Source organism: Macaca mulatta, chromosome 11 (assembly GCF_049350105.2).
Source record: "Macaca mulatta isolate MMU2019108-1 chromosome 11, T2T-MMU8v2.0, whole genome shotgun sequence".
In the NCBI taxonomy this organism is placed as follows: Eukaryota; Metazoa; Chordata; class Mammalia; order Primates; family Cercopithecidae; genus Macaca; species Macaca mulatta.
The window spans coordinates 12,251,481-12,395,266 of record NC_133416.1 but is presented as its reverse complement, the minus strand read 5'-3'; the positions used below and the strand labels follow the sequence as shown (position 1 = coordinate 12,395,266).

General features: G+C 44.3%; 3 protein-coding genes, 1 long non-coding RNA gene and 1 pseudogene across 7 annotated transcripts; 2 read left to right on the top strand and 3 right to left on the bottom strand.

Annotated features, from left to right (window-relative positions):
• Positions 1 to 45,762: 45,762 nt before the first annotated feature.
• Positions 45,763 to 47,263, bottom strand: LOC144333224 (60 kDa heat shock protein, mitochondrial pseudogene; annotated as a pseudogene).
• Positions 47,264 to 62,841: 15,578 nt separating this feature from the next.
• On the bottom strand, positions 62,842 to 64,212 carry LOC144332788 (uncharacterized). Its single transcript, XR_013400897.1, has 2 exons — positions 64,060 to 64,212; positions 62,842 to 63,760 (listed from the first exon to the last, which is right to left on the bottom strand). It is a non-coding gene; the product is annotated as an uncharacterized LOC144332788 (long non-coding RNA).
• On the top strand, positions 63,442 to 86,165 carry FOXJ2 (forkhead box J2). 4 transcript variants are annotated; one of them, XM_077953604.1, is made up of 12 exons: positions 63,442 to 64,556; positions 64,790 to 64,889; positions 71,133 to 71,479; positions 74,603 to 74,677; positions 75,651 to 75,719; positions 75,901 to 76,041; positions 76,728 to 76,926; positions 80,192 to 80,599; positions 81,007 to 81,108; positions 81,990 to 82,199; positions 83,153 to 83,251; positions 85,167 to 86,165. In XM_077953604.1, exons 3-12 carry the CDS (start codon positions 71,147 to 71,149, stop codon positions 85,253 to 85,255), a joined length of 1,725 nt encoding a protein of 574 aa, XP_077809730.1. In that variant the 5' UTR covers positions 63,442 to 64,556; positions 64,790 to 64,889; positions 71,133 to 71,146; the 3' UTR covers positions 85,256 to 86,165. The 4 variants fall into 4 exon arrangements, with proteins under 4 accessions (XP_077809730.1, XP_015006516.2, XP_077809731.1 ...); XM_015151030.3 differs by lacking the exon at positions 64,790 to 64,889; XM_077953605.1 differs by lacking the exons at positions 63,442 to 64,556; positions 64,790 to 64,889 and adding an exon at positions 67,751 to 67,875.
• Positions 86,166 to 91,405: 5,240 nt separating this feature from the next.
• On the bottom strand, positions 91,406 to 96,912 carry C3AR1 (complement C3a receptor 1). The gene is made up of 2 exons (XM_001113373.5): positions 96,814 to 96,912; positions 91,406 to 93,276 (listed from the first exon to the last, which is right to left on the bottom strand). Exon 2 carries the CDS (start codon positions 93,264 to 93,266, stop codon positions 91,821 to 91,823), a length of 1,446 nt encoding a protein of 481 aa, XP_001113373.3. The 5' UTR covers positions 93,267 to 93,276; positions 96,814 to 96,912; the 3' UTR covers positions 91,406 to 91,820.
• Positions 96,913 to 118,925: 22,013 nt separating this feature from the next.
• Positions 118,926 to 135,038, top strand: NECAP1 (NECAP endocytosis associated 1). The gene is given in 8 exon segments (NM_001194593.2): positions 118,926 to 119,023; positions 126,830 to 126,930; positions 127,086 to 127,190; positions 129,017 to 129,098; positions 130,241 to 130,349; positions 130,437 to 130,620; positions 132,864 to 132,966; positions 133,305 to 135,038. Coding segments are annotated over 8 exon segments (828 nt in total). The 5' UTR covers positions 118,926 to 118,928; the 3' UTR covers positions 133,354 to 135,038.
• Positions 135,039 to 143,786: the final 8,748 nt, after the last annotated feature.

The window sequence follows — 143,786 nt, the reverse complement described above, 5'->3', positions numbered from 1 at the left end:
AGCAGGTGTGGTCTGCTTTCAACAGAGGTCTCCTCCCACTTTTAGGGATGCCTCCTGGTGGAATCACAAAGAGCAAGCTCTTTTCAAGCCTGAGGCCCCAGTTCCCCTCAGGCAAGGGGAAGTGAAGAGAAAGTGCAGGTAACATTAGTGCCTGATTTAAGATACTTAAGCAAAATAGTACTATAAAGCTCAGAACACGCCATAGTCTAAAGAGACAAAAACTCTTCACCCTCACTTGTATAAGGGGTTGTGGTAGTATTTTAGCATTTGTCTTTAGCAACTTGAAGAGGAAGAGATGTGAAGCAGCGGAGGCAAAGCTCTCCTAAGTGAAAAAGACTCGTGTATTTTCCTTGTCCATACATTTCACAACACATGCATTTAACACATTTTTAACATCCAGTGGTTGTTACATACCATACAGTGTTCTAGCTATTATACTTGTAGTAATTATAAGGCCTGATGCATATTCTACTATACATACTTCATTTACAAGTGCCACACAGTCTGTGTAGTTAAAACATCAGCTTCCCGGCCGGGCGCCGTGGCTCACGCCTCTAATCCCAGCACTTTGGGAGGCCGAGGGGGGCGGATCACAAGGTCGGGAGATCGAGACCGTCCTGGCTAACACGCTGAAATCCCGTCTCTACTAAAAATGCAAAAAATTAGCCAGGCATGGTGGCAGGCACCTGTAGTCCCAGCTACTCGGGAGGCAGAGGTAGGAGAATGGCGTGAACCCGGGAGGCGGAGCTTGCATTGAGCCGAGATTGCGCCATTGCACTCTAGCCACGGCGACAGAGCAAGACTCTGTCTCAACAAAAAATAAAATAAAAATAAAAATAAGCTTCCCAAATTTATGCATTTTTCTCACAAATAACACAGGCTGTTGACCTCTTATTTTTAGCCTCCCAATTGAATAGGGCAGTCACTGAAATATTTGGATGAGGCGGGCCCAGAAACCAAATAATTTCTTCATGTCTGTATCTACCCCGTAAGTTAGCCCCGCCTGCTTGCGTTTTGCGTTTGTAAAAGGCTGCGTAAGCAAGTGCAGACGTGCGTTGCAGACCGTCTTGAATCTCCGGAGCGACAAACTCCATCACTCAAAGCCGACCAAATGCTCTGGTCCCTTCTTTACTCTTCTGTTTCTCTCCTCCTCCTATGGAATTTGTCTTACTGTTGATGCTACCGACGGATACAGACAATATCTTTATCTCCCTCAGTGTCCTGTTTTTCTTCATCCTCTTTGGTTCTTGGTCTGTTTGACATGACTCTGCGCAATCTCATGGGAGTGCAAAATCTCGAGTACTTCTTGCATGTTTCAATGCAAATTTATTGCAACAACACTGTACCGTTTTTAAAACGTGTTCAACAAGTGTTGACTTCAGTGGCCTGACCCTATAATCCTGTAACTGTTTAAGTGATCGAACATGGGAAGTTGCTTTGATTACAACCACAATATTCAAAAACTAGGTTCCAGGCAGATTTCTTTATTTTCTTTCTTTATTTTTTGGAGACAGGGTCTTTCTCTGTTGCAAAGAGGAGCTGGCTGGAGTGCAATGCCACGATCTCAGCTCACTGCAGCCTCGACCTCCTGGACCCAAGTGATCCTCCTGCGTCAGCCTCCTGAGTAGCTGAGACTAAGCACATGCCACGATGTCCAGCTAATGTTTGTATCATTTGTAGTGACAAGGTTTCACCATGTTGCCCAAGCTGGTCTCAAACTCCTGGGCTCAAGTGATCTACCCTGGCCTCCCAAAGTGCTGGGATTGCAGGCGTGAGTGAACCCCAGGTAAATTTTAAAATCTAGCTTAATTCCAATTACATGTAAGTGGCTGCTTTAAGCTAATGGAAAATAAGCAAGTTTATAATTTTCAAAAAAATAAAATTCAAAGTTAAGAGATAACCCATGAAATCTTATACCCTGACAAGTGGCCCTTTAAAGGCTGTGGACCTTACCTTGATACTCTCTGGCCTTCTTCCCCTAGATACTATTAATAAACAGCAGCAGACTAACATAGTGACAACAAGAGTGAAGAAAGACAAATGGCCTGAAAAATCCACAAGGGGATATAAGTCTGGGTTCATTTATTTATACAGTTCTACTATGTTGCCAAACCCAGTTTTGGATTCTGAGGATACTGTGGTGTGGTAGGGGAACTCCATTTCCTGTTTGCATAGAACTGAAATTCTACTGGGATGAGGTTATGTATTCATTTTTGCCTTTTATTTCTTTTTTGTTGTTGTTCTCAAGACGTCGCCTTGCTCTGTCGCCCAGGCTGGAGTGCAGTGGCGCAATCTCAGCTCACTGTAACCTCCTCCTTCTGGGTTTAAGCGATTCTCCTGCCTCAGCCTCCCGAGTAGCTGGGATTACAGGCATGTACCACCACGCCTGGCTAATTTTGTATTTTTAGTAGAGACGGGGTTTCTCCATGTTGGTCAGGCTGGTCTCAAACTCCCAACCTCAGGGATCCGCCTGCCTCAGCCTCCCAAAATGCTGGGATTACAAGTGTGAGCCACCGTTCCCACCCCCGCCCCCCCAACATTCTTTTCAATGATCTAAATTTAGACTTTCCAAATATTCTCCAAATAGATGTGAGGAGCTTAATCAAATCATCACAGAAACATTCTTCTCTGTAGTGGTAGAAATAGGTACTTGATAAATCAAAATATCAGTTTCTTCTGTTACCTCATTTATAATTGATAACAATATTTGAAATTTGCTATTGTCATCCTCATTTACACCAAGAAATCTCTAAGTAATTTGCTCAAGGACCCACAGTTTGGGGCAGAAATAGTTGACTATACTGTACTGTACTATACTATACTATACTATACTATACTATACTATACTATACTATACTATACTATGTTGTTGTAGATTAAGAGAAATATATCCAATGCATGTCTTAACATGAATCCAGGGCTGGGCACGGTGGCTCACGCCTGTAATCCCAACACTTTGGGAGGCCAAGGTGGGCAGATCACAAGGTCAAGAGTCCAGCCTGGCCAATATGGTGAAACCCCGTCTCTACTAAAAATACAAAAATTAGCCAGGGGTGGTGGTGCGCACTTGTGGTCCCAGCTACTCAGGAGACTGAGGCAAGAGAATCACTTGGACCCAGGAGGAGGAGATAGAAGTGAGGTGACATCGCACCACCACTGCACTCCAGCTGACGTCGCACCACCACTGCACTCCAGTCTGGATAACACAGCGAGACTCTGTCTCAAAAAAAAAAAAAAAAAAAAAAAGAAAGGAAAAAAGAATCCATGAGAGCCATTCTTTCCCCATCCATGTCCCTCCTACCGATTTACGCCTAGAAATGAAGGCTGTTCTTGCCCCTTCTTAGGCAGCTTATCATAAACAGGAAGTATGTCCTGGGTACAAGAAATCTGGAGGCTGACGATAAGTGACTGTTCAACGGTTGTAGGAAAAGGGAGACATCATCCCCTGCGAGTTTAGTAAAGATTCTATTCTTGGCCAGGCGCGGTGGCTCAAGCCTGTAATCCCAGCACTTTGGGAGGCCGAGACGGGCGGATCATGAGGTCAGGAGATCGAGACCATCCTGGCTAACAAGGTGAAACCCCATCTCTACTAAAAATACAAAAAATTAGCCGGGCGTGGTGGCAGGCGCCTGTAGTCCCAGCTACTCAGGAGGCTGAGGCAGGAGAATGGCGTGAACCCGGGAGCTGGAGCTGGAGCTTGTAGTGAGCTGAGATCGCGCCACTGCACTCCAGCCTGGGCCACAGAGCCAGACTCGGTCTCAAAAAAAAAAAAAAAAAAAAAAAAAGATTCTATTCTCAGGCTCTAGAGAGAAGGTGAAAGGAAGACGAGGATGCCAGCCTGGGAGGCTGGATAAGGGAAGGAAAGCTCTTGCTACTTATCAGTGTCCTCTCTGCCAACAAGAAACATCAAAGGAAAAAAAAGGGGAGTCTCCTTCGGTAAAAATGGCTTTGGAGAGCTGATTACCTTTCAGTTCAGTTAGACCAGGGGTCTGAAACTATGGCACTGGGTCCAAATCCAGCCCAACACTTGTTTATCACCACACATAAACTAAAAATCACTTTTACATTTTTAAATGGTTGCAGGGAGGGGATCAAAATAATTATTTTGTGGCTTGTGAAAATGATATAAAATTCAAATTTCTGTGTCCCCAAATAAAGCTTTATTGAAATACAGCCACCCCCATTCATTTATATATTGTCAAGGGCTGCTTTTGCACTACATATTGTCAGAGTGGGTAGTTACGACAGATTGTATGGCCCCCAAAGCCTAAACTATTTGCTGTCTGATCCCTTACAGTAAGTAAAGTTAGCCAACTTGTGATTTAGACAGTAGAGGAATCAAATGAAATAGCATCAAAAACTTGTGGGATCACTGGGCCATTCTAACCCCAAGTAAGAGGAAGAAATGGAATGGGGAGTAGAGGGTGGACAGAAAGAACAGAATACATCTGGGCAGCATGCACACATGTTGAGTAGTAAAAATCTCTGAGGACTTCTTGTTAGCGGATGCCAAAAAGTGGGCCTACCAAGAAGATATAAAAAGGCTGAGATTAGGGCTGGGTGCGGTGGCTCACACTTGTAATCCCAGCACTTGGAGAGGCCCAGGCGGGTGGATCACCTGAGATCAGGAGATCGAGACCAGCCTGGCCAACATGGGGAAACCCAGTCTCTACTAAAAATACAAAATTAGCCAAGCATGATGGCGCGGGCCTGTAATCCCAGCTATTCGGGGGGCTGAGGAAGGAGAATCACTTAGAACCCAGGAGACAGAGATTGCAGTGAGCCGAGATTGCACCACTGCACTCCAGCCTGGGTGACAGAGTGATACTCTGTCTCAAAAAAAAAAAAAAAAAAAAATGCTGAGATTAGGAAATAGAAGCTTTTTCTCCAAATTTCTCTCATTCCATGATATAGGGAATGGGAGATAAACTTACCAATGTTGAGAATGTCCTCTACTTAAGGGCACTAGTTCAATAAACTGGCTCCCCCAGGTTCACTGAGGGCTGATAAATTCACCTGATTCTTGTACTTACCTAGAAACACAGCACAGATATTAAAATACCTCAATCCCCGGTGGCCGCTTTGAACGTAGTGCTGCCCTCCATATTACTAGCAAGAGGAAAATTCAGGACTGGATTAGAGAAATGGCTGATGAAAGATGGGCTGACGGCTAATCTGAAATTCCACTCTCCCTATCTTCCTTAGCTTCATGGTCATTTTCTGTGATCCAAAAAGGTGGTGAAAGACTGCATTTGGCCAGGCGTGGTGGCTAATGCCTGTAATCCCAGCACTTTGGGAGGACGAGGCAGGTGGATCACTTGAGGTCAGGGTTCGAGACCAGTCTGGCCAAAATGGTGAAACCCTGTCTCTACTTAAAATACAAAAGTTAGCCAGGCATGGTGGCAGGTGCCTATAATCCCAGCTACTTGGGAGGCTGAGGCAGGAGAATCGCTTGAACCCAGGAGGCAGAGGTTGCAGTGAACCAAGATCGCACCATTGCACTCCAGCTTGGGGGACAACAGGGAGACTTCATCTGAAACAACAACAACAACAACAAAGAACTACCTAAGGCCGGGTGCAGTGGCTCATGCCTGTAATCCCAGCAGTTTGAGAGGTCAAGGTGGGTGGATCGCCTGAGGTCAGTTCAATACCAACCTGGCCAACATGGTGACATTCCATCTCTACTAAATTTACAAAAATTAGCTGGGCATGGTGGCGCATGCTTGTAATCCTAGCTACCTGGGAGGCTGAGGCAGGAGAATAGCTTGAATCTAGGAAGTGGAGGTTGCAGTTAGCCGAGATCATGCCATCACACTTGTGCCTGGGCAACAGAGCAAGACTCCGTCTCAAAAAAAAAAAAAAAAAAAAAAAAAAAATATATATATATATATATATATATAATAACTATCTGAGACTGAGTAATTTATAAAGGAAAAAGCTTGGTAGGTTGTGGTGGCTCACACCTATAATCCCAGCAATTTGGGAGGCTGAGTTGGGCTGATCACGAGGTCAGCCTGGCTAACGTGGTGAAACCCCATCTCTACTAAAAATACAAAAATTAGCCAGGCGTGGTGGCAAGTGTGTGTAATCACAGCTACTCTGGAGGCTGAGGCAGGAGAATTGCTTAAACCCAGGGGCGGAGGTTGCAATGAGCCTAGATCATGCAACTGCACTCCAGCCTGGGTGACAGAGGGAGACTCTGGGAAAAAAAAAAAAAAAAAAAAGCTTTAATTGACTCACAGTTGCACATGGCTGGGGATGCCTCAGGAAACTTATGATCGTGGTGAAATGGGAAGCAGGGCACGTCTTACATTGCAGCAGGAGAGGTGGCAAAGGGCAGGGGGAGACCACCATACACCTTTCACCCATCAGATCTTGTTAGAACTCACTCATTATCACGAGAACAGCATGGAGGAAACAGTCCAAATGATCCAATCACTTCCCACCAGGTCCCTCCCTCAACAGGTGGGGATTACAATTTGAGATGACATTTGTGTGGGAAAACAGGGCCAAACCATATCAGCCTCCCAAGTAGCTGGGACCACAGGCTTATGCCACTTATGCCCTGCTAATAGTTTGGTTTTTTTTGGTTTGGTTTTGTTTTGTTTTGTTTTTTGAGACAGAGTCTCACTCTGTTGCTCAGGCTAGAATCCAGTGGCATGATCTCGGCTCACTGCCAGCTCCACCTCTCAGGTTCCCGCCACTCTCCTGCCTCAGTCTCCCCAGCAGCTGGGATTACAGGTGCCCAACACTACGCCTGGCTAATTTTTTGTATTTTTAGTAGAGACAGGGTTTCACTGTGTTAGCCAGGATGGTCTCGATCTCCTGACCTCGTGATCTGCCCACCTCGGCCTCCCAAAGTGCTGGTATTACAGGTGTAAGCCACCGCGCCCAGCCGTCGCTAATAGTTTTTTTTTTTTTTGAGACGGAGTCTCGCTCTGTCTCCCAGGCTGGAGTGCAGTGGCTGGATCTCAGCTCACTGCAAGCTCTGCCTCCCGGGTTTACGCCATTCTCCTGCCTCAGCCTCCCGAGTAGCTGGGACTACAGACGCCTGCCACCTCACCCGGCTAGTTTTTTGTATTTTTTAGTGGAGACGGGGTTTCACCGTGTTAGCCAGGATGGTCTCGATCTCCTGACCTCGTGATCCGCCCGTCTCGGCCTCCGAAAGTGCTGGGATTACAGGCTTGAGCCACCGTGCCCAGCCGTCGCTAATAGTTTTTAACATTATTTGTAGAGATGAGGTTTTTTGTTTTTTTTTTTTTTTTTGAGACGGAGTCTCGCTCTGTCGCCCAGGCTGGAGTGCAGTGGCCGGATCTCAGCTCACTGCAAGCTCCGCCTCCCGGGTTTACGCCATTCTCCTGCCTCAGCCTCCCGAGTAGCTGGGACTACAGGCGCCCGCCACCTCGCCCGGCTAGTTTTTTTGTATTTTTAGTAGAGACGGGGTTTCACCATGTTAGCCAGGATGGTCTCGATCTCCTGACCTTGTGATCCGCCCGTCTCGGCCTCCCAAAGTGCTGGGATTACAGGCTTGAGCCACCGCGCCCGGCAAGATGAGGTCTTGATACATTGTCCAGGCTGGACTCCAGTTCTTGAACTCAAGTGAGGCTTCCATCTCGGCCTCCCAAAGTGCTGAGATTACAGGCTTGAGCCATCAGGCCTGGCCTATTTAATGTTTTAGTTTTTAAAAATTTATTTAAAAAAAAATTTTTTTTTTTTTTTGAGACAGAGTCTCACTCTGTCACCCAGGCTGGAGTGCAGTGGCGGATCTCGGCTCACTGCAACCTCCATCTCCCTGATTCAAGCGATTCTTCTGCCTCAGACTCCCAAGTAGCTGGGACTACAGGCGCATGCCACCACACCTGGCTACTTTTGTATTTTTAGTAGAGACAGGGTTTTGCCATGTTGGCCAGGCTGGTCTTGAACTCCTGATCTCACAGGTGATCCACGCGCCTCGGCCTCCCTAAGTGCTGAAATTACAGGCGTGAGCCACTGTGCCCAGATTAATGTTCTAATTTTTTTAAAGATAGAGATTGGTATCTCACTATGTTGCCCAGGCTAGTCTCAGACTCATAGGCTCAAGCAATCCTCCCACCTGGGCTTCCCAAAGTGCCGAGATTACAGGTGGGAACCACTGTTCCTGGCTGAAAGTTTATATTAAGTGTCATGAAAGGGCACTACCAAGTGCATAAAAAATAAAATACAGGCTGGGAGTGGTGGTCCACACCTGTAATCCCACCGCTTTGGGAGGCTGAGGCAGGAGGACAGCTTGAGTCCATGAGTTCAAAACCAGCCAGTCCTATCTCAAAACAAACAAAGCTGGGCATGGTGATGTGTGTCTGTAATTCTAGCTACTCTGAAGGCAGAGGCAGTAAGGATCCCTTGAACCCAGGTGTTAGAGGCCAGCTTGAGCAACCTAGCACGACCCTGCTTCTACAAAAAATAAAATGCAGGCTGGCCATGGTGCCTCACGCCTGTAAGCCCAGCACTTTGGGAGGCCGAGGCGGGCAGATCACCTGTGGTCAGGAGTTTGAAAACAGCCTGACCAACATGGAGAAACCCCGTCTCTACTAAAAATACAAAATTAGTGGCCAGGCACGGTGGCTCACGTTTGTAATCCCAGCACTTTGGGAGGCTGAGGCAGGTGATCACGAGGTCCGGAGTTTGAGACCAGCCTGGCCAATATGGTGAAACCCGGTCTCTACTAAAAATACAAAAAAAAATTAGCTGGGCGTGGTGGCCCGCGCCTGTAGTCCCAGCTACTTGGAAGGGTGAGGCAGAAGAATTGGTTGAACCTGGGAGGCAGAGGTTGCAGTGAGCCGAGATGGTGCCACTGCACTCCAGTCTGGGCAACAGAGCAAGACTCTGTCTCAAAAAAAAAAAAAAAAAAAAAAAAACCAAGATTAGCCAGGAGTGATGTGATGCATGCCTGCAATCCCAGCGACTCGGGAGGCTGAGGCAGGATAATCGATTGAATCCAGGAGGCGGAGGTTGCGGTAAGCCTAGATCGTGCCATTGCACGCCAGCCTGGGCAAGAAGAGCAAAACTCCGTCTCTAAAAAATAAAAATAAAAATAAAATAAAATAAAATAAAATAAAATAAAATACAAACTTAGCCCCAAGACAGTTGCACCCATAGTCCCAGCTATTGTCCCAGGTATTCAGGAAGCGAAGGTGGGAGGGTTGTTTCAGCCCAGGAGTTTGAGGCTGCAGTGAAACTGTGATTGCTCTGCTGCACTCCAGTGTGGGCAACAGGGCGAGGCCTTGTGTCAAAAGAAAAAAAAATTACATAATACATAAATGCAACGCCAAGATATATAAATTACGTTGTTTTTTGTTTTGTTTTGCTTTTGAGACAGAGTCTTACTCTGTCTCCCAGGTTGGAGTGCAGTGGTGTGATCTCGGCTCACTGCAATCTCCACCTCCTGGGTTCAAGCGATTCTCCTGCCTCAACCTCCCGAGTAAATGGGATTACAGGCGCGTGCCACCGTGCCTGGCTAATTTTTGTATTTTTTAGTAGAGATAGAGTTTCGCCATTTGGCCAGGCTGGTCTCGAACTCCTGACCTCAGGTTATCCACCAGTCTCGGCCTCCCAAAGTGCCGGAATTATAGGCATGAACCACCGCGCCCGACCTACAATTCTTGGACGCCTCCATTAATTCTTACTGCTCTTCCATTCCCAATCTTGTCTTTCTCGGTGTCTTGATTACTTCAAAATCATCCCTTCTTCTCTGTTTCTCCAGCAGTGCCCCTTTTGCAGCAGTGCGTGCTCTCCTTTTTTTTTTCTTTTGAGGCAGGATCTGGCTCTGTCGCCCAGGCTGGAATGCAGTGGCGCGATCTCGGCTCACAGCAACCTCGGCCTCCCGGGTTCAGGCGATTCTCCCGCCTCAGCCTCCCGAGTAGCTGGCATTACAAACGCCCGCCACCAGGTCCCGCTAATTTTTTTTGTATTTTTAGTAGAGGCAGGGTTTCTCCATGTTGGCCAGGCTGGTTTTGAACTCCTGACCTCAAGTGATCCGACCGCCTCTGCCTCCCAAAGTGCTAGGATGACAGGCGTGAGCCATAGCGGCCGGCCGCGCTCTCCCTTTCTTGCATTAGTCTTTTTCCTCTAAGCCCTCCACATGCCTTTAAACTGTCAGTCTTTTCATTTTTATTTCTTCCTCCTGGACCAATTTACCCAAACTGGCCCGAGAGAGGCTGAGAGAGCAGATAGGAAAGAAAACTGTATGCGTGAGTCTCTGGGTGGGCGGGGAGGAGGAGGAATGTAGCTCGGGGCTTGGCCCCGGTGCTGGGATTCCGAGGGCGGGGGGCAGGATGTGCGCGCGGCGGGTAGCGTGCCACAGGGCACGTCCCAGCCGCTGCAGGAAGGCGGGGCTCAGGTCCCGCTGGCTCCCACATGCTGGGGGACAGCGCGAGCGCCTCCCACTCCCACCCCGCGGGAGGGCGTTGCAATTTTCAGGAATCGGAGTCTCCTCTGGAAAGCAACCATGGTGGAGCCAGCGCGAGCGCCTCCCACTCCCACCCCGCCGGAGGGCGTTGCAATTATCAGGAATCGGAGTCTTCTCCGGAAAGCCACCAAAGGTTTTAAGAGGGTTTCGCCTCAAGGGCAGATGTTTTGTGCTAGGCCAGTAATCCTCAAACGTCCCTTTCAGCCTCACTTAGTCTTGTGAGTCTCCATCCCCATCTCTCTTTCAGCCTCACTTAGTCTTGTGAGTCTCCATCCCCATCTCCTCCTCTCACGCGACCACGTTGCCTCTTTAGCTGCAGGTCTTTTTTTACTCTTCTTTCCCACGTACACTCCACGTTTCACATGTCACGCTTTCACACAGCCGCCTGTGTTTACAAACTCCCTTCATTATGCCGGAGCAGCACACTGATGCTTTTTTAAAGTCAATTTTATATATAAAATGTACATAATAAAATTCAAACCTTTTAGGTGTGCAGGTGGACTTTTCTCTCTCTCACACACACACACGCACACACACACGCCCCAATGTTGCCACTACCCCAATCGGCACAGAAATTTTCATCATCTGAGAAACCTCAGCACCCTGAATCTTGCGGCAGTTACCCTGTCATTTTTCAATCACGACTTACGGGTTTTCTCCCTCACGCAGTCACTTTTTCATATATTGGTGAAATATTTACGTAAGTACCATGTATGAACCAAACACTACGGAAACAGAAATAACCAGGAAACTAGAGCAACTCAATGTAAAAGGGAAGGCACATATAATAAGACACATACTTTTGTTTCCCCTCCACCTATGTATTTCTGCTAATCCCTCCCCTTCACCTTTAAAAACAATTTTGAAAAAGCTTTTTGTATGTAGTAGGTATATATATTTATGGGGTCCCTGATGTTTTAATGCAAGCATGCAATGTAAAATAATCACATCGTGGAGAATGGGGTATCCATCCCCTCAAGCATTTATGCTTTGAGTTACCCCCTCATCTTTTTAGACCCTCAGACAACGTAGTCAGCTGACCAATCCTTCCTGAGAAATAAATGTTCTTTTTTTTTATGTCTTCCTGAGGAAGGCTGAGGGTGAATGAAGCACATTAGACTCAGAATAGCTGCTGAGTAGAAAGCCCGAGGGAAAACAGAGAGAATTTCCTGGAGGCATGGGAGGGGCATGCTGTGATGAGTTGGAATGTCACAGGCACTGTTTCAAAAAGAGTGGACAAAAGCCTGAGAATGCAGCTGTAAAGGCTACTGGAAGGCTCCTTGGGCGGGGGGACAGGATGTGAGTCCCTGGAATAGACTCATAAAAGAAAATGTTAGCACATACCATTGAATTTACTGAGACACATGAGAAAATATGGGAAAGTAGGAGAGTGGAAGAAAATTTAAAGACCCCTGTCCTCCCCAAAGAGTATGTTGTGTAGTGGGGTAGGGTGGAAAATCAATCCAAGAGAAGTAGGCATACAGCCCCAAGGTGAAAAGAAAGAAACAGCAACATACACACACACAAACCACCAGATTTGTTGCAACGTTGATGTAAACCTGGCCCTCTTCCTGAACCAGTGACCCAGGGTTTCCACTTCCCTTTACTGTCATCTTACTCAAGTCTAGAAGCTGAAATATCTTCATCAACTCTACATGAGGGGCTAATCTCTGGATCCACTCATCACATGGTCATCAGATGTTCCAATTACAAAACTGAACGTCTTTAATAGTGCTGGGACGGTTAGAATGGAAACATTTCAAGAAAAAAAAAACACGTCTTCTAGTGGTGATAGATAGGTGATAGATAGTGGTGATTCCCTCCTTTATTTATGTCTTATTTTTTTCTTCTTTACTGAAGTACACATACAATAAAGCAGATAAAAATGCACTAATCTGGAGTTTACAGTTGGGTGAATACTTACATCTCTATTCACAGGCATAACCATTAACTAGATCAAGATCTAGATTCTTTTTTTTTTTTTTTGCACCACCATGCCCAGCTATTTTTTTTTTTTTTTTTTTTTTGAGCTGGACTCTCGCACTGTCAGCCAGGCTGGAATGCAATGGCTCAATTGGCTCACTGCAACCTCCACCTCCTGGGTTCAAGCGATTGTCCTGCCTCAGCCTCCCAAGTAGCTGGGATTACAGGCATGCACCACCATGCCCAGCTAATTTTGTAGTTTTAGCAGAGACGGGGTTTCTTTTTTTTTTTTTTTTTTTTGAGACGGAGTCTCGCTCTGTCACCCAGGCTGGAGTGCAGTGGCCGGATCTCAGCTCACTGCAAGCTCCGCCTCCCGGGTTCACGCTATTCTCCTGCCTCAGCCTCCTGAGTAGCTGGGACTACAGGCACCCGCCACCTCGCCCGGCTAGTGTTTTGTACTTTTTAGTAGAGATGGGGTTTCACCTTGTTAGCCAGGATGGTCTCGATCTCCTGACCTCGTGATCCACCCGTCTCAGCCTCCCAAAGTGCTGGGATTACAGGCTTGAGCCACCGCGCCCGGCCAGAGACGGGGTTTCTCCATGTTAGTTAGACTGGTCTCAAACTCCCGACCTCAGGTGATCCGCCCCCTCAGCCTCCCAAAGTGCTGGGATTACAGATTTAAGCCACCCAGCCTGGCAAAATCTAGATTCTTTAACATTTCTTGCTCCTCAGAAAGGTTCCTTGTGCTGGTTCCAGTCTACAGCCGCCCTTGCCAGAAGAAACCGATATATATATATATATATATATATATATATATATATATTTTTTTTCGGGACGGAGTCTTGCTCTGACACCCAGGCTGGAGGGCAGTGGTGTGATCTCAGCTCACTGCAATCTCCGCCTCCAGGGTTCAAGCCATTCTCCTGCCTCAGCCTCCCGAGCAGCTGGGATTACAAGCATGAGCCACCACTCCCAGCTAGAAACCATGATTTTTACTTCTGTCATCATCAATGAACTTTGTTGTTCTTGACCTTTAAATGGAACCATAGAGTTTTTTGCGCTCAGATGTTTTTTTCACTGAGCATAGGGTCTACGAGTACTATACGGTGGTGTTGGCAGTTCATTCCTTCTTATCGCTGAGTAGTATTCCACCTTTGGCTATGCCAACATAATTTATCTATTCTCCCACTGATGTACGCATCATTGTTTCCAGTTTTGAGCCATTATACACATTCCTGTCATTTGCTCAATGTATGAATTATTTTCTCTTGGGTGTATAATTAGGAATGAGATTGTTGCGTTGCTAATTTTTTTTTTTTTTTTTTTTTGAGATGGAGTCTTGCTCTCTCACCCAGGCTGGAGTAGAGTGCTGCTCATCTCGGCTCACTGCAACCTCTACCTCCTGGGATCAAGCGATTCTCGTGCCTCAGCCTCCCAAGTAGCCGGGATTATAGGCATCCACCACCATGCCTGGCTAATGTTTTTGAATTTTTAGTAGAGACGGAGTTTCACCATGTTGACCAGGTTGGTCTTGAACTCCCGACCTCAGGTGATCTGCCCACCTGAGCCTCCAAAAGCACTGGGATTACAGGCATGAGCCACCGCACCCGACCTGGGTTGTTATTTTTTGGCAGTAAATAGTAAATTCTAAACAAAAACAAGTGGGCTACATCTTTGTCTTAATATGTGTATGGTATCTTAATAAGAATATTTAAAATATATTATTTCAGTTGACCTTCAAACTTTAGTGTTAAGTAAGTAAAGTAGATAATGTTATCGCCGTTTTACAGATGTAAAAACTGAAAGAGAATTTAAATGCCCAATTTAAGGTCATAATATCTTTAGTTTTTTGGTTTTTTTTTTTTGAGACGGAGTCTCACTCTGCCGCCCAGGCTGGAGTGCAGTGGGGTAATCTCGGCTCACTGCAAGCTCTGCCTCCCGGGTTCACGCCATTCTTCTGCCTCAGCCTCCCAAGTAGCTGGGACTACAGGCGCCCACTACCACGCCCAGTTAATTTTTTTTTGTATTTTTAGTAGAGACGGGGTTTCACTGTGTTAGCCAGGATGGTCTCGATCCTTTGACCTCATGATCCGCCTGCCTCAGCCTCCGAAAGTGCTGGGATTACAGGCGTGAGCCACCGCGCCCGGCCTAATAAATTTTATAAGAAAATACACATGTGGATGATCTGACTACAGAGGTGTTTACAATTGATCACAACCAGTTATGAATTTCTTTGTTCCTTTTCCACTCACACTGCTTCACTTGACTAGCTTTAAAAAGAAAAAAAGAACCACACGTGTTTAAGAATCATGAGATCTAAAAACAGAAAGAAAGAATAATCTGAATCACAGGGAAGGGAAAACAGATAACAGGTTAATTTACAACAGAAAGGATTTGCTGAACGAGCTTTGCCAGCAGGGACTGGATTTGGGCTCCCAATTTGTGTTTTCTTAGGGTTTTGTGTAACTTGGCGGGTATCAGTCTTCATAGTTTGTCTGTACTCTGTTCTAGGACTCAATCCAAAAGGTCACCTTCCAACCCCAATCTGGCTTTTCTTAGCCCATCTATTCTAGCTCTCTCTTTTCCTTGCCCTCATTCTTCCCCAGAAAGAGGTTGCTATGGGGATGGCATCGTCATAGAGAGCCAGCTGGTAGAGAGAAGCAGTGACAGAAGCAGAAACAAAAGGGTGCAGAAAGAAAAATAAAAGACTTAAGGTAAAAACAATAGGCGCAGACATAGGTGAGAATTGAGACGGTCAAAAGAGGAACTACACAGGTGATAAAATGCCATCAACACATTTACTTCTAGAAATGGATGGACGCATTACCGACAGTTAGAGGAACACAGCAGAGGAACCAACGCAACAGACATGAGCAAATCCAGGGACCTGAAATAGATGTAGAGACACAGGAGGAGAGAGACACGGTCAGATGACAAACCCAATTTGCAGGATTCTGCAGAAAGCAGCTGCAGACAGAATCTAGCTAAGCATAGAGACCGTTTCAAGGCAGTGTTTATTTATCCCCATCTGCCTCCCTGAGTCATTTCTATTTCCAAGGAGTGAACTAGTGGGAGGATAAAGGGGTTACCTTCACTTCCTTATTGTTTCCCACTTTCCTTTCTTGCCTGTCATCTTCTGACATGCACAGAACGTAACCTCCCTCGGACAACAAAAGCTAAGAATATGTCCCTTAGACACAACACTTTTTTTTTTTTTTTTTTTTTTTTTTGAGACGGAGTCTCGCTCTGTCGCCCAGGCTGGAGTGCAGTGGCGCGATCTCGGCTCACTGCAAGCTCCGCCTCCCGGGTTCACGCCATTCTCCTGCCTCAGCCTCCCGAGTAGCTGGGACTACAGGCGCCCACAACCGCACCCGGCTAATTTTTTGTATTTTTAGTAGAGACGGGGTTTCACCGTGGTCTCGATCTCCTGACCTCGTGATCCGCCCGCCTCGGCCTCCCAAAGTGCTGGGATTACAGGCGTGAGCCACCGCGCCCGGCAACACACAACACTTATGACTTGACTGTTCTCCTTCAATATTTGTATCTCAGTTTGTCTTATTGTCTTTTTTTTTTTTTTTTTACAATTCCGTTTCTTGTTCTTTTTTTTTTTCTTTTTCCATTTGCCCCAGGTAGCCACCAACTTATGCTCCTTATGTCTATCCCATTCTGTTTTCCAGTCTGTATTACATAGTCATCCTTGTCTCCACCCATCCTAGCCAAAAATTTTGCTTTTTCCAATTCCATTCTTCTCTTTTTTTTTTTTTTTTTTTGAGACGGAGTCTTGCTCTGTCACCCAGGCTGGAGTGCAGTGGCACGATCTGGGTTCACTGCAAGCTCCACCTCCCGGGTTCACGCCATTCTGCTGCCTCAGCCTCCCAAGTAGCTGGGACTACAGGTGCCCATCACCACGTCTGGCTAATTTATTGTATTTTTAGTAGAAACGGGGTTTCACCATGTTAGCCAGGATGGTCTCGATCTCCTGACCTCATGATCCACCCGCCTTGGCCTCCCAAAGTGCTGGGATTACAGGCGTGAGCCACTGCGCCCGGCCTGCAATTCCATTCTTTAACTGAGTTCTTGGGCCTCTCAATCTTTGGACAAGACAACATCTTGATAAAAAACATCCAGGGGCCAGGCACGGTGGCTCATGTCTGTAATCGCAGCACTTTGGGAAACCAAGGTAAGAGGATTGCTTGAGTCCAGAAGTTCAAGACCAGCCTGGGCAACATGGCAAAACTTCATCTCTACAAGTAATACAAATAATTAACCGGGCATGGGGTCACCCACCTGTGGTCCTAGCTACTTGGGAGGGTGAAGTGGGAGGATCATTCAAGCCCTGGAGGTTGAGGTTGCAGTGAGCCGTGATCATGCCAGTACATGCCAGGCTGGGCAAGCGAGCAAGACTGTTACATACATACACATAAATCAATCAAGAAATACAGCTTTTTTTTTTTTTTTTTTGAGTTTTTGCTCTTGTCACCCAGGCTAGAGTGCAGTGGTGCGATCTCAACTCACTGCAACCTCCGCCTCCTGGGTTCAAGCAATTCTCCTGCCTCAGCCTCCTGAGTAGCTGGGACTACAGGCTCCCGCCACCACGTCCAACTAGTTTTTGTTTTTGTTTTTTTTTTTTTTTTTGAGACGGAGTCTCCCTCTGTCGCCCAGGCTGGAGTGCAGTGGCGCGATCTCGGCTCACTGCAAGCTCCGCCTCCCGGGTTCACGCCATTCTCCTGCCTCAGCCTCCCGAGTAGCTGGGACTACAGGCGCCCACAACGTGCCTGGCTAATTTTTTGTATTTTTAGTAGAGACGGGGTTTCACCGTGGTCTCGATCTCCTGACCTTGTGATCCGCCCGCCTCGGCCTCCCAAAGTGCTGGGATTACAGGCGTGAGCCACCGCGCCCGGCTAGTTTTTGTATTTTTAGTAGAGACAAGGTTTCACCGTGTTAGCCAGGATGCTCTGGATCTCCTGATCTCGTGATCTGCCTGCCTTGGCCTCCCAAAGGGCTGGGATTATAGGCATGAGCCCCTGCGCCTGGCTGAAATAACAGATTTCTAAATCCAGAAATATTTGAATGAGTTTTTTTTAAAGGTGATGGTGAAAAAAATTAAAATATATATGCATGTATATGGAGAAAGCCTACAAAATGCACAACTCTCTGCTGTACGATGCAGGAAACTCAAAGCCCCTACCCTCAAGTTATAATCTGGTGCTGGAGGGGACAAGATAAGAAAATCCCCCCCGCCCAATAAAAGAGCCAAGAATCATGAGATTTTATTCATGTGGAAACACCCAGAAAGGCTTCTTGAAGCTGGTATTTGAAATGGATCTTGAAAGATGGGTAGACTAAGAGATAAGAGATAAAGATTAGAAAAGAGCATTTTAGCTGGGTGTGGTGCCTCACGCCTTTAATCCCAGTACTTTGGGATGCCAAGGCAGGCAGATGACCTGAGGTCAGGGGTTCAAGATCAGCTTGGCCAACATGGGGAAACATGTCTCTACTAAAAATACAAAAATTAGCCGAATGTGGAGTCACACACCTGTAATCCCAGCAACTGGGGAGGCTGAGGCAGGAAAAATGCTTGAACCCCAGAGGCAGAGGTTGCAGTGAGCTGAAATCACGCCATTGCAGTCCAGCCTGGGCAACAACAGCCGAAACTCCATCTCAGGAAATAAAAAAAGAGCATTTCAGTAAGGCGGAATGGCCTGGGCACATGTCTGGTGGTGGGCAGTTTGTGGGAAGGCTGGGGAATGGTGCTTAGTCCAGTTTAGCTGAGGAATAAGGCACTTATAGGAGTCTAGCAAAATATAATCCTGGAAAAGCAAAGTTTGGGGACGCTGCCGCAGTCTTTGAATACCACTGGTGCTAGTTCAAGTATAAGCCCTCAGGTGAGGAATGAACTAAATTATTTATTACGAATTTTGTATTATTATTTTATTTATTTATTTGGAGACGGAGTCTCACTCTGTCGCCTAGGCTGGAGTGCAGTGGTGCAATCTCAGTTCACTGCAACTTCTGCCTCCCAGGTTCAAGCGATTCTCCTGCCTCAGTCTCCTGAGTAGCTGGGACTGCAGGCACCCGCCACCATACACAGCTAATTTTTTTATTATTAGTAGAGATGGAGTTTCACCATGTTGGCCATGGCTGATCTCAAACTCCTGACCTCATTATCAGCCCTCCTCGGCCTCCCAAAGTGCTGGGATTACAGGTGTGAGCCACCGCTCCCAGCCTTAGTTTTTGTATTTTTGGTAGAAATGGGGTTTCACCATGTTGGGTCAGCTGGTCTTGAACCCCTGATGTCAGGTGATCCATCCACCTCAGCCTCCCAAGTACTGGGATACAGGTATAAGCCACCTCACCAAGCATTCTGTGTTTTTTCTAATCCCGCCTTTCCATTGCTTTCCTCGACCCCAACCCTGAACCCCAACTTAGTTGCTTCAGAGACTTTCTTGATAAAAATGCACTTGGTACAATGGCAGAAAGCATTTTCTGCAAGCAATCTTCTCTCACCTCTGTTTTTAGAACAAACACAAGGTTGAAAGTTAGAAAACCTAGGTATCAGTAAAGACTGTGGTACGGACTATGCTACAGACTGCGCAAAAACTTAAGTCATTAAGCCTGTGTCTCAGTTCTCTAATTCTAGAAGGTGGACTTATGGCTGAAGAAGAAGAATGCCAGCTATTTTATTCTGTGCAGTGTCAAGGGTTCTACAAATGTACTGCCCAAACAAATACTTTGTGATCCATGCATGTGAAGTAGTCATTATTCCAGAAGAAAGGTGAAAAATTATATTATTTTTTTTTTTTTTTGGAGACGGAGTTATGCTCTTGTTGCCCAGGCTAGAGTGTAATGGTGCAATATTGGCTCACGGCAACCTCCGTCTCCTGGATTCAAGTGATTCTCCTGCCTCAGCCTCCGGGTTAGCTGGGATTACAGGCACCTGCCACCATGCCCAGCTACTTTTTTATATTTTTAGTAGAGAGGGGGTTTCACCATGTTGGCCACGCTGGTCTTGAACTCCTGACCTCAGGTGATCCACCCACCTCGGCTTCCCAAAGTGCGGGGATTACAGGCATGAGCCACCATGCCTGGCCAAATTATGTAACATTTCAACTACTAATCAGATATTCACTTATGAGTCCTCTTTCAAATATATACTTGAAACTGCCAAGTTTTTGGAGCCTTTCCTTGGTTCATGTATGGGTCTGGAACATATAGACATAGTGAATATGTAATTGAATAAATTACTGGCTGACTGGATAAACCTCTAGCTCTAAATGTAAAAGCATTGAGATCAGGAAACATCACTGTTCTCTATCTTAAAAAAGCATTAGGAAAAGATCATTTTTGCCACTAGATTCTAAGTGGTAACACAGAATTTGAAAAATCAGAAGCATGTGAAAAGAGTGACTTAGTTGTATCTGGGTATGGCTGAGAAAGAATTTTTCTCTCCTTTCATCTTTTAATCTCCATCAGACCTTACTCCTCTCAGGTAGCCTGAGAATGAAGCTATTTACTTTTGTCTCATCAGTTCTTCTTTGATCCTGACAGCTGCAGTCAATACAAAAGAAATACCACAGCCCCAGGAAAAGATTCCAGTGTCCCCACGTGGAGGACGTGCAGAGAACAGCATCATTCTTTGTCTCCCACATTCTTATCTACCTGGTGACAGGACAGTGACTTCTAACCCCATCTCTCTCACTAATAAGTAACCAGTCAACATGATTAGTATAGCCTCATTCCAAAATAGCTACATGTCTCACTAGGGTTCCTAAAAGATAAGAACAGAGCTTCTAGTTTAAGTTGTATTGTATTTACGTAGTTTTTAGAGATGACAGAAGAAAAGCAGGATTACTTACCTCCTCAAGAAAAACCTTACAACTGCAACAAATGAATAAACATGTGGAAGAGAAACAAAAGGCCAAAAAGGGCAATGAGATATGGTGAGAGTATAATTTTTCTTTAAATAACAGTATATGAACATAGTGTCCAAATTTAATCACTGGGCACTGTTAATATTAAAAAAATTATGGAGATTGAGAATGATGGCAGAAAAATATAAACTTTTCAGTTTACAAAAGTGGAAAAAAGCAGTGCTTCATTATTTTCCTACTAAAGTCTAAAAAGATTATTCACAGACGATTTGTATGCAATAGAGAGCAGTGATAGGCCGGGCACGGTGGCTCACACCTCTAATAGCAGCAATTTGGGAGGCCGAGGCGGGCGGATCACCTGAGATTGGGAGTTCGAGATCAGCCTGACCAACATGGAGAAACCCTGTCTCTACTAAAAATACAAAATAACCTGGGTGCGGTGGCACATGCCTGTAATCCCAGCTATTTGGAAGGCTGAAGCAGGACAATTGCTTGAACCCGGGAGGCAGAGGTTGCGGTGAGCCGAGATGGCGCCACTGCACTCCAGCCTGGGCAACGAGAGCAAAACTGTGTCTCAAAAAAAAAAAAAAAAAAGAGACAGAGAGAGAGAGAGCAGTAATTAGTTGGAAGCAGAATTATTTCATTAGGTTTAACACTTTTCTAACTTTTTCCCATAAAGTTAATAAAATCAAAGAAATACCATAGTCCTAAATATGGATATTACTGAGATTTGGGGCCAGACCATTACTTGTCACAAAGGCTTGTTCCATGCATTGCGGAATGTTTAGCAGAATCCCTGGCCTCTCCCCACTAGATGGATGTAATCCCTTTCCTGCAATCATGACGACAAAAATATCTCCAGACATTGCCAGATGCCCACTGGGAACAAATCACCGCTGTTTGAGAACCACCGCCTCAGACACCATGCACCTTGATTTCAGCAAGACATCTCAGAAAATCTCCGGTGAGATCCTCTGCAAAAGGCTGAAATACCTCACCCATCTGACACTCAACTGTCTGGGAAACTCATTTATTTTGAACATAGCCTAGAGGAAACAAGGAAAGAAAACCGGTTTTCTCACTAGAATTCAAAGTGTAACCCATAGGAAGGCTTTGGTCCCTCTAGGGAAGCACTTACTCTCTCTCTCCTTTTTTTTTTTCTTTGAGATGGAGTGTTTTTTGACAAGGAGCTCTTGTCTCCCACGTTGGAGTACAATGGCGCAATCTTGGTTTACTGAACCCTCTGCCTTCTGGGTTCCAGCCAATCTCCTGCCTCAGCCTCCCTAGCAGCTGGTATTACAGGTGTGAGCCACTGGGCCCCGCCTCTCCTTTTAAATTATTACAAAATATCCCAAACATGCAAAGCAAAATGTTAATATCTGATGGCTTCAATTGGTTATTTGATTTCCAAATCCAAGAATGGATAAGAAGAAAGTAAGAAGAAACACCGTAGCCAGGTGTGGCGTGGCGGCTCACGGCCCATAATTCCAGCACATTGGGAGGCCAAGGAGGGTGGGTCACCTGAGGTCGGGAGTTCAAGACCAGCTTGGCCAACCTGGTGAAACCTCGTCTGTACTAAAAATACAAATATTAGCCAGGCGTGGTGGCACCTGCCTGTAATCCCAGCGACTTGGGAGGTTGAGACAGCAGAATCGCTTGAACCCTGGAGGCAGAGGTTGCAGTGAGCCAGGATTGTGGCATTGCACTCCAGCCTGGGCAACAAGAGCAAAAGTCCATTTAAAAAAAAAAAAAGGAGAAAAAGAGACATTGTGTGTCACTGGTAGGAACCCTGACACACTCATGACAATAAGAAAGAAAATAGGGCCTGGCAAGGTGGCTCATGCCTGTAATCCCAGCACTTCGGGAGGCCAAGGTTGGCAGAACTCTAGAGGTCAGAAGTTTGAGACTAGCTTGGCCAACATGGTGAAATCCTGTCTCTATTAAAAATACAAAAATTAGCCGGGTGTGGTGGCATGTCTCGAAAAAATAAAAACAAAAAAAGAAGGAAAATATAAATTATAAAAGTCAAACGTATTTCTGAAGAAATAGCAAATCCAAGGGATGATACTCCTACATTTTATGTATGGTTATTTGGGCCATGTTAGTCCTTGGCATCCTACCTTAAAACGCATATGACCAGCCAGGATGATGACATGTCTGGAAACAGATCATGAAGGACAGCTGGAGAAACTAGGATTGTTTGTTTAGATTAGAAAATATAAGATGTAGGCCCCAGCACTTTGGGAGGCTGAGGCGGGCAGCTCACCTGAGGTCAGGAGTTTGAGACCAGCCTGACCAACGTCGAGAAATCCATCTCTACTAAAAATACAAAATTAGCCGGGTGCGGTGGTGCATACCTGTAATCCCAGCTACTCGGGAGGCTGAGGCAGGAGAATTGCTTGAACCTGGGAGGCAGAGCTTGCAGTGAGCTGAGATCGCACCACTGCACTCCAGTCTAGGCAAAAAGTGCAAAACTCCGTCTCAAAAATAAATAAATAAATAAAAGATGTTGGGAGAGAATGTGATAACTCTCTTCCAATATTCGATGTGCTTAGAAAAATATGTACTTTTCAGGAACCCCAAGTGGAAATGGGCATCAAATTTATATAACATTTATAGTCACCTTAGTGTAATGGGAAGAACTTTCTGATAACTAGAGCTATCAAAACATAATGGGCTGTCTTGTAAGTTTTTCACTGATGGCTTTCCCCCTGAATTCCAGAGTTATGTATCACTTGATCTTGGCCAAAAGGCTTAGAAGCAATCAGAGTCATGTATATATATAGCCTGTCTTATTTGTACCTAGGTGGTCAAAAAGCCTCTCACGTTAATCATAGCCAAAGGAGAAGTTCTGTTTATTTTTCAAACTCCCAAATCTTTTACTTTTCTAGTCTTTTACATCTCAGTAAATGTTATCACTATTCACTGAATTCCAAAAACTAGGATTATTTAGGATTTTTCTCTTTCCCACTCCTTCCACATCCAATCCATCAACAAACACTGTTATCTTGGCTGGGTGTGGTGGCTCATGCCTGTAATGCTAGCACTTTGGGAGGCCGATGCGGGTGGATCACCTGAGGTCAGGAATTTGAGACCAGCCTGGCCAACATGGTGAAAACCCGTCTCTACTAAAAAAAAAAAAAAAAAAAAAAAAAAAAAAAAAAAAAAAATTAGCCGGGCGTGGTGGTGGGCATCTGTAATCCCAGCTACTTGGGAGGCTAAGGCAGGAGAATCGTTTGAACCCAGGAGGCGGAGACTGCAGTGAGCTGAGACTGTGGCACTACACTCCAGCTTGGGCAACAGAGCAAGACTCCGTCTCAAAAAAAAAAAAAAAAAAGTGTAGAATAAATCAATGGTGTTGTCATACAGTAAAATACTCTGTAGCCATTAAAAAGAATGAAATATCACAATATATATTGACTTGAAAACGTCGAGCTGGGCGTGGTGGTGACTCATGCCTGTAATCCCAGCACTTTGGAAGGCTGAGGCAGGCGGATCACTTGAAGTCAGGAGTTCAAGAACAGCCCGGGCAACAAAGTAAAATCTTATCTTGTGTGTGGTGCAACCAGAGCTACTAGGGAGGCTACTAGGGAAGGCCTGCTTGAGCCTTTGAATTTGAGGTTGCAATAAGCCATGACTGCACCACTGTACTCCACCCTATGCAACGGAGAAAGATCCTACCTCAAAACAAAAACAAAAAAACCTTTTGAGTATGTGTATATATTAGCACACATACACATATTATGTACACACATTGTAGATGAATATAGACACATACTGTCTACATAGGTGCATGTATGGTTTTACAAAAATGGCATCATATAAACACATATATCATTTCAGTAGTTTGATATTTTCTCACCCAACAATATATTATGGAAATTATTTACATCAGTACATTCAGATACGCTGCACAATGGTATGTAATGTGGTAGGGAACCCCATAATTTATTGTCTGTTTAGGTTGCTTTGCTATTAGAAATAAAGCTACAATAAACATACTTGTGCATTTATCCTTGTGAATTCCTTTTATTTATTTATTTATTTATTTATTTAGAGATGGAGTCTCACTCTCTAACCTAGGATAGAGTACAGTGGCACAATCTCGACTCACTGTAACCTCCACCTCCCAGGTTCAAGTGATTCTCCTGCCTCAGCCTCATGAGTAGCTGGGATTACACGTGTGTGTCACCATGCTTAGCTAATTTTTATACTTTTAGTAGAGGCAGGGTCTCACTATGTTGCCCATGTTAGTCTCAAACTTTCAGGTTCAAGCGATCCTCCCATGTCAGCCTCCCAAAACACTGGCATTACAGGTGTGAGCCACTGTGCCTAGCCTCCATTTCTTTGTGAATTTCTGAGGGTATTTTGTAGAAAAAACTTGTAGATATGGAATTGCTAGTTCAAAGTTACATGTATTTTAAATGTCAAAAAGAATTGCTAAATTACCCTCTCTTGAATAACTAATTTTTATTCCTTCTATTATAATTATATAAAGAGTATCTTTTTTTTTGTTGGAGCCCTGCCGAAACTGATATTCATCTCTGTTTAATTTGTGCAAGCTCAGCTGGGCGCGGTGGCTCATGCCTGTAATCCCAGCACTTTGGGAGGCCAAGGCGGGTGGATCACGAGGTCAGGAGATCGAGACCATCTTGGCTAACATGGTGAAACCCCATCTCTATTAAAAATACAAAAAATTAGCCGGGCGTGGTGGCAGGTGCCTTTAGTCCCAGCTACTCAGGAGGCTGAGGCAGGAGAATGGCGTGAACCCAGCACGCGGAGCTGGCAGTGAGCCACTACACTCCTGCCTGGGCGACAGAGCAAGACTCCATCTTAAAAAAAAAAAAAATTGTGCAGGCTCATAGGTGAAACAGAATATCATTTCTGTGTTGATTATTAGCAAGTATATTCACACATAATCATGTTTTTGCTGTGGTTGATAAGATTTGTGTGGTTTGCTTCCTCATACAAGATACCCAGCATTACTTCAAAAAAGGCAGTGGCAAAAAGTATGTTTAGAATGATCTAATTTTTTTTTTTTTTTGAGACAGGGTCTTGCTGTGTTATGCAAGCTGGAATGCAGTGGCACGATCTCAGCTCACTGCAGCCTCGACTTCCAGAGCTCAAGTGATTCCCCCACCTCAGCCTCCCCAGTAGCTAGGACTACAGGTGCTCACCATCATGCCTGGTCTTGAAGTGTGTATTTTTTGTAGAGACAGGGTTTTGCTTTATTGCCCAGACTGGTCTCAAACTCTTAAGATCAAGCGATTTACCCGCCTCTGCTTTCCAAAGTGCTGGGATTACAGGCATGAGCCACTGTGCCCAGCCTTAATTCATTTTCTTTTTTCGAGACAGAGTCTCGCTCTATCATGCAGGCTGGAGTGCAATGGCAGGATCTCAGCTCACTGCAACCTCCACCTCCCAGTTCAAGCAATTCTAGTGCCTCAGCCTCTCAAGTAGGTGGGTCTACAGATGAACACCACCACGCTCGGCTAATTTTTGTATTTTTTGTAGAGATGGGGTTTTGCCGTGTTGGTCAGGCAGCTCTCAAACTCCTGACGTCAGGTGATCTGCCCACCTTGACCTCCCAAAGTGCTGGGATTACAGGCGTGAGCCATCACACCTGGTCCCTTAATTCTTGTAAATAAATGAATTGTACAGAAACACATACACTCACTGGGTGCGGTGGCTCACGCCTATAATCCCAACACTTTTGAAGGCCGATGCGGGTGGATCACCTGAGGTCAAGAGTTCGAAACCAGCCTGACCAACATGGAGAAACCTCGTCTCTACTAAAAATATTAAAAAATTAGCTGGGCATGTTGGCACATGCCTGTAATCGCAGCTACTCAGGAGGATGAGGCAGGAGAATCGCTTGAACCCAGGAGGCGGAGGTTGTGGTGAGCCGAGATCACGCCATTGCACTCCAGCCTGGGCAATAGGAGCGAAACTCTGAAAACAAACAAACAAACAAATAAAAAACAGAAACACATACGCACATATACGCACATGTACATGTGCTGCACAGGAAAAAAATGGAGCATTATACCAAACTATTAATAGTGGTTAACGCTAATGAGTGATATTATAGGAACCTTTCACTTATCTGATTTTTCTTTGAAATAATAAAAATTTAAAAATAAGCATGCTTTGTTTTATAGCAAAAAATAACACTCAGTAGAAAATACATTTAAACACAGACGGGATTATATCATTGTAGTGCTCAAAACTGTTCAATGGCTTGCTGCCAATAGAATAAAATTCATATTCATTAAAGTAGCACTCAGGGCTTGACACAATTTATCTTAATTTCCGTTTACTTACTCCTATCTAATCTAGTTACACCAGACTACCTCTGTATTCTTTTTTTTGTGATTTTCTCTGCTTGAAATATGTTATTTACCCTTTCTGTCTGTTGACACACCCTTCAAGGTCCAGCTTAAATGTTCCTCTGCTCTCGTTCTTTCCAAGCCTGAGAAACAACCATGCTTTCCTGAGTGTTTACCGTCCATTCGAGAGGAAGCACGGGAAACGTATAAGACTCATAACTTCCTGTGGGGACACTGCATATGACTGTGCAGCTTGCATCTGACTGCGTGCACGTTGGGGTTTATGGAAATGGTGCCGCCCAGGGTCAGGCGCTGCACAATGACTGGTCTTGAAGCGGGGACGTGGGGAGAGACACATAATTCAGGCAAGAGATAGCACAGGTGTGAAAGTGTCTAGGCAGACTTCCTCTTTAAGTAGTAGTCACTCTAACAAAGTACGACGGAGAGAGACAAGACTAAATAGTGTGATAGGTTGAGGGTACAGTGTGAGCATGGGCTTGAAGGAGAGTATGGTGTATTTGTGATTTCAGCCTGACTGCAGTGGGGTGTGCCAAGGGGTGAGAAGAGGCCAGAAGGAGAGCAGTATAATATCACAAATATCCAAGCATGCCAGGTATGACAGGTCAAGGAGTTTGGACTTTTTTTTTTTTTTTTCTTTTTTTTAAGACAGAGTCTTGCTCTGTCTGGAATGCAGTGGCACAATCTCAGCTCACTGTAACCTCCGCCTCCCAGGTTCAAGCGTTTCTCCTGTCTCAGCCTCCCAAGCGGCTAGGATTACAGGCGCCTGCCACCATGCCCGGCTAATTTTTGTATTTTTAGTAGAGACAGGATTTCACCCTGTTGGCCAGGCTGGTCTCGAACTCCTGACCTCAGGTGATCTGACTGCCTCGGCCTCCAAAAGTGTTGTGATTACAGGCCTGAGCCACCGCACCCAGCCTGGACTTTCTTCTGAGTACCCCAGAGAGCTGGTAGGTTACACACAGTAATAACATGATTGAATTTAGATTTTAAAGAGATTACAGACTACACTGTAGAAACTAGTAAGGAGGCTATTATACAAAGAGATAACGAGTACTGAAACTGAAGTACTGGCAGTGGCTCAGAGGCTCAGGTATCAAAAGTACATCTAATGCAAACTTCAGCTTTCCAGTAGACTTCCTTGAGAGGCAGATCTCATGATTTCTTGTTTGATTTCATTTTTTCTCAACACAGATGGGAAAAATAAGACATAGATACAGTTATGACAAAAAAAAAAAAGAGAAGAAATAGATGACAAAGCAAGAAAATTAACACAGAATATGACCTTGGAGTTTTCATTCAATAAACGTTTAATGATCAACTACCATATACTGGGCCCTCCTGGCACTGTTCTCTGTATACTCATAGAGAGATATCACATTGTTTTTTTTTGAGATTTTGCCCAAGTTGGAGTGCAATGGCGTGATCTTGGCTCACCGCAACCTCCGCCTCCCGAGTTAAAGCGATTCTCCTGCCTCAACCTCCTGAGTAGCTGGGATTACAGGCATGCACCACCACCCCGGCTAATTTTGTATTTTTAATAGAGACGGGGTTTCTCCATGTTGGTCAGGCTGGTCTTGAACTCCCGACCTCAGGTGATCCACCTGCCTCAGCCTCCTAAAGTGCTGGGATTACAGGTGCAAGCCACCGCGCCCGGCCGAGAGACACCACATTCTTTTTTTTTTTTTTTTTTTGAGATGGAGTCTGGCTCTGTCACCCAGGCTGGAATGCAGTGACCGGATCTCAGCTCACTGCAAGCTCCGCCTCCTGGGTTTATGCCATTCTCCTGCTTCAGCCTCTGGAGTAGCTGGGACTACAGGCGCCCGCCGCCTCGCCCGGCTAGTTTTTTGTATTTTTTTAGTAGAGATGGGGTTTCACCGTGTTAGCCAGGATGGTCTCGATCTCCTGACCTCGTGATCCACCCGTCTCGGCCTCCCAAAGTGCTGGGATTACAGGCTTGAGAAACCGCGCCCGGCGAGATACCACATTCTTATGTCTTAAAGCCATTGTTGCATTTCTAGATACATGCTATCTGCTCGTAGAGAAGAGACTTTCTGAAGCCTGGTTGCCCTCGTCATAGGAGCAAGTCTTCTAAAAAATATTTCAGCTAGTCTAAGTTTCTTTCTTCACAACAGAGGCAAGGGTATGCATTCACTACAAGATCAAGTGCTGACAACTTGGCATTTGCTCCTTCTTCTTTAGCATTTTTGACCTTGAATCCTACTGGTCTTGGAATAACTATGAATAACTTTATGTCCATCCTCTGCAAGAAGCCTGTCTCACCTTTCCCTCTCTCTGCCATGTTGGAATGAACTATTGTTCCTCAGGCCTTTCACAGTTTTCACCAGGGGGATTTCCCCAAGTTGGGGGCATGTTTATATTCATCTCTAATTGATCCATATCACTCTCCCTCTCCTGTTTGACTTTTATTGCAGCCACTTTGGAGCCATAGATAAGATTTAAAGCCTAAGAAAAACAGAAGAGGTGTCTGGGAGGGAGCATAGGCAAGACAAGGGGAAAACTGAAGCAAGTTGACAACCCCCAGGCAGTAGGTACAAGAATCCCTGTCTACAAAGTCCTCTAGTGCCTGGAGACACCAGTTCATGCTTAAGTTTCAGAGTTAGGTTCTGGGAACAGACACTAGTGATCTGCAAGCTTCTTTCTAGTTCTATACCTAGTTCTAAAATTATACAATTCTCATTGTAAGATATCACCAACATGTCTGTTCACAAGGTTCATTTGTAAAGAGACCTAAGCAATTATTTTTTTTTTGTAAACAATTCTTAATTAAAATTAGGATTGAGGATTTGAGACTCATAGATACATTTGGGAATAGTAGAAGTTAAACTTCTGCTATTTATCCCATAGTTCCTTCAGTAGATTTCTGTAAAAGCTATTGGGGCTGGGGGCAGTGGCTCACGCCTGTAATCCTAGCACTTTGGGAGGCCAAGGCAGGCAGATCAGGAGGTCAAGAGATTGAGACCATCCTGGCCAACATTGTGAAACCCTGTCTCTACTTAAAAAAATGCAAAAATTAGCTGGGTGTGGTGGCACGTGCCTGTAGTCCCAGCTACTCGGGAGGGTGAGGCAGGAGAATGCCTTGAATCCGGGAGGCGGAGGCTGCACTGAGCCAAGATCGGGCCACTGAACCCAGCCTGGGCAACAGAGCAAAACTCTGTCTCAAAAACAGCAACAAGAAAACTATCCAAAACATTGGTTCCTTTTGGTTTCTCTGACAATCTGAACATCAGTAGCAAGACAAAATAATATTAGCTAGAAAATTAAAGTTGTGCGATGTGTTTTGAAGGAAAGTAATTTCTTCTTAATATGATGGATAAAAGAAATACGTAGGGTTGCCAGATTTAGCACAAACAAGCAAACAAACAGGATGTCCAGTTAAATTTGAATTTCAGATCAAAGATTAATACTTTTTAAAGCATAAACATGTCCCATATAATGTTTGAGACATATCTATACTAAAAAGCAAACAGACAAAACACTATTTTATCCAACAATCTTTTTTTTTTTTTTTTTTTTTTTTTTGAGACGGAGTCTCACACTGTTGCCCAGGCTGGAGTGCAGTGGCCTGATCTCGGCTCACTGCAAGCTCCGCCTCCCGGGTTCCCGCCATTCTCCTGCCTCAGCCTCCCGAGTAGCTGGGACTACAGGCGCCCGCCACCGCGCCCGGCTAATTTTTGTATTTTTAGTAGAGACGGGGTTTCACTGTGGTCTCGATCTCCTGACCTTGTGATCCGCCCGCCTCGGCCTCCCAAAGTGCTGGGATTACAGGCTTGAGCCACCGCGCCCGGCCTTTATCCAACAATCTTAAACAGAGGTTGCTAAAGTTCTGTTCCACCCAATAGGCTGTTAGGAGGATTAAGTTAGATAAAGTGCAGCCAGGCGCGGTGGCTCACGCCTGTAATCCCAGCACTTTGGGAGGCCGAGGCGGGCGGATCACGGGGTCAGGAGATCGAGACCATCCTGGCTAACAGGGTGAAACCCCGTCTCTACTAAAAATACAAAAATTAGCCAGGCTTGGTGGCGGACACCTGTAGTCCCAGCTACTCTGGAGGCTGATGCAGGAGAATGGCGGGAACCGGGGAGGCGGAGCTTGCAGTGAGCCAAGATTGCACCACTGCACACCTACCTCGGCAACTGAGCGAGATTCCGTCTAAAAAAAAAAAAAAAAAGAAAGAAAAGAAAAACTATCTCTAACCCATCTTAAACTTTTTTTTTTTTTTTTTTTTTTTTTTTTTTTTTTTGAGACCGAGTCTCACGCTGTTGCCCAGGCTGGAGTGCAGTGGCGCGATCTCGGCTCACTGCAAGCTCCGCCTCCCGGGTTCCCGCCATTCTCCTGCCTCAGCCTCCTTAGTAGCTGGGACTACAGGCGCCCGCCACCACGCCCGGCTAATTTTTTTGTATTTTTAGTAGAGACGGGGTTTCACTGTGGTCTCGATCTCCTGACCTTGTGATCCGCCCGCCTCGGCCTCCCAAAGTGCTGGGATTACAGGCTTGAGCCACCGCGCCCGGCCCATCTTAAACTTTTACTAGGGTGCAAGAGGAACAATTTAAGAGTGCATAACTGCTGAGGAAGAGCACTGTGACAGCATCGATGGAAATTTTTAAATGGAGCAGCACCTTATACTCTGGAACTTTGCTTAGGGTTTGCTTACCAATTGATGCTTCTAAAATTTTAGCAGTCATTAAGGGTCACTTCAAAGTCTTGTTAATACAGATTTCCTGATCTCATTCTGCTGAGATTCTGACTCAGCAGGTCTGGGATGCAGCTGAGAATTTGCATGTCTAACAGCCTCCCGGAAGATGCTGATGTCGTTCATCTGTAGATAACCACCACACTTGAAGTAGTACTGGATAAAGTTTATTGTTTTAGAATGGTGCAGTGGCCCACGCCTGTAATTCCAGCACTTTGGGAGGCTGAAGTGGGCGGATCACCTGAGGTCAGGGGTTCCAGACCAGCCTGGCCAACATGTCAAAACCCCATCTATACTAAAAATACCAAAAGTAGCCCGGCGTGGTGGCACCTACTCGGGAGGCTGAGACAGGAGAATCCCTTGAATCCAGGAGGCGGAGGGTGCGGTGAACTGAGACTGCGCCGTTGCACTCCTGCCTGGGCAACAAGAGAGAAACTCTGTCTCAAAAATAAATAAATAAATAAGTAAAAACTATTAAGAAGATAATTGATATAAGGACATATATTAACATTTTTATTGGAAATGAAAAAGGAAGTCAGGCTTTTTGCTTCCAAAGCCAAAAGATTTGGCTCACGGGTTTGCCCACAAACAGTAGCTTTGTCATTTAGTTTATATTTCCATAAACTGAATGATCTATGTCTGTATTCCAAGGTTTTTCTTTTTTTTTTTTTAAGTTAAAATCTACAAAGTTTTTGTGTATGGTTTGTACAGTTTTGGGGACAAGTGAAGGGCTGAAACTTAGTTGTGCAGTTTTGTGGGATATGTAGAGGCTAAAATACAGCCTGCAATCCACTGGCCAGGCTCTCCTCCTCATCTAGAGGAAGGAGCACATTTTTCTTTACACATGGGTACCATTCCTAGAAAACCTGCTTTTTCCCAGAAGGGCACCTTTGCCTAATTTGCATAAAGGCACTGGAAAAACTAGCAATGGCCCTGAAAGCATGTATACCAAATACTAGACAGTAGAAATTAATCCCTGGAAGCTACCTCAACATAAAACATTTTCTTAGATTTCACTTAAAAACATGTAGAGGGAATTGCTTGAACCCGGAAGGCAGAGGTTGCAGTGAGCCGCGATTGCGCCAGTGCACTCTAGCTTGGGAGACAGAGTGAGATTTCATCCAAAAACAAAAAACAAAAAAAAAAAACCACTGTAGAGGAAATACATAGTTTAGTTTTCTTCTTTTTTTTTTTTTTTTTTTTTTTTTGGCTTTTTTTTTTTTTTAATTATTATGTGAGTAAACAAACCAAAAGAAGAAGAAGAAGAAGACCATTGCTCCAAACTCTTTTCAATGTTGGTCTGGTGCCTATTCCTCACCTTGCACTGCCAATCTGCACATCTCCCCTCTCTCTTTGGTTGTTCCTTTTGGCTGCTTCTTTCTTTAAACAACTACGGTTTATGAAAATAGTTGACAAGTGAGTGCAGTGGTGAGCAGCCTAAAATCCTGACTCAGTACTGATGGAAGCAATCTGTTTAACAACCTCAGAAAGACTGTGTGAGTCATTTGTGGATTCTCATCTGGAAATGATCCTAAATCCTAGAATCTTCACCACAAGGCGTTTTTCTTGCAGTGATTCTTGGAGTCTTTTTTTTTTTTTTTGAGACGGAGTCTCACTCTGTTGCCCGGGCTGGAGTGCAGTGGCAGGATCTCAGCTCACTGCAAGCTCCGCTTCCCGGGTTCACGCCATTCTCCTGCCTCAGCCTCCCGAGTAGCTGGGACTACAGGCGCCCGCCACCTCGCCTGGCTAGTTTTTGGATTTTTTAGTAGAGACGGGGTTTCACCGTTTTAGCCAGGATGGTCTCGATCTCCTGACCTCGTGATCCGCCTGTCTCGGCCTCCCAAAGTGCTGGGATTACAGGCTTGAGCCACCACGCCCGGCCAGATTCTTGGAGTCTTGACATTCAAACTGGTCCTTCAAGCTGGGATTCTTTCCCTTTGTGCCTCTGATCAAGTCAGCACACACCTTCTCCAAGGATTTCACGCTGTGGCTGGTTGGGGTAATCCTCATTCAGTGAATTGTCACCTCTGGATCCAAGAGTGTATTTCCGGAGTTTTGTAAAGCCTAGGGCAGTGTGGCTATCCTGACCAACTAGTTCCTCAAGGAATGGCCAGGAGGACATGGCTCTCCCTCCAAGAGCCCTCTACTACCTTCTAGACCTCATTATACTCTCACCCTGAGGCAATTTCCTTTCCTTTTATCTTCTCCCTGATCTTCTCCCTAAATGTTCCCACATTTATCCTCTCCTCCAAGCGCTTTGTTTCTTCAGGCCTAACTAAATACACAGTCCACAAGCGACCTCAGCTGTACCTATGCTAATTCTCACTTCCAGTTTTTCTCCAGGGGCAGTACTGGGAGGGATGGCGCAAAGATATGCACTGCCACCTGGTGGCCAACTGCTAACCCGCTCTGGTAATACCAAGGATGCTATTAGCACCATAGCAACGGGCTCTGGAGGAGGATTTGCAGAAGCACCAGGCGTGGGCGGAGCAGTGTCAGCTCCTTCTTTGGTAATAGCATTCTCTCTGCCTGGAATTATCTTTCCAAATCTATTTCTCACAAAATTCTTTTCATCTTTCAAAGTCCATATAAATGCCACTTTTACCATGATCCCCTTCCTGATCCTTCAAGTTAGTGGATCTCACTTCTCTGAAAGTACTAAAGGGTAGGTTCAGCATTTCACTTGTGACTCAGCATTCAGAGTAATGTTGCTCTTTGCCTACTTCAAACTGTTGCTCATCCCCTAAAAACTCAGCTCCTTTTAAGTGCATGCCATCAGGATATTGTAATAATCTGCTGATCTCCTGGGTCACTTTCCCCACATTCCCTGAAAATTTAGAAGCCTGATTCATTCTCTGGGTTTACACCACTCCTACTGTCATCAGTCTGGGCTATTCCATGATGCATGGAGACAATTAATCGAATAGGCTGGCCCTCAGTTTCTTGTCCACTCATTTCCAATCATCTTGTTTTCCAGTCCACCTCAGTCACTTATTCCCATGGTTAATACTCCAGCCCTGGTTATTTATAATAAATGGGCTTGGCTGGGCGTGGTGGCTCATGCCTGTAATCCCAGCACCTTGGGAGGCTGAGGCGGGTGGATCACGAGGTTAGGAGTTCAAGACCAGCCTGGCCAGGATGGTGAATGGTGAAACTCCGTCTCCACTAAAAATACAAAAATTAGCTGGATGTGGTGGCGGGCGCCTGTAATCCAAGCTACTTGGGAGGCTGAGGCAGAGAATTGCTTGAATCCGGGAGGCGGAGGTTGCAGTGAGCCAAGATCACACCAGTGCACTCCAGCCTGGGCAACAGAGCAAGAGTCCATCTCAAAAAAAAAAAAAAAAGGGCTGCTTGCATAACCTGTATTATTTTGCATCTCATCCTGACCATCACTTCCTCTGTAACCATGTATTGATAGAAGCAGAATCTCTAAACTATTAACCTTATCAATTTTTCACTGCCCATCACTCTTCCGTTTTTGCTTTCCACGTCACCCAACTTAAATTCCTTGATTCACCACACTAAACACTTCTTTGCATAAATGAGCAACTCCTGGGCACTCCTTTCCCCCATCACATTCTCTGGTAAGAACTCAACTTTTGGCCAGGTGCAGTGGCTCACACATGAAGTCCCAGCACTTTGGGAGGCCAAGGCAGGCAGATCGCTTGAGGCCAGGAGATCGAGACCATCCTGGTCAACATGGTAAAACCTCGCCTCTACTAAAAAAAGAAAAGAAATGGCATGAAAATTGCTTGAACCCAGGAGGCAGAGCTTGCAGTGAGTAGAGATCATGCCACTGGACTCCAGCTTGGGTGACAGAGACTCTATCTCAAGGTGTGCTACACTTGAAAAGAACTGTTTGAGTTCTCTAATTTATATAAACAGTCATCTGGAGAACAGGCATGGAAACGATATTAAGGGTATGGGATAATGGTGGAAGCAACATAGAGTTGGATCAGGCTGAATTTATTGATTTGGGCCCACCAAGTAGGGACTCTGCTTTTAATGTTGCAGCTCGGAAACTTACAAAACCTTCTAATAGTTTATTTGCTTGGTTAGCTGAAATATAGATTAAAAGATGGCCCACTGTGAGGAGTTGGAAATGCCTCATCTCCCTTGGTTTCATGTAGAGGAAGGGATCCAAAGGCTTAGGGAGATTGGGATGGTGGAGTGGGTTAGTCACTTTAGACCTACTCATCCCAGCTGGGAAGGTCCAGAAGATATACCCTCGACCAATGCCTTGTGAAATAGATTTGTGAGGCCAGTACCTGCATCTTTGAGGAGGCCTGTAATTGCTCTTCTCTGTATGTCAGATCTTTTTTTTTTTTTTTTTTTTTTTTTTGAGACAGAGTCTCACTCTGTCACCCAGGCTAAGAGTGCAGTGGTGCAATCTCAGCTCACTGCAACCTCAGCCTCCCGGGTTCAAGTGATTCTCCTGCTTCACCCACCTGAGTAGCTGGGATTACAGGTACCCCCTACTATGCCCAGCTAATTTTTTTTTTTTTTTTTTTTTGTATTTTCAGTAGATACAGGGTTTCACCATGTTGGCCAAGTTGGTCTCGAACTCCTGACCCCATGGTTCACCCACCTCAGCCTCCCAAAGTGCTGGGATTACAGGCGTGAGCCCCCACGCCTGTAATCTAACAGTGGGAACTGCAGTCACTCAACTACACAAATTAAATACAATGGGAATAATTGGATGCCAAGGTAGCAGGAGCCAAGTGGTGGCACTCGACCATCAAAGGCAAGGTAGTGTAGCTACCATAATGGACAGCAGAGGCAAAGTGGCAATCAGAATAGTCTGACTCTTGTAGAGTTCTAGCATTGGCTAATTAATCACGGTGTTCCTGTAAGTGAAATTGATAGGAAGCCTACTGCATTCTTACTTAATTTATACAAGCAGAAAACTTCTAGATTGAGTGGACAAAAGATAAATTTGAATTACAAAATCAGAGAATCACGGCCACTCAGTTGATTTCCAGATCTGAGCCAATTTACAGACCCAGAGCCCCTTGAATGAAGGAGAGATCAGGTCCCCTTGAGGAAGGACCCCACTACATTACCGATCATTTATGTAGTGAATCTTTCTCCCATCCCTCCCCAAGGAGACCTCTGTCCTTTTTTTTTTTTTTTCTGAGATGGAGTCTCACTCTGTTGCCCAGGCTAGAGTGCAGTGGTGCGATCTCAGCTCACTGCAACCACCACCTCCCGAGTTCAAGCGATTCTCCTGCCTCAGCCTCCTGAGTAGCTGGGATTACAGGCATGTGCCACCATGCCCCATTAATTTTTTGTATTTTTAGTAGAGATGCGATTTCACCATGTTGGTCAGGCTGGTCTTGAACTCATGACCTTGTGATCCACCTGCCTTGACCTCCCAAAGTGTTGGGATTACAAGTGTGAGCCACTGCGCCTCGCCAACCTCCATCCTTTTACCAGGGTAATTGTGCACTGGGGAAAGAGAAATGAACAGACATTTTGAAGACTACTGGACACTGGCTGCGAGCTGATGTTGATTCCAGGGGACCCAAAACATCACTGTGGTCCTCCAGTTAAACTCAGGGCTTATGGAGATCAGGTAATTAATGGAGTTTTAGCTCAGGTCTGACTTACAGTGAGTCCAGTGGGTCTCCAGACTCATCCTGTGGTCATCTCCTCAGTGCCAAAATGCATAATTGGCATAGACATACTTAGCAGCTGGCAGAACCCTCACAGTGGCTCCCTGACTGGTAGGGTGAGGGCCTATTATGGTGGGAAGGGCCAAACGGAAGCCAATAGAGCTGACTCTACCTAGATAAATAGTAAATCAAAAACAATATCACATCCCTGGAGGGATTGCAGAGATTAGTGCTACCATGAAGGACTTGAAAGACGCAGAGGTGGTGATTCTTAGCACATCCTCATTCAACTCTCCCATTTGGCCTGTGCAGAAGACAGATGGATCTTGGAGAATGACAGTGGATTATCATATGTTTAACCAAGTGGTGACTCCAATTGCAGCTGCTGTACCAGATGTGATTTCATTGCTTGAGTAAATTAACTCATCTCCTGGTACCTGGTGTGCAGCCATTGACTTGACAAATGCCTTTTCCTCCATTCCTGTTCATAAGGCCCACCAGAAGCAAGTTGCCTTCACCTGGCAAGGCCATTAATACACTTTTACTGTCCTACCTCAAAGGTAGGACAACTCTCCGGCTTTGTGTCATAATCTTATTCGGAGACAGCTTGATCACTTTTTGCTTCCACCAGATATCACACTGGGACATTACATTGATGACATTATGCCAATTGAATCCAGTGAACAAGAAGTAGCAAACACTCTGGACTTATTGGTAAGACATTTGTGTGCCAGAGGATGGGAAATAAATTCGACTAAAATTCAGGGACCTTCTACCTCAGTAAAATTTCCAGGGGTCCAGTGGTGTGGGGTCTATTGAGATTTTTTTTTTTTTTTTTGAGATGGAGTTTCACTCTTGTTGACCAGGCTGGAGTGCAATGGTGTAATCTCAGCTCACTGCAACCTCCACCTCCTGGGATCAAGCGATTCTCCTGCCTCTGCCTCCTGAGTAGCTGGGATTACAGGATGTGCCACCACACTCGGCTAATTTTGTATTTTTAGTAGAGATGGGGTTTCTCCATGTTGGTCAGGCTGGTTTCAAACTTCTGACCTCAGGTGTTCCACCCGCCTCAGCCTCCCAAAGTGCTGTGATTACAGGAGTGAGCCACCGCACCTGGCCCCTTATGCCCGGCTAACTTTTTTATTTTTTAGTAAAAACGGGGTTTTGCCACAGTTGGCCAGGCTGGTCTCGAACTCCTGACCTCGTGATCTGCCCGCCTCGGCCTCCCAAAGTGCTAGGATTACAGGGGTAAGCCACGGTGCCCAGCCTAATTTTTGTATTATTAGTAGAGTCAGGGTTTCACCATGTTGACCAGGCTGGTCTCGAACTCCTGACATCAAGTGATCCGTCTGCCTTGACCTCCAAAAGTGCTGGGGATTACAGGCATGAGTCACTGCGCCTGGCCGAGATACTCCCTCTAAGGTAAAGGATAAGTTGCTGCATTTGGCTGCTCCTATGACCAAGAAAGAGGTACAATGCCTACTGGGCCTATTTGGATTTTGGAGGCAACACATCCCTCATTTGGGTGTGTTAGTTTGGTTCATTTATCGAGTGACCCAAAAGGCTGCCAGTTTTGAGTGGGGTCCAGAACAGAAGGCTCTGCAACAGGTCCAGGCTGCTTCTGCCACTTGGGCCATATGACCCAGAAGATCCAATGATGCTTCAGGTGTCAGTGGCAGAGGGATGCTGTTTGGAGCCTTTGGCAGACTCCCATAGGTGAATCACAGCAGAGACCTTTAGGATTTTAGAGCAAGGGGCCCTGTCATCTTCTGCAGATAACTACTCTCCTTTTGAGAGACAGCTCCTGGTCTATTACTGAGCTTTGGCGGAAACTGAACGTTTGACTATGGGACAAGTCACCATGCAACCTGAACTGCCTATCATGAACTGGGTGCTTTCTGACCAGTCTAGCCATAAAGTGGGTCATGCACAGCGGCATTCCATCATCAAATGGAAGTGGTATATATGTGATTGGGCTTCAGCAGGTCCTGAAGGCACAAGTAAGTTACATGAGGAAGTGGCTCAGATGCCCATGGTCTCCACTCCTTCCATCCTGCCTTCTCTCCCCGAGCCTGCACCAATGGCTTCTTGAGGAGTTCCCTATGATCAGTCGACAAAGGAAGAGGAGACTAGGGCCTGGTTTACAGACGGTTCTACACGATATGCAGGCACCACCTGAAAGTGGACAGCTGCAGCACTACAGCCCCTTTCTAGGACATCCTTGAAATACAGCGGACATCTTCCCAATGGGCAGAACTTCGAGCAGTGCGCCTGGCTGTGTATTTTGCATGGAAGGAGAAATGGTCAGATATGCGATTATGTACTGACTCATGGGCTGTAGCCAATGGGATGGCTGGATAGTCAGGGACTTGGAAGCAGCATGATTGGAAAATTGGTGACAAAGACATTTGAGGAAGACATGCAGATGGACCTCTCTAAGTGGTCAAAAACTGTGAAGATATTTGTATCCCATGTGAGTACTCACCAATGTGTTAACTCAGTGGATAGGATGACTCAGTGGATAGGATGACTCAGTGGATAGGATGACTCAGTGGATAGGATGACTTGTTCTGTGGACACCACTCAGCTTCTTTCCTCAGCCACTCATGTCATTACCCAATGGGCCGATGAACAAAATGGCCACGGTGGCAGGGATGGAGATTATGCAACATGGACTTCCACTCACCAAGGATGACCTGGCTACGGCCACTGCTGAGTGCCCAATTTGCCAGCAGCAGAGACCAACACTGAGCCCTCGATATGGCACCATTCCTTGGGGTAATCAGCCAGCTACCTGGTGGCAGGTTGATTATACTGGACCTGTTCCATCATGGAAAAGACAAAGGTTTGTCCTCACTGGAATAGACGCTTACTCTAGATATGGGTTTGCTATCCTGCACGCAATGCTTCTGCCAAGACTACCAACCGTGGACTCACAGAATGCCTTATCCACCATCATGGTATTCCACACAGCACTGCCTCTGACCAAAGCACTCACTTTATGGCTAAAGAAGTGCGGCAGGCCAGGCACGGTGGCTCACGCCTGTAATTCCAGCACTTTGGCAGGCCAAGGCAGGTGGATCACGAGGTCAGGAGTTCGAGAGCAGCCTGGCCAAGATGGTGAAACCCTGTCTCTACTAAAAACACAAAAATTAGTCGGGGCCAGGCATGGTGGCTAATGCCTGTAATCTCAGCACTTTGGGAGGCCAAGGCGGGGGGATCACCTGAGGCCAGGAGTTCAAGACCAGTCTGGTCCAACATGGTGAAATCCCATCCCTACTAAAAATACAAAAATTAGCTGGGCATGGTGGCAGGTGCCTGCAATTCCAGCTACTTAGGAGACTGAGGCAGGAGAATCACTTGAACCCGGGAGTTGGAGGTTGCAGTGAGCTGAGATTATGCCACTGAACTCCAGCCTGGGTGACAGAATGAAACTCCATCTCAAAAAAAAAAAAAAAAATTAGCCAGGCGAGGTGGCCAGAACCTGTAACCTCATCTACTCAGGAGGCTGAGGCAGGAGAATCACTTGAACCAGGGAGGCAGAGGTTGCCGTGAGCTGAGATAGCACTGTTGCACTCCAGCCTGGGCGACAGAGCAAGACTCCATCTCAAAAAAAAAAAAAAAAAAAAAAGTGTGGCAGTGGGCTTATGCTCATGAAATTCACTGGTCTTACCATGTTGCCCATCATCCTGAAGCAGCTGGATTGATAGGACAGTGGAATGGTCTTTTGAAGTCAGAATTACAATGCCAACTAAGTGACAATACTTTGCAGGGCTGGGGCAAAGTTCACCAGAAGGCCATGTATGCTCTGAATCAGCATCCAGTATATGGTACTGTTTCTCCCATAGCCAGGATTCACGGGTCCAGGAATCAAGGTGTGGAAGTGGAAGTGGCACCACTCACTGTCGCCGCTAGTGATCCACTAGCAAAATTTTTGCTTCCTGTCCCCACAATAGGCCTGTCTTCTAGGCCTTCTGCTGGCCTAGAAGTCTTAGTTCCAGAGGGAGGAATGCTGCTGCCAGGAGACACAACGATTCCATTAAACTGGAAGATTGCCACCTGGACACTTTGGACTCCTTCTACCTTTAAGTCAACAGGCTAAGAAGGGAGTTACAGTATTGGCTGGGATGATTCACCTGGACTATTAAGATGAAATTAGTCTACTACTCCACCACAATGGAGGTAAGGAAGAGTACGCATGGAATACAGGAGATTCATTAGGGCGTCCCTTAGTATTATCATGCCCTGTGATTAAGGTCAATGGGAAACTACAACAGCCCAATCCAGGGAGAACTACAAATGACCTAGACCCTTCAAGAATGAAGGTTTGGGTCAGTCCACTGGAAGAAAACGATGACCTGCTGAGGTGCTTGCTGAAGTCACAGGGAATACAGAATGGGTAGTAGAAGGTAGTTGGCTGCGTGCGGTGGCTTACGCCTGTAATCCCAGCACTTTGGGAGGACAAGGCGGGTAGATCACAAGGTCAGGAGTTTGAGACCAGCCTGGCCAACACGATGAAACCCCAAGTCTACTAAAAATACAAAAATTAGCCAGGTGTGGTGGTGGGCACCTGTAATCCCAGCTACTCGGGAGGCTGAGGCAGGAGAATTGCTTGAACCCAGGAGGTGGAGTGTGCAGTGAGCCGAGGTCGTGCCACTGTACTCCAGCCTGGGTGACACAGCAAGACCCTGTCTTGGGATGGGGGGTGAGGGAAAAAGAGAAGGTAGTCATCAATACCAGCTACGATCACGTGACCAGCTGCATATATGAAGACTGTAATTGTTATGAGTATTTCCTCCTTTTTTTTTTGTTAAAAACATGTTTGTGCATGTATACACTTGTACTAAGAAAATATCTCCATTGAGGCTGGGTGTTGTGGGTCATGCCTGTAATCCCAGCACTTTGGGAGGCTGAGACGGGTGAATCACCTGAGGTCGGGAGGTCAAGACCAGCCTGACCAACATGGAGAAACCCCATCTCTACTAAAAATACAAAATCAGCCGGGCGTGGTGGCGCATGCCTATAATCCCAGCTACTTGGGAGGCTGAGGCAAGAGAGTTGCTTGAACCCAGGAGGCGGAGGTTGTGGTGAGTCGAGATTGTGCTATTGCACTATAGCCTGGGCAATAACTGCGAAACTGTGTCAAAAAAAAAAAAAAAGAAAAAGAAAATACCTTCATTTTATTACCTTTCTTTTATCATGTGACATAAGATTTTTTGACTTCACATCAGCATTTAAGTATTGTTAACTTTATGTAGTAGTATTTGGGTTGGGAATTGGTGCGTTTCAGTTGTACAAACGGGCGTTCTGGCTCACACCTGTAATCCCAGCACTTTGGGAGGCAGAGGTGGGTGGATCACCTGAGGTCAGGAGTTTGAGACCAGCCTGGCCAACATGGCAAAACCCAGTCTCTATTAAAAATACAAAAATTAGCAGGGCTGTGGTGGCACACATCAGTAATCCCAGCTCCTCTGGAGGCTGAGGCAAGAGAATTGCTTGAGCCTAGGAGGTGGATCGTGGCGTGCACTTATAGTCCCAGCTACTCAGGAGGCTGAGGCAGGAGAATTGTTTGAATCCCGGAGGTGGAGGTTGCAGCGAGCTGAGATTTTGCACCACTGCACTCCAGCCTGGGTGACAGAGTGAGACTCCATCTCAAAAGAAAACACACAAACAAAAAAAACCAAGTAACTTCTAGTCTTAAGTAGTAAAATCTAATTGTTAACTAAGTACGGGAGGCACAGCCAGACTCTGCAGTAGGGGGAGTTGGGTGGGGAGCTGGGATTGGGGGTAGGGGGCACAGCAGCTTCCTTCTTGGTTGGTACAGGAATAAACACCCAAAAAAGGGGATCGTTCTTTGACTAATTTCTGTGTCTCATATCTTGCTTTATTTTTTTTCTTTATTATTATTATGATGTTTTCCTTTATGTGGAGAATGGAGTCTTGTTATATAGGCCAGGCAGGTCTCGAACTCCTGGGCTCAAGCTCTCCTCCCACTTCTGCCTCCCTAAGAGCTGAGATTGCAATCACGAGCCACCGCGCCTGGCCTCATATCTTGCTTTTACAGTGCTTCCTCTAAAGTCCTTCCAAAATAGTCATATTGCCATATAAAACATAATATATATGTAACATAATATATATAACATAATACAGAATATATCATAATATATAACATAATATATAATATAATAATATATAATATATTAATAATTATATAATGTTATGTATTAATATTATATATAAATGTAAATATATAAATAATAAACATTATTTATATATAATAAATAACAAGTATTGTTTATATATAATATTAATAATATATAATATACAACATAATATATATAAAACATAATAACAAGTGTCATATAAACCTATCATCTTTAAAAATGTATTGACTGGCCGGGCGCGGTGGCTCAAGCCTGTATTCCCAGCACTTTGGGAGGCCGAGACGGGCGGATCACGAGGTCAGGAGATCGAGACCATCCTGGCTAACACAGTGAAACCCCGTCTCTACTAAAAAATACAAAAAACTAGCCGGGCGAGGTGGCGGGCGCCTGTAGTCCCAGCTACTTGGGAGGCTGAGGCAGGAGAATGGTGTGAACCTGGGAGGCAGAGCTTGCAGTGAGCTGAGATCCGGCCACTGCACTCCAGCCTGGGCGGCAGAGCGAGACTCCGTCTCAAAAAAAAAAAAAAAAAAAAAAAAATGTATTGACTTCTTAGATTTTCCAAAAGATATGGGGTTTCCAAAAGATACATATTTTGGAAAATGTGCAAAAGAAGAGGAACTGCTTCCCTTCACTAAGTATGCTCTGCTTCTCTAAGTATGTCTATTAAAATGTTCAGGAAAAAATCTGAGAGTTTGAGGTGCAAGGCATTTAAGATGCCAGTGAGTTCCCAGAAAACAAGCTTAGTGAAAGTCTTCCCAGAGGTGATCATATGTGGCAAATCCTTCATTTTAGGCATTATGTAATTTAACCACCAGATGCTGTCTATCCTACCTTCCAACCCATTCCAAAGGCTCATATGTTGCTTAATACCTTTTGTGAGTCTTTTCAGAGTATGCAAGTATAGCACGGGCGTGGTGGCTCACACCTGTAATTCCAGCACTTTGGGAGGTCAAGGCAGGCAGATCACCTGAGGTTAGGAGTTCGAGACCAGCCAGGCCAACATGGTGAAACCCAGCCTCTACTAGTAATACAAAAATACCTGGGCATGGTGGTGCATGACTGTAATCCAAGCTACTCGGAAGGCTAGGGCAGGAGAATTGCTTGAACCCAGGAGGTGCAAGTTGCAGTGAGCTGAGATTGCCCCGTTGCACTCCAGCCTGGGCAAAAAGAAACTCTGTCTCAAAATAAATAAATAAATAAATAAAATAAAACATAAAAGAATAGAAAAAATAATTTAACAAAGAGTATGCAAGTACAATGACAGTTACACTCTATAGTCTGCTCTATAAGAATAGTTATTATTAGCCAGGCGTGGTGGCTCACGCCTATAATCTCAGCACTTTGGGAGGCTAAGGAGGGTGGATCACCTGAGGTCAGGAGTTCCAGACCAGCCTGGCCAACACAGTGAAACCCTGTCTCTACTAAAAATACCAAAATTGGCCAGGTGCGGTGACTCATGCCTGTAATACCAGCACTTTGGGAGGCCGAGACGGGAGGATCATGAGGTCAGGAGATTGAGACTATCCTGGCTAACATGGTGAAGCCCCATCTCCACTCAAATTCCAAAAAAATAAGTAGGCGATGTGGTGGCATGCACCTGTAGTCCCAGCCACTTGGGAGGCTGAGGCAGGAGAATCACTTGAACCTGGGAGGCAGAGATTGCAGTGAGCCAACATCACACCACTGCATTCCAGCCTGGGCGACAAGAGTGAGACTCCGTTTCAAAAAAAAAAAAAGAATAGTTATTATTGTGTACATTCATATATTACTCTACGTTACTCTTCACACCTGTATAGCCATGGTTCTTTTCAAGGAAATTCCCTCAAAACCAGTTGCGTATGATTATTACCGAGGCCTGTTTGCAATTACAATGCTGATCATAAATATTTTATCATCCTTATTGTTTTTGATAATATTAAAGCACAAAAGGCCACAAATGGCAAATAGTAATTACTTACGAATAAAAAGATTTTGGGAATGTACCAAGTCTACTGGCTGTAATAGTCTCTCCCACCACCACTTACATCTATTACACATCAAGACAAGAAAAGTTTAGGCAGATGGGAGGTATTGGGATTATCAACATAACCCTGACCAACCAATTTGATATCTGACATCAGTTTTAATACTCACATGCTGTCTGTTGTCCATCTCTCTGCTATCCTAGGAATTGACTCCCTCTCCAATTTCTCTTCAAGGTACTGCTTCCGCTAAATTGTAATTGGCTAGTTATTCATTCCCTCCATCTACTTAAGCTCCTTGATGGAAAAGGCTGTGATTTAGACCCCTGGCCAATGGGCACTCTAAAAAAGTACTTGTGGAATAAAGTGAAACTTCGTATAATTCTAATGATGTTTTAGATTGACTCAATTCTGGGATCTCCAACAAAGCTCATTCCACTCATTCAGTAGCTTGTGAGAAGCATTTTATCAAATAAGGGAGAGACAGCTGAAGGTAAGGTAAAAACGTCTCTGGTATATTTTGAGTTGTTCCTCTGACACCAACTGGCAGTTTCCCCATCTGCAAAATGAGCAGGGATTGGATTAGGTGATCTTGCTGTCATAAAATCATGTGATTTAATGTGGTTTACCTTGCCATATAAAATGTAAAACACCCTCACTCGCCGACGACGACCTGCCTCTACGCGCACACGCCCTGCTGCCGCCTGGCAGAAATCCTTCTTCCATTACCCACAGTCTTTCCCCAGATGAGACTGCTGTCCAGCATCCGATAAAGCAGTTCTCACAAACTTCATTGGGTCAATAATTCCTTTTTCCACCATATTCACAAAACCTCTAACCACAGCATCATAACCAACTTCTGAGGAAATTCGCATAATTTTCTCAGCTATCAAAGATCCTTCAACATCTGCATTCTTAGCAATGGTCATTGCTGGAATTTTGAGTGTTCTTTTAATAATTTCTACACCAATTTTTTGATCTTCATTAGCTGGAGTCCATGAGTCCAAGGCTGGAATGCACCAAAGCAGGGCACAACCCCCTCCCAAAACAATGCCTTCTTCAACAGCAAAGCTGTAGCATTAAGGGCATCTGTAACTCTTTCTTTTCATTCACTTCAACATCACTTGTCCCAACAACCTTCAGCACAGCTACTCCATCTGAAAGTGTTGCCAGCCGTTCAGCTTTTCCTGTTCATATTCACTAGTTGTGGCATCTAACTGCTCATTGACTTCTCGAATACATTTTTCAATTTGAGCCTTGTCACCTTTTCCTTTTAAGAGCATGGCATCGGCTGGGCGCGGTGGAGTTTTCAGAAGTTTTCAGGAGTTTTGCTCTTGTTGCCCAGGATGGAGAGCAATGGTGCGATCTCGGCTCACCGCAACCTCTGCCTCCCGGGTTCAAGCGATTCTCCCGCCTCAGCCTACCAAGTAGCTGGGATTACAGGTGCCCGCCACCACGCCCGGCTAATTTCTGTATTTTTAGTAGAGATGGGGTTTCTCCATGTTAGTCAGGCTGGTCTCAAACTCCTGACCTTGTGATCCGCCCATCTCGGCCTCCCAAAGTTCTGGCATTGATTACAGGTGAGCCACTGCGCCCGGCTCAGATTAACTCTTTTTTTAAAAAAATCAGTGAAGGGCAGGCCCGGAGGCTCACGCCTGTAATCCCAGCACTTTGGGAGGCCAAGGGAGGTGGATCATGAGGTCAGCAGTTCAAGACCAGCCTGGCCAAGATGGTGAAACCCTGTCTGTACTAAAAACACAAAAATTAGCTGGGTGTGGTGGCGGGCACCTGTAATCCCAGCTACTCGGGAGGCTGAGGCAGAGAATTGCTTCAACCCGGGAGGCAGAGGTTGTGGTGAGCGGAGATCGCACCACTGTACTCCAGCTTGGGCGACAGAGCGAGGCTCCGTCTCAGAAAAAACAAACAAACAAAAAACAATGGAAATTCTAAATTCGGTCTGTGTATTAAACTGGGACAAAACTAATAACAGTATTTTGCCAAGGGCACTTGGCCTTACTCCCATTCTCTCACACTTCAGATATAAATCACTGAATTAATCCAGCACTGAATAAATGAATGATCCATAATTTCCTAAGACAGTTCCAATTTTCATCTTGCACAAATCTACAAAACTGATCCACCCGCACAGCACTTAAACACCTGGTAGTATCTTTCAAGGCCAAGGTAGTTCCGCCTCCGGAATCCAGTTCCCTCCTCCTGGATCATGCTCCGAAGGCTCCCTCACTTCATTTCAGGTCTCCTGCCAAAAGACTTCCTCACAAAGGCCTCTCAGACCGATCCCTTCTCCGCTTACAATTTAACATACAGTCTCCTCCCCACTTCCTAGCCCTACTACATTTTTCTTCATGAAGATTTATGGCACTGTTACATATCTATGCGTTTTCTCGTCTATCTTTTCCCTAAAATATACAGTCCAGGAGGGGAAGGGCTGGGGCGGCTTCCTTTGCTGTGGGATCCCAGCACCAACAGCGGAGCCCAGGACATAGTAAGTGCTCAGTAAATCACAAATCGCTTCTCCAAGGGTCCAAGGCTAGTTTCCCAGAGCCTCAGGACACTTCTCTCTTAGCCCGACCCACCTCCGAGTAGCAGCCCACCTCTACTCGACCCCCAGCTTGGGTCCTCATTCTCGCACCCCTTGGCCGCAGGGACTGCGCGGCGCATCCACCTCCCCAGACCCCGCGACTGCGGTTGGGCCCCCCGGCTGCGCTCAGCAGCGCACCTCCCGGGCAGCTGCGCCTCTGCGCTGGACCAAGGCCGCCGCCGCGCCAGGCAGTGACAGCTGCGCTCCCGCCGGCCCCGCCCGCAGCCGTTGGGACGCACTAACTGCCTCGAACGGCCTAGCATTCGACTTTGAATGGTCCGTTAATGTGGTAGCAAAACGTGACTCGGTTCATCAGGCGCCCTCCGTAAGCAAGACAAGCACCCACCTGCGGTCCGAGCAGGGGTCCCGCTCGCGGTCGGGGTTGTCCGGCCCCTCCCAGTTTCTCACCTGCGCACCAAACGGTCCAGCCCTGGCGGCTGCTGGGGATCCCTCCGAGCGCCCCCTCGGGCGTCTTCCTGAGACCCGGGCGAGGGAACTCTTTAAGGGGAAACAGTTTTGGGCCCCACCACTCTTGGCGCCGCGGTTAGGAGGGTGTGAACATTTATGCTTTAAGAGATACCCGAGCCCCTATCTACCGCGGCTATCAACCGCCTCGAGCTGACTGGCTAGGCTGGGAAGAAGGCTCAGGGCGATATCCGGTTACCAGTTCTTTCGGACTCACGAACTCTTTTTGGATGAAAAGCCCCGCAGTTGTTCTCTCCACCTCCTAGAAAAGACTCTCTAGAGTTTTGGGGTTAGGAGTAATAAAGATCATCCCCTGCTGCCCCATTGGTGCCATCCAGGGTAAGGCCCCTGCAGACAGCAGAAGATGTTTTGGAGAGATTGGTCTCCCGTAGCCCAAGGGTAAGGCTTACCTTGGAATTACCTGGAGCCTCACCATGACAGTTTGGCCTTCAGTAAAGGGTTGATAAGTCAATAGCAAACAAGGGCTATTGAAAGGGTCTATACTGCACTTCTCAAATGAGGATATTCCAGTCAGCAATGAACACATCAAAAAGCATGCAACTGAATTGGTCATCAGGGAACTTCAAATTAAACCTACATGAGATACCAGTTCTTGCCCACCACAATGGCTAAAACAAACGTGTGGGGGGGGGGGGAGCGGGGGCGGGCGGGGTATGTGGAGAAAAAAGGAAGTGAATGCCAAACCTGGGGAATATGGAATGTTTAGAACTCTCACACGTTTGTTAATGGGGTATAAATTCATAAACTGTTTGTCAATATTTATTAGAACATATGCCTACTCCATGATCCAACAATTCCACTCCTAGGTTTACACTCAACAGAAATGCATACATATGTTCACCAGAAAGTAGGTGCTAAAATGTTAATCTCAGCAGTATTCATAACAGCTCCAAACTGGAAATAATCCAAATATCCATTAACAGGAGAAAGGAGAAATATGTTGTGGTATATTCATACAATGGACTATTTATTATGTAGCAATGAGTGAAGACGCAATTGTAGTCCCAGCTACCCGAAAGGCTGAGGTAGGAGAATCGCTTCAGCCCGGGAAATTGAGGCTACAGTGAGCTGTGATCATGCCACTACACTCCAGTCCGGGCAACAAAGTGAGACCCGGTCTTTACAAAATAAAATAGGCTGAGTGCGGTGGCTCACGTCTGTAATCCCAGCACTTTGCGGGGCAGAGGTGGGTGGATCACAAAGTCAGGAGTTCGAGACCAGCCTGGCCAATACAGTGAAACCCCGTCTCTACTAAAATTACAAAAATTAGCCAGGTGTGGTGGTGGGCATCTGTAATCCCAGTTACTTGGGAAACTGAGGCATGAGAATCGCTTGAACCAGGAGGCGGAGGTTGCAGCGAGCTGAGATTGCACCATTGCACTCCAGCCTGGGCATCAGAGCGAGACTCCGTCTCAAAAAATAATAATAATAAAATAAAATAATAAAATAGTGAGTATACTACAGCCACATGTAACCATGTGAATAAATCTCACAAAGTTGAAAGAAACCAGTTGCAAAAGAGAACATATTGAATTATTTAATTTATAGAAAGGTCAAAAACAGGCACAGCCAACCTATGGTGTCATAAATCTAGATTGCGATCACCTTTTGGGAGGTTGTGATGGAAGGGATGCAAGGGCTTATGGGATGTGTTGTGTAACTCAGTTTGGATGCTCATTCACTTTGTAAAAACAATTATTCAATTGAACATTTTTTGGCATGTAAAGTTTTTTTTTTTTTTTTTTGAGACGGAGTCTCGCTCTGTAGCCCAGGCTGGAGTGCAGTGGCCGGATCTCAGCTCACTGCAAGCTCCGCCTCCCGGGTTCACGCCATTCTCCGGCCTCAGCCTCCCGAGTAGCTGGGACTACAGGCGCTGCCACCTCGCCCGGCTATTTTTTGTATTTCTTAGTAGAGACGGGGTTTCACCGTGTTAGCCAGGATGGTCTCGATCTCCTGACCTCGTGATCCGCCCATCTCGGCCTCCCAAAGTGCTGGGATTACAGGCTTGAGCCACCGCGCCCGGCCTCAGACATTCATTTTATAATCACTATAGGAGGTAGGCGCTGTGGAGACCTGGAAAGATGTCCCTGCCTTCTAGGAGAAGGTGGCACAAACATAAAAGCCGTCAATTGGGAATAGTCTTTGATCCTACGCTAATTATTAGGGAAGCCCAAAAACTTATCTTGGGAGAAACTTGTGGAAAAAAGGAATACATCTGGCATAATTTTTTTTTTTTTTTTTGAGACGGAGTCTTGCTGTGTTGCCCAGGCTGGAGTGCAGTCGTTCGATCTCGGCTCACTGCAACCTCTGCCTGCCGGATTCAAGAGATTCTCCTGCCTCAGCCTCCCGAGTAGCTGGGATTACAGACGTGCGCCACCATGCCCAGCTAATTTTTGTATTTTTTAGTAGAGATGGGGTTTCACCATGTTTGCCAGGCTAGTCTTGAACTCCCGACCTTGTGATCTGCCCGCTTCAGCCTCCCAAAGTGCTGGGATTACAGGCATAAGCCACTGCGCCCGGCCCATAATTTCTTTTTTTGTTTGTTTGTTTTGAGACAGAGTCTCGCTCTGTCACCCAGGATGGAGTACAATGGCGTGGCCTCGGCTCACTGCAATCTCCACCTCCCAGGTTCAAGCGATTCTCCAGCCTCAGCCTCACAAGTAGCTGGGATTACAGGCGCTGCCACCAAGCCCGGCTAATTTTTGTATTTTTGGTAAAGAGAGGGTTTCACCATCTTGATCAGGTTGGATGTGAACTCCTGACCTCGGGTGATCCACCCACCTTGGCCTCCTAAAGTGCTGGGATTACAGGCATGAGCCACTGCGCCCAGCCCCTTCCCTCTTCTTAAATACTAATATTTATTTGTAGTACTAATTTTAATTAGTTATAAATGAAGGCCCAGTGGTCAAGTGAATTGTTCAAAATTGCTCAGTAAGTCTGAAGCAGGCTGGGCAAGAAGCTAAGCTTTCTCCTTACTATGGCAGAGATCTCACATTACCTTAGTGGCATCAGAGCCCTGCCATACTGGCCAAAGTGTTCACTCAGAAAGGACAGGATAAAGTAGTATTTTTCTTGATGTTAAATGTATTTAGTTATTAAATTCTGAGACTGAAACTTTCCTTTTTTAATTTTAATTTTTTTGGGGGGCGGTATTGCTGTGTCGCCCAGGCTGGAGTGCAGTGGTGTGAACTTCCGGGCTAAAGCGATCCTCCTAACCCAGTTGGCCAAGTAGCCGGAAGGACAGGCATCAGCACCACACCTAGCTAATTTTTTGTTAAACTGTATTTTTTTGTAAAGACAAGTCTCGCCATGTTTCTTAGACTGGTCTCGAATTCCTGAGCTCAAGCAATCCTCCCCCTCCCAAAGTGCTGGGATTATGGGCGTGAGCCACTGCACCCAGCCCTGAGACTATCACCTTCCTATCTTTCTGGTGGAAGGTTTTAATTAATATTAAAACGTTGATTCTTTTATAAAATGAGGGGCATAGTAGACTGTAGTTAGTAATTAATGTCTTTACTTGAAAATATAAAAAGTTCTGTGTTCTCTCATATTTCCCCACTGGTTCATAAAATGAAAAAGTTTAGAACAGACTTTTGCTTCATTCTTATGCTGCTTCTGGTTCAAGATCCTTTTGTTTCATTCTACGTTCTATTTGTTACTAAGAAAATCTGTGGTTTTCTTCTTTCTTTCTTTCTTTCTTTTCTTCTTTTTGAGACAAGACCTTGCTCTGTTGCCCAGGCTGGAGTGCAGTAGTGATCCTCCCACCTCAGCCTCCTGTGTAGCTGGGACCACACCGCTGTGAGTCACCCAGCCCGCCTTATTTATTTATTGAGACAGGGTCCACTTTGTCACCCAGGGTGGAGTGCAGTGGAACATACATGGCTCCGCTGCAGCCTCGACCTCCCAGGCTCAAGCAATCCTCCCACTTCAGTCTTCTGAGTAGCTAGGAATACAGGCATGAGCCACCACGCCCTGGAGGGAAATCTTTTAAATGTAGATCTATATATTCTTGTAGAGGATATGGGTGACCCATGTTCTATTTCCTTTATACACCTTCCTCTGCAGAGACTGGAAAACCAAAAAGTATATTTTCCAGATTTTTTCGCAACTAGCATTCTAGTTGTAAATTGTGGACCTATCAATAATTTGCACACATAAGAAACTTGAAAAGTGGAAGCCAGGCTGGGGCCAGCTGCTGGCCACTTTGGCTGTTGCTACTGGTCAGCAGAGTCATGGGATGTTGGGATTTTCTGCAGCAGTGTTCCAATGTCTATTCACTAGTTCCACGGCCTTTTTTTGTTTTTTGTTTTTTTTTTTTGGGAGGGAGTCTCGCTTTGTCACCCAGGCTGGAGTGTGGAGTGCAGTGCCAAGATCTCGGCTCAGTGCAACCTCTGCCTCCCAGGTTCAAATGATTCTTCTGCCTCAGCCTCCCAAGTAGCTGTGATTACAGGTGCCCGCCACCACACCTGGCTAATTTTTGTATTTTTAGTGGAGACGGGGGTTTCACCATGTTGGCCAGGCTGGTCTTGAACTCCTGACCTCAGGTGATTCGCCTGCCTCAGCCTCCCAAAGTGCTGGGATTAGAGGCATGAGCCACCATGCCCGGGGTTTTATGGCTGTTGAGAGGTGCTGAGGCTGTGTTAGCAACAGTAGCTGCCCAGTTCCTTGATCACAACCAGGGCAGTAAGTTCTCCTTTTTTTTCCTTTATTTTTAATTTTTTTTTCTTTCCACACACATGTCAGTGCAGGGGCATGTGTTCCTGAACTCAACAGTTTCAGCAATACAGTCTTGATTTCTCACCTTTCTGAAGCTTTCCTGGTGGCTGAGTTTAGCAGCCTCATTCTTGGAGCCATTTCTGATATACAGCAGAAACCCCCTTTTCTCCAGTACTTCCAACAATTTTGTAAGCACATTAAGCTCCAGTATTACAGCCTTTCCTACTTAAGTGGTTTCTATTTACTGCAGCCAGCCCTGACAGATGTAATACCTGACTGAGCAGTAGCCCACTGGCCTTTTCTTCTTCTTTCCATAAATGCCAAAGGCAATGCAACCTGGTGCTTTCATCCCTGGTCTTTTGAGGCCTCGTGTTCATTTCTTGGGCTTCCAGGGATGAAAGAAAGTCATGATTACTATTGTTTAAGAAGGGCAGGCAGCCAGGCTTCAGGAGGAATCATGAGTTGAGGATTTTTCTAAGGCCTCAGGTTCTATGTGATTCAGTGTGTTACGTTCTTACCAATCAAGGTACCACCCCTTTACAAATTAGAGAGCTTAGATCTATGGTTAGGAACAATACCAGTTCTTTCCTTCTTTAGACTTCATGTTGGGCTCTAGGTTCCCCCCGCTAAAGAAAATTTCTGCTTTTGCTTATTGCCCATCATCAGGGAAAAGTGACAGTGCTGTAAGTACAAATTATTAGCCTAAAAATAATTTTTTGTATGTTTTTCACAATTTATTTAATATTACTAGGAACTCTACTAAAAAATAAAAGTGCGCTTTTCCCTCAAACAAAATTCTTGTTTTTGTTTTTTTTTTTTTGAGACGGAGTCTTGCTCTGTCGCCCAGGCTGGGGTGCAGTGGCCGGATCTCAGCTCACTGCAAGCTCCACCTCCCGGGTTTACGCCATTCTCCTGCCTCAGCCTCCTGAGTAGCTGGGACTACAGGCGCCCGCCACCTCGCCCGGCTAGTTTTTTGTATTTTTTAGTAGAGATGGGGTTTCACCGTGTTAGCCAGGATGGTCTCGATCTCCTGACCTTGTGATCCACCCGTCTCGGCCTCCCAAAGTGCTGGGATTACAGGCTTGAGCCACCGCGCCCGGCCTAAAATTCTTGAAAATATTAACATCTCCCCTCTCTTTTGGCATAGGTAATATACACTTTATTATGCCAGAATTACTTACGCCCAGTAATAATTTTTCCATGGCATTTTTGTTATTGCAAATATAGCTGCCTCCTGTTCCTTTCCTTGTTCCTAAACTATTGCCACGATGATACTAGAGAGCCAGTGTGGTATACTCTTTCGTAAACCACCTGACCTAGAAGACCCTAGAGAATCGTTAGATAGGATCTCTTTGGATAAGCAGAAAATACCTGTTGCAGAATCTTGACCAATAGCCCCTGCAGGGTCTTGTTGGGGGGGCGGTGGCAGGGAGATAGTTATCATATGAAAGGGAAATTCTTGCCCTCAAGTTTAGAGCAGTTTTTACACAATGCTAAAGCATCATTGAGCTCTAACTATAAGAAAAACTCTGGATTAGGCTGGGCCCAGTGGCTCATGCCTGTTATCCCAGCACTTTGGGAGGCCGAGGCGGGTGGATCACGAGGTCAAGAGATTGAGACCATCCTGGCCAACATGGCGAAAACCCGTCTGTAATAAAAATACAAACAAAATTAGTTGGGCATGGTGGAGCACGCCTGTAGTCCCAGCTGCTTGGGAAGCTGAGGCAGGAGAATCGCTTGAACCCGGGAGGCAGAGGTTGCAGTGAGCCAAGCTCACACCACTGCACTCCAGACAGAGCAAGACTCTGTCTTAAAAAAAGAAAACTCTCGACTAGAAAAAATAATGTATATCATGCTAAGGAAGCAAATGATTCCATAACTAACATAGTATAGATGATATCTCTCAAGTTCTCAAATAATTTCTTCCTAGTCTCTTATTTCAGATTCTAGGTTAAACATTTTATGTTCCATTCACTGAATGTAGAGGATATCTTTTCACTAATCCCACCTATCTTTTCAATTTCTCCAGGAAGGTAGGTTGAGGGGAAATCTGCTTTCAAATTTTAAAGGCCTCAAGGTGTTAGGAGGAAAATAGCATTTTCCCAGGGAGGTAGCAACTCAGGTAGGTTTCTGAAGCAGATTTACTTCAAATCCGGCATTTTTAGGATTTTTTCCAGCGTTATTTATTTATGAGACGGAGTCTCGCTCTGTTTGCCCAGGCTGGAATGCAGAGGCACGATCTCGGCTCACCGCAACCTCGCCTCCCTAATTCAAGCGATTTCCGGCTAATTTTTGCATTTTTAGCAGAGACTGGGTTTCACAATAGGATGGTCTCCAAATCCTGACCTCAAGTGATCTGCCTGCCTTGGCCTCCCAAAGTGCTAGGATTACAGGCGTGAGCCACCGTGCCGAGCAGTGTACTTTATAAAGGTCTTCTCCCTCTGGTTTGGTTCACATCATCAGTTGACTACCTACTATGTATCTGACACTGCCTGGCACCAGAGATAAGATGTAGTTCTCGGCAAGGCGCGATGGCTCACGCCTGTAATCCCAGCATTTTGGGAGGTGGGCGGATCATTTGAGGTCAGGAGTTCGAGACCAGCCTGGCCAACATGGTGAAACCCCGCCTCTACTAAAAATACAAAAAACATTAGCTGGGCGTGGTGGTGGGCGCCTGTAGTCCCAGCTACTCGGGAGGCTGAGACAGGAGAATCGCTTGAATCCCGGAGGGTGCAGTGAGCCGAAATCGCGCTTCAGCCTGGGCGACGGAGCCAGACCCTGTCTAAAGGAAAAAAAAAAAACAAAATGTAGTTCTCTATCAAGGAAGGCTTCTGTATGTGATTAATGCCCTTCCTTCTGAGAAATCTTTACAGTTCTCTTCACCTGCATCCCCTCTCTCCAACTATTACACGAATGGTTTCTTTAGTAACCCAGCTGCTTGAATACTGTGACCGAGGGTCAGTCTTCAGCTTTCTAATATTAGAGAACCTCAGTTTTCCCTGTCCTTCTCTAAAGGCAGGGTGAAACCCTTTTCCTTTCCTCCGTGTCATTCATTCTCTTAGGTAACGTAAACAAATGGGAAGTCTGGGACCAAAGACTCATAAGAATTTAATTATTATGCATATTCCAGAAAGCCAGCGTACACGCAGACTTCCGAGGCAGTAAACAGGAAACCATCGATCCCATGCAGGAAATGACCTTGCTTGAAGGCAACGAAGGTGCCGCGGATTTCCCTCGTTTTCCTTCAATTCCTTTCTAAACTCATTTCCGTGTTTCAATCAATTTGGTCCTTCTCTACATTAACAGAGCTCCCCCTGACCCGAGAGAATGGCAAACAGACTCTTCCCTTTAGTGGACATTTTTATGCCTTGTTTTACATCACTGCAAATCTCAGCCAATCAGTAGTTGGGGTAGGAGGTACCAAAATAATCCTCACTTCCTCCCCCAAATACCACCCCTCGCGTGCGTCATCCTGTGATAGATTACCGACGCAGCCAATCAACAAGCGATCTTGGGCCGGGCCTACCCGAACCCCAGCCAATTAAGAGAAAGATGAGGAATTGGGGCGGAGGATGGAAAACTTGCCACCTCTTTTGGAAATGACTTCAAGAGGTGCGTCCGGAACTAGGGAAACTTACGACTTTTGCTAACGATCGCGGCGTGCTGTGTATCTCCTGTGCCAGTTCTGCCTCCCAAGACCCACCCCAAGATGGGCCCCATGGCCCACCTACCCGACCCCCAGTTTCAATAGGACGTGTCCTCATCCCTGAGGTCCTCCAGAAAGGAACCCAACCCCAATGGCCCTTGCTTCACACGCTCCTCTCCGCGCCGGTGGAGTAGGGGGCAGGAGAGACCTGCTGCCTCTGGCGCCAATCTTTCCATTCAGTGCGTCTTTCCTGCCTTGCCCACGTTCCCGGGCCGGAGCTGACACGGGGGTGGGAGGAGCCAAGTGCTTGCTTGTCTTGGGCAGAGGCGAAGCTTCTTAAGGTGGAACAGGAATGTTGAGCGGCTGGGCCTCTACGGCTGAGATGTGCCGGCCCCTGCTTCCCAACCTCGCCTCCCCGTTTTTCATCTCTGGTTCCCTTGTGGGAACCAGTCTAATTTTTAGGGGAGTGGAAATCAAACAGGTTGGGTAGAGGCTAGAAAATTAACGTAGAAAAGCCGGGCGCGGTGGCTCACGCCTGTAATCCCAGCACTTTGGGAGGCCGAGGCGGGCGGATCACGAGGTCAGGAGATCGAGACCATCCTGGCTAACACGGTGAAACCTCGTCTCTACTAAAAGTACAAAAAATTTGCCGGGCGTTGTGGCAGGCGCCTGTAGTCCCAGCTACTCGGGAGGCTGAGGCAGGAGAATGGCATGAACCCGGGAGGCGGAGCTTGCAGTGAGCCAAGATCGCGCCACTGCACTCCAGCCTGGGCGACAGAAAGAGACTCTGTCTCAAAAAAAAAAAAAAAAAAAAAAAAAGAAAAGAAAAGAAAAGAAAGAAAGCGTAGAAAACGGTAAATAATAAACAGTTATGTAAAGGAAATTCAAACTATACAGATAACTTCACCTTTATGATTTAATATCTTGCGTTCTATTCCCCCCTCCATTACTTTTTATTTATTTTTTCAGTTTCCAGAGTCAATGGTGACCCCATTATCTTTTAAAGTAGCAGTTAGAATTTTTCTGGTGGTGCAAATGTAAGCTCATGTTTTGTCTGATAAATATTCCTAAATGAATCGTTTGTATGTTGGTTTAGTTTCTCTCTAATAGACCCGACTACAGCCATTAAAAGAGGTCAGAACTCTGTGTTTAGTGGCTGCAGACTACCCCCTACTCCGTTGATCACAAGTCCCCAGGAATCTGGAAGAGTGGAGATGAGGTCTTGGCTGTGGTTCAGTTGTCTCAATTGTAAATGGGAGTAACATTTCCTCACCTCCTAGGTTTAGTGTCAATACTAAAAGACCTAGTATAAATGAAAATATTGTAATCTGAAAGGTGTAAACAGACATTAGGTAATATTATACATACAAAGCATGTATGAATAGTAAACACATAGTCCTATGTTCCAGCATTTTTAAACAGTACTTTAAATTTATCTTTTTTTGTTGTTGTTGTTGAGACAGAGTCTCGCTCTGCCGCCCAGGCTGGAGTGCAGTGGCCGGATCTCAGCTCACTGCAAGCTCCGCCTCCCGGGTTCACGCCATTCTCCTGCCTCAGCCTCCCGAGTAGCTGGGACTATAGGCGCCCGCCACCTCGCCCGGCTAGTTTTTTGTATTTTTTTTTAAAGTAGAGACGGGGTTTCACCATGTCAGCCAGGATGGTCTCGATCTCCTGACCTCGTGATCCGCCCGTCTCGGCCTCCCAAAGTGCTGGGATTACAGGCTTGAGCCACCGCGCCCGGCCTAAATTTATCTTTTTAAATTTTTATATTTTTTGAGATGGAGTCTGCAATCTGCTGCTCAGGCTGGAGTGCAGTAGCGTGATCTCGGCTTACGGCAATCTCCGCCTCCCAGGCTCAAGCGATTCTTCTTCCTCAGCCTCCCGAGTAACTGGTGCTACAGGTGCGTGCCACCACGCCCAGCTAATTTTTGTATTTTTAGTAAAGACAGAGGTATTGCCATATTGGCCAGGCTGGTCTCGAACTCCTGACTTCGTGATCCGCCCGCCTCGGCCTCCCAAAGTGTTGGGATTGCAGGCGTGAGCCACCACGCTGGGCTAAACAGTACTTTTTTTTTTTTTTTAATTTTATTTTTTTTGAGACAGAGTCTCGCTTTGTCCCCCAGGCTGGAGTGCAGTGGCGCGATCTCGGCTCACTGCAAGCTCCGCCTCCCGGGTTCATGCCATTCTCCTGCCTCAGCCTCTCGAGTAGTTGGGACTACAGGCACCCACCACCACGCCCGGCTAATTTTTTGTATTTTTATAGAGATGGGGTTCAACCGCGTTAGCCAGGATGGTCTCCATCTCCTGACCTCGTGATCCGCCCGCTTCGGCCTCCCAAAGTGCTGAGATTACAGGCCTGAGCCACCGGGCCCGGCCAACAGTACATTTTAAAAAATTGTTTATCTTGTAAGAATTCAAACACATGCAAAAGTAGAGAAAATGGGATTTTTTTTTTTTTTTTTTTTTTTTTGAGACAGTCTCACTCTGTCACCCAGGCTGGATTGCAATGGCACAATCTCGGCTCACTGCAACCTCCACCTCCTGGGTTCAAGCAATTCTCCTGCCTCAGCCTCCCGAGTAGCTGGGATTACAAGCACCCGCTATCATGCCCAACTAATTTTCATATTTTTGTAGAGACAGGGTTTCTCCATGTTGGTCAGGGTGGTCTTGAACTCCTGACTTCAGGTGATCTACCTGCCTCGGCCTCCCAGAGTGCTGGGATTACAGGCGAGAGCCACCATGTCTGGCCCAGAGAATAGCATTTTAAAGAAACTGTTGTAAAAAGCAACATTTGGTCAATCTTTCATCTAACATCTGTACCCCTCTCCCCCATTACTTGATTATTTTGAAGCAAATTTCAGGCATTTCATGTCTAAGTACTTTAGTATTCATAAATATTCATAAAAAATGGTAATTCCATTAGCATCTAAAGTATATAATAATTGTTTGATATTGCCCTCAGTATTGGAATTTTACCAGTTGTCTCATAATACTCATAATATTTTTTCCAGTTGCTTTGTTCTAATCAGGATCCCCCAAAAGGTCTACATATTGTATTTTATGGACATGTCTCTTGGTCCATATATATTGCATTTGGTTGATAAGCCTCTCAGTCTCTAGGTTCCTCCTCCCTTAGGCATTTAACTAAATACATTACACGTATGAAGTCACATAATGCCTTCGCAACATTATGAAATAGGTACTATTATTACCGCCATTTTACTGACGAGGAAACTGAGTCACAAAGCAGTTAAATGACTTACCTAAATTCTCACAATTATTAGGACTCAAAGTTGAGATCTGAATACTGTACATGAATCTTAACCACTATTTTTGTTTCATGTAACACATAGTCTCTAATAAATGCTTCCAAAATGTGCGTTGTAGCGTATTAGTCACCAATTTTATAAAGAAGAGTTTTGCTCAAGGTAAATTAACACTCATGAATAATTATATAACATGTTTTATTACAAAGAAGAGTGGATCCTTACATTTTAATTTCTTGCATGTTTCAGTGACTTGAATCCTTCTCCATATTACCCCCCTTAATAGAAAGTAAAGTGAGAATGAATGTAAGTGCTTCCCCCCAATCTTCGGGCAAAACCAGACCAAACCAGCCTTATCAGTTTCTTTTAATTTGAAAAATTACATAAGCAAATCTATACAAACACTAATTATAGATACAGTAAAAAATGAAGTAAATTAAAATAATCCATAAACTCACATCTTTGGTGTGCATCCATCTTCTATGTGTGTATTGGTATGCACACAAATATATACATGAACATATATATTTTAAAAAGCAACTATATGATTGCATTATACAAATTTTAAAATGATTTTCTCACTCAAATAAGTCAGATATATGAAACAATGGTTTTTTAAAATAATGTATGCCTACTGCAAAATATCTAAATGATAAAGAACATAATAAAAGTAAAATAACTGGCCGGGCGCGGTGGCTCAAGCCTGTAATCCCAGCACTTTGGGAGGCCGAGACGGCCGGATCACAAGGTCAGGAGATCGAGACCATCCTGGCTAACACGGCGAAACCCCGTCTCTACTAAAAACACAAAAAAATTAGCCGGGCGAGGTGGCGGCGCCTGTGGTCCCAGCTACTCGGGAGGCTGAGCCAGGAGAATGGCGGGAACCCGGGAGGCGGAGCTTGCAGTGAGCTGAGATCTGGCCACTGCACTCCAGCCTGGGCGACAGAGCGAGACTCCGTCTCAAAAAAAAAAAAAAAAAAAGTAAAACAACTTCACTCACTACCTTTCAGAGATAAATATAATTATTCTTGTAAATGCTAAATAGTACTCTGTTGTACAGATGTGCCATAATATATTTAAAATCACCCCATTTTGGATATTTAGGTCTTTTCTAATTTTCCAGTTACAAAAAATACTGCAGAAAATGTCTTGTAAAAACCAAATAATTTCTTGAGCTTTTTATTTTTCCAAATTGCCAGAAAGATTCTAATCTTTCCCTTATGTTTCCATTTTTAGTATTTCTGCCTGTCACTCAAGCAATTTGCATACATAGGAAATGTCAAAAACGGTTGAAACATAACAAAACATCCAACATGTAGCAAGAAAGATTTGCCGCCAAATTATCTGCGTGTGGGAGAATCATTTAATGCCTCAAAGAGGGGAAAAAATAAATCTTTAAACCTGAATATAGGAAGTGTGAGGAGGAGGAAAAGGCTTGGTTTGGTTTACTGCCTTTAATTTTGAGGATGACTTTAAATTCTGATGGCTCCGAACAATGGTATAGAGGTTAAGAGCTGGGCATTGGAGTCATTTGGATTTAAGTACTGACTTTGCTACTTACTAATTAAGTGAACTCACACATAGTATCTGGAAGTCACAATTTTCTCATCTGTAAAATAAGTATAATAATAGTGTTTTAGGAAATTGCTGGAATCATCAATGTGATAACGCACGCAGAATGATCAGTGCAATGCCTGGCATATTATAAATATCATTATTAATATATACATATAACTTAAGTATGCGGTCTTTGGCGGGCAATTCAAATATTTTGCAAGTAATATTTTTGTATTCTTATTATCTTTTTTTTTTTTTTTTTGAGACGGTGTCTCACTCTGTCTCCCAGGCTGGAGTGCAGGGGCAAGATCTCAGCTCACTGCAACCTCCGCTTCCCGGTTTCAAGTGATTCTCCTGCCTCGGCCTCCCGAGTGGCTGGGATTGCAGGCACGCGCCACCATGCCCGGCTAATTCCTTTTTTTTTTTTTTTTTTTTTTGAGACGGAATCTGGCTCCGTCTCCCAGGCTGGAGTGCAGTATCGCGGTCTCGGCTCACTGCAACCTCCGCTTCCCGGGTTCAAGCGATTCTCCTGCCTCAGCCGGGACTACAGGCGTCCGCCACCACGCTTGGCTAATTTTTGTATTTTTGGTAGAGACGAGGGTTTCACCATATTGACCAGGCTGGTCTAGAACTCCTGACCTTGTAATCCGCCCGCCTTGGCCTCCCAAAGTGCTGGGATTACAGTCATGAGCCGCCGCGCCCGGCCTTCGGCTAATTTTTGTATTTTTAGTAGAGACGGGTTTCACCACGTTGGCCAGGCTGGTCTCCAGTTCTTGACTTCAAGTGATCCCCTGGCCTGGGCCTCCCAAAGTGTTGGAATTACAGGCGTGAGCCACCGCGCCGGGTCTCCTATTATTTTATGTGATATAAAGTAGAGAGCAGGCCGGGGCCGTGTTTCCTGCCTGTAATCCCAGCACTTTGGAGGCCTAAAACGGTAGAATAGTTTAAACCCAGGAATTGAAGACCAGCCTGGGCAGTATACTGAGACCCCGTCTGTATTAAAAAAAAAAAAAAAAAAAAAAAGAAAGGAAAGAAAGTAGGGTAGTTTGACAAAAGTTTAAAAAGCCAGGGTATGGGCCAGGCGCAGTGACTCACGCCCGTAATCCCAGCACTTTGGGAGGCCGAGGCGAACGGATCACGAGGTCAGGAGTTCGAGACCAGCCAGGCCAACATGGCGAAACCCCATCTCTACTAAAAATACAAAAATTAGCTGGGCGTGGTGGCGCGCGCCTGTAATCTCAGCTACTCCAGAGGCTGAGGCAGGAGAATCACTTGAACCCAGGAGGCGTAGGATGCAGTGGGCCGAGATAGAGCCATTGCACGCGGGATCGCGCCATTGCACTCCAGCCTGGGCAATAAGAGTTAAACTCCGTCTCAAAAAAAAAAAAAAAAGCCAGAGTATGAAATATATAAGAATTTGCAGCAGAATAATATGACTCCAGGATGTGACAGCTGTAAAGGGTAAGCAGGCCGAATATCAAGTTCCCTTCTTCGCTGAGCAAGATTGCAGAGAACAAGGGCCATGCACAAGTTTACGAAGCTGGAACAAGGTACAGGACCCAGATCTTCTGATGTTTATTTCACCGTTACACGCTCATTTATCATGTATCCACTCATTCAAGGAGCATTTACTAAATTCCAGGATGATATAAGGGTAACATATAAACTTCACCCCAATCTTCAACTCAATGCTCATGATCCTTTATAAATTATCTCGAGGGAAAGAGAAGCCCATCAAAGACAGTCCTGAGAAAGCTGGGGCTGTTCATCTGTATTCGGAGTTTAACAATGAAACGCCGGGGTCGGGGTGTCGGCTGGAATTGATGGTGTACGGTGCGCACGAGGGAATCTCCCGACGGGGAGCAGTGAGTTGTCATCCCGGGTAGACAGTGAGCTCCCGGAGCCACGCGGCCGCAGCGGGGCTAGGGCTGCGAGACCCCTCGCCGGCATGAGCGCAGCCGTGGCTTTCCAGGCGGAGTGCACACCGGACGGCGCGGCTCGCGGCTCGCGGCTCGGCGCCGCCCGGCTCCTCCTTAACCCGCGCCGGGAGGCGGTGGCGGCGGCGGCCGGCGGGCGGGGGAGGGGGAGGGGCTCGGAGCGCGGCGCGGAGGCCGGGGAGGAGCCGGGGCCTGCAGCGGAGCCGAGCCGAGCCCGAGCCCGCGCCGAGCCCTGACACTGTCCGTCCGCCTTCTGGCTCCCCGGGAGCCCGGACTGGCCGGAGCCCGAGCGGTGGCAGCGCTGGGAGCCCCAAGCGCCGAAGGGAGCGGACCGGACAGGACGGCCCTAGAGGAGGTGCTGCCGCCACAGTAGCAGGGACTGGAGTCTCCAGCCGCGGCCTCCCGGACCGTGCTGCCCAGGCCAGCTCAGGGAGAGCCGGGAGTACGAAAGCCCCACCCTCTGGGGCACCCCGGGAGCGGAGGCGGGAGCGGGGACGCGAGCAACCTCTCCCCCTGTTGGAGAGAAAAGACCCTTACCACTCGGGTGAGGGAAAGAAGAGACCCGTGGGGGGACGCCGCTCTTCTGCCTAGAGGCGAGGAAGACCCCTGTACTGGCCGGGGAGGAGACCCCCAGAAGTGGAAAGAGGGGAGCTTTCCGCAGAGAAGCAGAGTGAGACCACCCTAGCGCGCCCCCGCCCCTCCAAACACACAATCTCAACAGTTCAGGACTTTCGAGGCAAAGAGAGAGAGGGCTCTGCCTATGGAGTAGCACCCTCGGCCCACCAATATTCACAGGGGACAGGAGTCCTTACGTTCAGAAGCCACTCCAGGGAAAGAAGAGGAATCGGCTTTCAGCCTTCTGGAGAGGGGAGGCCTCCCCCTCAACTTCCTCGTGCCTAGACAGTGGAACGGGGTAGAGCCCCTCCGCTCAGATCTCCAGCAGACAGAAAGAGCCCTCCAACTCAGAAAGATCCAGTTTGGGGGGGAGGGGAACTCCCCCAAGGGGGAGGAGACAACTCCTGGTTGGGAGAGGCTCCTCCCCTCCTCCCCAGGGTAACAAGCAGGGTGTGGGGGGTGTGCCACCTTCCCCAAGTAGGACCTCCTTCTCCTCCCCCTCCCCCTCCTCCTCCCTTGGCTCCTCATCCTCAGGGGACCAAGTTCCCCTCACCAACTTGGGAGGCTCAGCCAAGTACAGGAAGAGCCACTGAGGATGAGCGCCGTCACCTGTCTCTGAAGAGGGGAATCCCTCCAGCCCCAAACTCCAGTACCAAGTGCTTCCCTCCCTTTGCCAGGGGAACCTTGGAGACAGGTTAGTGCTTTCTTTCATCTTCTCTCTGTCATCGTCTGGCACTAGTGGGTGTACGGGGTTGAGCTGGTGGATCGTGGGTTTCACTACCGGGGAAGACAAGAGTGATGACTCAGAAAATCCAGTGGGAAATGTGATCCAAGGGCCTCCTGGATTTGAACTCACATCTTGCGGCAGAAGCTCGGAGAAATGGGTTTCTTAGTGTTTGGGGACTAAAGGGATGGGATTCATTTTAGGTCCCTTAGGGAAGTGGATGTTTTCATGCTGAGGAAAAGGGATATCGGAAAACGGCTGCGTTTTGAGAACGTGCATGCTGTGTACACAACCCAACCAGTGGTAAGACTCCCAGACCGCCCTTCACGTTGGGCCTTTGCACCTGGAGAGCGGGTTCTCATGAAAATCACGGTGGCATCTGGTGTCCTGGCCTTGCCCAGGGCACGCCGAGGTCAGCTTAGTGTTCACCAGAGGTGTTCCCTCCAGCTTACTGCAATTACTGCTCCCTTGACAAGAAAAGCAGTCTGTTCCTGCTCATCCTATCTCAGACACCAAGAGGCCTCCTCTCCTGACATTTCCATTGCTAGCTGGATGTATGCCTCTGCCCATAAAATCCAAAGGGAAAATGGGAATCCCACATGTTCTGAGGCGAGAAGAAAGTGTGCAGGGGAATGCCAGCTCCTGGGTTGAAGTGCTTCCTTGATGCTGGCCCTGTACCACTGCCCCAGTCTCCTTCTCAGCTCCTGTTTTTTGCTCACAATTCTTCAGGAAAAATTAGATCCTGGATACGAAGGGAGGAGGGCTGCTGCTCCACTTCTCTCCAGATTTCCATCTAAACAAGTTGACCACTGGAGAGATTTCACTTTTGAGGAGTATATAAAGTTTCCTTCCAGAAAAGTACCTAATAGTCTCATCCTCTCCCTTCCTGTTTCTTGTTCAGTTCTGAGTTCCCGGAACCTTGTGTTAAAGTTTTCCTTCATAAGCTAGGGAATTATCAAAGTCCAGAATCTTCAGAAAAGGCAGGAAAAGGGTACCAGGAAATCCTCCCCTGAAGCCTGGGCTGTTTTTAGGAGAGATCACTAGCTGGGTGTCTGCTTTCCTGCCTCGCCATGAGCAGATACCTTATCTTCTGTCTCACAGCAAGGACAAGTTGTGAAGGAGGCTTCATCTGACTTGGCCTTTCATATTTCCTCCTCTTTCTGGGGGCATGGGTGAGTTCTACCTAAGTTCCTGAGCACATTCACTTGTCCTGGAAGCTACTGGTGGTATATGAGATAGGGCACAGGTTTGCGTGGCTGTGCTGTAGGACAACATGCATATACTTCTTAATTCAGGTGAGTGTGGCTCTCTCTGTTTCCAGTGGGTAAGTGTGTGGAGACAGGTGCTTACTGTGCTTTTCAGACTATACTCCAGTTACCTAGAATTGTGTGTTTCTGGTGGGCCTCTAGAAGCAGGTGCCCCTGTACACGGACATGGAGAGGTGGTAAGGATGCCCACCTGAGGGGAAAGGCTTGGCCTCCCCCAGCCAGTGGGAGCCCTCATGACAGTCTACAGGACAGTCCTTTAAGCAGCAGGGCAGCCCAGTCTCAGGTTGGGATCATTTCTTCTAGGACTAATAAGAGAGCTTCATTGCTGATACTGCTGCTTGCAAAAGGATGAGGATCCTTGACTCCTAACTCCGGAGCTCCCTCCCCTACCTTTTACAAAAGAGGCCACTCTGGTTAACAGCAGCCTGTTTCTTATAAAGTACTTCACCACCTGCCTGAATGGCTCAGGGTGAACTATATCACAACACCTCCAAGTCCGCCACCGCCACACAGTTTAACTGGTCCTGTTTGGACTGAGTTCCCTAACCCTCCTTGCCTCTCTGGAATCAGTTAGAAGTAGGTGGCTACTGAGTGGGATTAACTGTGGTTTAGAGAGTACTTTCCCAGACCATGTCTTAGGACTACACTTAGTTCTCCCTGGAAGATAAGAGATGATAGTCCCTCATTCCTTCATCCCTGGAGTCTTCCTGATCCTCGCATTATCTAGTACTGGGTGGTTATCTCCAAAGGAAAAGTTTGAGATTCCGACATCCTGAAAAGCATTGCAGACTCAGTGCAGGCTTTGTGATGCAAACCACTGCAGGCTTGCTGCTTCCACTCCCATCTAGAGTCTGTCAGTTTGCTAATTTTTAATTTCTAATATTCTCATTTTTCCCCATTTAAAAACAATAGCTACATTTATTTAGCACTTACAGAGTGCTCTGAAAATATGAACTCAAGGTAATCCTTACAACAATCAAACTAGTGGAGCTGGGGATTGAAACTCAGGCAGCTTGACCAGGCGCGGTGGCTCACGCCTGTAATCCCAGCACTTTGGGAGGCCGAGGCGGGCAGATCATCTGAGGTCAGGAGTTTGAGACCAGCCTGGCCAACATGGTGAAACCCCGTCTCTACGAAAAATACAAAAATTAGCCGGGCGTGGTGGCAGGCGCCTTAATCCCAGCTACTTGGGAGGCAGAGGCAGGAGAATCGTTTGAACCCGGGAGGCTGAGGTTGCAGTGAGCTGAGATAAAGCCATTGCACTCAACCTGGGGGACAAGAGCGAGACTTCTCTCTCAGAAAAAAAAAAAAAAAAAAAAAAGAAACTCAGGCAGCCTAACTCCTCATGTGCTACACCTAGCCACTGCCCTCTTTGCTCTGGCATTCTGTACGGGGCAGGAAGTTATCACATGTGAATACCTGACATTGGCATTAGAACAATTAGTGGCCTTTCAGATAAAATGGGAAGAAAACTGAGCCTATTATTGTGGATCTTATATGTTTCATCCAGGATCAGTCTTTCACTCCCAGAATGTCTGTCTGTTTTTTCTCTGCCTTTCTCCCAGTTCTGTAGTCTTCATTAGACGTCCTGTGGATGTGATGGAGCCTGCCCTTTGGCTGCCTTTCCCAGCTTCTATGGGTATTTCCTTTCAGTCTTCCAGCTCACAGAGAAGAATGTGGCCTGACTCAGGTTCTGCCCAAGCCCCGTGGCACAAGGCCCACCTGGAGAGAGAGGTCTGGGTAACTAGGTTGGTTGGACTGAAAAATGGAAGTACCTCTTGTTTGCCTTTCTAATAATAGCCCTGAACATTAGCCTCATGCCATTATTTTGGGGAGCATGGAATGTGTGGCAGCCACGAGCTCATTAAGTTTCATTCACTTCCCTCCAGGGACGATGCTTTGGCAGGGTTTATGAGTTCATCTCTTTTATTGAAGGGGAAAACTGAGGCATCAAGACTTCACTGGGGGCCTGGCATGGTGGCTCACACCTGTAATCCCAGCACTTTGGGAGACTGAGACAGGTAAATCACCTGAGGTCAGGAGTTCAAGAACAGTCAGGCCAACATGGTGAAACCCCATCGCTACTAAAAATACAAAAATTAGCTGGGCGTGGTGGCACGTGCCTATAATCCCAGCCTCTCGGGAGGCTGAGAAAGGAAAATCGTTTGAACCTGGGAGACGGAGGTTGCAGTGAGCCGAGATCGCGCCACTGTACTCCAGCCTGGGCCACAGGCAAGGCGTTGTCTCTAAAAAAAGAAAAAAAAGGACTTCATCAAAGAGGCAAGGGATGGTTAGGGACAGCCCAGGAGGATTTGGAATAGAACCAAGGAACCTCAGTCTCTGAGGCTGTACACACTGGGCTGCCCTTCGCAAATGGGGAAGTGAAGAGTGTGAGGAAGTGGAATGGGTCAAAGGAGAACGGTGCTGAAAGATCAAAAGGATCAGATGCTACATACTGCTTGTAGCTGGTGAGATCTGAATATATTTTGAGTGCTGGGGGCTGTATCTGGAGGGCTGACTGGAAGGGGGCTGGAGAAAGGTTAAATTTAACCTCAGTGTCCTAACCTGGTGCTGGGGTAAGGGTAGGGAAAGGCATAGAACAACTTGCACAAGGCTGAGAGTGCTTCCCTTTCAGGCACTCACTGTGATGGGCATGTGCCAAGTGGGTTCTTCTGTAAGCCCTCTAAACACTTTAAATCGACTCTCATGCCCCTGTCCAATGTTGGAAAAGTTGTTTCAAACGAAATATCAACAGAAGGCCTTTGTGCTCTTAAGATGAAATTTCCTAGGGATCTTTAGAAAGAGATAATAGGGAATAGGGCAGAACTACTTTAGGGACCTCCCCATCTGGGGAGGACCCAGGAGGACCCTGGTCATTGGAAACCTGCTCATTGGCATACCACTCTTCAGTTCGGATGACCCAGCTACAGGACTGTGATCCTGCTACAAGTACCCTGCTATAGCCCAGGGGCTGGGGTGTTTTGACTTAGTAGTATTGAAAGGTGTGAGGTTCCTGGAATGATTAAGTGTTCCTGTTAGTTTCCAAGTTTCCATGGTTAGGGCAAGGTGGTAGTGGGATGCAGAGGAGGATGGTGGGAGAGAAGCTAAGGATAAAGGGGAAACCCTTTATGACTCTATTTATTTATTTATTTATTTTTTATTTATTTTTTTTTTTTGAGACGGAGTCTCGCTCTGTCGCCCAGGCTGGAGTGCAGTGGCCGGATCTCAGCTCACTGCAAGCTCCGCCTCCCGGGTTCACGCCATTCTCCTGCCTCAGTCTCCCGAGTAGCTGGGACTACAGGCGCCCGCCACCTCGCCCGGCTAGTTTTTTTTTGTATTTTTTAGTAGAGATGGGGTTTCACCGTGTTAGCCAGGATGGTCTCGATCTCCTGACCTCGTGATCCGCCCGTCTCGGCCTCCCAAAGTGCTGGGATTACAGGCTTGAGCCACCGCGCCCGGCCTATGACGCTATTTATAAACCTGCCATCCCTCTCCCTCCGCCCCTTTTCTCCTGTCCAACAATTCTTGGGTTACAGTTGGGTCTCTTGCTGCCCCAGCCCCTGAGGCACTAAAGTGTTTCCTTCAGCCTTGTGGAGTGGGCGTGGTGTTGGTTAGGAGCACAGGGCTGGGTACATGTGCACACATGCAGATTGCCATCTGCGTGGGTGGGCCTTGGGGAGAAGGGAGCAAGTGAGAATGCTGACCCCTAGCAGAAAAGCTTAAGGGTCAAGGGCAGAAGAATCACTACCTAGGATAGAAGAGGTAGCTGAGACCCTGAAAGATGTGATGGGGTCAGGAGAGAGGGGGACATGGTCCTATCTGCTGTTGAGTTTTAGACTGCAAAGTGTGTGGATCTGTTGTATTTTATGGATACGCTTGTGCATATATCTAGCTGTGGATTTAGAGATCACTTACATCATGTGTTTCTGTTCAGGATTCTGAACTTTGAGGCCGTCTAGGCCTGGCTCCTCAGGAGAAATGCCCTGGTGGGACTGAGGAAGACAATGTTAGCTGGAATCTGGCGGCTGTGCAGGCACAAACCTGTTAGGCAGCAAGTGCTTAGGGGTTGCTGGCATCAGCTCTAGGGGAGTGCCAAATGGCTACCTAGTGCTTCCTGCCAGCCTTTCTAGACCCTGCAATACAGATAGCACCCATCGTTCTTCACTTTCCCTCAGCAAGACGTCGCTGTAGCTATACCTCTCTGCTGGGAAGAGCGCCCAGGCAGTGTGGGTGGCAGCAGGGCGTGCAAACATCAGGCGTAGGCGGTCTGGCAGCTCCAGGAGTTTGCATGGAGGTGCAGCGAGCGTGCCTGCCTGGCTGGAAGGAAGGAGGGAGGAGGAGGGCGGAGAAGGGGAGCCAGCTCCGAGTCCCAGAGTGGCTATTTTTAGCCAGGCTATCTGATTGTTACCGGTAGGCACACAGCTGGGTGTCTCCCTGGCTGGGTGAAGCCCAGCAGGCTGAGAGGTGGGAGGTCCTTGTGGATGACTTCTTCCTGGTGGTGGTGTCTGTGGGCGGGAGCATGCAAGGGGTAGCTTAAAAAGTGTGAGGGCAGCTGTGTACTCAGGATGTGTTGCTTCTGTGTGTGACTTTGTGCTCTGGTGGTAATGTATGCTGTATATGTAATCGTGATCTCTGTGTATGTGCTTCACTGTTTATGTATCTGTCTGCTGGTTGTCATGTATAATTTATGCCTGGGATATATCTAATATGCCTCAGGTGCACATGTGTGTGGGATAAAAAGGGCAAGTGCTCGTAATATATCTAGTAGGAAACGTCTTTAAAAGTGTTGGTGCGTGCTTCATCCATGTATGTTTGTATTTAGGTAGACCTTTTCTTTACGTGGACATTCATGCCATCTGTCTGGATGTTGTATGAAAATACAACAGGTGTCACATGATTGGAGAATGGACTTTAATTTCACCTGCTAAGTGGGGTTTTTCTTTTTTCAAACTCATTCCTACATCGTTTAAAAATACTATGTTGTAGGGCTATAAGTAAGGTGAATTGAGGAAATAGCTCAATTTGGTGTGAAGTTTGATCTCTTTTAGTCCTATATGGAGAGGCCTTTTGGCCGTGCTCCACGTTAAGCTGTAGGGTAACTAGCAGTCCATCATCTGGTAGATCTGCTTGGGGATTCTGGGAACACCTGGTGGAAGGCCATGCCATGGGTGTCTGATGGGAATGAGAGCAGGAAGAAACTCTCCTTCCCTCAAACAAAAGGATTTGAGTATTACTTGCCCCCAGTCTTTTCGTCTCCTCTTTGTCTTCTTCTCTGCAGAAGCCAGAAGTACCATGGCTTCTGACCTAGAGAGTAGCCTCACCTCCATAGACTGGCTTCCCCAGCTGACCCTCCGAGCTACCATTGAGAAGCTTGGAAGTGCCTCCCAGGCTGGGCCTCCCGGGAGCAGCCGCAAGTGTTCACCAGGCTCACCCACAGATCCTAATGCCACCCTGAGCAAAGATGAGGCAGCAGTTCACCAGGATGGCAAGCCACGATACAGCTATGCCACTCTCATCACCTATGCCATCAACTCCTCTCCAGCCAAGAAGATGACTCTCAGCGAGATTTACCGCTGGATCTGTGATAACTTCCCCTATTACAAGAATGCTGGCATTGGTTGGAAGGTGGGAATGCTTCTGTAATTTTGGCTTAGATTTAGCCTTCAACAACCTTTTTCTCTACTTTTGTTTCTTCCTGTAACCTGTTCAGTTTACTCTGGCTTGTCTCAGAGATGTGAAAACTTAAAATCGCATATGTTCTGCCCCCTACTGTTTTTCAGAGTTGAACAACTTTTATAAGGTATATCAGGGAAGCTCCAAGCCATTAAGTATAGTGATGGGGATGGCGGGATACTGTTGCTTGTCACACCCTCTTATCTTCATTTTTTTTTTTTTTTTTTGAGACAGAGTCTCGTACTGTCGCCTGGGCTGGAGTGCAATGGCATGATCTCGGCTCACTGCAACCTCCACCTCCCAGGTTCAAGCGATTCTCCTGCCTCAGTTTCCTGAGTAGCTGGGATTACAGGTGCCCGCCACCATGCCTGGCTGATTTTTTTGTATTTTTAGTAGAGACAGGGTTTCGCTATGTTGGCTAGGCTGGTCTCGAACTCCAGACCTCATGATCTGCCCACCTTAGCCTCCCAAAGTGCTGAGATTACAGGCATGAGCCACTGTGCCCGGCCCACACCCTCTTGTCTTCTGATCCCTCAAAGAGGATATTCATTCATTTCACAAATGTTTATTACCATTCTACGATGTTCCAGTCACTATGCAAGGCATGGCATCACTCCTTCCTACCTAAAGGTAGGAATCTAATCTAGATCATCAGATTTCCATAGCTCCATTGCACAGTCATCATCTTTTGAAAAGCTGCATTCCAAGAAAAATAATAATATGGCCGGGCGCGGTGGCTCAAGCCTGTAATCCCAGCACTTTGGGAGGCCGAGACGGGCGGATCACGAGGTCAGGAGATCGAGACCATCCTGGCTAACACGGTGAAACCCCGTCTCTACTAAAAATACAAGAAAATTAGCTGGGCGAGGTGGCGGGCGCCTGTAGTCCCAGCTACTCGGGAGGCTGAGGCAGGAGAATGGCGTGAACCCGGGGAGGCGGAGCTTGCAGTGAGCCGAGATCGCGCCACCGCACTCCAGCCTGGGGCACAGAGCAAGACTCCGTCTCAAAAAAAAAAAAAAAAAAAAGAAAAATAATAATATAATTAGGTTCTTTACCAACAGCTGGCTACCAAGCAAGTAATGAGAAGCTAAGTTGTTTGGCTGGAGATGAAGAAAGAAGGGGCTCTTCTCCCAAGCAAAGAAGGAAGGCTGATATGCTCAATTTTTTGGAGCAGTAGCTCATTTGTCAATTGCTGAGTAGGAATGGGAACTTAATATGTAGTTCCCTCACTCTGTAAATCCCCATTTGATGTACAAACCATGTAGTGAGTTGGAGACTATTGAAAGCACTCAGCTTTCTTTTCTTTTTTTTCTTTTTTTGCAGGGGTGGGGGACAGGGTCTCACTCTGTTGCCTAGACTGGAGTGCAGTAGCATGATCTCGGCTCACCGTAACCTCCGCTTCCCGGGTTCAAGCGATTCTCCTGCCTCAGCCTCCCGAGTAGCTGGGATTACAGGTGTGCGCCACTGCTGCCCGGCTAATTTTTGTATTTTTAGTAGAGATGGGGTTTCACCATGTTGGCCAGGCTGGTCTGGAACTCCTGACCTCAAGTGATCTACTCGCCCTGACCTCCTAAAGTGCTGGGATTACAGGTGTGAGCCACTGCACCCGGCCTCTTTTTTTTTTTTTTTTTTTTGAGACGGAGTCTTGCTTTGTGGCCCAGCTAGAGTGTAGTAGTGCAATCTTGGCTCGCTGCAACCTCCTCCTCTTAGGTTCAAGCGATTCTCCTGCCTTAGCCTCCCAAGTAGCTGGAATTACAGGCACCTGCCACTGCAACCAGCTAATTTTTTTTGTATTTTTAGTAGAGACGGGGGTTTCACCATGTTGGCTGGGCTGGTCTCGAACTCCTGACCTCAAATGATCCACCTCCTGCCTTGGCCTCCCAAAGTGCTGGGATTACAGGTGTGAGCCACTGCACCTGGCCTCTCTTTTTTTTTTTTTTTTAAAGACAGGGTCTTGCTGTGTCACCCAGGCTGGATTGTAGTGGTACAATCACAGCTCACTGGAGCTTGAACCTGGGCTCAAGCAATCCTCCCACCTCAGCCTCCTGAGTAGCTTGGACTACAGGCGTGTACCACCATGCACAGGAATTTTTTTTATTTTGTAGAAATGAGGTCTCACTATGTTGCCCAGGCTGGTCTCAGGCTCCTAGACTCAAGTGATCCTCCTATCTCGGCCTCCGAAGATGCTGGAATTACAGACATGAGCCATTATGCCTGGCCCACTGAGCTTTGCCTTTGTAAATATGTCCCTCCTAGCTACCATAACCCCCAACCCCACCCAACACACACATTTTTTTTTTTTTTTTTTTTGAGATGGGGTTTCACTCTTGTTGTCTAGGCTGGAATGCAGTGGCATGATCTAGGCTCACTGCAACCTCTGCCTCCTGGGTTCAAGCGATTCTCCTGTCTCAGCCTCCTGAGTAGCTGGGATTAGAGGCACGTGCCACCACGCCCGGCTAATTTTTTGTATTTTTAGTAGAGACGGGGTTTCAACATGTCGGCTAGGCTGGTCTCGAACTCCTGACCTCAGGTGATCAGCCCATCTCGGCCTCCCAAAGTGTTGGAATTATAGGCGTGAGCCACCATGCCCGGCCCCAACACACTTATACAATATTTCTTTCCTCCGAATGTGAACATTCTATGGGCTATTGAGAAAATGAAGGTGATCTGTGTTTTTGTTTCATTCATAATGTATATAAAAAGTTGTAAAACATTGTTCTTTTGCTATCAGTAGGGTAGATTGAGGAACTGGGCAGATGTGATTGTGAGGCATTTATATACTTGTCAGTTGGCTGGAAAGATTGAAAAACTATATAATCAGTTTTTCAGAAGCATTAGTAATCAAATTTGTAGCCATTCCCTCCCATCAATTTAATCTCTGCATTTTTCTTATCTCATTGCTATTGCTATTTGATGCATAATTCCCTCCATCAGTGTAGTTAAGAGGTACTAAGCTTGCCCTGATACTTCACCTCCATGGTTTATTATGTTTTTTTGTGTGTCCCTCTGTGTTGTATTGGAAAATTTTCTGCTCTGCACAATGCTCAGGCCTAACTTGCTTCTCTGCATCTCCAGAATTCAATACGGCACAACCTTTCTCTCAACAAGTGTTTCCGGAAGGTGCCCAGACCTCGGGATGACCCTGGGAAGGTAAGAGACTCCTATAAGCATTGAAAGGAGGAGCAGGAAGGAGAGTGAAGTAGTTGACAGCCCAGAGTCCCATGGCTGTTTTAATTGCCCAGAAGAGGAAATCATGCTAATTAGAGAAGCATCTTTATTTTTTCTCAGAGGAAGCTTGGTTGTCAAGCTTGTGGGCCCCCACTAGAATGGGTGACTAAGGAAGACTGTGAGGCTGGGCGCGGTGGCTCATGCCTGTAATCCCAGCACTTTGGGAGGCCGAGGCGGGTGAATCAACTGAGGTCAGGAGTTCAAGACCAGCCTAGTTAACACGGTGAAACCCCGTCTCTACTAAAAATACAAAAAATTAGCTGGGCGTGGTGGTGCATGCCTGTAATCCCAGCTACTCAGGAGGCTGAGGCAGGAGAATTGCTTGAACCTGGGAGGCAGAGTTTGCAGTGAGCTGAGATCACACCATTGCACTTTAGCCTGGGCAACAAGAGTGAAACTCCATCTCAAAAAATAAAAAAAAAAGACTGTGAAATCTTTTTTTTTTTTTTTTTTTTTTAAATAGAAATACTTAGGGTAAAGTTGACTTTCATGCTCCCCCTTTTTTGTGTGGCACTCTTTTTTCCTAGATGTAAAAGGTAGACTTAATAACCTTTGTACAAACATCTCTATAGAAAAGTCCCTGGTGGTTACCCCATAAAAGAGAAGGGATGGATCATTCTCTCCATTTGACAGATGTGGATGCTAAAGTCCAAGCAAGTTTTGCCTCAGGTCAGAAGGGAAGGGAGAGGCTGTGTCTGGACATTTTCAGCTCTTTGAGCTAGATGCCATTGTTCTGCCCCTCCAAAACAATCGAGGCCTGTGTTTGGACCACAGGAGTACCTCTGGCCTACTCAGTGAGTTTCTAGGACAAATTTGCTCTTCATTAATACCCGGAACCCTGGGAGGTTCTGAATGTAATGATTTTTTTTTCTGTGGGGATGGGATCTCCTTCCAGGGTTCCTACTGGACAATTGACACCTGCCCTGACATTTCCCGAAAGAGAAGACACCCTCCAGATGATGATGTAAGTTCCCAGCTCATGGGGAGATGCCATATCTGAGCCAGCTGCTCCTTCCACCTCCTCTTGTGGCTGTTCAGCCCTTTGAGAGGCAAAGGTGGAAGGCATACCGGCAGAGGGGAAACCATGGGTCTTGGGAGGCTGTTGTGCCTCTGCTGATAGATTGCCTTTTCTTCACAACCCTCAGCTGTCCCAGGACTCACCAGAACAGGAGGCCAGCAAGAGCCCACGGGGAGGCGTTCCAGGAAGCGGAGAAGCCTCACTGCCTCCTGAGGGGAATCCGCAGATGTCACTTCAGAGCCCCACATCTATTGCTAGCTACAGCCAGGTAGGAAGCAGATATGGCAGGGGTCATGGCATGCGTGCTGAATAGATTCAGATGTGTCACTGTTTATTCAGAATTATGTATTGAGTATCTGTGATATATGAGGCAGCTAAATGGAGAAAGAAGGGGAAAGCAAAAGAAGGAAATAGAGAGAAATAGAAAGGCACAGCAGAACTTTGAGAAAGATCAGGATGAAAAAGCTGGGCACAGTGGCTCATGCCTGTAATCTCAGCACTTTGGGAGGTCGAGGCAAGCGGATCACTTGAGTCCAGGAGCTTGAGACCAGCCTATCCAACATGCCAAAACCCCATCTCTACTAAAAATACAAAATTAGCTGGGCGCAGTGGCATGCGCCTATAGTTCCTGTTACTCGAGAGGCTGAGGCACGAGAATCACTTGAACCTGGGAGGTGGAGGTTGCTGTAAGCTGAGATCACGCCGCTACACTCCAGCCTGGGCGACAGAGCAAGACCCTGCCTCAGAAACAAACAAACAAAAAGAAGAAATGGAGACTGAAGAGGGTAGATTCAAGATAAGAACCAATGAGCAAAGAAGGAGAAAATGATGCTGGGCCATTGAAGAGCTGGGCGAGGATTAAGAGGACAGGCAAGAGAGCCTGGTGACCATCGAAGGGTTTTATTGGTCCCTCAGCTGGGACACTGATCAGGAATTTCTTACCTGTTTTTGCAGGGCACAGGATCTGTGGATGGTGGAGCAGTGGCAGCAGGGTCTTCAGGTCGAGAAAGTACTGAGGGTCCCCCTCCCCTCTATAACACCAACCACGACTTTAAATTCTCCTACTCAGAGATCAACTTTCAGGATCTAAGTTGGTCCTTCCGCAACCTCTATAAGTCCATGCTGGAGAAGTCCTCTTCCTCCTCTCAGCACGGTGAGTCTGGAGTTGGGATGGGTACATGGAGACTTTTTTATCTTGTTGAACAAGTGGTATTTTCTTTTTTCCTTTTTTTAAAATTTTTTTTTTTTTTGAGACAGGGTCTCACTCTGTCGCCCAAACTGGAGTACAGTGGCACGATCTCGGCTCACTGCAACCTCCGCCTCATGGGTTCAAACGATTCTCTCACCTCAACTTCTCAAGTAGCTGGGAGTACAGGCACGTGCTACCATGCTTGGCTGATTTTTGTTTTTTCATTTTTATTTGTTTTTGAGACAGGGTCTCACTCTGTTGCCCAGGCTGGAGTGCGGTGGCGAGATCTCGGCTCACTGCAACCTCCGCCTCCCGGGTTCAAGCAATTCTCCTTCCTCAGCCTTCCGAGTAGCTCGGACTACAGGCGCACACTGCTACGCCCAGCTAATTTTTGTACTTTTAGTAGAGACAGAGTTTCGCTGTGTTGGCCAGGCTGGTCTCGAACTCCTGACCTCAGGTGATCTGCCTGCCTCAGCCTCCCAAAGTGCTGGGATTACAGGTGTGAGCCACCGTGCCCATCTTGAGTTTTGTATTTTTAGTAGAGACAGGGTTGCAACATGTTGGCTGGGCAGGTCTCAAACTCCTGGGCTCAAGTAAGTGATCTACCCACCTCAGCCTTCCAAAGTGCTGGGGTTACAGGTGTGAGCCACCTTGCCCAGCCATATTTCTTTCTTTCTTTCTTTCTTTTTTTTTTTTTTTCTGAGGCGGAGTTTCGCTTTTTTGTCGCTCAGGCTGGAGAGCAGTGTTGCAATCTCGGTCTACTGCAACCTCGGCCTGCCGGGTTCAAGCAATTCTCCTGCCTCAGCCTCCCAGTTAGGTGGGATTACAGGCTCCTGCCACCACACCCAGCTAATTTTTGTATTTTTTAGTAGAGATGGGGTTTCACCATGTTGGCCAGGCTGGCCTTGTACTCCTGACCTCAGGTGATCCACTCACCTCAGCCTCCCAAAGTGCTGGGATTACAGGCATGAGCCTGACCCGTATTTCTTATTTTTAACACAAAGAGAGGTATCACTACTCAGAGGAAATATTTCATGAACTGAAACTGTTTGGAGTCAAGCGAGCTCATCTGTCCTTGTGCAAATACAGCTGTTTCAGGAGGCAAGCTAGGTTATTAGCTTCAGAAAGTGAGTTGGAGGATTGCCCCTTCCAGAGCCAAGGGCAGTGATTTTAGGGGCTGCAGGCGAGTCATTTGGAGGATGACCACGAGGGGGCAGCAGCAGTACCCTCTCCCTAAGAATCCCTGCGTTTCGTTGTGAGAACAGTTTCTTTTTCCTTTTTAGTGCATTTATATTTATATTACTTTTATTGTGAAAAATTGCAAACAGATGCAAAAGTTTGGAGAAAAATATAATAAACCCCCGTGTTCCATCGCCCAACTTTAACAGTTATCGGTATTTTATTAGGCTTGTTCTGTTTACCACTGAGCCTTCTAAAAATTGGAGTAATTTAATGGAATTCACATATACCATGTCATTCCACTCATAAATACAATTTTGATATACATCCCTAAATGATGACTTTCTTCTAGTTATCTACCATGACATTATCACTCCTAACAGAATTGATAATACATCCTTAATATCAGCTGGTATCTTGTCCATGCACATTTTCCTAATTATCATGTGAGAATGACTTAAAGTTTTTATCGGGAGGCCCCTTGAGAGAACATCTGGTTCAGCCCTCTGTAATATCTGTGTGTTCGTTTTTAAAATAACTTAGAGACGGTGGTGAGGTTGATTTCAGGTGAGGCATTGGACCTTCTCGTTCTGTGCAGTGGCCCTATGTTAGCAGCAGGGGCTAAATGGAATGATAAAAACTGGTTAGTCACTTTTTGGAAAACTTATATTAATTTTCATGAATTCTTCTTGTATGTCCCAGGGGATCAATTTCTAGAGTTGTGTTCCAAGACTGTAGCATTTGCTTGAGAAATGACTCCAACTCAGGTGGATTCCATTGGTTGCTTGGAGGCGGGAACACGAGAAACCATAAAAAATAAAGTAAAACATTAGATTGGGTGAGGACAGCCTAGAGTTCACTCAAGTTTTATTGTGACTGAAAGCCCCTAGCCTCAGGCTTTTGTTCTTCCTGGCCTGTCTGCTTGAGAAATAACTGCTTGAGAAATAACTCCATCCTGTCTGCTCCGTACCCAAGCTACATTTGTTTCTAGAGGATACAGGAATTAGTTGGCAGTAGCAGAGTGTAGAGAAAATAAGGAAGAGGAGGTAATAGACGACCAATGGCTTTGTTTTGTTTCTGATTTACTTTTTTTCCCCCCTAAACACTAGACGACCAGGGATGGTTTCTTTTTTAAAGTTCACCTGCTGGGAAACTGTGATTTCAGGCCTACAGCCAAATCCCTAAACAGTAGCATTAAACGCTACACGCTGACCTTTTTAGTAAGATTTCAGTGGTCTTCACACTGTCGGGGCCCTCCTCTAACCTAAGTGCCTTCCTGTCTCTTGTACCTGCCAGGAGCGCCACAGGGATCTTTGCTGCCCTAGAATGTTCTTTTTTTTTTTTTTTTTTTTTTGAGACGGAGTCTCACGCTGTTGCCCAGGCTGGAGTGCAGTGGCGCGATCTCGGCTCACTGCAAGCTCCGCCTCCCGGGTTCCCGCCATTCTCCTGCCTCAGCCTCCTGAGTAGCTGGGACTACAGGCGCCCACAACCGCGCCCGGCTAATTTTTTGTATTTTTAGTAGAGATGGGGTTTCACTGTGGTCTCGATCTCCTGACCTTGTGATCCGCCCGCCTCGGCCTCCCAAAGTGCTGGGATTACAGGCTTGAGCCACCGCGCCCGGCCATCCTAGAATGTTCTTAACCTTTTTTGTTTTTGTTTTTGTTTTTGAGAGGGAGACTCGCTGTGTCGCCAGGGCTGGAGTGCAGTGGCCAGATCTCAGCTCACTGCAAGCTCCGCCTCCCGGTTTACGCTGCCTTAGCCTCCGGAGTAGTTGGGACTACAGGCACCCGCCTAGTTTTTTGTATTTTTTTAGTAGAGACGGGGCTTCACCATGTTAGCCAGGATGGTCTCGATCTCCTGACCTCGTGATCCGCCCATCTCGGCCTCCCAAAGTGCTGGGATTACAGGCTTGAGCCACCGTGCCTGGCCCGTTCTTAACCTTTTAACTCCACAGTTTCGGTCTGAGGCTTACCATTGCAAGCCAGGGAAAATCCCATTTCGTGAAAAATGCATTGCCTAAGTCACTTGCCTGCCTCCTCCCCACCTGCAGGCTTTTCTTCTCTCTTGGGGGACATCCCACCCTCGAACAACTACTACATGTATCAGCAGCAGCAGCCACCGCCACCTCAACAGCAGCAGCAGCAGCAGCAGCCGCCACAGCCACCTCCCCAGCAATCCCAGCCACAACAGCAGCAGGCATCTGCCCAGGGCCCCTCAGCTGTAGGCAGTGCTCCTCCACTGCACACCCCAAGCCCGGATGGTTGTACCCCACCAGGGGGAAAGCAAGCTGGGGCGGAAGGCTATGGGCCTCCCCCTGTGATGGCCATGCATCCACCCCCCCTGCAGCACGGAGGCTACCACCCTCATCAGCACCATCCCCACTCCCACCCTGCCCAGCAGCCACCACCTCCACAGCCGCAGGCACAAGGCCAGGCTGCCATCAACAACACTGGCTTTGGTGAGTAAGGAGGGTGCAGAGTGATCTAGAGGAGGGTGGGGTGATGTCCTTGTCCTAACTCCGGCATGGAGGTGCAGTTAGTTAGGAAGTTAACAATGGGTCTTTTAGGCTTCGCTCCTTCGTGTGGGCTGATCTGAACAACGTTAGTACTTAGAGCTCTGTCTTGCAGAATTCTTGGATCAATTGAGATTGTTTTACATATTCTCCTGACCATGAGCCTGGCTGTACCTAAAGCATAGATAGCTTTTCCAGTCCTAAACCCCCAGGGAGGGAGAGTCCAAAACTTGGAAATGCAACTGATAGTCTGTATAGGTGCAAGAATCTTACATGTCGTCAGCCTGGTATCAGTTGACTGCTGTCTTACACTTCACTCTCTCTTATTATCCACTTTCCCCTCCTCTTTACAGCCTTTCCTTCTGACTGGTGCTCTAATATTGACTCTTTAAAGGAAAGCTTCAAGATGGTGAATCGGCTCAACTGGTCCAGCATTGAGCAGTCACAATTCTCAGGTTAGTGATCAAAGGATGGAGGAAGAGAGGGATACACTGTAAGGGAAAACCCAATAGAAACTAGAACCGGAAGGGGGTTGTCAAATGAAGTTCCAGAATTTAGGATTTCATTGTTTTTCTTTCTTTCTTTCTTTCTTTTTTTTTTTTTTGAGACAGTCTCTCGCTCTGTCGCCCAGGCTAGGGTGCAGTGGCGTGACCTCGGCTCACTGCAACCTCCACCTCCTGGGCTCACGCCATTCTCCTGCCTCAGCCTCCCGAGTAACTGGGACTACAGGCACCTGCCACCACGCCTGGCTAATTTTTTTGTATTTTTAGTAGAGACGGGGTTTCTCCCTGTTGGTCAAGCTGGTCTCGAACTCCCGACCTCAGGTGATCCACCCGCCTCGGCCTCCCAAAGTGCTAAGATTACAGGCATGAGCCACCACACCCAGCCTCTTTTTACACAAGATGGAAAATATTTACATTATTTTCAAGTTAACTCAAATTAATCTTGTCTTAACTCACAATATGGCAGTGAATTATCCTAGTCCATTCTGTCTTTGGGAGAGAGAAGGCCCTCAGGAATTTAGAAGCCCTGGACCACTATTTTGTAGTTTTGTCACCACTTACTGATACTGACAGTGTGACCTTGGCTGAGTCACTCAGTCACGTTGAACAGTTATCTTACTCATCAGTAAGATGGAGATTATAAGAATTTGGTACACGGGATCAAGTGGAATGAGTGTGAAAATGCAGAGCTCTGAAAGATGTACATTGTTATTGTTAGTGCCTGTTATCAGTGGGGGTGATTGATGGTGTGTTTGGAACGGTGAGATAGGGCTGGGTCTGATAGGGGCTTCCTACCTCTGCAAGGTTTGCATTGCTTGCTTCCCTCTTTGTAGAACTGATGGAGAGTCTACGACAGGCAGAGCAGAAGAACTGGACCCTCGACCAGCATCACATTGCCAATCTGTGTGACTCCCTCAACCACTTCCTTACTCAGACTGGTCACGTGCCCCCTCAAGGGGGTCCCCACCGCCCACCAGCCCCTGCCCGTATTGCTGACTCCTGTGCCCTCACCAGTGGCAAACAGGAGTCCGCCATGAGCCAAGGTACTGCACAAAGCCAGTTGCCATGGAGGTGGAGACTATGTGGAAAAGGAAGCGTAGCAGAAAGGCAAAAAAGAACTGAGAGAAAGGATTTTCTGGGGCAGCGACCCAAATTGAGCAGTGACTGAATAGTTTATCAGTGACTGAATATCTGTTGAATCAGCGAAGTTCTAAACTGACAAATGCAAAAGGAATAGACTGTATGATTCCTTTTTAGACCTCGGTTTGGGAGATCAGAATTACTTAAGAAAAGGGAGGTTAAAGAAAGGCCCTATTTTAAATTTGCATCTCAGTAATCCCTACCTACGGGGCGATACCAGATGAAATGGTGGTTCTATACTTACGTGATCTTCAAACTAGTGAAATGAGAGAGATGTCATGATTATGTTTCTGTTTCTTGCTTTTTTTTTTTTTTTTTTTGAGATGAGATCTCGCTCTGTCGCCCAGGCTCTGGAGTGTAGTGGTGTGATCACGGCTCACTGCAACCTTGACCTCCTGGAGCTCAGGTGATCCTCCCACTTTAGCCTCCTGAGTAGCTAGGACTACAGGTGTGTACCACCATGTCCAGCTATTTTTTTTTTGTATTTTGTATATAGCTGGGATTTTACCGTGTTGACCAGACTATCTTCAAACTCTTGGGCTGAAGGGATCTGCCCACCTCGGCTGCCCAAAGTGTTGGGATTACAGGCATGAGCCACCATACCTGGCTCTATGTTTCTATATTTTTCATTCTTATATCTTTCCTATTTCACAATTGTACTATCCATTTCTTTTTACCCTCAGTGGTGAGGACTGACAGCTTTTGCAGAAAGCCTTCATGCCTGCAGGAGCTACAGAACAGGGCAGGGAAGAGAGAAGGAGGATGGGAGCAAGGGTATATTTTTTTTGTCCCTGCTTTGTTGAGTACAGTGACCTCCCCCCCCCCCACTCAAGTAACTCTTGTCTTGCTTTGGCAGTGAACTCTTATGGGCACCCACAAGCTCCGCACCTCTACCCTGGCCCATCACCAATGTACCCAATCCCCACCCAGGACTCAGCAGGATACAATCGCCCAGGTAAGAGCCAGGAAGCTTGTTTCAAAACCGTTGTACTCTGATGAGTTGTTTTGCTTTCCTTTGACTCTGAGCTGGCATTCTGTGCATTTTTGCCTGCATCTCACAGGAGGGAATGAGCCTTTATAATTCCCAAGGCTGGAGGATGGGCTACCTGCTAAGGAGGTATATGTCAGGGGAGACTAACGAAGACAGATGTCTCTTCCCTTCCCCTTCCCTTCCCCTTCCCTTCCCCTTCCCTTCCCCTTCCCTTCCCCTACCCTTCTCCTTCTCCCACCCTTCCCCTTCCCTTCCCCTTTTCTTTTCTTTTCGACAGAGTCTCGCTCTGTTGCCCAGGCTGGAGTACAGTGGTGCAATCTTGGCTCACTGCAACCTCCACCTCCTGGATTCAAATGATTCTCCTGCTTCAGCCTCCCAAGTAGCTGGGACTACAGGCCCACACCACGATGCCTGGCTAATTTTTGTATTTTTAGTAGAGGCAGGGTTTTACCATGTTGGCTAGGCTTGTCTTGAACTCCTGACCTCAAGTGATCCGCCCGCCTCTGCCTCCCAAAGTGCTGGGATTACAGGCATGAGCCACTGCCCCCGGCTAGATGTACTTTAAAATTAGTAACTGCAATAGTAAAAGGAAGTGAAAGCGTACATGTAAGCAAAAGATAGCTATGTGCAACATTTATGTGTAGCCTTGGAATCTAGATGGAAGACGTGCTCAGGCAAATAAAATGAATTTGTTATCCACACATACTTGCTTTGTGCCCATGTCTGCTTTCCTGTCACCTGATCTCCAGAATTGGGGGTCTGGGATTGAACTATCTCTGACAGTGGGTGTGGGGTAGGGAGACACTAAATTGCCATAGACAGAACAAAATGAACAGATCCTTCACATTTAGACACGTATAGAAAAATCACTGTTATTCTGCCTAACCACAAGTGTTTTCAGTTTTGGGGGTGACATCTGACTCTCTGTATTCTTTGTCCATATAATATAAATACAAATTTCTATACTATTTCATGTGATATTATCTTCTGTTTGTTTGTTTGAGTCAGAGTCTTGTTCTGTTGCCCAGGCGGGAGTGCAGCAGGCAATGGTGTGACCTGGCTCACTGCAACCTCCGCCTCCCAGGTTCAAGTGATTCTCAAGCCTCAGCCTCCCGAGCAGCTGGGATTACAGGCGCCCACCACTGTGCCTGGCTAATTTTTATTTTTTAGTAGAGACAGGGTTTCACCATGTTGGCCAGTCTGGTCTAGAACTCCTAACCTCAGGTGATCCACCCATCTTGGCCTCTCAAAGTGCTGGGATTATAGGCATGAGCCACCGTGCCCGGCCATATGATATTATCTTCTGTATGTTATTTTATCATTATTATATGTTTTCAGAAGTATAATTTTTTTTGAGATGGAGTCTCGCTCTGTTACCCAGGCTGGAGTGCAGTGGCACAGTCTTGGCTCACTGCAACCTCTGCCTCCCGGGTTCAAGCTATTCTCCTGCTTCAGCCTCCTGAGTAGCTGGGACTACAGGCACGTGCCACCACACCCTGCTAATTTTTTGTATTTTTAGTAGAGGTGGGATTTCGCCATGTTGGCCAGGCTGGTCTCGAACTCCTGACCTTGTGATCTGCCTGCCTTGGCCTCCCAAAGTGCTGGGATTACAGGCGTGAGCCACTGCGCCTGGCATCAGAAGTATAATTTTTAATGGCAGCATAATATTTAATTGCTGTGGAATGTAATTAGCTCTAGTTTATTTCCTGAGACCTCACTGAAATGGTGACCTGCAACCAAAAATAACTCCAGCTGATAAGGGCGATCACTTTGCACGGCCTTCCTTGTGGTGTTATCTGGGGCTGAGCACAGTCCTTCTAAATTGAGGGAACAGCTTCCCATCCACTCTCCTTTTACTCTCTTTCTTTCTTTCTAACAGCACACCATATGGTCCCTCGGCCACCAGTGCCACCTCCTGGTGCCAATGAGGAGATCCCCGATGACTTCGACTGGGACTTAATCACTTAGTGCATCACAGAGTGTGGAGATCAGCCCAGGGCCGCATGGTGAAGTCTGGCAGTGGAGAAAGAGCAACCCCAACCCGTCCCTCCCCCCCACGTCTGTATATAGACATATATCCTCTTTTTGTTCTTTCTCTGTCGGAGAAGCCACTGCAAGATGCTGCCGAAGATAACCCCCTCTTTCCTGCCTCGTTCTGCTCTCTTCCTTCCTGTTTTTTCCTAGTTCTTTTATTATTATTCTATTATTATTATTATTATTGGTTATATACTGTCTGTAGTCTCCTGTCCCTACATCATGGATCATGTCCACCTCTTGCTAATTTAAAATCATCAGGCTGGAAGATGAAGCCGTGATAGCTACAGAGAAAAGTTTCAGTCTCCAATTTACCTTTCTCTTGGAGAAACTCGATGCTGATCCCACCTTTTGGCCCTAAATTGTTTTTTGTTCCCGTCAGTTTCAGGCCAGGACTGGAGAGGCCACATTACCAAGTAGAAACGGTCTGAAACATTACTTGGCAGCCAAGAATTTGGAGGTTTTAAAATGGTGCTAATTCTGTCCTCTGAGGTCTTCCTTGTCCCTTTATACCTTCAATCCTTACTTCTGCCAGTCTGCATTTCCTATCGGGGTGAAAGTGATGATGGTGGTGCAGGAGGGTGACAATAAAATCCTATTGGAATTGGAGACCTGGGTTGAAAGGGATGGAATATAAGTCAGTGTGAAACTGAGTGTACACTGCCATGTTACATCAGTGTCCATTGTCTTGTTTCGAGCGCATTCTGTAAGAAGATAGGATTGGTTTTAGCCCAAACTCTGCTTCTATGGTAGGGCATGAGGACAACTATTTGGCATAGTTTTAGCTTCTTGGAGATGATTCCAACCTAATTATTTTGGCCTTTTAAACGATTTTCTCTGAAAATTAATTGTGGCTCTTATTTGCATTTACGAATTATCTTCCTATCCCTTTTTCCCATTCAGCAAATATTAGTTTGTCCTCCTTTAATTGTTTGCCCAAATCTTCCACCCATCTTTTTTCTTCCCCCATTTTCTGGGATTCTCAAGAAAGAGTAACCCATTATCACTCTGAGTTTCATCATGTCCTAAGACATGATGGGAATCTCATTCTCACCTCTCATAGCAGAACCAAACCTTTAGTGTTGGTGGTAGGAGGATGGGGAGAGGAAAAGGGAGCTGGCAAAGAAATGGATAGGGAATATTTTAGTTCTTTAAATATATAGGCAGATGCTTCTCTTGGAATCTAGATCATCTGGCTGAAGCTTTTGCAAGTAGGCTTTGAGAGGTGAAGGAGATTGGTGGAGGTGAGTAAATAATCAGAGGCAAGAGTTCAGTGAGGGCCAAGGGGGACCCCCAGAAAAAGGTATAGAGCGAACTCATCTCTTTTGCAAGGGGTGGCCATGACTCACCGTTGCAAAGTACTCAGTGTATATTTAATGTTAATTGTTGAATTTTAGTTATGAGAGGGAAGAACAATTTTATTTCTGTCCTTATTTCACTTGCTGAAAAGCTGTGGGACAAAATGTATGGAATAGACAAGGCCACTTTCTTTGTGATTTCTGCTTTTCATTCATATTATTTTATTTACCCATGATTTCCAAGAGATTTGGCTTTCTGCTCTCCTGCTTTTTTCTTTCATCCACCCCTTTCCTTTTTTTGGAAGGGGGTTATATGTGAGAGTTTATTGAAGAAGTCCAGTGAGGCTGAAGTAAAGGGGCAAGATAGGGCAGTTAACTAAAGAGCACTTTATTTCTTTGAAGCCTTTGTAAGAAAGAAATGGGGGTGCGAGTGGCTTGAATCTCCCATGACGTTGGAGGGCACTTAGTGGGGTTGAAGTATGACATAATATTTCCCATTGGGGAAAGGAGAATTTCTCTTAGAGGGTGGCAAAATGCCTTTGCCCAGTGTCTCTATTTTAGGCATCTTTTCCTTCCTTATTCCTTCCAGTCAGGGTGTGTCCTACACATAACTTCCCATTAGTTCTCCTCAATGTTCCCCCTTTGTAAATGATCACTCCTCTTTTCTAAACCCTTTTCCTGTTCAGATCCATACAGGATTTGCAAGGGTAGACTGAATTATACATGCAAATGCCCCTTGTTCATCTGTGTCTTCTGCAAACTAGTCTCATGAAGAATTCTGGTGTGCAGCCAGGGTAGTGAAGTTTGGTTCTGGGACTGGAGATTGGCCATTTGGCCTCCTGAGATTCCAGCTCCCTTCCACCAAGCCCAGTCTTGCTACATGGCACAGGACAAACCTGACTCCCTTTGGGCCTCAGTTTCCCCTCCCCTTCATGAAACAAAAAGAATACTACTTTTTCTTGTTGGTCTAGCATTGCTGGACACAAAGTGTAGTCATTATTGTTGTATTGGGTGATGTGTGCAAAACTGCAGAAGCTCACTGCCTATAAGAGGAAATAAGAGAGAAAGTGGAGGAGAGGGACAAAAGGAGTAATTATTTGGTATAGATCCATCCATCCCAACCTTTCTCTCCTCAGTCCCTGCTCCTCATGTTTCTGGTTTGGTGAGTCCATTGTGCCACTACCCATAATGCTTTGCATTGCTGCATCCTGGGAAGGGGGTATATGGTCTCACAAGTTGTCGTCATTGTTTTTTTGCATGCTTTCTTAATAAAAAAAAAAAAAAGAATGTTTACAGTTTTATCTTACTGGTAGTGGTCTCAAATTTCTTTTGGCCAGGGAAGGAAAAGAGAAATGTGAAATCATTTAGTTTTAGTTGGTCTTTATTCCTCTTCCACCTTTCACCACCAGGTTGAATTGGTTGACCCTGACATTTTTTGTGACATTGGTGGGAAAGAAGCATCAAAGGCACGTCCTTAACATTCCTCTTTTCAAATGCTATCAATGATGGAATATTGCGGGAGAGTCAGTCACCCTTTGTAGGTTAGTGTATGGAGTAGGCCCACCTTGCTTGCATTTTAGGATAGTTTAAAGATTTAAGATACGGTACTTTGGGGCTGGGCACGGTGGCTCACGCCTATAATTCCAGCACTTTGGGAGGCTGAGGCAGGGGCATCACCTGAGGCCAGAGTTCGAGGTCAGCCTGACCAACATGGTAAAATCCCATCTCTAAAAACACAAAATTAGCTGGACATGGTGGCGCATGCCTATAATCCCAGCTACTCGGGAGGCTGAGGCAGGAGAATCGCTTGCACCTGGAAGGCGGAGGTTGCAGTAAGCCAAGACTGTGCCATTGCACTCCAGCCTGGGCAACAAGAACGAAACTCTCTCTCAAAAACAACAAAAAAAAAAGACATTGGCTGGGCACAGTGGCTCACGTCTGTAATCCCAACACTTTGGGAGGTCGAGGCGGGTGGATCACGAGGTCAGCTGTTCGAGACCACCCTGGCCAACGTGGTGAAACCTCATCTCTACTATAAAGATGCCTAAATTTTTTTAAATAAAAACTAAAAATTTTAGTTTTACAAGCAGGCGCCTGTAATTCCAGCTACTCGAGAGGCTGAGGGAGGAGAATCGCTTGAACCTGAGAGCTGGAGGTTGCGGTGAGCTAGGATCGTGCCAAGCGCGCCACTGCACTCTAGCCTGGGCTACAGAATGAGACTCCGTCTCAAAAAAAAAAAAAAAAGAAAAGACATACTTCGGGCCGGGCGCGGTGGCTCACGCCTGTAATCCCAGCACTTTGGAAGGCCGAGGCGGGCGGATCACAAGGTCAGGAGATCGAGACCATGGTGAAACCCCGTCTCTACTAAAAATAGAAAAAAATTAGCCGGGCGCAGTGGCGGGCGCCTGTAGTCCCAGCTACTCGGGAGGCTGAGGCCGGAGAATGGCGTGAACCCGGGAGGCGGAGCTTGCAGTGAGCCGAGATTGCGCCACTGCACTCCAGCCTGGGTGACAGAGCGAGACTCCGTCTCAAAAAAAAAAAAAAAAAAAAAAAGAAAAGACATACTTCGGACAGGAGTTGTGTTCGCATCTGGGACTTCCTAGAGAAGATACAGTACAAAATAGTTACAGGTACTCACCAGGTTTTCATCAGAAATGAGGGAATTCTAATTGTAGGAATTTCTTCAGAATACATTTCCAGAGTAAATGGAAAAGAAAAGGAGTCCAGAAATGCTGATTACTCATTGTACATTAAATCTTTATGACTGTGTCAAGATTATTTACCTTGATATCCTATGCAGTAACCCCAGGAGTTTAGGTCTTATTCCCAGGGTCTTATGGGATGTCCTGGGGTTTCTGGAAGCCTGGCTAATTGCTATTATAGCAAGTCTATAGTCACTCACTAGGAGATTTATTTGCTGCATATTTAGAGACTGTGATATATTCTGAATGTGAAACACAAGGATTCATGAATCTCTGAGCCTTGCAAGGAACCATGAGAAAAGCACTTATTCATACAAAATATACAAGCAAATTAATATATAAGCTGGAAAGGTAGCACCGCAAATTTTATGTCAGACATTCTTCAACGGAGAGAATTCCTAGTGATTTGTAATATTTCTGCATATACTTTATAAAATTTTTCGTTTTTATAAAAAAAATTTAATCTTCACCTCAACCATTGAACAAATAACGTCTCGCAAGTCTAAAACATATCTCATTTTCTATTCTGAGAATACGTCATTGTATTCGGTTTAGATGAAGCAATGTTGTGATACAAGCAAGCCTGAAATTTCAGACGTTTAACACAAACATTTACACGCACAGAAAAATGAGAAGGTGGTAGGGAGTTAGATAATTTTGTTTTAAATGGAAGAGGGACAGAAGGAAAGCTATATAAATGGTTGGAGTATATAGAGAAAGTAGTAGAAAAATATGCGGTCATGAATGAATTAAAATATGGTTATTAATGAATATTGGGATGCTGGATAAACAAAAATATGGGGTGCTTGGATAAACATTTTCATCTTTCAAAACAAGAAGTCATTTTATCATGTCTCCAGAAAAGAGCAGCATAAGCACATGATTTAGAAACAACATGATAATTATCAAACGAAACATCTAAAATTGTGCAAGTGTTATCTCTGGGAAATGAGAGTGGGAGGAGCGAACTTTTGGGTACGGTGAAGTAGGAGACCTCGTATTTCATTATATACCTTATTAAATTCATTTAAAACTATGTGCATGTATTACTTTGGCAAAGAAAAAGTTTTAAAAAACCCAGAAGACGTATTTAGTAATTTTGGCATGAAAGTTGCCTGTTGTTATGTTTTAAAATGTGATGGCAAGCCTGGTAGGGTACTCAGTTGCAGAGAGTAGAAGAATTGCTGCTCCATCCTCCACCCTCTTTCTCCTTCCACTTGAAATGGGTTTCTTAGAAAGTATTATTTTGGAGCAAGAGGAAAGGAGTAACTAGAATCTTGTGAAATTAGAGGTTGTTTGAGGCACAAAGTCTGATGTGGAAGATTTGGAGGCAGGGGAGTAATAAGGAAATTAAGGAGCTTAAGAAGAGGAGTGGAAGATAGGTACCCAACTGGTAAGCAGATAGAATAAACAGAACTCCCCAAACCACAGCTTTCATAACATTTCATGAGTCAGTTTTTAGATGTGTTAGTAGTCTGTTTTCACGCAATAGATGCTTATTTAGTTGTAATAGTGGAAACTGTATGTAATAGTGGAAATTTCTATGTCCTGTACCCAGGGGTGTTCCCAGTGACAGGCATCATTGCATAATTCTGTGCTCCAGACTCAGTCTCATGGCTTCTTGTCTTCAGAGGCATTTTCTTTTTTTTTTTTTTTTGAGACAGAGTCTCGCTCTGTCACCCAGGCTGGAGTGCAGTGGCCGGATCTCAGCTCACTGCAAGTTCCGCCTCCCGGGTTCACGCCATTCTCCTGCCTCAGCCTCCCGAGTAGCTGGGACTACAGGCGCCCGCCACCTCGCCCGGCTAAGTTTTTGTATTTTTAGTAGAGACGGGGTTTCACTGTGTTAGCCAGGATGGTCTCGATCTCCTGACCTCGTGATCTGCCCGTCTCGGCCTCCCAAAGTGCTGGGATTACAGGCTTGAGCCACCGCGCCCGGCCTTCAGAGGCATTTTCTTTCTGCACCTTCTTTTCATTTAAAACCATCAACACCACACGACAACAAAGCAGTAGAATATATGATCGTCTCTCACTCACATAGGAGAAGAAGAAATGGTTTTAAATGGAATCTGGAAGACTTAGACAAATGCTAAGGAAAAATTTAATGAGGGAAACATCAACAAACATTTAACGTCAAACATTGAAAAACAGAGTAGATTCTCTTATGTCACCCAGCTTGCTTTAGGATAGAAATAGAACTAATTTTTACAATGATTTTTACATTTTGCATTAATCAGAAACGAGAGGGTTTGTTCAATGCACTTGCTGGGTCCTAACCCCTAGAGATTCCAATTCAGTAAGTCTGGGCTGGGGCTTGAGAATCTGCATTTCTAACAAGTTTCTAGGTGATGCTGATGCCAGTAGTCTGTGTACACTTTGAGAACAAAGGATTGATTCTTTGACAGTTTTTGAAGTCCCCTGCTCACCATATCACTTCATCCTTTTAGAAACGTTCACTGTGTGATTACCTAAGAGCCCCTGCTTGCTGGCTGCTCAGCATTTTCACACAGTTGTACTAATACTATTTCTCTCTGAAAAGACATTGTTTGAGGAACAGTGGGTAGAATGTGTGAGCTCCTCACTGAAGGCTGCCTCCAGAATGCTCTGAATGGACTGCCTTGCTTTCTTCCTAAAATCTTTCCCCAAGAGGGCATAAAGGAAGGGATTAAAGCAACTATTGGCAGATGCTAGAGCAGTGAATACATGATCCCAGGACATCAGAGTTTTCCCCAAGGGAGTTTCTGGGTCAGTAAACAATGACAGGACTCCAGAAATGTGGTATGGAGCCCAGCAGACAAGAAAGACGGTCACCACCACCACCGCCACTCGAAAGGTTTTGCCCTGAGACTTGGCGAAGCGGCCCCTTTGCATTCGGAGGACAATGAAGCTGTAACAGGCTATCATGATAACAGAGGGCAGCAGGAAACCCACCACTAGCCTAGTGATCGTTATTGCCACGAGGGGTGTTGACACTTGATTGTCATATGTGAATTGGCCTAAACTGTAATAATCCTGGAAATCTTGTGGTAGCTCATACTCGTATAAGGAATTGCTAGCAGCACTAGGGAACAGCTTTAAATGAGTAGATAGAAAAGCATCAGAGTCATCCAGTGGGCTAGTTTTGTGACCTTCAATAGGAAACCCACTGGGGATTTTAGGTGAGGCCACACCGGCAGGTTTAAATACATTAGAATACGGACTGTGACTAGCAGAGTCCTTAGGGAGTGAATCCGCAGAAGGTCTTTGAAACGTTTGAGGGTGGAAGGCAGTGGTGACTGTCCAAGGATGATCATTTGCTTGGAAAGAGGAAGGATCTAACCTATCATTCATTTCTCCAGGCAGCTGAAAAATGTTTTCAAGAGACCTGTTTTCTAGTGGATTTCCATAAAAGTCTAGATAATCTAATGAGCCGGAGAGATCAAATTTGTAGCCACATTTACTATGGTTGTCTGTAGTGAAGATTTCCCGGTACACGAACACGGGGATGCACATCACAAAAGCCACCACCCAGATACATCCACAGATAGTGCAGGCCGTCCCTACATTGCGATGATTCTGACACCAGATTGGCTTGAATACCACAAGACAGCGGTCCAGGGTAATGGCAGTAAGCAGGAAGACACTGGCAAACATGTTGAGGACAATGATGGAGGGGATGAGCTTGCATAGGAACCTGCCGTAGGGCCACTGTCCCTGGAGAGCCAAGTGAGCCAGCGAGAAGGGCAAGGAGAGGCAGCAGAGAAGGTCCGCCAAGGTGAGGTGGAGGAACCAAACTGTGTTCACTGTACGCTGCATCTTCAGGCCAGCCACCCACAGCACCAGCCCATTGCCTGGCAATCCCAGTAAGAAAGTAAGGCTGAGAATGACCATGGAGAGAATTACTGGGGACTCATTCCACGGCTGTGAGAGTAGGTCAGTTGAATTGGTCTCAGCAGAGAAAGGCGCCATTGCTAAACTTCTGCAAAAAGATGAAAAAAATGTTAAAATGAATGGTATCTTTTTGAAAATGCATACATATTCTTAGGATTCTAATCTTCCCACATAAAGATGTGGGATCATGAAACCAGAAGGTCCTCATGCTGTTTTAGTTTGCCTTCCTTCACCTCACACTGGACCACACAAAAGCATTCTCTGATAGACAATTTTATTTATTTATTTATTTATTTATTTATTTATTATTTTTCAGACAGAGTCTTCCTCTGTCGCCTAGGCTGGAGTGCAGTGGATTGATCTCAGCTCACTGTAAGCTCCGCTTCCCAGGTTCAAGCGATTCTCCTGCCTCAGCCTCCTGAGTAGCTGGGATTACAGGCATGCACCACCACACTCGGCTAATTTTTTTTCTATTTTTAGTAGAGACGGGGTTTCACCATGTTGGCCAGGCTGGTCTCGAACTCCCGGCCTCGTGATCCGTCCTCCTCAGTCTCCCAAAGTGCTGGGATTACAGACATGAGCCACCACGCCCAGCCGGCCACCAACTTCTTAATCCTTTGTAATGTATCTTCTGCTTCCATAATTCTGCTAAAATTACTTCTAAAAACCAAATCCGAAAGTTTGTTTCTCAGCCACTTTCCACAATATGTGTCATTATATACAGTGACTTCTTAACACTCTCTTCTCTTGGCCTCTGTGATATTACCTTCCCCTAATTCTGAACATGCTCGTAAATGTACCATTTTATAGCTTTCCTGAACAATTCACTATTCCAACTTAGCCATTTTCTATTCCATGGCTAATGCTGTTCACTTCTATCTAGAATTATGCCGTTCACCAAGTCTTTAGCTTCTTAATTTGTGTGTGTGTGTGTGTGTGTGCGTGCATGTTTGAACCTTTTTTCATATTCTATATGCAATGACACATTTTATCTTGTATAATAATTATAATGACTGTCTAATCTATTATTCTGGATTTAAACTTTATGATGGTAAAAAGGAGTCTTATTCATAAATGCTTGTTTCACATAATTTAACACAATGCCTTATGAGACACCAAGGTTAAAGATTATGTGGACAGGCTGGGTACAGTGGCTCATGCCTGTAGTCCCAGCACTTTGGGGGGCCGTGGGGAGCAGATCGCTTGGGGCCAGGAGTTTGAGACGAGCCTGGCCAACATGGCAAAATCCCATCTCTACCAAAGATACAAAAATTAACTGGGTGTGGTAGCTCACATTTGTAATCCCAGCTACTTGGGAGGCTGAGGCACGAGAATATCTTGAACTAGAGAGGCAGAGGTTGCAGTGAACGGAGATTGCACCATTGCACTTCAGTCTGCATGACAAAGCGACTCTGTCTCAAAAAAAAAAAAAGAAAAAAAGAAAAAAGAAATTACTTGAATAGATGGATGCCCATTTTGGGGGTTGACTTTTTTTTTTCCTTTTGCAATTACATCTAAAATTCTAATTTGTATCCATGTAATCCTTACCCAGGCCTCTTCCTTAATTCCCATGCTGTCCCTTTTAACTTTCTTTTTGTTAAATTCCTAATTTTTATTGGATAAAATAACATTTTACATTTATTTTTATAGAAGTTCAAAATATTTTTGTGACTTGAAAGTAGTTCTGCTGAGTCAACCAAATATTGTTACAGGGCCTCATATGATTAGCAGAAGTTAAAATAGCAAGTCAACAAAACAATGAAAAAGAAGACATGGGCTGGGCACAGTGGCTCACGCCTGTAATCCCAGCACTTTGGGAGGCTGAGGCGGGCAGATCACCTGAGGTCAGGAGTTTGAGACCAGCCTGTCCAACATGGAGAAACCCTGTCTCTACTAAAAATACAAAATTAGCCAGCACGGGGGCCCATGCCTGTAATCCCAGCTACTCAGGAGGCTGAGGCAGGAGAATCGCTTGAACCAGGGAGGCAGAGGTTGTGGTGAGCTGAGATCATGCCATTGCACTCCAGCCTGGGCAACAGAAGCGAAACTCCGTCCCCCTCCCGCCCCCTTCCCCGACCAAAAAAAGAAGAAATTATTCTCATTCCCCTTTCCATGGCCTTGTCTACTCAGATATTTAAATCCTATCAGGGTACCCCCCTAAAATACTGAGAGAAGGATAGAGTCATAGGATGCTTGGACCGAAAGAAAACTTGGTAATCATCTCTTCTCTCCTCATTTTGTTGTTGTTGTTTGTTTGTAGAGGCAGGGTCTTGCTATGTTGCCCAGGCTGCTCTCAAACACCTGGACTCAAGCAGTCCTCCCACCTTGGCCTCACAGTGCGCTGGGGTTACAGACGTGAGCCACTGTGCCCAGCCTATGTTTTCTCTGCTTTTATTTCTCAAGACAGTGAAACTCAGCAAATTAGATTACTATTATATAATCATTACTAGGGAGGTTCTTGGATTTCAGATCCAATGACTGTTAGGCCAATGCTGTTTTTAATACCACAAAAAATCACATTAAAAAAAAAAGATATATGGTATTGCTAATAAAGGGGAAGCTGCCGAGAAATGCATGAATTGAAGTAGCAGGGACTGCAAACAGCAAACTTTCAATAAAAATAAATAGAGTTATCTGTCATGAGCTATATGTTAAATATTGCATATTATCTGTTTTGAAATGAAAGTATGTATGAGTCAGGGATTAAAAGTCCTTCAGAACAATGCCGGGTGCGGTGGCTCACGCCTGTAATCCCAGCACTTTGGGAGGCTGAGGCGGGCAGATCACCTGAGGTCAGGAGTTCAAGACCAACCTGGCCAACACGGTGGAACCCCGTCTCTACTAAAAATACAAAAAAAAATAAAATAAACTGGGTGTGGTAGCACGTGCCTATAATCCCAGTTACTCAGGAGGCTGAGACAGGAGAATTGCTTGAACCTGGGAGGCAGAGGTTGCAGTGAGCTGAGATTGTGCTACTGTACTCTGGCCTGGGCAACAGAGTAAGACTGTCTCAAAAAAAAAAAAAAAAAAGTCCTGCAGAACAAGATTATTTTTTACATTTCTTCAAGTTAATTTGGCTAAAAAGTACCATACCTTTATGTTTAAGATTAGTAGAGGATTAAAAAAGTTATTACTAAGTTGACCAGCAGTAATTTAAAGGTAATGAATATCCTGAAACTAAAATTCCACTATGATAGAGAAAGAAAAGTGGACCCCAGAATCAAATTGTAGTAATAGGATAACAGAGTCAGTAGCAATAAGGACAAAATAATTAAAAAAAGAGAAAGAAGAAATGGAAAGGAAAGAAAGTATAATCAATGATTTGAAAAACAAATTAACGGGGACAGCTGGAATCAAAGTTCAGGGTGAAATACATAGCCAATTCAAAGAGAAGAAAGAAATTACATAAAAATTCACTATTAATTCCATTATGAAAATATTAAAAGCAAAGACAAATGGAATGTGGAATATTTAGAAAAAGGAAGTTGGACATAGAGATAAGACAAAAGAATTGAAAGTCGGAGAAGAAATAGGGGAAATAGAAGATAATGACCCTCAAAATCATTGCCTATAATGAGCAAAACAAGCTAAGCACAAGTCACCAGGTGGATCTAGATTTTCTTACCAAAAAACTGAGACAGTAGCTGAAGGCTTCAGCACCTGGATGCCCCCACGAGTCTGTCTGGTCCCCACACTTAACCACAGTGAAGTCATGAAGTATGGCAAGGAAATTTGCTGAGCTTTCTCTTCTTCTTTCCTCTCTCTGTTTCTGGCAATAAATGAAGCCTCATGCTCTAGACCACTATCTGACCTCACAGGAAGGGTTTCAAAGTGAGTCATTTCTAAATGACTTAGAAAGGCGAAGCAGGAAAACAGAAGTAGGAGGCTGTAATCCTGAGACATTTTCTGCAACACACAGAGAACGGTTAGAGAGAGGGTGCTTCTGTACATAGGGTTCAACTTCGTAGGTTTTGTTTAGAAATGCAAAAAAAAAAAATGACTCTGTGAGATGTGAGGGTTGGGGTGGGGAGTGGTTGGGGAGGAATGACCTGAATAAACTCATTTAATTAATCTCAAATAACATATCCTAAATGCTTGATATATGTGAAAAATGGTGCCATGCCAAAATCAGGATGGATGAAGCTCTGTTCTAATCTCCAGAGATTCACAATCAAGTGGGAATTTGTACCCATACATATACACACAAAACTGTAATATAACCTACACTATAATAATAGAAGTAACAATAGAAGTAAAATAATAGAACACTCTAGGCAAGAGTGTATATAACCCAGGGCAATCTAGGAGAGTCCTAAGATAGAAATAAGATGTGGGCAAGTCCTTAAGTACTTGTAGGAATTCTAGAGACAGAAAAAGGTGTAAAGCTGCTTAGGCCATAAGTGGAGCCTAGTCAAGGTCAGGTAGGTGGGAGAGGGCAGGTAGGTGGGAGAGGGCAGGGAGGTGGCCGAGGGCAGGGAGGTGGCAGAGGGAAAGTAGGTGGGGAGGTAGGTGGGAGAGCTTAGTGGTCACTGGAGAACAGGCTGGGGTCGAGGTGGTGTTTCATCAGGAAGGAGTACAGAAGACTGAAGATGATTCCTGCTTAATGAATACTATGCTGTAAATAATTCTCATATTATTATTTTAGATATATGCATATAAAATAAAGTTTATTTGGGTCAAAAGTATTTGAACACTGTTGTCTGTGATATAGGCTTCAGTCTATATTAATCAACTTGTCCAGACCATAATATCTGCTCCTCCTCTTGTTTGCAGTCAAGTCACCACGGAATATTTTTGAGGCAGAAAGACCAAAAGAAAAATGCCAAGAGTTGAGTAGTATTTATTAGTTTATTTCCATTGTCATCATCTAATTACAAAAATAGAACATACTTTGTTCTAGAAGAGATAAATTGAAATAATACAGAAGTGTAATGGGTAAAAAAATGAAATATTTTCTTTTCAATTCCACTGCCTGAAGTAACTATTTTTAATAGGTTAGTGTTCATTCTTCCTGAATTTTTTTTTCTGAATATAGCACACATTTTGTTGTTTGAGACAGGGCCTCACTCTGTTGTCCAGGCTGGAGTGCAGTGGCATGATCTTGGCTCACTGCAACCCCTGCCTCCTAGGTTCAAGGACTTCTCCCACCTCATCCTCGTTCGTGGGACTACAGGCATGCACCACCACAACCGGCTAATTTTTGTATTTTTTTGGTAGAGATGGGGTTTCGCCATATTGGGCAGGCTGGTCTTGAACTCCTGACCTCAGGTGATCCACCTGCCTCAGCCACCCAAAATGCTGTGATTACTGGCGTGAGCTACTGCGCTTGGCCTAACACGTATTTTTTTTAAAAGGTAGTTTTGAACACAAATGGGATGGTAATTTATGTGTGATTTTATGTCTTGCTTTTTTACTTAACAATATATCAAACACATTTCTATGTTAGTACATATAATTCTATTGATTATTTTAGGTTTTCTTTCCTCCAATATTTGAAAATATTGAATAATCTAGGTATTCAGAAAGCATATAAAAGATAGGATTACCATATATGTACATATATATCCAATTAAAATATACTTTATAAAAGCAGTTAATTCCCCGTGGTAAAAATTAAATATGAGAAGATTAAAGTAAAAACTAAAATTTCCTAAACACCTAGCTATCCTTTTTCCACTTTGCAGATGTAATCTCTCTTATAAATACTCACATTCTACTACGCATATTGTTTTGTTCTGTTTTTTCCACTTATCTTTTTATATCAGGACATCTTGGCCCAAATCATATTTTTTTTTTTCCCCGAGACAGAGTTTCGCTCTTCTCGCCCAGGCTGGAGTGCGATGGTGCAATCTCGGCTCACTGCATCTTCTGCCCGCTGGGTTCAATCGATTTTTCTGCCTCAGTCTCCCAAGTAGCTGGGATTACAGGTGCCTGCAACCACCCCTGGCTCATTTTTTGTATTTTTAGTAGAGACGGGGTTTCACCATGTTGGCCAGGCTGGTCTCCTGACCTCGTGATCCGCCCGCCTCGGCCTCCCGAAGTGCTGGAATTACAGGCGTGAGCTATGTGGTCGGCCCCGAATTATACTTTTAAAATTGCTCCATATTATTTCATTTAATCAATTATTTTTCGTTGAATATTGTTTTTATCCAATTTTAAATGATTAAAACAAAACTCAATGAGCACTGTTGTATTTATACGTATTTCTGTAGAAAAGAGTTTTAGAATTGGAATTGCTAAATCTAAGAGCATGCACATTTAAATTTTTGAAAGATACAGAATTTTCCACTAAAGAGACTTCACCAATCATCACACTAAGTTCAGTACCATAAACATACAGTCTGCTCCTGCTACTGACGCAGTGTGTTGCGCTGCGGAAGATGGAGGAGGAATGAGAGATGTATATAACTGTAATACAGTAGGGACTGCTAGGAGGGCATACGAAATACACCCTGGGAATACGAAACTGTAAGAGACTAATTCTCATGGAAGCAAACCCACCATGATGCACTGAAGAGGAAGCACTGGGGCCATAAGGATGGCTAGAAATTTGTCAGGCAATAGTACTGTAAACTAATACCTTGTCTGTCTCTCTCCCCTACCGTGAATTTCTTGTCTGTCTCCAGTGACTGCTACCTTGCCTGGTATAACAGGTCTGTGGCACCAATAAGTGAATGAATGTTTGTTTGAAAAGGATGTTGACATCTGAATATAATTCAAAGAATTAACTTGAGTCCTTAAAGTTGTTTCTGGCATGAATTCAATTTTACTAATTTCTCTCTCTCTAAAGATTACACAGCAATGTGGCTGGGCGTGGTGGCTCACGCCTGTAATCCCAGCACTTTGGGAGGCCGAGGCCGGCGGATCACCTGAGGTTAGGGGCTCGAGACCAGCCTGGCCAACATGATGAAACCCCATCTCTACTAAAAATACAAAAATTTAGCTGGACATGGTGGTGGGCACCTGCAATCCCAGTTACTCAGGAGGTTGAGGTAGGAGAATCGCTTGAATCTGGGAGGTGGAGGTTGCAGTGAGCCAAGGTTACACCACTGCACTAGCAGCCTGGGCAACAAGAGTGAAACTATATCTCAAAAAAAAAAAAAAAAAAAGATTATACAGCAATTTAAACTGGTTCAAGAGCTTGCAGCTGTGTTCTTTGGATTTTCAGGAAGGAAATTACTAAAAACATGTTGTGAATATTGCTCCTGTTTCTGAATGACTTCTCTCTCTTCTTATAAAGTACTGGTTGTTCTGTGGTGTATTGTGGAAAGCTCTGAGGAATTTATGTGATTCACTTCTGTTTTGTTCTGTTCTGAATATCTAAACATAAATTTCTAAAAGCAGAGATCAGATGCTTTGGAGAAAAGAAAATTTGAATATATATTGCAAAGGCAGCCATATTAAAACCTTTTACCAGTCACTGACTAATTCTACACTGTCATTGATGGAGATCTGTATTAAAGCTTGTTTGGCCAAAATAAAAATTTTAGAATCACAGAATCTCTAGCCTGTTTTCTCTGAGAAAGTTAAATACACGATAAAGTTACTGTCCTTAAAGACTTCAATAAAAATGATTAAATCAATTATTAGATAATTTGTAGTAACCTATGCTCTAGATTACATGTAACTAAGTGCCAAAAACTGTGGATGACCAGACAAATGCAATGGCTGGTCAGCAAAGGGAAAGATGGATTGATGGTGGCTGGAATTAGCTGGAAAATTTTTATGGAAGAAAAGTTTCATGAGGTGGATAGAGCACTAGACCAGGAATGTGGAGACGGGCATTTGACTTTCACTTTTGTGATAACTACTCGACCTTGGGCTAGACACCTGCCCTAGAAATTTGTTGTTGTTGTTTTTTTCTTAGGTGGAAAATTAAAGGTTGGATTAAATGATCTTTCAGGTTTCTTTTACATCTAACAATCTATAATTCTCTCATTTGAGCAGGGAGATTGAAGCCGAGAGGACATTTTGAGGGAAAAGCATGAGCACATATTAAGGGGGAGGTGAGCCCAACACAAATAAATAGCACAGGTACATTGCTTTGGTGGGAGTAAAAAGAGTATTCTGAGGACTAAGGGAGGGCAGGTAGAAAGCCTGGGTTTAAGTCTCAACTCTGCCACTTACTAATTTTGTTACTGAAAAGAAGTTTCTCAAACTCTATATTCCCGTTTTCTTATCTGCAAAACAGGGACTGTGTCAGATGTCATCTATCAATACTCAAGCTGTCCCTACCCTTTTTCCTTATTATCTCTCTATTTGAAACCTATGGACTATGTCTCCTCGACCTTCTCTCCAGCTGGGTTCTGAATGGGATCTTCCAGAAGGACATGTTGATGTGTCAATGGAAAGTAAGGAGAAAGGGGAACTATTGCCTTTAATTTTGTAACTTGGTTGTGCACAGAGATTGCGAATCTATTTTAAAAGTAAAAGAAAGTGGTCATTCATGCCTGTAACCCCAGCACTTTGGGAGACCAAGGCAGGCAGATTGCCTGAGCCCAGGAGTTCAAAACGAGCCTGGGTAATATGGCAAAAACCCCCTCTACTAAAAATACAAAAATCAGCTGGGCATGGTGGTGCACACCTGTACTCCCAGCTACTTGGGAGGCTGAGGCAGGAGGATGGCTTGAGCCTGGGAGGTTGAGGCTGCAGGGAGCTACAATAGTGCCACTGCACTCCAACTCAGGCAACAGAGAACCTGTCTCAAAAACCAAATAAAAATAAAAATAAATACACAAGTAAAAGAACAAACACTATAAAATAGAATAAACATTGAAATTGTTAAAAGCAATGTGGGAGAAAGGGATATCATTTAGCACCTGATTTCTGCAATGGAGGGGGCAGGTGTGGCAGCAGTGGCTTCTGGCAACTGGAGACTCCAGCAGGATTACTGGTTCTAGCAGCAGCAGCAGCCCTGTGAGTTTAGATTCTTGTTCAGTGGCAGCAAGAACTCCCATCCTTAAAAGCAAGTGCATGCTTGCCTATTCTAGGTAACATCCTTTTCCATTTTTTCTCTTCCAAATGTAGGAAAGCATCCTTCTGCAGTAATTGATACACAGCTAATATCTTCTCACTTTTTATTCCTCTATTTCTTTTGACACGTCTGTAGCCAAGTCTTCTTTTTCTTTCTTTTTTTTTTTTTTGAGAGAGGGTCTTGCTCTGTTGCCCAGGCTGGAGTGCAGTGGCTTGATTGTAGTTCACTGCAGCCTTGAACTCCTGAGTTCAAGCAATCTTCCTGCCTTAGCCTCCCGAGTGACTGGGACTACAGGCATGCACCACCACATCCAGCTATTTTTAAAAGTTGTTTTGCAGAGATGGGGTCTTACTATGTTGCCCAGACTGGTCTTGAACTCCTGGCCTCAACTCCCAAAATGCTATGATTACAGGCATGAACCACCATGCCTAGCCCAAGTCCTTGTCTCATATATCCCTTTTGAAGTACCTATGATGGTTTTAGATTTCCTGGTGGAAAATGACTAATTCAGGCAATATTCTCTACCTACTCTATAGGATTGTCAGGAGTATATTAATAGACACGCAAAGCTCTTAAAACAGTGCCAGCTTATAAGGAGCTTAACAAATATTAGCCATTATTATGCCAAAAAACTAATGTGAATTCCAGTTGCCTATTAGATCAAAATTATTTTCCATCTTAGACAAGTGGCAAATAATTTACAAAATGTTCCCTTCCCAGTGTGAAATCATACCCTTTTTGTCAAGTCGAATTCTAACCTATGGCCTACAAAGATGTAGATTAGATGTACTCTTTTCCCCCTAGAGTATAACTGCCTAATTATCCACAAAGTTATGGTAAAGCCAAGTAGGAACACAAATTGAAGAACAAAGTTGCCCAGAAATTAAAATAATTCAGTTAAAAAGTAAAAAAACAAAATAAAAAACTGTTAACTCTACCATAATAACAAATACCTATGTCTGGATTTTGAAAGAAATCAGCCAAATTTGGCGTGATAAGTCAGACAAATCTGAGTAATTTAAAGAAAATCTAACAAACTTTGCTTATTCTATGGATTTATTGGTTTTTGACTTTATATTATAGAGTGTATCTAGAATAGCCAGGTAGGGGAGGCTGAAGGGGAAGCAAACTGAATGTAGGTACATGTTTCATTAACACCCTTTGTGACTTTAGTTCCATAAAGCCAAAAGTAAACAAGGAGATAAGGGAGGAGACCACCCTTCATATTGTCTTATGCCCAATTTCTGCCTCCAAAGAAAGTAGAAGTAAAAACTAAAAGGCAGAAATGAAATTCACAAGCAGACAGCCCAGCACCACACCCTGGGCCTGGTAGATAAAGACTGACCCCTGACTAATCGGTTATGTTATCTATAGATTACAGACATTGCATAGAAAAGCACTGTGAAAATCCCTGTCCTGTTCTGTTCCATTCTAATTACTGGTGCATGCAGCCCCCAGTCACATACCCCTTGCTTGCTCAATCGATCACAACCCTCTCGCACAGACCCCCTTAGAGTTGTGAGCCCTTAAAAAGGACAGGAATTGCTCACTCGGGTAGCTTGGTTGTTGGAGACATGAGTGTTGCCGAAGCTGCTGGCCGAATAAAGCTCTTCCTTCTTTAACTTGGTGTCTGAGGGGTCTTGTCTGCAGCTTGTCCTGCTACATTTCTTGGTTCCCTGACTGGGAAGTGAGGTGATTAATGGACAGTTAAGGCAGCCCCTTAGGCAGCTTAGGCCTGCCCTGTGGAGCATCCCTGCGGGGGACTCCCGCCAGCTTGAGTGATGCGGATCCTGAGAGTGAGCCCAGGTAGGCAATTGCCCCACCCCAGTGGAACGCCTCACCAGAGCAGCACATGGCAGGCCCCCATGGAGGATCAACATAGTGGCTGAACACCTGGAAGGAACTGGCACTTGGAGTCTGGACATCTGAAACTTGGTAAGACTAGTCTTTGGAACTTGCCCACTCCATTTGGGTGGAAGTGTGGCCTGATCACCCATGGCGTGCCTTTATGGGCACTTTGGTGGACTGGTCTTGGGAACTTGCCTACTCCATTTGAGTAGAAGCATGGCCTGATCACCCACGGCATGCCTGTACTGGCACTTTGGTTTTTGTTTTTGACTTGACTTGGATTATTTGATACTTTGGTTTTGGTTTTGACCTGGCTTGGATTTCTTGATACTCTGATTTTGGTTTTGATTCTGGTTTGGTGTAAACTGTAAAAGTGTGTGTGTGCCCTTTTCACCTGTTCTTTGTTTTGTGGTGTGCATGTGGTGTGAGCGTCGTGTTTCGTCTCGAAGAAGCATGGGTCAGGCACAAAGTAAGCCCGCCCCACTAGGAACTATGTTGAAAAATTTCAAGAAAGGATTTAAGGGAGATTATGGAGTACTATGACACCAGGAAAACTTAAAACTGTGTAAGATAGACTGGCCAGCATTAGAGGTGGGTTGGCCATCAGAAGGAAGGGTGGATAAGGTCCCTTGTTTCAAAGGTATGGCACAAGGTAACCTGTAAGCCAGGGCACCCAGACCAGTTCCCGTACATAGACACTTGGTTACAGCAGGTTTTAGACGCCCCCTCCCCTCCGCCCCCCACAGTTGTTGAAAGAACAGCAGCATAAGCAGCTGGCAGAGGCAAGGAAAGACCAGCAGAGAGAGAAAGAGGAAGAGACAGAAAGACAAAGAGGGAGTTAAGGAAAGAGAGACAGAGAGAAAGAGAGAAAGAGGCAGAGAGAGAAAGAGACAGAGGCAAAAGGAAAGTCAAAGAGAAAAAGAGACAGAAAATAAAAGAGGAAAAGAAAGAAAAAAGAAAGACAGAGATATACAAGTAGTTAAGAAAAAAACAGTGTAGTCTATTCCTTTAAAAGCCAAGGTAAATTTAAAACATATAATTGATAATTGAAGGTATTCTCCGTAACCCTATAACACTCCAATACCACTTTGTTGTCAGTGTAAACAAGCGTGTCCCAAAAGCACTGAGGCCTTCGTATCAAAAATTCTTAACCCAGTAACGTGCAGATGGCCCAAATGCATTCAATCTGTAGTGGCAACCGTTTTGCTAACAGAAAAAAGTAAAAAAAAAAAAAAAATCTTTTAGAGGAAACCTCATTGTGAGCACACCTCACCAGTTCAGAAGTATCCTAAGGAAAAAAAAAAAAGGATGATTTAACACTAACCACTGAAAATTCCCTTAACCCAGCAGGTTTCCTAACAGGGGATCTAAATCTTAATTACCATACAAAGGTCTGACCAGACCTAGGAGGAACTCCCTTCAAGATGGTTCCTTCCAGGTAACTGAAGTAAGAAAAAAAAAAAAAAAGCCATCTATAACAATTCTAAGTTAATTTGCACAAAACAAGGTCTTATTAATAGCAAAGGATAATTAAAATCCCAAACTTACAAGGTTTTCAACAAAAGTAAAGTTTACTAAAAGTTAACAGTGTAACATGTATTACAGTAACATTTAATCTTGTGGCCGTAGACAGTCTAGTCCACAGACATAAAATAAGTTTGCTTTGGAAAAGAATAGTTTTCATCTTCGGAAAAAAAAAAGGGGGGAAAAAAAGGGAGGCAGAATTTATGTAAAAAAGTTCTTATATGGTAAATTCTTATCCTGAAACAACAGGTTGTTTAAAGAAAGAAATGTTCATAATAAGTCAAAGAGTTGAGGCAAGTCGAAGAATTGTCTGCGAAAGTCATGAAAGAGAAAAATGTTATGAAAAAAGAATTTATACAAAAAATATTGTATAATTTAAAAGTAACTGGGCCCCTGAATGTAAAACTTTTGGGGAAAAAAAAAAGTTTATGTGCAAGGTATATAAGAAAAGTAAAATATACCTTTGGTAAAAGGATTCTAAGGAGGCATAAGAATGTAAATTTTAACCTACGTTAAAAGGTTAAAAAAAGTTTGTTTTGAAGGTTTAAGCAAGTTTTAGAATGTTAATTATATATATATAAAAACTTCTGTGTGTAACCATATTAGCTAAAGTTAAAGGAGTATCATCAATTTAAAGCTTGAAATCAAATAGCTGCAGGATTTGAGTCAATATTTTAGTAGGTGACAGTTAATAAAAATGTAGATTAGATAAACTACATCTATTACAACCAACAGCAACGAGCTTTTCATGAGTTAAAAGAAAAAGTCACGTTGGCCCCAGCCCTGGGGCTACCTGACCTGAAAAAAACCCTTTAACACTGTGTGTCAGAAAGAGAAAAAATAGCAGTTGGAGTTTTAACGCAGACTGTGGGGCCCTGGCCGAAGCCGGTGGCCTATCTCTCAAAACAACTAGACCGGGTTTCCAAAGGCTGGCCCCCGTGTCCAAGGGCCCTGGCAGCAATGGCCCTGTTAGAGCAAGAAGCAGATAAACTAACCCTTGGGCAAAACCTGAATATCAAGGCCCCCCCATGCTGTGGTAACTTTAATGACTACCAAAGGACATCATTGGTTAACAAATGCTAGATTAACCAAGCACCAAAGCTTGCTATATGAAAATCCCTGCATAACCATTGAAGTTTGCAACATCCTAAACCCCGCCACCTTACTCCTGGGATCAGAGAGCCCAGTTGAACATAACCATGTAGAGGTGTTGGACTCAGTTTATTCTAGCAGGCCCAACCTCCGAGACCATCCTTGAACATCAGTAGACTGTGAGTGGTACGTGGACGGGATCAGCTTCGCCAACCCCTGCAAAGTGACCCTGAAGAAGACGACAAACCCTGCTCCAGTCACCCCGGAAGTTGACTGCTCCACGCATGGCCAAAGCATGAGAAAAGTCATTGCAGGACTCATTTTCCTTAAAATTTGGACTTGTACAGTAAGGACTTTAACTGACCTTCCTCAGAATGAGGACTGTTCCCAGTGTATACATCAAGTCACTGAGGTAGGACAAAAAGTTGCTACGGTCTTATTATTTTATGATTATAAGTGTACGAAGACTCTAAAAAAAACCTGTTTGTATAATGCTATTCTATGCAAGGTACGTAGCCCAGGAAATGACCAACCTGATGTGTGTTATGACCCATCTGAGCCTCCCATGACCACAGTTTTCTAAATAAGATTAAGGACTGAGGACTGGTGGGGGCTCATAAATGATACGAGTAAAGTGTTAGCCAAAACAAAAGAAAAAGGGGTGCCCAAACAAGTCACCTTGAAGTTTGATGCCTGTACTGTCATTAGTAGTAATAAGTTAGGAATAGGATGTGGTTCTCTTAATTAGAAAAGAGGCTGTATGTCAGAAAATAAGTACATTTGTCATGAATTAGGACTGTGTGGAAATGAATGTGGATACTGCTCTTGTGTCATTTAGGCTACTTGGATAAAAAAACAAAAAAGATCCTGCCCACCTTCAGAAAGGGAGAAGTGGCCCTTCCTGGACCAGTGGTCAGTGTAACCCCTTAGAACTAGTAACAACCAACCCCCTTGGTCCTCGCTGGAAAAAAGGGGAGCATGTAACCCTAGGAATCGACGGGGCTGGACTGGATCTTTGAGTAAATATGATGGTTTGAGGAGTTTATAAACGCTCTCCTGAGCCAGTATTTCAAACCTTCTATGATAAACTGAATGTGCCAGTACCAGAAATTCCAGGAAAAACAAGAAATTTGTTTTTGCAATTAGCTGAGCATGTAGCCCAGTCTCTCAATGTCACTTCATGTTATGTATGTAGAGGAACTGTAATGGGAGATCAATGGCCATGGGAAGCCTGAGAATTAGTACCTACAGACCCAGTTCCTGATAAATTCCCAGCTCGAAAGAATCACCCTGATAACTTCTGGGTCCTAAAAGCCTCAATCATTAGACAATACTGTATAGCAAGAGGGAGAAAGGACTTCATCCTTCCCGTGGGAAGACTCAGCTGCCTTGGGCAAAAACTGTATAATAATACTACATAAACAGCCACCTAGTGGAGTTCAAACCACACTAAGAAAAATCCATTTAGTAAATTCCCAAAGTTGCAAACCGTGTGGACCCACCCGGAGTCCCACAGGGACTGGATGGCCCCCACTGGATTATACTGGATATATGGGTATAGAGTTTACACCAAATTACCTGACCAGTGGGCAGGTAGTTGAGTTATTGGCACTATTAAACCATCTTTCTTCCTACTGCCCATAAAGACAGGCAAACTCCTGGGCTTCCCTGTCTGTGCTTCCCACAAAAAGAGAAGCATAGCTATAGAAAATTAAAAAGATGATGAATGGTCCCCTGAGAGAATCATACAATATTATAGGCCTGGTACTTAGGCACAAGATGGCTTGTGAGGATACCTGACCCAAATTTACATGCTCAACCGAATCATACGGTTACAAGCTGTCTTAGAAATAATCACTAATAAGACCAGCAGAGCCTTGACTATTCTGGCCTAGCAAGAAACTCAGATGAGAAATGCTGTCTATCAAAATGGATTGACTCTCAACTACTTGCTAGCCGCTGAAGGAGGGGTCTGCAGGAAATTTAACCTTACTAATCGCTGTCTACACATAGATGATCAAGGGCGAGTAGTTGAAGACATAGTTAAAAATATGACAAAACTGGCACATGTGCCCGGGCAAGTGTGGCATGGATTTGATCCTGGGGCCATGTTTGGAAAATGGTTCCTAGCACTAAAAAGATTTAAAACTCTTATAATGGGAGTTATAACAGTAAGAGAAACCTGCTTACTGCTCCCTTGTTTGCTACCTGTACTTCTTCAAATGATAAAAAGCTTCATTGCTACCTTAGTTCACCAAAATGCTTCAGCACAAGTGTACTATATGAATCACTATCGATCTGTCTTGCAAGAAGACATGGGTAGTGAGAATAAAAGTGAGAACTCTCACTATTGAGTGAGATTCTGAAAGGGGGGAATAAGGGAGGAGACCACCCCTCATATTGTCTTATGCCCAATTTCTGCCTCCAAAGAAAGAAGAAGTAAAAACTAAAAGGCAGAAATGAAATTCACAAGCAGACAGCCCGGTGCCACACCCTGGGCCTGGTAGTTAAAGATCGACCCCTGACCTAATCGGTTATATTATCTATAGATTACAGACATTGCATAGAAAAGCACTGTGAAAATCCCTGTCCTGTTCTGTTCCGTTCTAATTACTGGTGTGTGCAGCCCCCAGTCACATACCCCCTGCTTGCTCAATTGATCACGACCCTCTCATGCGGACACCTTTAGAGTTGTGAGCCCTTAAAAAGGACAGGAATTGCTCACTCGGATAGCTCGGCTGTTGGAGACATGAGTGTTGCCAAAGCTCCTGGCCGAATAAAGCCCTTCCTTCTTTAACTCAGCGTATGAAGGGTTTTGTCTGTGGCTTGTCCTGCTACAGAGACAAGTCTTCTGTGTGTGTCCAACTGATCTCATGAGATGTCATAGAAACTTTTTTTTTTTTGTAGGGGAGACAGAATAGAGGACTACTGAGGGGTAGATGGCTCTTGTAAATGTAGGTCAAGATATATTTTTGATACAAAAGTTAGCCGGGCATGGCGGTGCAAGCCTGTAGTTCCAGCTACTAGGGAGGCTGAGGCAGGAGGATTGTTTGAACTTGGGAGGCAGAGGTTGCACTAAGCTGAGATCAGGCCACTGCACACCAGCCTGGATGACAGAGGAGACTCCATCTCAAAAAAAAAAAAAAAAAAAAGAAAGAAAATGTGTTCTCCATTTCTTTTCTCCTTTGCTCTTTCTTCTCCATTTCATTCCCACTAAAATACAGGCAAAAGAAGGTGATGATACATAAACATTTCATATAAAATGCTCCTTCTAAATCTCTTCAAATCATACTACACTGAGCAGATTTGTTAGCCATTAGGAGAAAAGGTGTTTCTTTTTTTGAGACGGAGTCTCACTCTGTGCCCAGGCTGGAGTGCAGTGGTGTGATCTCCGCTCACTGCAGTCTCTGCCTCCAGGGTTCAAGCTATTCCCTTGCCTCAGCTTCCCGAATAGCTGGGACTACAGGCCCCCGCCACCATGCCTGGCTAATTTTTAGTATTTTAGTAGAGACGGGGTTTCTCTGTGTTGGCCAGGATGGTGTCAATTTCCTGACCCTGTGATCCGCCCACCTCAGCCTCCTAAAGTGCCAGGATTACAGGCGTAAGCCACCGCGCCCAGCGAGAAAAGGTTTTAAAATGGCAATTATATTTTAGTTGTTATGTTCTGTTGTATATCTTCTGAAGTACCAAAATATCAATTGTATCATTGTTTATATTTCCCTAAACAAACATGATAACACTTATTTCAAATGCTAGTTAGTATTAATAATAGTAATAATGTACACAGGATGGTTTATTAACTAGCCTCTGTGCTAAGCACTTCATTGGTTGTATGCTATTTAACTCACACAACAACCCAGTGATGAGATAGGTAACTCAGTGTCAAACAGGACACTGACTTGCAAAGTGGCTACTTACCCAAGTTCACACCACTATGTAAATGGCAGAGCTAGAATCAAAGAGTTGGCCTCCAGAGCTTCTGCTGTTGGCTGGAATGTTCCCCTAAATGTGAATATTCTCATTATCTAGGCAGTCATGTTTTATAAAGTGACAGGGAACACATCAAATGATCAATACTTTTTTTTTTTTTTTTTTTTTTTGAGACTGAGTCTTGCTCTGTCTGCCAGGCTGGAGTGCAGTGGCGCAATCTCGGCTCACTGCAATCTCTACCTCCAGGGTTCAAGCGATTCTGCTGCCTCAGCCTCCTGCGTGTAGCTGAGATTACAGGCGTCTGCCACCATGTCCGACCAATCAATCCATAATCTTGTTTTATGTGTGTTTCTGTTTAAAGATGGCTTATTTATTTATTAATTATTTTTGAGATGGAGACTCCTTCTTGTCGCCCAGACTGGAGTGCAATGGCACGATCTCGGCTTATTGGAAACTCCGCCTCCTGGGTTCAAGCGATTCTCCAGCCTCGGCCTCCCAAGTAGCTGGGCTTACAGGCGCACGCCACGACACCCAGCTAATTTTTGTATTTTTAGTAGAGACTGGGCTTCACTCTGTTGGCCAGGCTGGTCTCAAAACTCCTGATCTCAGGTGAGCCACCCGCCTTGGCCTCTCAAAGTGCTGGGATTACAGTCATGAGCCACTACGCTCGGCCAATGGCTTATTTACTATACCTTGCTGATTTATTAGCATTGACCTTTATAATAATAGATCTATAACTCATCCCCAAATGAAGTGTATCTAACACGCATGTTTCCTCTGTAAGGTATATCAAAGCCTTCTTATGTTTAGGAATACTAGACGGTATTTCAGCACTATGCTCAGTGGCCATTTTAAATGGTAAAATCATTTAAAAACAACAAAAAAACAAAAATTCAAAAAACATGGCACTAAATAGACTGCGAAAAGGATACTTGTTTATAGTATGAAAGCTAAAACAAGAAGGCAGTGTCACCTTGTTTGACAGCTGGATAAATTCTAATAAGTACCTGATTTGCAAATATGTGATCCATAAATAACAAGTATCTACTGTAATCGCTGTAACTATTGTATATTCTGTCCATTTTATAGATGAAGAGGTTGAAGAGAGAAGGAACACATTATTGACACAGACTGGCATATTGGTTAACGACTTGGGCTTGGAGATAATTAGATGTATGTCTGCCACTTATGACTGTGGACAAATTATTTAATGACAATGCATCCGTTTCTTCATCTGTAGAGTGGGCATGATCATAATAGTACCTATGTCATGTGATTAGTGAGAAAATGCATATAAGCATGTAGAACAGTACTCAGTAATTGATAAATTTTAGTTATTATTATAATTCAACCATAGGCATAGCAGTGCTGGTAATACATACAAACATTTAAGTATAAGTTATAGTCAGCGGTTGCTTTGGTACCAGGAATTTAGGGTTCTGTTCCTGACACTTAAATATTACATGAGCAAGTCACTGACCTTTCTGTAACTCAGCATACTTTGTATGAAAGTGGGAATAACATTACCTACTACATGAGATTGTTGTGAGAAATAAATGAGATAGTATGCATGCAAGCATTTTGTAACCTTAAAGATCTTATATAAATATTAGGTAATATGATCGTCATTATTATTATACAGAATGTTTATTGTTAAAATCGGTATCTGAGAACTTAGTTGTTCACCATAATTTATTGTGTGTTATATCATATATTTGGAAGAGTGCATATAATTAATAGATACATTCTGAATAATAAAAGTACCATCCATGAGCTTACCATTCAGCATTAGAAATAGATTGCTACCATTTTCTCTCAAGCACCCTCTGCAAACTACCCTGACCTACCTCCTGCACCTCCTTGCCAAGTAATCACAACTGGAAATTTTGTATTTATCATTTTCTTTTTTTTTGAGACGGAGTTTCACTCTTGTTGTGCAGGCCGGTGTGCAACGGCACGATCTTGGCTTACGGCAACCACTGCCTCCTGAGTTTAAGCCATTCTCCTGCCTCAGCCTCTGCAGTAGCTGGGATTACAGGCGCTTGCCACCATGCCTGGCCTGTATTTATCATTTCCTCACATTTCAAAAAATGTTAACATCATCTTAGATTTGCCTTTTTTTGAAGATTGTATAAATAGGACAGTTTTATTTTTAAATTTGTTTTCCCTTGCTTAATATTGTATTTTTGTCATCTATCTATGTTGAAGCACACAGCAAGTAGTTCATGTATATTCACTATTTATACTATCCCAATGTTTGCTCTAATGATGGACATTTGAGTTATTTCCAATGTCTTGGTATTATAAATAGTAAACAGCACTGCAGTGAAATTCTTACACATTTTTCCTATTGTATATTTGCAGGAGCTGCTCTACCTAAGTAGGGAATTCAGGTGTAATGCGGTATAAGCATATTCCATTTTACCAGATACTGCCAAAGTTCCCATTGCCCCACATCCTTACCGGCACTGGGTATTGACAGATATTTAAATTTTTGACAATCTGGGGTCTGAGAAATGTCCTCTAATACTTTTCTTTTTTTTTTTTGGGATGGAGTCTGGCTCTGTCGCCCAGGCTGGAGTGCAGTGGCTGGATCTCAGCTCACTGCAAGCTCCGCCTCCCAGGTTTACGCCATTCTCCTGCCTCAGCCTCCGGAGTAGCTGGGACTACAGGCGCCCGCCACCTCGCCCGGCTAGGTTTTTTGTATTTTTTAGTAGAGACGGGGTTTCACCGTGTTCGCCAGGATGGTCTCGATCTCCTGACCTCGTGATCCGCCCGTCTCGGCCTCCCAAAGTGCTGGGATTACAGGCTTGAGCCACCGCGCCCGGCCCCTCTAAGACTTTTCAATGCATAAGCTCATCACTCTGGAAATCAACTATTTCCTTAGTAAGTCATCTGCACTCTGGTAACTATAGCAGGTAGTATACATACTTTCTGTTGGATTTCCATTTGATGGTGTAGTAGGGGATGATGGAGTTGGGGGAAAAAGCAGGTATCTTTAGATTTAGGGCCTGGTCTTTCTCCTAATTACACCCAGCACCTGCCAGATGCCTCACATCCTCATTAAGGAGCAGAGATTCACAAAGCGTGAGTCATTGCTGTAAATCTCCCTGGGGCCAAGTTTTATTCATGTTCTGAAGCTATTATATAGCTTGGACGTGTAGGAGGAAAGGCTATTTCCCTTAAATCATCAGGAAACAGAATTCTAACTTAAAGTGTCCCGAGTGAGACATATCCTTTGCTGTTCAGGCTGTAGAACCTGATGTGTTTTCTTCATGAATAGTATTAGTACTAAAGTGGCTTTGATCCTAAGTTCTGTAGTTATAGGACTCTCAATCTTTTTAATTTTTTTTTCTCTTTAGGTTTCTAGATTATTGTCGTTTAAACCACAAATATTGATTGAACACCTACCATGTGCCAGGCACTCTTCTAGGTGTTGGCGATACAGCAGTAAATAAATCAAAGTTAGAATTCATTACCCCTCAGATTTGAAGATTGTCAAATTTACAAGCAAAGCCAGTTTAACCTGACACAGCAGCTGCAGCACAACACGACAGAGCAAGGAGTAGGTATGGCTAGATTTAGGTCAACGGCTGACTTTTATTGCTACTTGATTAAAATATGAAATCATGGTAAGACCAATACAGTGTTTTCAACTTCAAAAAATGTTCATTTTTTGAATTGTTGAAATTGATGGAGGCCTTACCCACCTCACGGTGGAAAGAGTGTTAGTTTGTAAATCACAAGATATGAAGTTCTAATCCTGACTGCATCACCAACTACGTCTTTAGATGAGATCTGAACTAAAAGGTTATTAAGGTCTACTCTAGCTAAAAAATTCCTGTAAACTATGATTCGAATCTCATTACAATTTTTATTACCACTGCATGTGTAGCAACTTCAGGATTTAGGAAAATTATACTTTAACAAATACCATTGATAGCAGTACCCTGAGCAAAGATAAGTCAGAATTTAATCTGTGACAAATACCTTTTGTGTGTGTGTGTAAAGAAGAGCTGGGAAATATGTTACTGGTGGAGATAAGTTAAGACCATAAGTTATTTTCATGTTTAAATTACATCTAAAAGTGATCAAGATTTGAGATGGGTAAGGCCTCCATGAATTTCAACAAAAGTGCTTTGGTTAAATCACATATACTTACAAAGTCACATACAAGAACACTAGCTTGATTTTCAGCACAGTCTGCTCTCAGCCCAGAACCTGTGAGCTGTGTAGTTACTACTCCCCAGTGGTGGGTAAAGATAAGTTCAAGACAAGACATTTTTAATTTTTTTTTTTTTTTATAGGGAGTCTCATTCAGTATCCCAGGTTGGAGTGCAGCCGCGCGTTCTTGGCTCACTGCAACCTCCGTCTCCTGGGTTCAAGCGATTCTCCTGCCTCAGCCTCCTGAGTAACTGGGATTACAGGCACGCACCACTGTGGCCAGCTAGGTTTTGTATTTTTAGTAGAGACAGGGTTTCAACATGTTAGCCAGGCTGGTCTTGAACTCCTGATCTCAAGTGATCTGCCTGCCTCGGCCTCCCAAGGTGCTGAGGTTACAGGCATGACCTACTGTGCAGGCCTAAGACATTTTTTTTTTTTTTTTTGAGACGGAGTCTTGCTCTGTTGCCCAGGCTGGAGTGCAGTGGCGTGATCTCAGCTCACTGCAAGCTCCGCCTCCCGGGTTCACGCCATTCTCCTGCCTCAGCCTCCAGAGTAGCTGTGACTACAGACGCCCACCACCTCGCCCGGCTAGTTTTTTGTATTTTTTTTTTTTTTTTTTTTTTTTTTTTTTTTTTTGAGACGGAGTCTCGCGCTGTTGCCCAGGCTGGAGTGCAGTGGCCGGATCTCAGCTCACTGCAAGCTCCGCCTCCCGGGTTTACGCCATTCTCCTGCCTCAGCCTCCCGAGTAACTGGGATTACAGGCGCCCGCCAACTCACCCGGCTAGTTTTTTGTATTTTTTTAGTAGAGACGGAGTTTCACTGTGTTAGCCAGGATGGTCTCGATCTCCTGACCTCGTGATCCACCCGTCTCGGCCTCCCAAAGTGCTGGGATTACAGGCTTGAGCCACCGCGCCTGGCCGTAGGCCCAAGACATTTTTAATTATTTTGATTGGGAAAGAACAAATCATCCCTGTGAAGGCTGGCTGAAATGATCACTCATCTAGCAAATAAACATACAGAGTTCTTACTATAGTCTGAAAACTGTGCTAGATGCTGGGAAAACACAAACCTGTTTCTTTCCCTTGGAAAACAGATATGCCAACAAGCAGTTGAACACAATGTGATAAGAACTAAAACAGGTATAAAAAGGTGGGAGCATAGAGGAGGCACTTACCAGTTCTATTTAGAGAAGTTGAGGAAAACTTCTCAGATAAATTGATATTTGGATTAGATCTAAAGGCATCTTCCCAAGGAATGAATGGGAAGGGCATTTCAGTCTGTGCAAATATGTTCAGCATGAATAAAAATGGCATGTATGGAAAATTATGGCAATGTGATCAGTTAAGCTGGAGAGGACATTGTGGGTGAGAGTGAGGAAGACTATTTTTTTCTGTTTTTGTTGAGATGAAGCAAGAGAAGGGAAATTTAAATTTAAATAAAGAAAAAACATGTTTTTTTTGTGTGTGTGTGTGTGTGAAAGGACTTGAATATACTTATATGCTGAGGGAAAGGGGTGAATGGAAAATGAGTTTTAAGATACAGAAAAGAAAGGAGATAACTGATTAAGCCAGGTCCCTGAGGAGATTGGGGAGTAGAGAATACAGGGCACACACAAGTGGACAGGAAAAAGAATACGCGAAGATGCAGATAGGACTATGAATAGGGTGTCATTAAGTTGAGAGAGTTCGCATAAACTTTATTTTCTTAGGGAAGTAGTAAGATGTTTCACCTGTCAAGAAAGAAAAGGAGAAGACTTAGAGTTGAAGGCCTGAAAGGGCAGCAAAATTTGGAACAACCATTAAAGGGAATGAAAATAAAAACTAGCAATGGCAAATCTGGGTGTTAAAGGCAAAGCTGAGACTCAAACCCATAAACTTTTAGGGACACCAATCTTTATACTTGCGTGATTTGCTTTTGGAGAATGATGGCGGGAGATGGTTGGAATACATATGACTGGAGTCTTTTGGGTTGGCTGTGATGGAAAGACAAAGAGGAAAGGAAGCTTAAGGATGCTGGCAAGAGAACGGTTTTTTTTGCTTTTTTTTTTTTTTTTTTTTTTGAGACGGAGTCTCGCTCTGTCGCCCGGGCTGGAGTGCAGTGGCCGGATCTCAGCTCACTGCAAGCTCCGCCTCCCGGGTTTACGCCATTCTCCTGCCTCAGCCTCCCAAGTAACTGGGACTACAGGCGCCCGCCATCTCGCCCGGCTAGTTTTTGTATTTTTTAGTAGAGACGGGGTTTCACCGTGTTCGCCAGGATGGTCTCGATCTTCTGACCTCGTGATCCACCCGTCTCGGCCTCCCAAAGTGCTGGGATTACAGGCTTGAGCCACCGCGCCCGGCCTGAGAACTGTTGAAACAAGGAGGGGGAGGAATAAAGAGGAGAAGGCTAACAATGTGCAGAACATGAAGAATAACAGGTGAGGTAGAAAAGAGAGGTAAAGATGGTTAGATTTATGTCAGGAGATTGCATAGCTAGAAGAGTTAACTATATGGACTTCGAAATCTCTAAAAGATTTGGGAGAAGAGGAAGAGTGTAAACCAGTAAGAAGGTGAACCAGAAGCCAGAATCCTCCAAAAATGATTGCCAGTGATAACACAGAAGAGAGAAAAAAAAAAAGAGGTACAATGTGGTGTAAGTCATATGACCTAGGCTTCAGATGAGATCATAGGGTCAGAAATATGGAACAAGTAATAAACCACTTTTTTGTCTTTATTTTTCTTTTAACATGTATTCAGTGAAGATAATAGCTATATAAATCTTAACAGAGAAATATATGGAGGAGAAAATGTTTCTTTCCCCCACTTAGCCCTATATCCTTTGAAAGCCTTTTCAATGCATTTACATGCATACATATATAATTTTGGGGTGTTTCGACAAAAGTTGATAATGCTGTATGTTTTTTGCAGTTGGGTTTAAAAAATCTTGATCTCTTTCAATGGCTAACCCTTTAGTTCAAAACATCTCATAGTAATAGATGTGCCATTAACCATTTTTCATTGATAGATGGTCATGTTGTTTGCATTTTTTCCACTACTACAAACAATGCTGTAGTATTGTTGTACATACTTTTTTGTGCATATAAGGATTTCTTTACAATACTTATTAGTGAAACTGCTAAATTGAAGATTACGTCCAATTAATATTTTGATAAATTCTGTTAATTTCCCTTTTTAAAATGCTGTGCCAATTTACAATCCTGCCAACAGTATATGAGATTAGACCATTCCTCACGTCCTCGCCAGGGATAAATATTGTAATTCTTTTTGAAATTTAAGATATCACTTTCCAAGGTGGAGTAGACAAATTAGAGGCAGGTTTTCAACCAGTCAACAAAGCGATGAAGACTGCTGCTGTTGTAATGAGGAAGGCTTGAGTTCCTATCTCAGTTTTGCCACTTGCTATCTGTACTAAGTTACGGTGTTGTAGTTAAGTTTACTTTTGGGGCGCAGAAAGATCATATTTATGGTGAGAGTTCGGTAGCATTTATCATCATAATAGAACTGGGAGGTAATAGAGGCCATTAGATAGTTCATTATGCTTCCAATTTTATCAGGAATTGGGTTGATCGCATTTAGAGTGTATTTAACAGGATCAAAATTTCCAAAAAGATAATCGAAATACACGCTGAAAGTGTGGCAAAACATTTTAACAGGTGTCGTCCTGAAAAATTGGAGATGAAGAGTGTAAGGCACTAAATCAAGTTGGGTGTTTCCAGCGTTTAGACTCTGGAGAGTTGAAATTCACCGTGTCTATGACCAGCTCATACATCATTCTCTGTAGGTATCTCGTCTGGCATTACCGGCTGGCGGATGCCTCTTTTCTGCCAGGAGACTACAGTTGGGAAGTGACTCCTGGAAGAAAATCCGTCAGGATTCAATACGGTCCTCGTCCTCGTAGGGCACTCCAGGAACCTGCCTACAGTAAGAGGGCGCTTTTCCTAAGCACCTCTCCGGGAGAGAGATTTCCATAACGAGAGTCACGCACTTGGAGGCATCTTTGCCATTACCCAAGATGGTGAGTCGCGCAGCCTCATCGTTTCCAGGTTTCAATATGGCTTCCCGCGTCACCGAAGAGGTTAATATCAGAAACCAACTTGAACTCGCGCGGAAGTGACGCAAGCAGAAGTTGTCGCGCTTTGCATCTCCACCTCCCGCGCTCCGCCCCCGGTCTTACGTTTCGCCCCCGGCAGCGCGGACAGCGGAGCCAAGATGGCGGCCGAGTTGGAGTACGAGTCTGTGCTGTGTGTGAAGCCGGACGTCAGCGTCTACCGGATTCCGCCCCGGGCCTCCAACCGCGGTTACAGGTACTAACCCCGAGGCGCTGCCGCACACGCGTAGTCTGTCGCAGGTGACAGCTTCCTTCTCAGCTAGCACGCTGCCCGTCCCTGCCACTACTACCTCTGTATTGTCACCTTGCTAGCCTCCCTACCTGGGTTGTCATCTCCCTGACCTCCTGCTCCATCTCCACTCTGGACTGTCATCACCATATTTCTGCCGTGTTTTTTTTTTTTTTTTTTTTTTTTTTTAAATGACCACTCTGCATTATTCCACTCCGCCTCCCCCGTAACCCGCTGGGACACCCATCTGCTCCCCATCATCCACTTTCAGTCGTGCCTGCTCCATCGCCAGTCCCCTTTCATTCGCTCTTCTCTGCGTCCTTCAGCTTATCATCCTCATCCTCTCTCCAGTTCCCCTTTCCAGTTCCCCATGCACATTTCCAGGTCACACACCTTTCCAGTTCCCCATGCACATTTATGGGTAATCGTGTTGCTTGTCACTCTCTGGATGATCTGATTTATTTTTTGTACTGTTGTCAATTTCGTCACCAACTGTCATCATCCACCATTCGGTTTTTCCTTCAGCTGTTTTACCAGTGAGCAAAGGTTATGATCATAAGCTTTACAATGGTTGTTCATTCCGTTTCTTCTCATTGTATTTTCTTGATGATTAGATAGTATTTTCTGTCTTCCTTCTCTACCTCCCTTCTTAACCTCTCCCACACCTTTTCCCTCCAAAGTTGAGGCAGCATTTTTCTCTGTAGGGCCTAACTAACCACCTTGTAATCCAATGACTGTGAGGTTCTGAGGATGCTGTAGGACATTATGTAGTTGAAAGACAGTTCACTGGGCTTCATGTTAAACAATATGAGTGTGAGCCCTTACCAAGCTCAGTTTTCTCATCTGTAAAATAGAAAAAAAAAAAAAACTGTTAGTGATGATACCTGTGCTCTCCTGATAATGTACTTAACAAGGGTTTTTGGGAGAGTAAAATTAAGTCATATAATGGATGTGAAAGAATGTAGGAAATGCAGTAAAGCAGTTATAAATACTATTTGTTCGTTTTTTGTTTTTTGTTTTTTTTTTGAGACAGAGTCTCGCTCTGTCGCCCAGGCTGGAGTGCAGTGGCCGGATCTCAGCTCACCGCAAGCTCCGCCTCCTGGGTTTACGCCATTCTCCTGCCTCAGCCTCCAGAGCAGCTGGGACTACAGGCGCCCGCCACGTCGCCCGGCTAGTTTTTTGTATTTTTTAGTAGAGACGGGGTTTCACTGGGTTAGCCAGGATGGTTTTGATCTCCTGACCTCGTGATCCGCCCGTCTCGGCCCCCTAAAGTGCTGGGATTACAGGCTTGAGCCACCGCGCCCGGCCCTTGTTCGTTTTTTTTTTTTTTTTTTGTTTTTTTTTTTTTGAGATGGAGTCTCGCTTTGTTGCCCAGGCTGGAGTGCAATGGCTCAGTCTCAGCTCACTACAACCTCTGCCTCCCGGGTTCGAGCGATTCTCCTGCTTCAGCTTCCTGAATAGCTGGGATTACAGACACGCACCACCACGCTGGGCTAATTTTTGTATTTTGAGTAGAGATGGGGTTTCACCAAGTTGGCCAGGCTGGTCTTGAACTCCTGACCTTGTGATCAGCCCACCTTGGCCTCCCAAAGTGCTGGGATTACAGGTGTGATACCGCACCCAGGCGTCGGGTTTTTTTTTTTTTTTTTTTAAGAGAGGTAGGGTCTCATTCTATCATCTAGGCTGGAGTGCAGTGGTGCGATCATAGCTCACTGCAGCTGCGTACTCCTGGGCACAAGGGATCCTCCTACCTCAGCCTCCCAAGTTGCTAGGGCTATAGGTATTGCCTCACCATGCCTGGCTAATTTTTAAATTTTTTTGTGTAGACAGGATCTTGATATATTGCGCAGGCTGGTCTCGAATTCCTGGCCTCAAGTGATTCTCCTGCCACAGCCTCCCAAAATGTTGAAATTACAGGTGTGGGCCACTGCACCTGGCCAAGATACTGTTCTTATTCTTCTCTCTGACCCACATCATCATTGTGATTTTTCCTCCTGGCATTTATCATTACCTTGGCTGAAAAATTACCCTCTCCTTATGTCTATTATTTTGCTCCTTACTGGAGTTTTATTAATCATGAATTGATATTTTTATGCTTGCTGACCTGTGCACTGGGCCCTGTGGGTTGCACCTTTGGCAAAGAGGTAGCAGTTCTGTTTTTAATAAGTTTTTAGTTGGACCCCAAACTGACCCTGAGTAGAAATCAACATGCTTTTAGATGGTAGTTACAGGTACTATATGAGTCACTTAAACATCACCTTCTTTGGGAAGCCCTATGTGACCCTTCCATTCTGGTTTAGATATGCACCCTGTGTGCTTCCATAGCATCTTATTCTTTTTTCTTTTTTTTTAACTTTAAGTTCTGGGATACATGTGCAGAATGTGCAGTTTTGTTACATAGGTATGCATGTGCCATGGTGGTTTGCTGCACTTGTCAACCTGTCATCCTCGCCCCTACCCTGAGAGGCCCCAGTGCGTGTTGTTCCCCTCCCTGTGTCCATGCATTCTCATTGTTCAACTGTCACTTGTGAATGAGAATGTGTGGTGTTTGGTTTTCTGTTCCTGCATAGCACTTTGTTCTTGTCTCTATTCCAGGGCTCTTCATTTTGTATTGTAATGGATTGTTTAGTCTCCTTTTTTCTCCAGACTGGACTGTGAACAACTTGAGATCTTTTTAACTTTATATTCCCAGGGTCTAGTACCGTATCTGGTACACTTTGGGCACTCTGTAAATGTTGACTGAAAGAAGAAATCAGTAGATTACACAGAGAAACCTAATCATATAAATTGGCATTAATTGAACTGTTAAAAAGGTCAAATAGCTCATTACTTCCAACTTTAGGAGTTAAGGATATGATACACATTGAAGTGGGATTATATTCTTTTTCTTCAAGTTTTTTTTTTTTTGAGATGGAGTCTCACTCTGTTGCCCAGGCTGGAGTGCAGTGGCACAATCTCAGCTCGCTACAACCTCCACCTCCCCGGTTCAAGTGATTTTCCTGCCTCAGCTTCCCAAGTAGCTGGGACTACAGGTGCACACCACCATGCCTGGCTAATTTTTGTATTTTTAGTAGAGACGGGGTTTCACTATGTTGGCCAGGCTGGTCTCAAACTCTTGACCTCGTGATCCGCCCGCTGTGGCCTCCCAAAGTGCTGGGATTACAGGCATGAGCCACTGCGCCTGGCCCACTTCAAGCTTTTTAAAACACCTTGCCTCTCTCACCCATATGCATTCTCTATCTTCACTTCCTAGTTTTCCACAACCTTTATACTTACATCAGTTAACTGCACTGAGCCATTAAAGCAGTTTCTTAATTTTCCTCTTTTTCCTGTTATACTTCTGTGTTTTTCATGCCTATTGGCTTTTTTTTTTATCCTCCAAGAGACATGTTATCATCAGTCACTTTTTTAGTATAGTACATGAAGAGAGCAGAATTAAGTTTGAATAACAATATTTATTTGCTGGGTCACTTTTGGCAAATCACTTACCACTTTTGAATGTTAGTTTCTTCTTTTGTAAAAATGACTGTAACAGTACTTACCTTGTAGGATCCTCTCACTTAATTTTTCTTTCTTTTTTTTTTTTTTTTTTGTTGAGACAGAGCCTTGCTCTGTCACCCAGGCTGGAATGCAGTGGTGTGATCACGGCTCACTGCCATCTCTGCCTCCCAGATTCAGGCGATTCTTGTGCCTCAGCCTCCTGAATAGCTGAGATTACAGATGTGCGCCGCCATGCTCGGCTAATTTTTTGTATTTTTAGTAGAGATGGGTTTTCACCATGTTGGCCAGGCTAGTCTTGAACTCCTGGCCCTCAGGCAATGCACCTACCTCAGCCTCCCGAAGTGCTGGGATTACAAGCATAAGCCACTGTGCCGGGCCCTCTAACTTAATTTTCACAAGAATGGACATGATGCCTGGCACATAATAAATGCTTGATAAATGGTAGTTTTCTTGTTGTCTGCATAATCTTTCTTGTTTACCAGAACCCACTTTATATTATAAGCAGGATTTATTCTCTAGGCTGACATTAAAGGACAAACTGGCCTTTTCAGAAAGCAGGAGGAATTTTTCCTTTGAGTGACTGATAAGATTAAAGAGAATAATTGACTTTAATTCACCTAGTGTAAGCTGTTCGTTCCCGGACTTTCACTGACCAGACTTCTAGACTATAAGAAGGAAAATTGGGGTTGAGAAGAAACTTATTAGGCCGAGTGTGGTGGCTCACGCTTGTAATCCCAGGACTTTGGGAGGCCGAGGCGCACGGATCACTTGAGGTCAATAGTTCCAGACCAGCCTGGCCAAGATGGCGAAACCCCGTCTCTACAAAAATACAAAAAAATTAGCCAGGCGTGGTGGCGCCCGCCCGTAGTCCCAGCTGCTTGGGAAGCTGAGGCAGGAGAATCGCCAGAACCCGGGAGGAGGAGGTTGTAGTGAGCTGAGATCATGCCACTGCTCTCCAGCCTGGGCGACAGAGCACGACTCCGTCTCAAAACAAACAAAAAAACTTACAAATGCTTAGAAAACAGTCTGGACGCGGTGGCTCACTCCTGTAATTCCAGCACTTTGGGAGGCCAAGGCGGGCGGATTACCTGAAGTCAGGAATTTGAGACCAGCCTGGCCCACATGGTGGAACCCCATCTTTGCTAAAAATACAAAAGAAATTAGCTGGGCATGGTGGCCCGGGCCTGTAATCTCAGCTACTTGGGAGGCTGAGGCAACAGAATCGCTTGAACCCAGGAGGCGGAGGTTGCAGTGAGCCAAGATCGCGCTAGCGCACTCCAGCCTGGGTGGAAGAGTGAGACTCTATTACACACACACACACACACACACACACACACACACACACACACAAAAAAAAAAAAAAATAAATAAATGGTTAGAAAACACTTCCAACCTGTAAAACTTTTTAAAAAATATTCGTCACTACCCTCTTCCCTTAGCTAAATCAGTATTAACCTCTATAATGTGTTTCAGTGTAAGGAAAGAATAATGGACTTTGAAGTTAGGCATTATTACTGTGTTTTCCTTTCCATCATTTAGAGAGAGAGAGGTATGATAGGCTTTTCATGCCTACTTCACATAGCTACTATAAGGACATAATAAAATGTACACGTGGAATCTTACTGTGAATCATCATAATGATTTTTTATTAATATATATGAAGTTTTATTACTAAGGTAAATGAAAATTTGTGAGGTGAGTTTAAAGTATTGTCAGAGGACCAGCAAAATCAAGAGTTCTTTAGATTAGGTCTTGGAGTAGGAAAGGAATTAAGTCTCAAGGCTGAGGGAATCTGCTGCCACGAATATCCATTTACTTACAGAATTTATTAAATATTGGGCACTAGATACACAAGATAAATAAGGGACTCATCCATGAAAAACACATTTAATAGGCTTGTTCCTAATTCTTTTTTTTTAGAGACAGGGTCTCACCCTGTCGCTCAGACTGGAGTGCAGTGGGGCGATCATGGCTCACTGCAACCTCAAATTCTTGGGCTCAAGCAGTCCTCCTGCCTTGGCCTCCCAAAGTGCTGGTGTTATAGGTGTGAGCCACCGTGCCTGGCTGTTCCTAATATTTTTAATAGCCCATTTACATTAGCTTTTGGTGGCATGATTATAATAAGTAATGACTCATTAAAAAAGTATAATAGATGAGGAACTTTAGAGCTCTGTAATCTGGATCAGATTTAGGTACTTGAGAGTCTTTGAGGGCAGGGAATCAAGAGCGAAGAGAATGGGAAGGATTTATTTTACAGATCCTGTTCAAAACCTGTGCTAATTTTCACTTTCATTTTCTTCCTTTCAGCTTTTTACGTCTCATCTTGTTAAACTCATTCTTGTTCATATATACCTTATTGTTGCTTTTCTAGCCCTTAAGTATTAGTCATTGGTTTCCTAAAAGAGGAATTATTAATAACTTTTACTTTGCTAATCTCTTTTCCATACTCCTGGCAAAACAAATCACAGATACAATGTTTTGTAAAATTCATCATAAATAATCTTAGTTGTTGTTCAAGTTGATGATAACACATTTTATAAATTTCTAATGTTTTCATGGATGTTTGTATCTCCAGCCCAGATGTCTTTCTTGAACTCATCTCATATATTTTATTGCCTACTCTACATCTCTTGAAAATCTATGAGACATCTCAAACTCAGCATATTTAAAACTGAATCCCTGATCCTTCTTCCTAGACATGTTCCACCTCATCTCAATAACTGGAAACTCCTTTGCTCAGGCTAAACACCTTGGAGTTGTCCTTGACTTCTCTTTGTGTCCTCTATCCCATATCTAATCCATGAGAAAATCCTGCTGCTTGTACCCTAAATATATCCAGAATCTAGCCACTTCTGCTACCATTGTGACTTTTCTAGATTACTGCAGTAGTCTCTTAGCTAATCCCACTGCTTCAGTCCTCTTATCCCTACAGCTTTTCTCCAGACAGCAGATGTAGTAATCTTTTTAGAATATAAGGGAGATCATGTCACACCTCTGCTTAAAATTTGTAGTAGCTCTTTTTTCACTCAGAGTGAAAGCTAAAGTTGTTCCTATGGCCCACAAGGCCCTGCATGATCTGGCCCTCTGTTACCTCTCCTACCTTGTCTCTTACTCTGTTCTAACCACAATGGCTTCCTTGCTGTCTCTCAAACATGCCAGGCATGGCCCCACCTCAGCACCTTTGGGCTAGCTGTTCCCTATGTCTAGAATGCTTTTCCCCCTAGATATCTGTATGGGTAACTCACTTGCTTCACATTTTAGTTCACATTTCACCTTAATGAGACCTACCCCAACCACCCTCTTGAATGCTACAACCTGTTCATTCTCCCACTGTCTTCTCAATCTTCCTAATTTGCCTCTACATTTTCTTTTTACCTTAGAACTTACCACTTTCTAAGATACTAATTATGCTGTTTATTTTGTTTCTTTTTTATTTTCTATCTTCTATTAAAATGTAAGCCTCATGAGGGTAGGAATCTTGTTTTGGTTGCTGTTGTATCCCAAGCATCTAGAACAGTGGTGCCTCTGTCTTAATAAGTATTGTATAAATATTGATTGAATTCAGTGAAAGATAGTATATTTAGTGATTCGGGAGGGCTCCCATTATCTAGGATATTTAATTTAGTAGACTTTGTTGTTATCTGATTAGTAAAGCATTGTTATCTAGTATACCATCTATAGTATGAAAATAGCATTGTTATGAGAAATTTTATTTATTTATTTATATGAGACCAAGTCTTGTTGTGTCACCCAGGCTGGAGTGCAGCGGCATAATCTCGGCTCACCGCAACTTCCACCTCCCAGATTCAGTTGGTTCTGCCTCAGCCTCCCGAGGGATTACAGGTGCACACCACCATACCCAGCTAATTTTTGTATTTTTAGAAGATGGGGTTTCACCATGATGGCCAGGCTGGTCTCAAACTCCTGACTTAAGTGATCCATCCACCTTGGCCTCCCAAAGTGCTGGGATTACAAACTTGAGCCACCACACTCAGCCATAATTTTATTTTTTATTGCTTTTATTCGTGCTTTTACATCTTTTTAATGATGCTTATTGGACTCCAAAGTCCTCAAGTAGTAGCATTGTCTTTTACTTGCTTTGGACTCTATGTAACATGAGGCATCTAAATATATCATGAATTATTCTTGTTGATTAATAGGTAGAAAGAATAGGTAATCCAGGACAGGGAAATAGAAATACAGTAAAAGATTCTGGGTAGGCTTTAGTAAATTAAGGACATGTGCCTGAGCCTTCCTCTTTTCCTCTCCTAGGGCATCTGACTGGAAATTAGACCAGCCGGATTGGACTGGTCGCCTCCGAATCACTTCAAAAGGGAAGATTGCCTATATCAAACTCGAGGATAAAGTTTCAGGTAATCTTCACTAGTGACCCTCTAACATTAAGGATATTAATTTGGTGTTCTTTTATAAGTACCTTCAATTTGGGGACTGGAATGGAAATACTTGTTAATTGGAGTTCTGGATTTTGGCTTCCTTTGCTCAAAAAAGTCTTTCTCTTATCTGTCAGGGGAGCTTTTTGCTCAGGCTCCAGTAGAACAATATCCTGGTATTGCTGTGGAGACAGTGACAGATTCCAGCCGCTACTTTGTAATCCGGATCCAGGATGGTACTGGTAAGAGAACTGGGATTGTGAATGGAATGAAGTTAGGAAAACAGGTGAATGCACGGCCATGAAAAGTGTGTCCAATTGCATTTATATTTCTTTGGTTTACTTCATTTTTTTCTTCCCTTTCTCTAAAGTTACTATAGTTGCTAAAGGAAAAGTATTAACGTGTTATTTGTAATAGATATGAGCACAAGTTCAAGATGTGGTAATTCATATGTAGACTTAAATAAATCAAAACGCCACATCTAACAAAAGAATTAACACATTTTGCACTTTGGGAGGCCAAGGCGGGTGGATCACTTGAGGTCAGGAGTTCAAGGCCAGCCTGACCAATATGATGAAACCCCACCTCTACTAAAAATACAGAAATGGCCGGGCGCGGTGGCTCAAGCCTGTAATCCCAGCACTTTGGGAGGCCGAGACGGGCGGATCACAAGGTCAGGAGATCGAGACCATCCTGGCTAACACGGTGAAACCCCGTCTCTACTAAAAAATACAAAAACCTAGCTGGGCGAGGTGGTGGGCATCTGTAGTCCCAGCTACTCGGGAGGCTGAGGCAAGAGAATGGCGTGAACCCGGGAGGCGGAGCTTGCAGTGAGCTGAGATCCGGCCACTGCACTCCAGTCTGGGCGACAAAGCGAGACTCTGTCTCAACAAAAAAAAAAAAAAAAAAAAAAAAAAAAAAAAACAGAAATTAGCTGGGCGTGGTGGTGCGTGCCTGTAATCCTAGCTACTCGGGAGGCTGAGACAGGAGAATCGCTTGAATCCGGGAAGCAGAGGTTTCAGTGAGCTGAGATCATGCCATTGCACTCCAGCCTGGGCGACAAGAGCGAAATTCCATCTCAAAAAAAAAAGAAGAATGAACACTTTTTGCCCGTTTATTGTTTGTGGTAGTTTTTGGTGGGGCAAAACTTGAATCATATTATGTGTGGGGCAATTATTCTCACTCTTTTCTCCATGGTCTATAACAAAGATTGGCAAACAGACAAATAATAAATATTTTAGGTTTTGCAGGTCAAATGGCCTCTGTTGCAACTACTCAGTTTTGCTGTTGCAGTGTGAAAGCACTGTAAAAATAAATAAACACGTTGATATTGACTATGTTCCAATGAAACTTTTTCTGGAAAACCAAGCTATGGCAGGATAAAGCATGTGGACTCTATGTAGTTTATCAACTCTTGGTCTGTGAGAAGATGTTTCACAGTCAGACTTTGTCTAGTTAGGGTGACTGTTATATTTTCATTGGGCAGAATTTGCCATAGAGCAGCAGTCCTCAACCTTTTTGGCACCAGGGACCCATTTTGTGGAAGACAGTTTTCCACAGACCGGCATTAGGGGATGGTTTCAGGATGATTCAAGTACATCATGTTTATTGTACACTTTATTTCTATTATTACATTGTAATGTATAATGAAATAAGTATACAACTCACTATAATGTAGAATCAGTGGGAGCCTTGAGCTTGTTTTCCTGCCACTAGACGGGGGTAAGGGGAGACCCCCATCTAGGGGTGATGGGAGATAGTGACAGATCATCAGGCAGTAGATTCTCATAGGGAGCACATAACCTAGATCCCTCACATGTGCAGTTCACAGTAGGGTTCACACCCCTCTGAGAATCTGATGCTGCCACTGATCTGACAGGAGGCAGAGCTCAGGTGGTAATGCAAGCAACGGGGAGTGGCTGTAAATACAATGGAGCTTTGCTCTCTTGTGTGCAACTCACCTCCTGCTGTATGGCCTGGTTTCTAACAGGCCACGGACTGGTCCCAGGGGCTGGGGACTCTTGCCATAGAAGATACTTCCTATTCGAGTCTTCCTACCTTTTCACAGGGCGCAGTGCTTTCATTGGCATTGGCTTCACAGATCGGGGAGATGCCTTCGACTTTAACGTCTCCTTGCAGGATCACTTCAAGTGAGTGAAACTTGTCCTTAGTTCCCCGGTTGAATGCTTATAGGCATGCTGCTTCTCACATGAATGGGCAGTGTCTCTTTTCCTCCTGGTTTCTTTATTTCTTAAACTGTTTCATCATGATTATAAATCTCCCCATTCGCTTTTGTTTCCTTCGGTCATCTTTGCATCTATTCTATGTTTCCTTTCCTTATAGCCTGCAGTATGTTTTAGATCCCTTGTGCAGTAGTCTGAAATGATGCTCTGTCGAATTTGCCCTGTCTTTTTTCTTTTTTTTTTTAAACTTTTAATTAAAAAGTAAACTTTAATGTCGAAAATACAAACTTGGGGAAGGCAGAAAGGTGACACACAAGGCTGTCACTTCACACTTGGAAGGTTGCACAGCAGCTGGGCAGAGGTGCTCCTCACTTCCCAGATGGGGCGGCAGTTGGGCAGAGGCGCTTCTCACATCCCAGACGGGGCGGCAGTTGGGCAGAGGCGCTCCTCACTTCCCAGACAGTGGGCAACTGGACAGAGGCACTCCTCACATCCCAGACGGGGCGGTGGCTGGGCAGAGGTGTTCCTCACTTTCCAGACAGGAATTTGCCCCGTCTTTTAGGTGGTAGAGGGAGGTCTACAGTAACAACAGGGCTTTACGTGGGGAGTTGTGTGCCACTCTTGTTACCTTGTGTAGCTGACGTGTTTTGTGACTTTTGCAGTATTTCTTTAGCCTGCTTGATTTTGTTGCCGCTGTGGTTGACAGCACTATGCACAGTCAGCTTCCTACCTCAAGAGCAAGCATATCCTTTTCTGCCTCAGGACTCTTTGAAGTTGTAGAAGGCTAAGAGCAAGGTTTAACTTGGAAAGATTAAGAAACTAACACCCCCTCAGGAGCAGCCCCCAACTGTGGGGAATGGGAATTGGTGGCTAAATGCCATCCTTTTGGAAGGGGCAAGTCTGATATGTATTCTGTGAGATTTCTCAGAGGGCCCCCAATGGGATTGAACTCCAGTTGTTTTCTTTCTTGGCTTTTTTTTCTCACTCTTTTTTATCTCTCACTGTGCTTTCTGGAATCCCATTTCATAAAAGTAAATACACCCAAATTTGTATGTCAGACTCTGCTTTCAGGAAATCTCAAACTAAGATAACTTGCTCTGTTCCCAAAGGTGGGTAAAGCAGGAATCTGAGATTTCCAAGGAATCTCAAGAATTGGACGCTCGTCCTAAGTTGGATCTGGGCTTCAAGGAAGGACAAACCATCAAGTTGAGTATTGGGGTGAGTATGGTTTTGAAAAATTTTGTTTTCCTGTGCTTCCGTAAGCCTATCACATCTTTCTCTTGCTCTCCTTTTTTTCTTTTGTAGAACATTACAACCAAGAAAGGAGGTGCTTCTAAGCCCAGGACTGCAAGGGGTGGGGGCCTGAGCTTACTCCCACCCCCGCCAGGAGGCAAAGTCACTATTCCCCCACCGTCCTCCTCAGTCGCCATCAGCAATCATGTCACCCCACCACCCATTCCGAAATCTAACCATGGAGGCAGTGATGCAGGTAAGTCTGATACTTCTAATTTTGAGAAATCCAATCTTATATTTTAATTAAGTAACACCTGTTTGTCAAGGAGAGTTAATGTTTTTGCTATGAAATAGCTCATGGTACTGACAAGGTGATTCTGGCAGCTTCTAGCAAGGAATCAAAGCTTTTCTGGTAAACTAAGAGTCGTAGTATCTCGTAGGTTCTTTGGCAGAAAATATGTGCTTATTAAAAAGACAATTTCCTTCACTTTTTTCTTGGTTAGATGTTTATAAGCTTTTGAGTCAGATGGACCAAGATTTTGGTCATGGCTCTGCTACTTTATATTTGAATGTGCTTGGTAAACATTACTTCAGTTTTTTGAGTCTCAATTTCCTTATCTACAAACTGGAGATGTAAAACCACCCCTGCAGGGACCTTGGCTCACGCCTGTAATCCCAGCACTTTGGGAGGCTGAGATGGGTGGATTGCTTGAGCTTAGGAGTTTGAGATCAGCCTGGGCAACATGACGAAACCCCATCTCTGCAAAAAAATACAAACATTAGTTGGATGTGGTGGTGCACGCCTGTAGAACCAGCTATTTGGGAGACTGAGGTGGGAGGATGGCTCGAGCCTGGGAGGTTGCAGTGAACCATTATTGCGCCACTGTATTCCAGCCTGGGTGACAGAGTGAGACCTTGTCTCATAAAAAACAAACAAACAAACAAACATAAATAAATAAATAAATAGATAGATAGATAGATAGATAGATAAAATAAAAAAAATTACCATCCCAATGTTGTGAGGGGCTAAATGATTTGACAGCACCTAGCATAGCACTTGGAACATGGTAGCCATTTAGTAAATGTTATTTCTTAAACCTTCCCATTTCTTCACAAGAACAATTGGGAGAAAAGGAGATTTGTCCATACATTTTCATTCTTTTTTTCTGTCTGGTGGGAGAAAGAATAAATATAGTTACATCTTCTCATTTGAAAAGTGAGAGCATTGGAACTGAGAAAAGAAATTTTCTAAGATTAGGGAACTATGTCTTAGAATCTGAGAATTTTAACTTAATGTATTGGACAATGCAGATAATTTGTTGAATTGATTACTAAGGCTAAGCTTTCTCTTTCTGGAATTTTTGAGGTGAAAATGTTACAGCCTGCTTCTTTTGGTAGGTGTTGCCAGAAGGCACTGGGGATAGTATCTAAGATTTTTTTTTAATTAAATTATTATTTTGAGATAATTGTAGATTAACATGCAGTTGTAAGAAATAATATGAAGAGATCCTGTTTACCCTTTTCCCAGTTTCGCTCAATTGGTAATATTTTGTGAAACTATTGTCAATTATCACAAATCAAAAATTGACATTATACCACTTTCTCATCTTACTCAGCTTAAACCATTTTACATGTTCTTATCTGTGTGTATTTGTGTGGATCTGTATATTTAGTTCTATGCAGGTTTTTTTGTTTGTTTTTTTATTTTTTGAGACAGGGTCTTGCACTGTTGCTCAGGCTAGTGGTGCAGTCATAGCTCACTGCAGCCTCAAACTCCTGAGCTCAAGAGATCCTTCTGCGTCAGCCTCCCAAACATCTAGGACTACAGGTGCACACTGCCACACCAAGCTAATTTTTAAATTTTTTGTAACAACAGAGTCTCACTATGTTGCCCAGGCTGGCCTCAAACTTCTGGGCTTCAGTGATCCTGCCTTGGCCCCCCAAAATGCTGGGATTACAGATGTGAGCCACTGCATCTGGCCAGTTCTTTGCAGTTTTGTCGTGTGTAGGTTGATGGATCCACCATCATTTCAGGCTATAGAACAGTTTAATCACTACAAAGATCCCCTGTGTCAGCCTTACACAACCACACCCATCTCCCTCTCATCCTTTCTTCCCCCATTCCTAACACTTGACAATCACCAGTCTATTCTCCATCTTTAGAATTTTGTCACTTCAGGAATGTTCTGTGAAAGGAATCATACAGCATGTAACCTTTGGGACAGGCTTTTCCCACGCAGCATAATTCCCTTGAGATTCATTCAAGTTGTGTATATCAATAGTCTGTTCCTTTTTATTGCTGAGTAGTATTCCATGGCATGGATATACCAGTGTGAGTAACTATTGCCCAAGGAATGACATCTAGGTTGTTTACAGTTTTTGACCATTATGAGTAAAGCCGCCGTGGCATTTTTGTACAGATTTTTTGTGTGAACATAAATTCTCATTTCCTAGATTTTGATGATGTTTTTCTTTTTTCTTTTCTTACCTTGTGTTTAGATATCCTTTTAGATTTGGATTCTCCTGCTCCTGTCACGACACCAGCACCAACTCCAGTTTCTGCAGGCAATGACTTGTGGGGAGATTTCAGCACTGCATCCAGGTGATGGGCGCAGTGAAACTAGCGCACTCGCAATCAGGGTGTAGAAGATATGTGCAGTCAATTGAAATCTTTGATCTGGAGAAGCAATGGATATGCAGGTCACATAGAGTCTTTTGGAGGAGTTATAGTGAAGGAAATATAGTAGTGCTGGGAATGGTGGGACAAGAAAGCTGTAGGATGAGGTTTGAATGGGATATTTCAGGCCTTGGTAAGTAGAATTGCCATGAAGTGTAGTTTTGGAAATTCTAGGCAGTGATTTCTTAGAAGCTATTAAGTAAAGAATGGAGTTGTTATCCTAATATGATGTCTTTGACTTTCTCTATTCTTCTGTCTTGCAGCTCTGTTCCAAACCAGGCACCACAGCCATCCAACTGGGTCCAGTTCTGAATGGCATTGGCAGGACATTAAGGACAGACTTGAGGAATAAAAATGACCTTGAGGGCACCAATCTGTGAGGGAAGTTAGGAACCCATTTCCTCCCCAGAACCAAAATGACTGGACAATCTTTTTCATAGCTTCTCCATTACATTCAAGCTGGTTTATGTCACTCCCCTGTGTTGTTACTTGTGCAGCCAAGAAAGTATCTGTTATCTCCCGCTTAGTACCAAGGTAGGGGACTAGTGGATCTTATCATAGTCTTGGCTGACCATGCAGGGCTCAAAAGGCCAGCGTCTGAGGGGGAATGACCTCTAACATCTGTAAAATTTGTCTCATCTTTTAAATTCTTTAACTTATTTCAAAATCATCTCATTGCCCTTGTGTGCCTCTTTGTGAAGCCCTATTTAGCAATTTCAGGGGAGTCAAAAACCTTGCAACTTCCTTCTCCACTAACCCAGGACTAAAAATGGACAGGCTGACCTCAGTGTTTACAAATTCAGAATTTTGATAGGGGTAGATATGGAGAAAGGCCTATTTCCTGGGTCTCTGCTGTGTAGCCTCCTTCAGGCTTATTGTACTCAGTGAACATCCAGTGCTGGGTGCAGCTCCATCGCCCTCTTGTGTGTTTACATGTCTCTTTCTATGATAAGAGGGTTGTGTTGGTGGCACCTCCACTATTCTTTTCTGTTTGTTGAATTTGAATTGTGTAACATCTTTGACCAGTGGGTGTCTCTGTAATGAAGGAGGTTCAAGAGGCTGTGCTTTCCAAGTGATAGTCTATAGGAGTGTTTAATTTCTTGCAGCTCCATCTGGTTGCTGCATTTGAAGCATGGCATTAATTTGTATTTGCCCTGTTATTTGACCTAAAGTTGAAGGGTTTAGAGTTTTTAACCTGATCTGTAGAGCAGAGAGGTTGAAAACACTTAACTCTTGTTTAGTACCCTCATTGCCTTGCTGCCTGGGTATCTGGCCCCTTTCCATAAACATTTCTTTTCAGTTCATGTAGTTCTTTAACAGAAAGCTGCTATTATGTATATTGTCATTTGTGAAGGAAGTTGGAGAGTCACAGCTTTACTGTGACAGGTTTTGCGCAAGGCTTTGATACCTGTCACCCATTGTATCTTAAAAGCAAGTTGTTCTCCCACTACTTTCCTTTCCCTCTGCCCTGCCATTCCTTTTACAATGCTGTGAAAAAAGTTGTGCTTCTTAGGTGAGTGGGTACTTTCTATTTTGTTTCTCAATGAGCAATTTTGAGGATGAAATGGGAAGATATAATTGCTTCCCTTTTGCACCTATTTGGGTATGTACACTCTGGCAGAAGGGAGTCCTTAGGTTTAGTTTCAAAATATATTACCTTCCTGGATTCCCTTCTTAACTTTTTCTGACTTGGGTCCATTTTCTTTTCATTGCCTCCTTTTCCAGGCAGCTCTATTCTTGCAGAGCCATGGCAGGACATATTAAAATTCCAATAGAGAACACTAAAAGGAAAGTCTGTGGAATCACTAGTGACTAAATACTGGGAACCTATTTTCTCTATCTTCCTCCATGTTGTGTTCTTTGTATTATCAAGATGATAATATATTATGTATTTGAATTCCTGAAAAATGGAAAATGTTTAAGATATATGTATATAAAGCATATGCTGTATTGGTGCAATAATGGTAATTAAAAATATGAAAAAAGTGTCTCTTTTATCTTTTAATTTGCTTGTTTGATTACCTTTTAAATTGAATCGACCAAACATAAATGGACCAGTAGGTAATAAAGGATATTTATATCACTCTTTATTAAGAAATAAGGCTTTTAAGAAGTTGAGACTAGAGCTTTGTGCTAATGGTCCTAAAATGACAGAGCACTCTGTGTAATCAATGAATATTCATTATTTATTTTCTGGTGCAGTTAATTTGCTTCCAATTATCTTCATGATCTAGGCCACTTCTTATATCTTAACTGTAATCAGCAGAAATGACAGGGATCAGTATAAGAGAAAGAACTAAGGTCAGAGCCACAGACTTTGGAAACCAGAAAAGATCTTGGGAGTTCTTGTTCAGTGATTGTCACAGGAGATAAATTAGCTAGATGTGGTGGTTTACTTCTGTAATTCCAGCACTTTGAGAGGCCAAGGTGGGAAGATTGGTTGAAGCCAGTTCAAGACCAGCCTGGGCAATATAGCGAGATCTCATCTCTACAAAAAATATAAAAGTTAGCTGGGCATGGCAGCATGTGCCTGTAGTGCTAGCTACTTGGGAGGTTGAGGTGGGAGGATCACTTGAGCCTGGGAGGACGAGGCTGCAGTGAGCTGTGATTGTACTACGGTACTCTAGCCTCGGTGATAAAATGAACTTTCTCAAAAAAAAAAAAAAAAAAAAAAACCAAAAAAAAAAAAAAAACATGAATCAAGGCTGGGCACAGTGGCTTATACCTATAATCCCGCACTTTGGGAGGCTGAGGCGGGTGGATCACTGGAGGTCAGGAGTTTGAGACCAGCCTGGCCAACATGGTGAAACCCTGTCTCTACTACAAATACAAAAATTAGCTGGGCGTAGTGGTGGGTGCCTGTAATCCCAGCTACTCTAGAGGCTGAGGCAGGAGAGTCACTTGAACCTGGGAGGCAGAGGTTGCAGTGGGTGAGATTGCACCACTGCACTCTAGCCACCACTTTGAGATGGAGTCTCAGGTGACAGTGAGACTCCATCTCAAAGAAACAACAACAACAAAAAAACCAAAAAACCCTCCCTTGAAAACTAAAACTATAGCTACAATAATTTGTTAGTGGATACGTGGTATAAAAAGATGAAAATTGGTATCAAAACCAAAATGTGGCTGGGTGTGATGGTTCATGCCTGTAATCCTAGCACTTTGGGAGGCTGAGGCGGGAGTATTGCTTGAGACCAGGAGTTCAAGACCAACCTGGCCAACATAGTAAGACTCTGTCTCTAAGAAAAAACAAAAATTATAGATGGGATGGAAATTTAAAGTGCAGAGTTTTTGTATGTGATTTAAATTATCAGCTTAAAATAGACTGTTAAAAAGTGTTATGTGAACCTCATGGTAATCACAAAGCAAAAACCTACAGTAGATACACCAAAGATAAAGAGAACAAAGTACTGTAGAAAAATCATCAAATAACAAAGGAAGAGAGCAAGAGAAAATATTAATGATTATTTTGAATGCAAAATGGATTACATTCTCCAATCAAAGGACAGAGTGGCTAAATGAATTAAATAAACAAGACTCAGCTGTATTCTGCCTACAAGAGCGTCACTTCACCTTTAAGGAAACATACAGACTGAAAGTGAGGCATGGAGAAAGATATTTCATGCAAATGGACACCAGAAGAGAACAGGGGTAGATATATTACTATATAGTCCCTCCTTATCTGAGGTTTTGTTTTCTGTGCTTTCAGTTACCCGTAGTCAACCATGCTTTGAAAATACTAAGTGGAAAATTTCAAAAATTAATCATAGGTTTAAAAGTGGCACACTGTTCTGAGTAGTGTGATGAAATCTCACACCATCCTACTTTGCCCTGCCCTGGATGTGAATCATCCTTTTGTCCAATGTATCCATGCTTTATACATTACCTACCTATATGACACTTAGTAGTCCTCTCGGTTATCTGATCGTTGTGGCAATGCAATGCTTGTACAAGTTCAGTTAACCCTTGTTTTATTTAATAGTGGCCCCAAAGCACAAGAGTAGTGACTCTGGCATATTGTTATATTTATTCTGTTTTATTATTACTTATTGTTAATCTCTTGCTGTGCCTAATTTATAAACTAAACTTTAGCATAGGTGTGTATATATAGGAGAAAACATAATGTATATAGGGTTCAGTACTATCTGTGGTTTCAGGCATCCATGGGGGATCTTGGAATGTATATAAGGAGGAAATACTGGATGTATTTCAGACAAAATAGACTTTTAAGTCAAAAGCTATAACAAGAGTGAGAGACAGGGTCATTACATAAATGTCGAAGAGGTAAATTTTTTTTTTTTGAGACAGAATTGCCCTCTGTCACCCAGGCTGGAGTGCAGTGGTATGATCTCAGTTCACTGCAACCTCTGCCTCCTGGGTTCAAGTGATCCTTCTGCCTCAGCCTCCTGAAGCTGGGACTACAGCCACGTACCACCATGCCTGGCTAATTTTTGTATTTTTAGTAGAGATGGGGTTTTGCCATGTTGGCCAGGCTGGTCTTGAACTCCTGACCTCAAGTGATCCACCCACCTCGGCCTCCCAAAGTACTGGGATTACAGGTGTGAGCCATTGCACCTGGCCCAAAGAGGTAAATTCATCAAGATGATATAACAATTATATGTGCATTTAAGATTGGAGCATCAAAATATATAAAGCAAATAACAGATTTTTTAAAAAAGAGAAAGCAAGTTTATTAAGAAAGTAAAGGAACAAAAGAATGGCAGAACAGCCCTCTTAACAGACTTGAAGAGGGAAATAGCAATAGAATACCCCACTTTCAACAATGGATATGTCAGACAGAAAATCAAAGAGGAAACATTGAACTTGAACTGCACTTTGGACAATATGGGCCTAAGAGACATATACATAACATTTATTCAACAGTAGCAGAATACACATGCTTCTCAAGTGCACATGGAATGTTCTCCAGTATAAATATGTTTGGTCACAAAACAAGTCTTAACAAATTTAAGATTGAAATCATGTTGAGTATCTTTTGACTATAATAGTATGAAATTAGAAATCAATAACAGGATGAAAACCAGAACATTCACAAATATGTGGAAATTAAAAAGTTTCCTGAACAACCGATGGGTCAAAGAATCAAAAAGAAAAAAAAAATGTCTTGAGACAAATTAAAGTGGAAACACAGCATATCAAAATTTATGGGATGCAGCGAAAGTAGTTCTAAAAGGGAAGTTTATAGTGCGAAATACCTACATTAAGAAAAAAAGGAAGATCTCAAACAACCTAATGTTACACCTAAAGGAACTAGAAAAAGCCCACAGTTAGCAGAAAGAAAGAAGTAACAGGCCAGGCACAGTGACTCAACGCCTGTAAGCCCAGCACTTTGGGAAGCCGAGGCAGGTGGATCACGAGCTCAAGAGTTCGAGACAAGCCTGGCCAACATAGTGAAACCCTGTCTTTACTAAAAATACAAAAATTAGCTGGGTGTGGTGGCGTGCACCTGTAGTCTCAGCTACTCGGGAGGCTGAGGTGGGAGAATTGCTTGAACCCAGGAGGGTTAGTACATTTTAGTAAGGTCAGTTCATTACCTTCAATGTTTTCTAGATGAGATACACCAGTTGTGACAAATGCTTGGTCTTAACATTGAATTGCAGGTCACCTCAGAATAAATTAAATTCTATTTTCCTTTTTTCATTCCAGTGCATTTTCCCCATTTTTCCTCTGTATTGAGGATGGCAAACAGCTACTTTATGCCTTGCAAATAAATTGGTTTCTGTGGTCATCATTACAAATCAAGCCAATTGGGTGCTACTGTGCATATCAAAGCCTACAGCTTCTCCATGAATCCTAATACAGGCCAGTTGATTCTCTTCAAGAAACAATCAAACCATCCCTGCCTTCTCCACCATATCTTTGATGTTTCCCTGCACCTTTTCTTTCTTTTTAAAAAAACTTCTATTTTAGATTCAGATGTACATATGCAGGTTTATTATATAGGTAAATTGCGTGTCATGGGAGTTGGATATACAGATTATTTTGTCATCTAGGTAATAAGCATAGTACTTAATAGGTAGTTTTTCAATTCTCTCCCTCCTCCTCCCTCCCCACTCAGGGACCCAATGTCTGTTGTTCCCTTCTTTGTGTCCATATGTACTCAATGTTTAGATCTCATTCATAAGTGAGAACGTGGTATTTGCTTTGCTATTCCTGCATTAGTTCACTTAGGTTTATGGCCTCCAGCTCTATCTATGTTGCTGCCAAGGACATGTTATTTTTCTTTTTTCATGGGAGCACAGTATTCCATAGTGATTATATACCACATTTTCTTTATCCAGTCTACCATTGATGGGCATTTAGGTTGATTTCATGACTTTGCTATTGTGAATAGTGCTGCAGTGAACATATGTATGTGGCATGCATATGTCTTTATGGTAGAATGATTTATATTCCTTTTGGTATACACCCAACAATGGGATTACTGGGTTGAATGGTAGTTCTAAGTTCTTTGAGAAATCACCACACTACTTTCTACAATGGCTGAACTAATTTATGTTCCCACCAGCAGTGTATAAGTGTTCCCTTTTTCCCACAGCCTCATCAACAGCTGTTATTTTGAGTTTTTCGTAATAGCCATTCTGACTGGTGTGAGATGGTATCTTATTGTGGTTTTGATTTGTGTTTCTCTAATGATTAGTGACATTGAGCAATTTTTCACATGCTTGTTGGCCACGTGTCTTCTTTTGAAAAGTGTCTGTTCTTGTCTTTTGCCAACTTTTTAATGGGGTTGTTTGTTTTTTGCTTGTTAATTTGCTTAAGTTCTTATAGATTCTGGATATTAGATCTTCATCAGATGCATAGTTTACAAATATATTCTCCCATTCTGTTGGTTGTCTGTTTACTCTTGAATAGTTCATTTTGCTGTGCAGAAGCTCTTTAATTTGGTTTCATTTGTCAATTTTTGTTTTTGTTGTAATTGTTTTTGGCATATTCTTTACGAACTCTTTGCCCATTCCTATGTACAGAATGATATTTCCTAGGTTATCTTTCAGGGTTTTTATAGTTTTATGTTTTACATTTAAGTCTTTAATCCCTCTTGAGTTGATTTTTGTATGCGGCATAAGGAAGGGGTCCAGTTTCAATCTTCTGTATATGGCTAGCCAATTATCCCAGAACCATTTATTGAAAAGGGAATCCTTTCCCCATTGCTTGTTTTTTGTCAACTTTGTCAAAGATAAGATGGTTGTAGGTGTGCAGCTTTATTTCTGGACTCTCTATTCTGTTACACTGGTTTTTGCATCTGTTTTTGTACCAGTACCATGCTGTTTTGGTTACTGTAGCCTTGTAGTACGGTTTGAAGTCAGGCAACACAATGCCCCCAGCTTTGTTCTTTTTGCTTAGGATTGCCTTGGCTATTTGAACTCTTTTTTGGTTTCATAAGAATTTTAGAATAGTTTTTAAAAAATTCTGTGAAGAATGTCCTTGGTAGTTTGATAGGAATAGCATCAAATCTGTCAATTGCTTTGGGCAGTATGGCCATTTTAACAATATTGATTCTTCCTATCCATGAGCACGGAATATTTTTCCATTTGCTTGTGTCGTCTCTGGTTTCTTTGAACAGTGTTTTGTAATACTCGTTGTAGAGATCTTTTACCTCCCTAGTTAGCTATATTCTTAGGTATTTTATTTTATTATTATTATTTTTTGTGGCTATTTTGAATGTAATTACCTTTTGGATTTGCCTCTCAGCTTGGACGTTGGATTTTTGTACACTGATTTTCTATCTTGAAACTTTGCTGAAGTTGTTTATCAGATCTAGCAGCTTTTGGGCAGAGACTATGGGTTTTCTAGGTATAGAATCATCTCTTCTGCAAACAGATGATTTGATTTCCTCTCTTACTATTTGGATACCTTTTATTTCTTTTTCTTGCCTGATTGTCCTGCCTAGGACTTCCAGTACTATGTTGCATAGAAATGGTGAGAGTAGGTATCGTGTCTTGTTCCAGTTCTCAAGGAGAATGCTTCCAGCTTTTGCCCATTCAGTATAATGTTGGCTGTGGGTCTGTCATAGACGGCTCTTATTATTTTGTGGTATATTCCTTCAATGCCTAGTGTGTTGTGGGTTTTTAACATGAAGAAATGTTGAATTTTATCAAAAGCCTTTTTTGCATCTATTTAGATGATTGTGTGGCTTTTGTTTTTAGTTTTATTTATATGGTGAATTATATTTATGGATTTGTGTATGTTGAACCAACCTTGCATCCCAGAGACAAAGCCTACTTGATAATGGTGGATTAACTTTTTGATATACTACTGGATTTGGTTTGCTTGTATTTTGTTGATGATTTTTGCATCTGTGCCCGTCAAGGATATTGACCCAGTTTCCTTTTTTTTATTCTGTCTCTGCCAGGTTTTGGAATCAGGATGATACTGGCTTCATAGAATGAGTTAGCAATGAGTCCTTCCTCCTCAACTTTTTAGAACAGTTTCAGTAGGAATAGTTCAGCAGGAACCTCTTCTTTATACATCTGGTAGAATTTGTCTGTGAATCCACCTGGTCCTGGGCCTTTTCTGGTTGGTAGGCTTTTTATTGCTGATTCAGTTTCAGAACTTGTTATTGATCTGTTCAGGGATTCCATTTCTTCCTGGGTCAATCTTGGGAGGCTGCATGTTTCCAATAATTTATCCGTTTCTAGTGTTTTTAGGTTTTCTAGTTTGTGTGTATAGAGGTGTTCATAACAGTCTCTGAGGGTTTTTTGTATTTCTGTGGGGCCAATGGTAATGCCCCTTTTGTCATTCTGATTGTATTTACATGGATCTTCTGCTTTTTTCCCCTCCCTTTATTCGTCTAGCTAGTGGTCTATTAATCTTATTTGTTCTTTTAAAAAACAAATTGCGGGATTTCTTGATCTTGTGTATGGCTCTTTGCCTCTCAGTTTCTTCAGTTCAGCTCTGGTTTTGGTTATTTCTTGATTTCTGTTAGCTTTGGGGTTGGTTTGCTCTTGTTTCTCTAGTTCCTCTAAGAGTGGTGTTAGGTTGTTCATTTGAGATCTTCCTAACTTTTTGATGTGGGCATTTAGCACTATAAATTTCCCTCCTAACAACTGCTTTAGCTGTGTCCCAGAGATTATGGTATATTATATACTTCTCATTAATTTCAAAGAATTTCTTGATTTCCACTTTAATTTTATTGTTTACCCAAAAGTCACTCAGGAGCAGGTTGTTTAATTTCTGTGCAATTATGGTTTTGAGTAAAGAACATCTTATTTTTGTGCTTGAGAGCCAGTCAATATGAGAGAGCCAAGTAAGTAGTAATGAAGACAGATTTTACTTTGGTACATAGACTTTTTGACCTGGGGAAGGAACACGAGGTATCATGTAGTAGAGTTGCTGATACATTTGGTAGTTTACTGTCTCGTTTTAATTATAAGTGGCTAAAATTGCATTGCACTTTGCTCAAGTTTTAGTTTTTTTTAGCCTTTTCAAAAACCATTTTTAAAATTGCTTCTCAATTGTACATGAAGGAAATACGTATGTGACTATAGGACTAATGTTCAGGAGTTCTCCGTCAATCACATATTCTCCATCAGTCACATATTCAAAGGAAGGAAAGAGGGAGAATTTTATTTACTTGTGGTTCCTTAGCCTGGGTTTATACAGATGGTTTTCACAGCATTTTTATGGTTTGCATTTATTTCAAAATTTTGCTAGAACTGTCATCTCCAGTTTCCTTTTCAAAGACATACAATACAGGGTGGTATATTTTCAAAAAAGCTCTGGTATACTTAAATTACCTGCATCTGAGCCCGTAGTGAAATAATTGTCCATTGTGACTTCATGTTCTGCCTCATCAATCTAAGGATAACATCATCTCCTCAATTAAACAAAATAATGCATTAAGACCCACTATGGATTTTTTGGCTTGCTTGTCAACATTTTCTTTCTTCCTATTATGTGTATTCTGCCAACGTACCTATTACTGGAAAAAACAGTCATTGAAGCACTTAGTGTCAGTGCTGCATCTGGCTGCATATTAACATGGGACCACTAGAGGGCATGCTCCTCCTTAGCAACTGAAATAGTTGTAGGCATTTGCTCAGACTCCTGGTGGCAGGGGAAGCATTTGTTTTTTATTTTTTATTTTCTTTTTCAACAATCTAAGATGGGACGAGAACAGGGGAAGAATTTAAAAAGGAAGAAATGAAGACTGGATGGGACATTTAGTCTATGGAGTCTAAGCCTGTAACTGATCCAAAGTTTGTTGAGAATGTAGGAAAATAGCTGTTTGGGCAGGCAGAAAATGAAGTAGCAAACGATCCATTCTTCATACTTTAATACTTTAATAAATATTTGAATGGGGAATATAATGAATATAATGTTTTAATAAATATTTGAATGTGAAATATACTTAATTTTAAGGACACCCCCCTCCTCCTAGCTCCACTCATAGTAGAGGATTAATGGGCAGTAAAGAGCTGTGGTCAGGAACGTGGATTTGGGAGAAGGCAGACTACTTTGCTACAAAATTTGTCTCTGCCACTTACTGGCTTTTTGACCTTGGAAAAATTAGTTAAACTTTATTTGCCTCAGTTTCCTCATATACAAAATGAAAATAGTACCTATGGAATATTGTGACCGTAAAATAAATTGAAAAATTAAATTGCTTAGCTGGGCATGGTGGCTCACTTCTGTAATCCCAGGGCTTTAGGAGCCTACGGTGGGAGAATCGCTTGAGCCCAGGATTTTGAGGTTACAGTGAGCTATGATGGTGTCACTGCACT

What these genes read in the sequence shown, in the direction of transcription:
- FOXJ2 (XM_015151029.3), top strand. Translation starts at nt 71,030, where the DNA reads ATGGGAATGAGAGCAGGAAGAAACTCTCCTTCCCTCAAACAAAAGGAT. An exon ending in CTATTGCTAGCTACAGCCAG is followed by an intron (nt 76,042 to 76,727) that starts GTAGGAAGCAGA and finishes CTGTTTTTGCAG; the next exon opens with GGCACAGGATCTGTGGATGG. An exon ending in CTCTTCCTCCTCTCAGCACG is followed by an intron (nt 76,927 to 80,191) that starts GTGAGTCTGGAG and finishes CCCCACCTGCAG; the next exon opens with GCTTTTCTTCTCTCTTGGGG.
- C3AR1 (XM_001113373.5), bottom strand. Translation starts at nt 93,266, where the DNA reads ATGGCGCCTTTCTCTGCTGAGACCAATTCAACTGACCTACTCTCACAG.